A 139,036-nucleotide genomic window follows, 5' to 3' on the forward strand; every position below is an offset into this window, starting at 1 on the left:
GCAAAATAAATAAAAAGATTTGTGCCGTAATGTGTAATTTATTTTTGTTTTATGAAATTGGTATCGTTTAGGAACCGGTATCAAAGTCACAGTATTGGTAGCGGTACTGCTATCGAAATGTTTTGAATGATAGCCAGCCCTACACATAGGACAGTGGTATCAAGAGAAGATTGTTTCCCAAAATGTTGAAATATTTCTTTAAATGGCATCAGCAAGGACTCTGCTAGAACTTCTCCTACAGCAGCTCACCCAGGGCCCTTAAACAGTAAATGTTTTTAATCCCGTGGCTTGTTCCATTGCCCCGTACCAGCTGAATAATTTAGACTTCTTCAATACATGTAATTGTGGTTTAATCAACTCAGTGTTTGCTCAGTGTGTCAGCTACTTCAATCTCACACAAAAGGCTTGGACAAGAAATACTGTATATTTACAATACAGTGCACAAATCGAATCCAGCCCATGTGTAATATTATTTATTTCTTTAAATAACTGTACTCTATAACCTATATTAAAAATGACTTGACCCTTTAAACATTAACCTAATGTTTTATAGTCTGTCTGCATTTAGGTGCTTGTAATAGGTCCAATAATCTAACTCATTTCACTATTTTTGCTATTAACAGTTTCCCCCTCTTTCTCCTGTGTTTTAGTTGTATTATGAACAGATTCAGCATTAACACAGTAGAATATCTCCATGTTCACAGTTACCCTCTTCAAAGTGTTCAAAAATAACCCTAGGCTTTAAAAACAGCTTGCTTCACTGAGCATGTTATTATCTTTTAGATGTCCAAATAAAATTACACAATCACCAAAGGAAGTGCAAAGTCATTCAAATAATATATTGCTCTCTTTATTCCCCCACACCCGGTTTTTCTTCAGCTCTCACTAGAAGGAGTTTAGGGAGAGAGATGCAGCACTTTTAAATTTGAAGGCTATAAAGTCCTTTTAACCGTAATAATGTGGAGAAAAAAAAGGTAATACAAATAGAAGATAAAGTGCTGGTACACTGAATGATTGACTGATGATGATTAAGTGCAGACTTAAAAGGTAACAGTGATTTTCTAAACTGAGCTCCACAGTTTGACTACACTATAGTTTCAGTTTTATTTCAGCTGTGTTTTACAAAGCACTTGAGATTTAAATTTTTATTTGTAGGAAAATAGTTATGCCTCTGGGAGAATGAAGCAGGTCTCTCCATTGTGAATTTTTAATTAGTCAAAGGAGGGTGTGACCTACATAATGTCACTCAGGCAACAAAGGAATGTGACTGGTCACCTAATCCCCCCGCCAGCCCCAACCCCCTCCTCCCGTTCCCCTCCGAAATCAGAGGAACTCACTTTATCTAGACAGTGAATGGCTGAGGGCTGCTGTAAAGACTTGGGCACTTGGGCGCGGGTCAATGGATTGCTGAGGTAACTCGGTGATGTGATGTGGGCCTTGGCTGCTAAGGGCATGTTTGAGTATCCTGGCTGGCACCCTCTCTTCTCTTATTACAGGACAGGCAGTGTATGACCCATGTACCTCGTTGACACTTAAGACTCTGGTATGGTTTCAGTCGGTGATGCGATATGGACGTGCTTGCCTGGCTTGCCAACTGATATTCAGGCTGTTGTGATATGTGCCAGCCAGACGACAGGAAGGAGTTGAGGACATGGTGAAAGGCTTTAAGTCTGATTTACGGTTTGCTAAATATGAGTTCTTGGAAGTACCGGAATGTCCAGTATCAGCCTGCACGGCTCATGAGAAAACCTTTACAGAATAGTTTGACATTTTGGGAAATACACTTAGTAGCTATATTGGCGAGAGTTGCAGTAGATGATCGATACCACTCTCGTATTTGCCCATTAAATATGAATCTAAAGCCAGCAGGCGTTTAGCTTAGCTAAGTACAAACTCTGGAAGCTGGCTCTATCCACACTTTGGACGGAGACAAACAAGGTTTTTTTTTCAGCTTTTGGTCTTTCACACAGATTTGACTGCTGTACCGTTTGTGATTACTTGTGAAACAGTCAATATACCAACTGCACAGATGTTAGCTAAAAGCTAGCTAGCAATGGCGTTTTTCGCCTTTTTCTCTCATCACATTTTTGGCTCCAAGTATTTGCGTCAGTTCGCACCACCCCAGGCAAATCTTCTCTTTAAAATGTGTTTTGCATTTTTTCTGAACACACAGTAACTAAAATGCATCCACACTAGCAACTCTGTGAGGCTGTACTTTGGCATATTGTGGTTTGAGATGAATGATAACATTGGCATGCTAACATGCCCCCAATGACAGCGTTAACATGTTTCACAGGTAGAAGGTTTACCATGTCCACTGTTTTATAGTATAAGCTGCTTGTAGGCAGATTTAGTTAACTTTTGACAGAGATGCTCACAAGTCTCTGAGCTTGAGTCTAAATCAAATCTCAAGTCTTTAAGCTGAGGTCAAGTCTCTAGTGGTTTTGAGTGTTGTATCACCTGCTGTGTTTCATCTAGGCTGCTCAGAACACTGCATCGTTTTATATATATATAAGGAATTTAAAGCATGTAATATTTTATTCTGACTCATTTATCTATTATCATACAGTATCAGCTTTGATTAGTTGTTTGGTATAATCCGTGTAAACAGGCTATTGCAATATGACAAAATGCAAGGAATGCTTTACTTTCAAGTTAATAACTGTATTTTGCTTTGTAACATAAACATACAGACCAAATATTGAGGTACTCAGGTTATAAATAAATATTGCTAACTAATGACAGCCTAAACTACTGTAAGTCAACACATCCCCCAGACTCTCAAACCCAGTGTAACGTTAACTAAATACAACTGTAACATTACATGATACAATAAACCTGTAAACGGTTTGCAGCCAACGTTAATAATGAAGTGGTGGCAGCCAGTAGGACGTTAATGATTACATAAAGTTAAATCCCCCGAAAAGTTTGGCAAACAAACGCTAATTCATCTTTTCATAACATCTAGCAAATGACAGTCAGAGTTTACCTCTGTAGGTCGTAGCTGAAGCAGGAAGCAAGCGTTAGATGGCCAATGCTGAGCTAAACATGTAAACATTCAAACATTAACATTAAAAAAATTAACATGAAGAATCAACACAGTCCATTACAATACATTTTCAGAATCCTTTATCTTAATAGCCTACCACGTATTTAGCGATTCTTTTGTTTGGGCCTTGTTGTCTGAAGTTTTGAAAGCCAAAGCTTCTGATGAATGGCACAGCAGCTGCCGGTTCGGTCAACATGTTTGTTGTCCTCTTTCATGTGTGGCCGGTGGCCGTGCGCAGCAGATACATTACCTGTTATGTAGGTGGGTTATAGGTTACTCAGGGAGGGGAAGAACATTCAGTTCATCAGATGTTTCCAAAAAAAATAAAGATCGTTCATGAGTCCCACATCTCGAGTCCAAGTCGAGTCTGAAGTCTTTTGAGGACAAGTCTCAAGTCAAGTCTGAAGTCACTGTGTGCGCCACTTAAGTGTGACTCGAGTCCGAGTCTCAAACTCAAGTCCCCATCTCTGCCCTTTGACAGAGCCAGACTACATCTAGCTGTTTCCTCCCTGCTTCCAGCCTTTATGCTAGGCTAAGCTAATTAGCTTCTGGCGGCAGGTCTGTTTTTAATTAATATTTTATATTTTAAATTTTTGTTCCTCTCACTCTCATTCTTACTCAACGCCAATATTTGTTGTTTAAAATGCAGCTGCTGGTGAAGATTCTCTAGATATTACTAAACACCGTTTAAATCAAATGTCCTTATTTAACATTTAACTTCATATGAACTAACTTACAGTAGAACAACTTATCTGAGAAGAACAAAGACAAATGCCATGTTTTAAGTCACTTCTCAAAACCAATTTGTAGATTTGTTTTGCCTGTAACTTTTTGTTTTATGAATTCCTCATCTATCCACTACTATGTTGTTGTTTTTTCTTGTGTAATTGGTTTATTAAATTATATGTTACTTTACATTTACAAATTGTAGGGGAATTGTTTGTAGACTCTTTTCAGAAAACCCCTGCATAAATAGCCCAAAATGTTTTACTGTTTTATTATTTCAGTATGACTGAGCAGATGTTGCTGTCATGATAGAAACCTTTCACCAAGTTGCTCTTTAGTTCCCCTTGAATGGCCTGTGGAGGGAAAAGCTGAGGTGTGTCATGGGACTTAAGAGGGATTTAAGTGGCACTAGGTGGGAACCTGGTGAGACTGCTCTGATTAATAATGTAACAGTGTCTGAAGGGGCAACACAATCTTCTCATACAGCTGGACCTTTCTGGAATGAATCTAAATCTATCAAGTGTATCTAGGGCTGGGCAATATATATATATATATATATTATATCGATATCATGATATGAGACTAGATATCGTCTTAGATTTTGGATATCGTAATATCGTGAAATGACATAGGTGTTGTTTTCCTGGTTTTAAAGTCTGCATTACAGTAAAGTGATGTCATTTTCTGAACACGCCAGACTGTTCTAGCTGTTCTATTATTTGCCTTTACCCACTTAGACATTATGTCCACATTACTGATGATTATTTATCTAAAATCTAAGTGTGAAGATATTTTGTTACAGCACCAATTATCAACCCTAGAATATCGCCGCAATATCGATATTGAGGTATTTGGTCAAGAATATTGTGATATCTGATTTTCTCCACATCGCCCAGCCCTAAATTCCGATACCAGTATCGGTATTGGCTCCGATACTGCCTAAAACGCTGGTATCGGTATCGGGAAGTACTGGAGTTTATGCACCGATCCGATATCATGTAATAAAGCCCTAAAGAAAATCTACGTTAAAGTAGTTTATTTATGTTGTTTTTCCGTTATAACTGACTGTCAAATTGGATAATAAAAGAAAGTTCCGTGGCATTCATTGTTTGTGTTTGTTCATGTTTCACAAAGAGTTTAACCTGAGCCAGACCGACAACAAAGATAGAAATAATATCACATCCATACAGGGATAGTAGCATACAGTTGTTAAAACATAATAAAATATATGACACAGGGTTCAGGGTATCGGAATCGGTATCGGGAAGCAAAAAATGGTATCGGACCATCTCTAGTTTAGCGTGGCTCTACAGATGCCAGTGTTTGTGTGTCGGTCGGTCCATCACTTTGGTCCTGACTGCCATGTAATTGTGTACAGACATTTTATATTTGAATGACTTTGGTGATTCTCTGACATTTCCTTAAGCACCACCAGCAGTTCAAAGTTTTCACTTATTCATTGAAATGTCTTAAAATCTACTACATGGTTGGACACAACAGTTTCCAGACACTGTATTTAAATGACTTTGATGATCCCCTGACTTTTTCCTTTGGTGCCACAAGCAGCTTGACATTTTAGATTGTATTAACATTTTTCAACAACCATTCGATGGAGTGCTGTGAAATTTGGTACAGACATTCATGTTTCCCCACAGGATGAATTTTAAAAACTTGTCTGACATTTCACCTATTGGCATCAAGTCAAAATTTCAATATGTCCAACACTTTGGTTTATGACTAGCCTAAATACCAAAAACTATGACATTCCCATCAGCCTCAGCTGTAATTTGTGTTCACTGATAATCAGCAAATTTAGCATGCTAACATCTTCAACAACGGACCACAGCTGAGTACAGCAGCAAGTCTAAGAGAAACATTTATATAATCTATCTATCTTCACCTGATAGTGTATATCAAAGGCTATTATAAGCACTTAAATGACAGCATTGCTATTGTCAGGTGAGGCCATTAATTACATTTTTGTCGTGAAATAATTTAGTAATGCATGTATCGTATGTGTCACCTACCTACAGCACAGTCAGTCAAAACTCTTTTGTGGTGACTCATCACTGTGTAACATGAGACTCTACAGCTGTCACTCTTTTCCAGTATTTTTTTAAATAAATTTGAATGCATCGCCATTTTACATTGCAACATTTACAGTACATTGTATTTATATTTGTCTTTTCCCGCTCAATACTATTACTTCTGCTACAATCTAATTTCTCCATGTGTCATCAGACAAATCTCATCTAAAGAGTGATGTTCTTCTGCCACACCACTTTGGCTCTTCTAACACAAAGGCAGTTGCATTAAAAATGCCGGCTGCCAATCAGATTTCAGATTGCTTAGTCTATTAAAATTAACTTTATATAAAAAGAAATCTAATTTTATTCAGATTTCTATTGTGGATGCAGCATACATCTGTTAAAGATCTTGTGTCTTTAGTTTATTCTGTCATAATTTACAGCATTATGGACAAGCTAAAAAATGGAGCCAATGTGCCACTGCCAAAACTGCAGTCCCCAAATGACCACTTAAGGCTGGCTCCAAAAAGGAGTCAATCCCCCATAGACCCCCATATTAAAATGCCCAACTTTACAGCAGAATTAAACATGTTTAGAGCATGGTACGAATAATGGGTTTGTCTCTATAGCTAAGTTCACCCTTCATGAGAACTGGGGAGGGGGGGGGGAGGCTTTGAGTGACAGGTGGCGTCACAAAATGTGAACATTGACTGGGCTTCATTCGGCTGCCTCAGCTCCATCCAATCACCACCTCTTTGTCCATTTTTGATTAGGCAGTGTCAGGCACTGCAAAATGGGGACGGCCGGAGCCACCAGAAGCCGCCCACTTTGAGCTTCATCTTCATCTTGGCTGTCAAAAAAACTGATGTCACGGAGACGGCGTCCATATTTTAACAGTCTATGATTATGTCACAGTGTTATATTCTCCCAAATTATGTATCTGTGCGATTAACTATTTCTAATTAATTAAGCATGCTTAATATCATTTCCATCAGATTCTTATTTCACATTAGAAGCTACTCTTCCATTTACCCAAGCCATAGTCGTAGGGAGTATCCTCAAAAAACACAACCTTGTCACAAAAGTGAGGCCAGTCAATCAGGAACATAGTCTCACCATTTTCTCATTTTCTCACTTTCTCTGTCACAAAATGCCCCGAGGCTCAGTGTATCCTCTATTTTATCTACGTTATGATATGTCATCTGCTAAATGTGTATGAAGCTGGAGTCAAACAGCTATAGTGAGGGATTACAAATGTTGCATAGCAGTGTCCTTCCATCCTTCGGTTTAGAGACAGGCTATCGTCAATGGCTGTGGCTTTACCTCCTGTCGCTGGCAATGGGCATCAGCTCAACTTCATACAGCCAAAGCTGGCCGGCTGATCCCAGAGGTTGGAAGCCAATACTAAACAACAGTGCTTAATTTTCAAATTACGCAACAGCATCTGGGCAAGGGACCTTGTGAGACCTGCCCATCTTTTTTTTTTATAAAGCAGTGGTGTTACATCAATACCAGCTAGCCCCTCCCTCTCTCCCCCCTATGGGATCAAAACACGAAGGGCATTCCTATTTGCTTTGTTGATTCAGAGCCAGAAACAGGAATTTCTCTCACCCACCTCCCTCCTCTCTCTCTCGATTTTTATTTGCTAATGATGTTGAAATCGGGAATCATTTTGTATTCTCAGTAATCATAAACATCTGGTCTACGCCATCTGGCCATGTTGTTGTCAGATGTGCTTGACCATGATTATTAGTCAAAAAAGAGACATATAAATGGACAAGCTGGTTTAGGTTAGTTATTTTTGCAAGATTAGTGATGTACAAATATTTTCAAGCACAGGAGGTGGCATGTTATATGTATGAATACTTTTTGTACTTTTGTCTGGTGGTTTGGACATAAAAAAAAAAAAAGGTTTGGCAGCAGAAATAAGTGAGGCAATGCTTTGATGTGTCTCTGAATATTATCTGGTGTTGGCTTCAAGACCCTCAGAGATATGTTTTCTGGGACAACACAAAGCCTGTACATTTCCCCCATAAAATAATACAACCTTATAATCACATACTGTAGGGTCGGGACAGAGAGATGATGACGCACGAGAAAGATAAGGGTGGGATGTGTCGGTGAGGGACCTAGTTTAGCTCCCTGTAAGCCTAAAATACCAAAGTAGGGCTGTATCATACAGTAAACCTGACACCTGGGATAATGCACATACATCACAGACCCACAAATGGTATACTATACACACATGCATACATCCACACACATACGATCAGATGTCAAGTAACCTACAACAGTGTATCAACCTTTTGCATTGTTTATATTCCTTTACAATCTACACCATTCACTTCTCTGTCAGGTTGATTACCTGAAAGACACCTTTGCTCTTCTGTCTCTGTGAGCACACTACTTGATCCATGATTTTTACATCCTCATAAACATAAATTAGCAAACATCACTTTATCATGTGTGCAGAGCTCGTTCAAGATGCAAGTGAAACGTGAAAAGTATGATGGGAAAAGAGGGACGATCAAAAGGACCGAAAAGTCAAAAGAAAATGGCAATTAAGAGAGTTACCATAGAACATCACTGGACCAAAAAAGTATTGCGGATTAAGCGATGAACGCCTTGAATAAGTGAATATAAAAGGCTCTGATGGGGAGAAGGCAGTAGAATGCTGCAATGCAGTCTGTGCATGTGCAAACATACAGTACCCGTACAGTATGTGTGACTAACACACAGAGAACAGTATACTGCATGAATACATGCATCACAAATACCAATTTAAAAAACTAGCTTTGAAACAGCATTTTAATGTAACCAGAATACTGTTAATTTAATATCTAGTTAATATATAGAGATATATATATATATATATATATATATATATATATATATATGTATATATATATATATATATGTAGTCGTGGAACAATGGATCAGATCTTCACTCTCGCAAGGATCCTGGAGGGAGCCTGGGAGTATGCCCAACCGGTCTACATGTGCTTTGTGGATCTGGAGAAGGGTTGAGGTTTCAAGGTTCTCAGTTGAGATGGTTCGGGCATCTGGTAAGGATGCCCCCTGGGTGCCTCCCTAGGGAGATGTTCCAGGCACGTCCAGCTGGGAGGAGGCCTCAGGGAAGACCCAGGACTAGGTGGAGGGATTATATCTCCAACCTGTCCTGGGAACGCCTCGGGATCCCCCAGTCGAAGCTGGTTAATGTGGCCCGGGAAAGGGAAGTTTGGGGTCCCCTGCTGGAGCTGCTTTATATATATATATATATATATATATGTGTATGTATGTGTATATGTGTGTGTGTGTAATTAGGACTACAGTTGAATATTAGCCGGCTGTCTAACATTGCGCATTTACAGAAATGTTGATTAATGTGCATTGTCCTAATCAAATAAACTTACAAACTTAACTTAGTCTTCTTTCAACCAGTTGCTCAGGCAGACAAGCTTGTTCAGATTTTCAGATGATGGAGCTGACCTCTACTTCTGCAGAATGTCTCCTGCCAAAGAGAACAGTCTTTCACATGGCACTGTTAGGGCAGGTGTAGCCAAGTACCTTTTTGCATTATGGGCCAGCTTACCATATGCACCTGCTTGTGACGACCATTTCCAGTGGTCTCCAGTAAGTGCAATAAAAGTACCTTCTGCCAACTGCCGCTTTTTCAGCATCGTACAGTTCATGTATTCTCGTAACAATAGTTCCCCTTGAAGGTAGCTTGTATGATGGGTCGCCTGTGGTGATCTGAATGATGTCTTGAAGACCCCAGTCTTGAACTTTGTTGATGGGCCTGCAGTCTGTAGCGAGTAGCGACCCATTTAGCGATTGCACTAGTTAGCTTTGCTGTTGTCGTTTTGTTGGCAAACTTGCGATAACAGTAAGAGGTTGGGGTAAACCTGATAAAATGCTTACTTTGCGTTAAAAAAATAACACCTCAATCTTTTTAGATTAATCGCATGCGTTAACATTGACAGCCCTAATATATATATACATACTATAATATATAGTCTGTTGGCCTGGCTATACATCATTTGTAAAATATTTGGCTAATGGTTTAATGAAAAGGCTGAAATGTACATGTCTCATGCACACACAGCCATTTCAGGCAGTTGAAGGTGCTCCAGTGAGTATTAGTGCAGAATGTACAAGTGGCTGTTGCAGAGGGGTATTCGCCTGAAGAGCAGGAAAGAGCAGTGATGGTCAAGAAGGCTTGAGAAGGGCTGAATATTCACACTAACAGTGTGCTGTTAATACACCAATCAAACATTACCAGCACCACTGCATGTGTGTGTGCTTGAAAACGTATTAGGACATTGGTGGCACGCACTGTAGATACAATTAATGTGATGGCAGCTCTGCATACTTAAGTTTTTTTTTTTTTTTATAGACTGAAGATTTTTTCATATTTAAAATCCTGCACCAGTGTTTTTCTCTGGTTTTGGAGAAAATAGACCAAATGCAGACTGATATATTCCAGCCCCCTGAACTACCTACAGTGCAAAGATATGTTGGATTAGGTTATTTTGTGAGAATATCCAGTTAAATAATTCCCCAATATTACTCCTGATCTGATCTTTATTGTATGTTAGATCTTGTATGTTAGGTATCCATGAGAATATAATTAATTAACCTGACCTACATAAAAGTCCTTGTATACAGCTGTGCTGACATCAAAGCCTTGAAGATTATATTTAAAGCAGCGCCTGTGATTTATCTGCAGCTTCTTGGTTAACTGCAATATTAATCATACACAAAACTGTGCCTCTTGTATAATCTAAAATGTGGAAATGTAGCCAACTCTGCCCATGCCTGTGACGCTCTTGTTTAACTTCAGCAAGATAAAGAAATAATGCAGTGAAAAATTCTCACATTGCATGGTAAATAATTGTATTTGTTTTTACAGAGGATGTTACAGTAATTGTTCAAGGTACAGTTTTTACAGTTTTTACTGAGCAAATATGCAGATTTGTACCACAGTGAACACTTCTGGGGTATATACAGTAGACAAATACTAGATTAGAGTAAATATTGATTACGGATTAAATACAACATGCATAAAGCATTTGTTTGTTTTGTTATAATAGTCCCAGAGATTTAGTCTCGGCTCAGATGGTATTGTCCTTTCTTTGCAGTTGAGGTGTCTGTGATCAAATGTTATCCTGCAGTGCTGGTGTGAGTGATGTGGGTACTGTTCTAGTGTTACACACAAAGTGTCAGGTGCCCTGGTTGTACTTGTAAACACATCCCAGTTCGCAGACAGAGAGAAGTGGCACTGTGAAACTAGAGAGCCTCTGCCCAACTTTCCAGAAAAAAAACGTGACAAATTCTAGTAGAGAACAAGAGCAGACATACACACACACACACACACACACACACACACACACACACACATATTCACAAAAAGGTCCAGCTGTGTCCGTGGAGACAGGAAGTGCTAACAAGGAAAAACTTGTGCTCATTAGCAATGGCAAAGGCTCCTTTTAATCATTACGAAGTGAATTTACTGTGCTTTAACTATCATGTCTTGGTAATAAGGTGCAGTATACCATTGGTAATTCGCTAAACAAATGGTCAACATGTGCATACATGGAACATATTCCTCCCACCATATGGAAATTCAGAATAACTCATTTACTATAGACTACATTTTGTGATTTATATATGTGCCTATTAGGCCTGTCACGATAAAAAAATTTTGCTGGACGATAAATTGTCCCATATTGCGATAAACTAAATTATATTGTCGTTCTGAGACCATTTTCATCTAATATAATGATAATGGCATAATAATGCAGGTACACCTTTTCAAAGATCAATAAACTTTTATTTCTATAGAATATTTAACACTGGAACTGGAAGACATTTTAAATATCCACAATATGTATTTGATCTCCTTTAGTATGTTGTCTTTCACGCCGTTTGTGACACATGTTCTCCCAGGTAATTCGTACTGGCTGTCAAATGTTTGCAGCATTCGTCGAGTGTTTGTGCAATAGACTACAGACTCTGTCCTACATTTAAAAATTATTTATTAAACACTAAATATTAAATTTAAATAATATATAATTAATCAATTATATCTATCTATATCTATGTGGCTATCTGCCACATGGCCAGTAAATGTTTGTACCAAAATAGTTCTGTTTTTCAGTCTTCATTCTGGCGAAGGTACAGCTACTTTCTTCTGCTCCTCTGCTGTCTGCAGGTCAGTGCTTCGCGGGGGCGGGCCGACACACGCGCACACACACACACACACACACACACACACAAACACTGGCACACACACACACAAACTGGTGCCACTTTCCTGAATCCGCTTGCGAGACATAGTCCACAGCGGCGTGTATGTCCGAGCCTGTCTTCACCACCTCCACCTGCAGGTTGTCAACTGTGTGCTTTGTAATGAAAGGGAGAAAATAGGACGCAGAGTAACACGGCGGATATCGCTTATATACTTTTATTTTTTTTGACAGTGCCTTAACTGCAAGTGCTGCGGGAAACCCTGCTCCAACTTTCAACTAGCGTTTTCTCTCTCTCCACCAGGAGTCCCGCCTCCCCACACAAAGACCATGCGACTGACAAGAGGGTTCACTCCTCGTTACGCTAAGGAACCGAGAGTGGTCATCCAGTCTCTTTGGTAGAGAGAGAGAGAGAGAGAGAGAGAGAGAGAGAGAGAGATAAGGAAAACAAACAAGCATGCAAATGAAAATTATCGCGGCCGAAAAAATTATCGAGCTCATTTTTTTTAATCGTGCGATTAATTGATTTATTGACTATCACGACAGGCCTAGTGCCTATGTTCAGAGACATCCTTGTCCTGCCTAATGGCATGTAGCCTATTTTATGATTTAGTATTGTATGATAATTCAGGATTTCAAGCCAGTATTTTACATATCGTGGGTTTATGCAGGTACCTTAAAGTGGCTATAATCCATATTTTTAGAATAACACATGCATCAAATGACAATAAATTTAAAATAATGTGACAATAATAATTATTAATTAATATTAATTCTTAAAAAACAATCATCGGTGTCTGGGTTAACTCAGTTGGTAGAGCGTGCGCACATATATAGAGGTTTACTCCTCAACGCAGCGGCCGCGGGTTCGACTCCGACCTACAGCCCTTTGCTGCAGGTCATTCCCCCTCTCTCTTCCCTTTCATGTCTTCATCTGTCCTGTGGAAATAAAAGCCCAAAAATTAAATACATTTAAAAACATTCATTATACATCTGTAATCTGATCAGGAACTATAGCCTGTGTTGTATAAATGCATTAGCCTTAAGTTGACCTCCCAGAATAAAGTAATGGTGCGTGTGCTCTTAAATGACAGAATATACAATATATGACCTTATCGCCTTATTATTATGAGATGGGCTTGCCACTGATATGGAGTCAGATGATTCAATTTCTATATCTGCTTTATATGAGACTATATTGTGTTTAGATTAAAGCAGTCCCTATATAATATAAAGAATACACTATAGCATATAAAATACATATAACAACTGATTCACCCCTTTTAACATGTAGGAATGTTCAAAATTAGATTAGCATGAATTATCTTATTTCTTTTGTAAAAACCTGGAATCACCATGAAGCATTTTTATAGCAAGATTTACATAATGAGATGAAACCAGGGGAACGGTACACAGCTGACCTTCCAGCTCCCTGGGTAAGGTTGCTGGCAGAGGGAAGGGGGGTGGGAACTGGCTGCATTTGGACTGGTAGCTGTACCAACTGTCCACCACATGTTACACTGGCTACATTATTTGTATGATGATGACGTCCGATAATATATCGAGCCAGGCTTTTTGTTGCATAAGGGATTTCTGTGCGGCACAAAAAAAGGAAACCTGTAGAAATGGCAGACAAAAGGAAAGCCGTAAGCAAGCAGGCAGACAGCAAGTGAATAACAGCAAATGAATGGGAGTGCGTGTGAGAAAAAAGTGTCTGTGTTGTGTATGACGTTTATTCATGCTTAAAGTATGTACGAATGTGTGTATGTTTGTTTCAAGCTGATACTGTATGTCTGGCTGGCACACTGTGTTCAATTAAGGCAATGTTTGGGCTTATCAATCATGATATAGCTTGTTCCCTGCGTGGCAGGCGCTCAGTCACATGTCCCAGACAGCTGCTGTTTACTTTTTGCTGCTGCTCTGCAGAACATTATGTTGGGTTTATGGGGAGTTTACGTCATCACTTTGGAACACAGCGTTTTGCCTTGCGATCCAAATGTATGACTGTAAATGCGCAAATCCGTAGACACTTGGGCACAGGCATACCACACAGCAAGAGACACGTGCCACTCTTGATTAGTGAGACTTCAGTCTGACCTTCCATTAAACCACCTGATGCATTGAGTAACAAGGACAAGAAAGAGGATGGAGCTCTCTGCCCTGATGTCCATAAAGGTGGAAAGTTGTGAGCAATCCATCAGTGCCTGTATGTTCTGGCTCAGAAACCTAATTTTCTTGAAAGCCGCCTCATGGTTACAACATCAGTCAATGGCAGGATGCTGCCAGCTTCCCGCAACCGCTGACTCAGCTGGAGCCTCTCTGTATTACTTAATAGCTTTCTGTCAATGGGGTTACAGCTGCAGAGCATCCATAGTCTGTTACGCCAAAGCAGATTTATTGCAAGCTTAGGAAGAGAAAGCAATCGATAATAAAAAAAAGAAACAGAGTCGTTGAGAATGTTCAGGTCCATGGGGGTTATATTCAATGACTTGACGGGAGAGAATAGATACTACCGTCTATCTTCTGCAGGTTAAAAAAAGAAGCATCGTTGCTAAACAGAAGAGCTGAAAGTAAAGGTAAAAGAACAATTAACAAGGTATTGACTGATTTAAGTAAGGCAGCAGAAAGACCCCCAAAATAATCTACAGCACAGAATGAGCATTGCATTGGAATCCTCTTTATCGATATCTGTCTAATGTAAACTAAACATTCACTGACAATTTAGCTCTGGTTTGTCTGCCAACTCCTAAGAGTCTTTTGCCTAGCTTGATATTCTACTATCTTCACCAGCCACTTGTTTACTTTGGCTCTCTGCCATTTCGTGCTGTCCAGGTAGTGTATAATCAGCTTGAATGAGCTTGAGGCCTGAGAGTTATTGTCTGCAGTTTTATGAACAATGTTTTAGTTTGCCAAGACCTAATATGTATACTGTGACCTCTCAGTTAGGGGATGGCAACAACATATCTAGAAGCAGCTGGGACTGCTGCATTAATTCTATCAAATACAATTACCGTAATTTGGATTATTTGCTTTCAAATAGGTTTGCTGCATGCTGCAGTGATGAATCTCACATTATGTGTAGATGAGGGGAATATACATCAGCAACACAGGAAGAGGTTATTACCAGCAATACAGTCATGTATGATACATATTACTCACACTTTGGCAGCACTTTCGGAACCATCACGCAACCTCAGTAGGCCTTACAATGGAAGTAATGTAGCTTGTCAGATCATTTTAACCTAACTTGCTAATTTTTAACCTGGCATACACAACCACAATTTCAACTCATGTCCAATTAAGTAGTTACTCCCTGCTTCATATTTTTTGTGCTAAGCTATAGGCTAAACATACTGTATCCTGACTCTATCTTTCTCAGCTCATCTGCCACATTGTAGCCTGCTGCCTGCTTCTCCAGCTCCATCTTGTTGGTTTATTAATCTGCTTAGAACCAGCTAATGGTATTATTGGCTATCAGAGCGCATGGGTATTGTCTTAACAATGACTACAGTCTCTAAGGGGGTTAGCCTTTTTCAGCCATGCTAGCTGCATTGCTCTGGATGGTTATGTCCAAGGTGCGATTTGCTGGGGGGATGCGTTGGATTTCCCCCTTTCTGGTCTAAATATCCCTGGCTCTGCTGAATTATTTTAATGGGGACTAAATGTGCCCCCCCACTGAGTGAGCAATGCTACTACACCAATAGACCATATAATATATACCTAAAATAGAAGTATTTTTAACTAAGTAAAGCGCTGTAACATGAACAGTCTATAGTGCCATAATACAATAAAATCCAAGTGGCAGTTGCTGGTTGTATTTAGCCGCTACAGAGCTACAGGCACCACCAGATGACCAGATGTCCTTTCAGGGGCCATGGTAGTTGAGTTTAGCCAGAAAAGGTGATTGTCATGCGGTGATGATTAAGTTTAGGCACCAAAACGACTCGTTAAGTTTAGGAAAAAGATCGTGGTTAAAACACTCCTGAAGGTTTTTTGGCATAGCTAGGGGAATTTAATTCTTGCATGTTTTGTTTCGCATGATCAAAAAAACGTTTTTTTTTCACAAATCGCACCCTGCTTATGTTGCTCTGTTGGTCGGTCCACCACTTTGGTCCAGACTGAAAAATCTCAACTATTAGATGGATCACTGTGATATTTGGTACAGACATTCATGTTTCCCTCAGGATGATAATAAATGATGATAGCAAATAACTTTTCTTCAATTCAAAATTTCCAAACTTTGGTTTAAAACAAAATACATGCAAAAATAATAACATGTCCCATCAGTCTCAGCTGGGCTTTTTGTTTAGTTGTAATTAGCAAATGTTAGCATGCTAACAAGCTAAACTAAGACAATGAACGTTGTAAAACATAGCTGCTAAACATCACGAGAATGTTGCAATGCTAGCATTAGCATTTAGCTAAAAGCACTTGAGAACATATAAGCTATCTGCAAATTTTAAAACATGAGTGCCAACAACACTTTTGATATTTGAAACTGAAGGAAATTAAATTCAGTTATTTGATTTTTTTTTTTTTTGTCTCCTAGTGAAGTTGCATCTTTTACTAGAGCTTTGTGCAGTGTAACAATAACGTAGGACATTTTCCGCTCTAGTAATGCTTGTATCATTTTGAGATACTAATGTGGCATAGGAACTTTAATTTATTACACAATTACATTTTTAATTTTATATAAAGAGGTTCTTCTGTGACTTTTGTTGAAAGAGTCCCAGCTTCACGACAGACCGAGATCCAACAAAAAACAGGGCCAGCATTAGGGCATCAACAAATTACGCTCAACGAGAACAGGGATTAAAATGCAGTAAAAACTAAATAAGGTCAGTCAATCTAACCTTCAGTCTCTTAAAGTCGCAATGTTTTGTTAAGAATGAGACAAGCAGGATAATAAAAGAGACTAACAACTGTTCTTTCTCTGGAGAAATAAGAGTTAAGATGACACAGAAGAGGAGCTTTGACACCTCCAGCTAACACTTCCAGCTAACAGTCATGCTGAAGTGTTGTTGGTTAAATGTTGGGTCTACTGATGTCGAGCCTGATGAGCTAAGTGACTCAGTGATAGATTAATTAGCTTGGAATCGAACTGGGACACCTTGCCATTGTGGGCTTCTTAATTATTTATAAGGATGAGCACATAGGACTTAAACCTGGATTTAAAGCTTTGTCTTGAGCCTGTTTTGGTTCTAATGAATGTTGAAAAGATCAAGAAACAATGTAAATTACTTTATGACTCACTTATGCCTCTATAGAAATTAATATATTGCAAATATTGGACAGGAGTTGTTTTCTCAATTTCACCTCTCTAACCTCCTCTGGGCCCCATTTAGAAAAAACTTCTTATCATCACAATCAAGTTATTAACAAATCCGATAAATCACTTACAAAGAAATGATATGTTTAATCTGGAGTGGCTGTTTAAAATGGACACCACGGACTTTAAAAAACCTGATTCCTAATGGTCAATTAAATATTAAGGAATCCTGACAGTATAAACAGGAGGTTCTTATCACACTTTCTGATCCTGGCAAATAGAGAGCCCTTTAAATATTGCATTGGTTTAGACTACTTGCTACGGCAATCTAAACCAATGCAATGCGTCAGTAACAGATTTGTATTGTTGTCATGAATCCCGCTGTCTGAGTCTGTTTTCTGGATGCCGACTTGGTGGAACAGTTGGGGCTTTCCAAGGAGCAATTACCGGAAGCCATTGAAGCTACCACTCTTAACGGCAGACTTCTGGCACGTATCACTATGAGGACTGAACCTGTTAAAATGCTACTGTCAGGTAAACACAAAGGGAACACAATCCCACGTTCGATTGGGTGACTGGCAAGGTAACTAGTTGGAGTATTGAATGTCATGCTAACTGCCTTAAAACTGCCTGTTCTCATTCTGTTCCCAGTCAGGTCATTGATTCTGCTTCCCCAGACTTGTCCCTAGTTCCTGAAACTTATCACGAATTGGGTGAAGTGTTCAGAAAGCAGAGGGCTCTGTCACTTCCTCCCCACCGACCATATGACTGTGCTATAAATCTGATCCCTGGAGCTGCCTATCCCAAGGGACGTTTATACAGTATCTCTCGACCTGAACACGAAGCCATGGAGACCTACATAACGGAGTCTCTAGCTGCCAGTCTCATTTGTCCCTCGTCATCACCCCTGGGAGCTGGATTCTTTTTCGTGAGTAAAAAGGATGGCTCTCTTCGACCTTGTATTGATTATCGAGGTTTGAATGATATCACTGTCAAGAACAAGTATCCCCTGCCCTCGATGAACTCTGCTTTCGACTCCTTGCAGGGTGCTACTGTGTTTACTAAGCTTGATTTACGCAATGCGTATCATCTGGTCCGTATCAGAGAGGGGGACGAGTGGTTGACTTGGTTCAATACACCTATGGGACATTTCGAATACCAAGTGATGCCGTTTGGACTGACCAATGCTTCAGTAGTGTTCCAGAGTATGGTGAATGACGTTCTGAGAGATATGATTGTTTTTTTTTTGTGTTTGTTTACCTGGATGACATTCTCATTTTCTCCAAGGAGCTTTCCAGCCACATCCAGCATGTCAAGCAGGTCCTGCAGCGATTATTGGAGAACCGCCTGTTTGTGAAAGCACAGAAGTGTGACTTTCATGCCCACACCACATCCTTCCTTGGATACATCATCTCCAAGGGAGAGGTTCCTGGGGTTTGCGAATTTCTATCGTAGATTCATCCGCTCCATTAACTGCCCTGACTTCTAGCACCAGAACCTTCTGTTGGAATCCTTTGGCGAACCGAGCATTCCTGGAATTGAAGAGCCGATTCACCAACGCCCCTATTCTCTCTCAACCTGACACTTCCCATCAGTTTGTCGTGGAAGTGGACGCATCTGATGTGGGGGTTGGCGCCATCTTGTCCCAGCGAAGCTCCACTGACAGTAAACTCCATCCCTGTACCTTCTACTCTCGTCGTCTCTCGCCTGCGGAGAGAAATTATGATGTGGGAAACCGGGAGCTTCTCGCTGTTAAACTCGCCTTGGAGGAGTGGCGCCACTGGTTGGAGGGAGCGGAGCAACCGTTTATTGTCTGGACTGACCACAAGAATCTTGCTTACGTGTAATCTGCTAGACGTCTCAACTCCCGTCAGGCCAGGTGGGCTTTGTTTTTTGGACGTTTTAATTTTTCTCTGACTTTCCGACCTGGTTCAAAGAACGGCAAGGCGGACGCCTTGTCCCGGATGTTCTCCAAGATGGAGGAGAGTGGGGCCAAGACTGAGACGATTCTTCCTCGGGACTTCGTCGTTGGCGCAGTTACTTGGAGGATTGAGGAGGAGGTTATGGCGGCCCTTCGGACGCAGCCCGGTCCCGGTAACGGTCCACCCGGTCGGTTGTTTGTGCCAGAGTCTGTCCGTTCTGCTGTTCTCCAGTGGTCCCACGCCAACAAGATGGCTTGTCATCCTGGCATGGCTTGGACTATGGCGTTACTACACAGACGATTTTGGTGGCCTGCCATGGGAGAAGATACCCAGAGGTTTGTTGCTGCCTGTCCAGTTTGTGCGCAGAATAAGAGTACCAATCGGTCCAGCTCTGTACTTCTTCACCCCCTACCTGTTCCCCGGCAACCATGGTCGCATCTGGCCTTGGACTTTGTCACTGGGTTGCCCTCTTCTGATGGGAACACTGTCATTCTGACTATTGTGGACAGATTCAGCAAGTTCGCCCACTTTGTGCCCATCTCCAAACTTCCCTCTGCCACTGAGATGTCCGAAATCCTTGTTAGGGAAGTTTTCAGGGTCCACAGTCTGCCCAGTGACATTGTTTCCGACCGTGGTCCTCAGTTTACCTCAGCTATCTGGAAATCCTTCTGTTTGGCCATTGGAGCTACAGTCAGTCTCACGTCTGGATTTCACCCCCAATCTAATGGTCAGGCTGAGAGAGCCAACCAGAAGATGGAGTCCGCGCTTCGCTGCCTTGTCTCCTCCAACCCCACCTCTTGGGCCTCTCAGTTGCCATGGGTCGAGTATGCCCATAATACTCTCCCCACATCTGCCACTGGGATGTCTCCCTTCCAGTGCCTTTACGGCTACCAACCTCCCTTGTTCCCTTCTCAGGAAAAGGATCTCTCGGTTCCCTCTGTCCAAGCCCACATTCGCCGTTGCCACCGGACCTGGCATCGGGCCAGAATGGCCCTCCTTAGAGTTTCTGACCAGTATCAGCTCCAGGCTAATCGTCGCCGTATCCCAGCTCCCGCTTATGCCGTCGGAGATAAGGTCTGGTTGGCTACACGGGATCTTTCTCTGCGGACAGAGTCAAGAAAACTGGCACCTAAGTTCATTGGTCCGTTTGTGGTGGAGAAGATCCTTAATCCTGCTGTGGTTTGACTCAAATTGCCCAAGACGCTCAGAGTCCATCCAGTCTTTCATGTCTCCTGCCTCAAGCCTGTTCTCCTCAGTCCTCTGTTGCCTCCTCGTCCTCCTCCTCCTCGGATGATCGGAGGTGGTCCTGTCTACATGGTGCGCCGCATCATGGATTCCAGACGGCGGGGTCGGGGTTTCCAGTATCTCGTGGACTGGGAGGGTTATGGTCCTAAGGAGTTGGATTCCTCGGCGTCAAATCCTTGATGATGACCTCCTTCGTGACTTCTACCGCCTCCATCCTGGCGCTCCGGGTAGTCCGCCCGGTGGCATTCGTCGGAGGTGGGGTACTGTCATGAATCCCGCTGTCTGAGTCTGTTTTCTGCCTGAGTTGCCTGTATTCTGTCCTGGAGTCTGTTTTCCTGAACGCACCCTGTTTGGTTGCCTGGCGACAAAGCAAGGCGGGAGATCTCTCAACTACCCACACCTGCATCTCATCAGCTACCTGCACACCTGGTCCTGATCATCACCTCTCCACTTCTTAAGCTCTGACCTGACATCCATTCCCTGCTGGATCATTAGCTATGAACAGTATGTTGTGCCTGAGTATCAGCCTCAGTTTACTAATAGTTAGTTTTGCTGTTCTGTTATTTTTGCTCATTGTGAACTTACCTTCGTTTCCTCTGTCTGCAGTTACTCTCCCGGGATATTCACTCCACCTCTGCCTGGTCATCTGTTGCTTCAGAAACAACATTGGATCTGCTCATTCCCTCCCACCTACTCACCTCCACTGCCTGCTCCGTCACCTGGATTCTCCTGCTTCCACATTTAAGTATCTTAATAAATACTCACCTTTATTCAACTCACCTTGTCCTGGTCTGCTTCTGGGTTCCGCTCTAGTGAAACGTAACAATCGTGTTTAAAAGTAAAATAAATGGAATGATTTGTAAAGGATGTTCTCTGGAAGCTTTACAGCTAGAGAAATGCGGCCCTGAATGCACACTGCATTTCTCTTTTCACCACCTGGAACATGAGGGAAATGAAACAAAATGAATTCAAATCATATTTCAATAAAGTAGCGGCATGTGTGCCAGGTACATCTCGTTTAGTTTGCTACTGATGCAGCTCATCATCGATACAAGGCAAGCTAAAACACATTTCACATCCAGGTCTGTGATTCAGTTTCCAACTAAATGTAAAACTTTTACTGCAAAACATTATTTTTAGGGCTGTCAATCGATTAAAAAATGTAATCTAATTAATTACATACTCTGTGATTAATTAATCGAAATGAATCGCATACATAATTAACGGTGCCTGAACCGATACTTTTTAAGAAAGTAAAAGAGAAAAACAAAGGGTACTAAACAACAGTTGGTGGCATTAAAGAACAGCTTGTTTATTGCTAAGGCCATATGGTCAAAATGAAATGATTTAATAATGTATAACAATAACTAATTTCAGTAGTAAAAAAAGGACATTTACAATAACTTCAAATGCGCCACGAGGCTGTAGTTTACCAGTTTCATTGAACAAACCGTCTGTGTTGTTTTTCCGACGGCAGCTGCAGATTGTTACATACCGGTGTTGAATCCTCTACAGTAAAACACAGTCAAACTTTACACCGTTTAGCGTTAGTTGTCAGCATTTTAACCGTGTTTAATCCAGCTACTAGTTAGCGGTAGGCTAACGTTAGCTACTGTCGAGTATAGTGTTAACTAGCGTCATGTGCAGCGGTGTTTGTGTTTCAGAGGATCAGAGAGAAGCGCAGACATATCAGTGGCACCAGATTTCGGTAGCCAGGGTTGGCAGGAAGAAGATTTTTACAAGTAAATGTTCCAATTAATAATCCAGGCAGAACATTCTCGTCTCCCTCCTTCATTTTACAGTCCAATGGTGGACGTCAATATGGAATGGATTAATCTGCGTTATTTTTTTAACGCGTTATTTGTTCTCAGATTAATTAATTGATATTAACGTGTTATTTTGACAGCCCTAATTATTTTATTTTTTATTATCTTTGATGGACATGATAAAGGCCTGTATTTGTAAAGATTCAAACACATCTTAGCATCGCTACATGGAGGCTGACAAATCAATATTTAAAAGGAACAGTGGGGGTCACTCATATTTATCAAGCACTGAGCTGTTATATGTTGATCCCTTGCTAATACAACACCAATGAGCCTGGTCCAACACAGTAAAGCAATTAAGCTCAAGACAATCAGGAGACAGAGAGACAGACACATGAGACTCTTATCAAAAGCTCCTCAAAATTACAACCCCATAATTCTGAAGCGATTCTTCACTGAGAGAATTCCTCCACTCTGTTTCTGTCAGGAGTTGACATTGTTACACATGGTTAATAGACCTTTGTCATAGTGGATCATATCACGACATGCCATAACAGAACAAGCACAGGTGTGACTGATAACCTAATGAATTGAAGGGTTCACCCAAGCTTTGCCAATCAGCCAGCATGCACAGCAGCAGGACCCGGGAAACTTTGCCATTGTTATGCTGCGTTCCAGACACAATTTTTAGCTTGTAAGTTACGACTTCAAGTCACGACTCACGACTTGGTAGCGTTCCAGGCAAAGTCACCACAAACACTTCTAGCTAGCGTTAGCTAGCGGCTACCTAACGTTGACGTTACCTAGCGCTAGCTGATACTAGCGATTTCTAGTCTGCGACATATTTTGGGCTTCATTTAATAAACATAACCTGTAGTAGTACACAATTGTATGCATATTGTTTTGATTACAATGTGCGGAATTACTTGTTGCCTATTTATGTATATTTATTTCTATTTCTTACTGTTAATCACCGGCGTCTGTATCGCATCAACAGGGGTCGCCATTGTTGTTTGCAGCAGTCTCCCGTCAAGTGTGCTAGCCTCCAGCGGCTCTTCCAGTGGCTCCGTAGGCAACCCCAGCTGTTTCACTAACGTGGTGTCCAAAAAACTCTCGTCGGCTGCCGAATCAATGAGCGCTAGGAGCTCCAGAGTCTGGTCCCTCCAGCAGATGGTGGCATGTAACTGGGTACGAGGTCGGGAAGACAGGGGTAAAGTTGCTTGGCTCGCTTGGATGCTCACCCTGGCTAGCAAGCCCTCCGGTTTAACGGTCGGCTAGGGCAGGTGGTGAGGTAGTGACCAGGTTTTCCACAGTAGAGGCACATGTTGTTAGCTCTATGTCGTTCCCATTCCTCCGCGCTGAGCTGGTTCCGTCCCAGCTGCATAGGTTCGCCCTCGGGGTAATCCTCTCGCAGCACCGGTTCCCGTGGCTGTACAAAGCTGGGAACAGGTTGGGATCTAACTGGGGCCCCGGGAATGCTCCTTCCGACGAGGCGTAACATCACAGCCAACATTATGCCGGTGGTTGATGAATGGTTGATGAAGAACAGTAGTGCTGAGTAGTATGATGAGCCACAGGTGTGTAGGCAGGAGCTCAGTGACCACACCCTCCCGCGGCTTCCAGAGAATGTGGGAGAGAGCAAAAACACAGACGGACACCAAAACAGAACACACCAAGCACACAAAAAGGAGAAAAAGAACACAAAAACTACATTCACACACATACCATGAAGGAGGCCAGGATCAGGAACAGTTTATGTGTGTGTGTGACATCAAAAACTAACTGGGAGTACAATGATCTGGTACGAGTTCACGAGTAGTAAGTTACGGGTTTGACTGCCATTCCAGGGCTCTTTCACAGGTAGAAGGTTGTGAAAACACGAGTTACAGGTTGCCTGGAACGCAGCATAACTACTGTTATTAGTGTGTGATAGTGAGGTGATCTCGATACGCTTTCAGTCAAACTCTGGAGCGCTTTGTTCGTGGTGAGAACGGGATCCGACCTCGAACCGCACCAACTACCAACTATCAACTATCAAGCTCGCCGTCACTCGCATGTCCATGGTCAAACCAGACGCCGCTACCGTCTCGGTGACCAGAGCAGACGTAGTAATGTCGCACGCGAAACATTGTCTCATTATTTAAATGAAATGAGCTAGTTTGACCATGGAGATGCAAGAAATATTTACTAGTTCACACAGGACCTTCTTCTTGCTCCTGCCCCAGACACATCTGACCAATATATTGAGGAGTGAACGTTCTTGCATGATTTGTAATGACGCATTTTGGTACACACACATTTTTTTTCCAGGCGTGTAACCAAACCAAACCAAAGGGGAAATCGCTCCTAGATTACAAACTCATCAACTGATTTGGACCAAAGCAAACAAACTAAAGGTGTGAAAACGCCCTTAGTACAACGTTGTTATTACTGATAGAAGCAATGGCTAAAACTATGAAAGTAAGACCCACAACTTGTAATAAACCCGAGTTATCCTTTTAATAATTATGCAACATGTAATCATGTATTATGCTAAAGGATGCATTTGATTCCATATCTCTTAGGCCTTTATCATTATAAACAAACCCCATAAAAGATCAAAACCATCAATGAATTTATCCTGCTCCAAAACCTTCAACAGGGACTTTCTTGTTTAGCATCTGAGACAACACTTTGCCTGCTCACAAATCTTGGCTTCTTTGTGAGGATTTGCAGACCTTAAACGTAATCATTTGATTGGTGGAGCTTGTTGGGGCAGTTTGGGATTAAAAACTGCGTGAGGGACTAAATTCAAGGCAATAAAGTTCAGAGATTAAGAGACTTTGTCACCCTCAAATGACCTTAGCTCCTCCTTAACCTCTGAGCTGGATATCGCAATGCGTTGATCTGCTGCAGTGCATGTAACTGGGGTTTGTGCGCTCCTGAGACATCTTTTACTTTAATCTAAACAAACGGCATTGAATACATTTTGAGGACGTTTGTCACAGTGCATGTTTATTTCAAATTTTCAGTGCTTCCTCTTTATTTACCCATTTTGTATGTGAAATGTATAATCAAGCCTGAACGCTGTCAATCGTCCAAGGTGAGGGCGCCCTATGTGGTATTGGATAGAGCTGCAAGGAACCTCCTTTTGTTTTGCGAGGTCTGACTTTGCTGTGCTGCTGAGGCAGCAGACCAAAACACCAGGAAGCCTTACCGTCATGACAGAATGGGAAGAATATACAGTAGATAGTTAAATGATGGGTTGGGGTTTAAGGAGGACAGATGGATAGGTGACAGGAGAATAAAAGGGGTGGAAATAGGGGAAGGCTAGAGTGTCAGGAATAATAATATGGGTTGAGATGAATAGTCGACAGGGAGGCTCAATGTTTGGACAGGAAGGGGATAAGGGAGAGGATGGATGAGGGAAGAGGTGATGTCACAGATTACGTATTTGCCTCTGTAGAGTAGGGCTTTGCAATTAATCAAATCTTTAATCGTGATTACAATTTCAGCTCCTAACAATCACAAAAACGGAGTAATCGAGAAAAAATTTGCACATATGTTTTGCAAGTAAACTCTTATTTTGTTTTGTGTTCTGAATGACAAAAAAAAGTTAAAACAGGAAAAGTATTAAGGGAAATGTCACAGTTCAAGTTGTTTTCACTGTTGATTTGTTTAACGGTTTCATTGTTTTTTGAATTCAATAAATGCAACATATTTCCAAGAGTCTATGTGTAATGGTGTTAAATCATTTTAATATTGACCAAAATAATCGTGATTATGATTTTTTTTCCATAATCAAGCAGCCCTACTGTAGAGTACTTTTCACTTCATTTCCCCAGCCTCGGTTCAGGAACACATCGTATCCTCTTACCCTAAAACGTTCTGCTGAATTCATCTAAAGTAATTCCCTCCTCTCATTCCCTTCCCCAAATGCACACACACACACACACACACACACACACACACGGACGGACGGATGGACACTTGTCTGTCTGCAGCTGGATGTGGTCTGTGCTGTCTGGGAGCTAGAGTACTTTAGATCACCATGGATTACTATGGGATTTTCCCAACGGCCTCTAAAACCTCTGGCTTTCAACGTTCAGGCGATTTGACTTTTTGGAGCCATAATTAACATTTAGATTCCTCTCATCCTCAGCCAGCCATGACGTAGCCATCGATTTACTCCGGGGTTTCAACTTGCTCATAGCATGGCAGACATGCATACGCAACATTTCAGACATGATAAGGTTTTAAAGCTGAACCACAGGTCTTTAATGTATCCTTAAAAACTGAAAACTCACAGTATTAAAACAGTCATCACATATTGATGTGATAAAAGACACTGCTTACATATTTAAATGTCATTTATATCAAGAAACCATAATGACACAGAGAAAGACAATGACATAACTGTGAATATAAGAGAGAAACATGGGATAGAAACTTTTTTGTCCAGCTTGGTGTCCACAAAGAAGGGACTGCAGCCCCATCCACTGTGAGGTGAAATCACTGCATGCGACAGGTGCCTCAGAGAGAAAAGACAGACTAAAACAGCAGCTATTAAAAGTAATAATGCAGAGACAGAATGTTCCAAGAAGCTTGTTCTTATATTAATATTGTTTCAAATCAAACAACAGACTCTTTAATGGTCATATAATGAGAACAGAAAAGCTTTTAATCTTATTTTGCCTCGGTAATTGCTCGAAAAACTTGTTTCCAAAGATTCAGAGATTTCCTTTTTATTCTTGGGACAGAAATGCAAAAGTATGATGGAATGAGCCCAAGCACTTACTGATGCATCAGCAGAGGCCCTTTTGAAGAAAGCTCTGTCTTGAAATAGGTACATGTAGTTAGGGCTGGGCGATGTGGAGAAAATCAGATATCACGATATTCTTGACCAAATACCTCGATATCGATATTGCGGCGATATTCTAGGGTTGATAATTGGCGCTGTAACAAAATGTCTTCACACTTAGATTTTAGATAAACAATCATCAGTAATGTGGACATAATGTCTAAGTGGGTAAAGGCAAATAATAGAACAGCTAGAACAGTCTGGTGTGTTCAGAAAATGACATCACTTTACTGTAATGCAGACTTTAAAACCAGGAAAACACAACACTTATGTCATTTCACGATATTACGATATCCAAAATCTAAGATGATATCTAGTCTCATATCACGATATCGATATAATATCTATATATTGCCCAGCCCTACATGTAGTTCAGTGGAGGCAATATTCTTGTAATATATTTAATGTGTAAATCAAATGAGAGTTTCTACCCTTTTCAAATGGAGATTTCTTCAACTTCTCTTATGTCAGTTCAGTAGGTGCAGGGCATTAAACTACCAAATGACAAACCCCGTTCTAAAATCAGTTTAGTTTCCTACGGTATTGTGAACATTTGGTGATTGTGGAGCAAATATGATGGCGGGAAACCCAGCAGGAAAGCAAACTCAGGAGGAAAGGTCAGTCCAACAAACCAACATTGCTGAGCACACAAAGGAATAACTAGGGTCAGTGTGAGGAGATCCTCATTGGATTCTTGTTTGGTTTTCATTACGATGGGTTTCAGATAAGACAGCAGACAGAAACATGGCACCTTCCTTAAGTTAGAATGGAAGAAAACCTGATTGCACTTCTCTATCAGATTAACTTCATTATTTAAGAACTGGTTGGGCCTACAAGTAGATAGCTAAGAAGCCTACACACATACATACTGATAAACAAAACTATACTCAACGAGGTCCATGACTGCTCTGAAAGACGCCACCCATCAAGGGATCAACGGACGTCAGTAAATCCATTACTAAAAATACTTGCCAATCCTTTGGGATTACTACGCGTAGCAAGTGGACACTGTGTATGCCACAAATCTGGAATTAGGCATTGAAAGGCTGTCAATGAATGGTGCATCAACACCTGAACCATTGTCTGGGCATATGTGTCCTCAGAGCAAAGGTGCCTGGAACTGTGTCACTTCAACAGACCTGCAACACATGTTACACTGCACTTTGTCAACTTTCTTGAAAAAGGTTAAAATACACTTAAATTAAACCAATAGGCAATAATAACCCAATAGGCAATAATGTTGCAGTTTGGAGTATTATTAATAAAACTATTTTGTTTTTTTTATGATGGTTTTTGGAACATGCAACAGTGTTTCTTATTGTGCTACATGTTCCTCCATCATGTTGGATGGGGACCAGATACTTGGGTGAGGTACTGTTTACAATACACAGTGAGCTCTAACATTATTTACCTGTAATAAACCACAATTATTTGTCTTCCCAAGCTAATCAGGATCAGGTGTTGGGTCGATCTATTGTCTGAGAAAGCTGGGTTGCATCCAGGTTAGGCAGGCAGCTCACTAGGGTTTTAGGAACTCACTCCTGCTACGGCTCAATTACATACAACACGATAATCTGGTGTCCACCTCAGCATGATGGAGGACATGTAGCCCAATGACAAACACTGTTGCAAGTTCCAAAACATAGTAATATATATATATGTATATATATATATATATATACATATTACTAATACTCCAACAAACTTTGCACCTCCACTGAGTCTGTGTCCAAAGGGATTTTACTTTTCTGCATATCTATTTTGATCAATTGCAACCACATTTCTACAGAATGTATAAAGCATTTAAGCACCTATTTTCTCCATAAAGTTTAACTTCTTTTAAGTGGCTTTTTTTTCTCAAGAAAGTTGACAAAGTGCAGTGTAACATGTATTGCAGGTCTGTTTAAGTGACACAATTCCAGGCACATTTGCCCTGAGGACAGCAGTGGCAGGACAGTGGATCAGGCCTTTCAATGCCTAGTTCCAGATTTGGGGCATACACAGTGTCCACTTGCTATGCGTAGTAATCCGGCAAGTATTTTTAGTAATGGATTTAATGACATCCATTGATCCCTGATTTATTTCACTATACTTAATTCTGGCACTTTGGTGACTAAACGTCATATTCCAAATCGGTTTAGAATTTGAATGTAGTGTGTTGAATGGGTGGGGCACAGCGCTACTTTGCAGACCACGCCATAAATCCATGACAACCAGTGAGAACTAACCAGTGCTTATACTGCATTCATGTCATACCAGAATCACGGAAACTCTGTAGCTACCCTTTTCATATTTGAAATTCACGGTAATCAAACTCAAATGTAATGGATGTAGTGGTGTTATGTCAATACACACTATTTTTAATGGCAAACCTCTACAACTGTCTTGAGATGATGGAGTGATAAAGTTGTAAACATGGGACTTAATTCACCTCTACCATCAAATAACATGAACGTGGCCTCAACAGTGTTTAATTTCAAGTCGTTGTGGGATCCATCTAGTGAACAGGTTCATGTGCGGTTCAGGCACTGGTCAACTTTTTTCAGATATTTCCTTCATACTGTGCAACTTTAGCCACTGACAATCCTACAAGACCTCATTAACTTTGAAGCACACACACTCTCGTTCTCATGTAGTGTGTTGATAAGCAGTAGATGACCATTAATTCATAGAAATGAGCGAGAGTGTTCTGGTCGCTGCATAATCTGTAAAGGTTAAAGAAGTGCTCAACTGTGTGGCTCTAATTATGATATGGTAATGCCAACTCTCACATTAACCCCACTGACATGTAACTTGTTTACTTGTTTGATTGATGCATTAAGTCCCAACCCACTATCCTGTTGCAACTGACAATCAAGTTAGGGAAATGGTTTTGTTCTGCAAATGTTTCATTCTAATTTCAAATTTTTGCTGAAATATTTTAGTTTTTTACTTTGTAAGTGGATGAGTGGACGAGTTCACTGGTGAGGAATGCAACAATGGGACGGTGTGTTTTTGTACACTAATTGGGTTACCCGTTTTGACAAACATATACCCCTTCATTTTATCATAATCATCTTCTTGATTGAGCGTTGTAATGCTCTCATTTGTTTCTACCAGTCAGTTTGCTGATTGAGTCAACCGTGACCTTCGGCTTGTGCCTGTCCATGAGGTCCATGATACCCTGATAGTCTCAGCTGGAGACTGACCAAAGCTTGCAATCATGTTACAACACCATCTTCCCAGCCCCAATCATGGCTTAATTAAAGCAGTCAATCATGGCACAAGAGTCCAAAGTGGACAAGTGGTAGTCACGTTTGGCCCAGGAGGTGGAAGATTTGTATTTTTAAGTTGTGTCAGTTATTGAGCTTGGTTCCTCAGACATTTCAGTGAAACTAGCAGGGATTTGCAACTTTTACTTCCTAAAATGTACTCTGCACTTGATATGGAAAGACTTCTAAAACAAAGGACACTACAGTACAGTACAGATGATGTATTCCAGTAAATTTATTACAGTGTAAGAAATAAACAAAAACCTTTTTTTCTCCCATTTTGTTGCAAGCATCAGCTAAATGAAGCCTCAAAATATTGTGAGTAAAAGAAACAAAGCCTCTCAAAAGGATAAGCTTGCTATACATTAAATGACTTTGAGAAAATGAGAAGGAGCCGATGGGGGCATTGTAACATAATGCTGCCATCCTGTAGCTGGCTGATGCTATTTGTGGCATAAGCAATGGCTGGCAGAGCGTGGGTATGTATTGTTTCATGTCCAGATGAGGTATTGACTGTAAGCAGAGATGACTGGATGTAATCTTAGATACACAATGCAATTTCAGCATGGGGCCATCATAAGAAATCAGGAACCCATTTTGTCATGCAGAAAGCAGGATGTTTGGCTCACCATTTTATCAATATAATAATAACATATAATATAAGGCAGGATTAAATCCCACTGGGATCAGTTTTAACAAGAAACAACATACAGTGTATTCAACTTTGTAATGTAAATTTCCAAACTGCATAAGGTTAGAAATCTCATTGAGAAATCTCAAAGCTCACTGATATCTCAATTTCCACTTTAAGTTTAATGAAAATTATAAAAGGAAATACAATAGTTTACCATTCAGTTTTGACATTTGTAACTAGAGCACCACATCCCGCACTCAAAACTACAATACCTCTATGTTTTATTGGAGGAATTATCCTGCTAATTCAGATGCATGACAACACTGTCTTTTAGGAGATTCAGCTTCGCTCTCTCTCTCTCTCTCTCTCTCTCTCTCTCTCTCTCTCTCTCTCTCGCTCTCTCTCTCTCCGTCATTTGGTCCCTGACCCCATTAACTATGAAACTGAAGTTACAAAAGCGTTGTGTAGGGGAAACATTTGCCAACACACATGCACATGCCAACTAATCCAACCCAACACAAACCCAGCTGAGAGAATAAAGGCACACAAAAAAATCAAGGGATGTCTGTTTCAATTACGTTAACATTTGGATCATTACATAATAATCCACTTCCAAACATGCAACATTTCTGAGCTAATGTTGTCTCTAGTGATGTACACAGCAGCTGCGGTTTTGTGTTGCCATGAAAAGACTGAGCGTGTGGGTTCAGTGTGGGTATGTAATGCCACAATGTTGAGAGAGTCTCTGTTTTACTGAATGGTGCTCTCTCATGGTACTAGGAAGTGTTCCTATTATTATTCTTTTTATAAAGATTAATTAAAGCCAGCTCTAAATGGTTCACTATGCACATCTTTATTCAAAAATCAAGCAAGAATTTGAATAGGGGTGCACGATTCAGAAAATGTCACGATTCGATTCAATATCGATTTTTAGGATCAAGATTCGATTCAAAAACAATTCTCTATTAAAAAAAAACGATCCACAGTATGCAAATGTAGTTACGTTTCCCATGTGATTGCAGTAGACATACAATTAAAAAGAAAAGAAACGCAACAAATGAAATGTAGTTTGATATTACTTTATATGTCTTCATACAAAAATAAAAACTTTTGCAACTAAAAACTGCAAAGTGCCGGCCAGCTTTCAAATACATTTAGTTCAAGTATAAAATAAAACTGTTAAATAAAAAGAGCTTTTTTTTCGTTCAGAGTTCGGTGGGAGTTTAGAGCATTGAGAGTGCATTGGTTGACTGGCATGTAGGTACTTTAGGTTGTTGTTCGTCCACGTCTTTAATGTTAATCTCTGGGTGATGGCGTACCATGTGAGTTCTCAAGTTTGTGGTGTTTCCAAAATACTTAACTTTTGCTGTATAAAGCCTGCATATAGCATGATTCCTATCAAGTTCTGTCTGCTCCTCAAGGTTATAAAAGCCGAAATGTGCCCAAACTCTCGCCTTCAATGAGGATGGAGCAGGTTGAATAATTCTTTCTGTGAGGTTTGCCATTGTTTGCGCCCATTAATACGGTGGCCGACAGGGGTAAACGCCCTGCAACTTAAGAAAACACACGCAAATAGACAAAACACACGCAAATAGACAAAACACAAGCAAATTAAGAAAACAACTTCATTAATTTGACAACACATGCGCAGCATTCAGCAAACGCGCTGCAAATGCACACAACACAACCAAATACATAAAAGAAAAGCACGCAAACCCCGAAAAAAGAAGCGATGCAAAAAGAAAAACAACTTCATTAATTTGACAACACATGCACAGCATTCAGCAAACGCACTGCAAATACACACAACACAACTAAATATATAAACACACTGCAAATATGAAACGATGCAAAAAGAAAAGCACACAAACCCAGAAAACAAATGCAACAAAAAGACGCAGCATCCAGATTACACAACGGAAGTTCTCCAGACCTCTAGAGGGAGCAGCTAGTGGAACAGCTGGATTTTCGACCCCACGGGGAGAGAGTGCTCTGCCTTTTTATTAGAGTATGGCTGCAGCCTGGAGAACTCCATAGACTGTATATTAAATTCATATTATTATTAATAACATAATATCCGCTATGGTCCGCTATGTGTTTGTACTTTGGTGTGTTGGATGTTTGTGAACTCAACAGTACAGCAATCATGCTAATGAATACAATAACTTTTTCAGCAGATGTCTTACTTACAACACGTTGGAGTTAGCAAAGCAGTTTTGTGTTTATATGTGCGAGCGGGATTTATTCAGATTGATAAATCCCACGGTAAATTGGCTGGTTTACTAAACAGGGAGGGACTATAAATCCTGTCTGTTTTTTGTATTTCAAGAGCGATTAGCTCCACAATATGAATACAGATTGATCACTTATTTTGTTGGTAACCGTTGTTGTATAATCACAGTATTACACTCGAGGATGCCTATACTTCAGTAATGCGCCTTTCGGACCTCGAAATTAAACCCTCTCATGTAATATTTAAACAAACGTCAACGTTAAACGCTGATGCAGTTTTAAATGTTTTATCACCACGAGTTTACAGACGTCTCTGCTGATTGAGTATCACCTGTGACCTGAGCCGAGACACACCCACCAAACAAGAGAAAACATATTAAACATAGACTTAATATTTACAGTCTATGCAGTTACTCTCTCTCTCTCTCTCTCTCTCTCTCTCTCTCTCTCTCTCTCTCTCTCTTTCTCTCTCTCTCTCTCTCTCTCCCTCCCAGCTGTTCCACTAGCTGCTCCCTCTAGAGGTCTGGAGAACTTCCGTTGTGTAATCTGGATGCTGCGTTTTTTTGTTGCATTTGTTTTCTGGGTTTGTGTGCTTTTCTTTTTGCATCGTTTCATATTTGCAGCGCGTTTATGTATTTGGTTGTGTTGTGTGTATTTGCAGTGCGTTTGCTGAATGCTGCGCATGTGTTGTAAAATTAATGAAGTTGTTTTCTTAATTTGTTTGTGTTTTGTCTATTTGCGTGTGTTTTCTTAAGTTGCAGGGTGTTTGCCCCTGTCGGCCACCGTACATGAAACTACTTCTGCTGCACTCGTTCTTCTTTTGATTAACAAGAGTGCCCAGGCGTCAGTGTGAATTTGACGCAGCACCATCTATGGGAATGGCGAGCTAAACTCATTTCAGGACAACAGTATACACGCCATTACAAAACGGAAAAAAGAAGAAAAAGAAATGAATTGATTTTTGGAATTCTATGAATCGATTTTGAATCGGTAGAGCTTGAATTGTGATACGAATGTGAATCGATTTTTTTGCCTAAATGTTAATGAACATTTTAACTCACAATAAAAAGCAGAATAAAATATACAGATAAAAGTATCTGTCTGTACCTACAGCAGTGGGTTGAACAATTCAGATTCTTTAGGTATGTAAAACATGGCAATACCTCAGTGAAAAAATACTATTTTACAAGTTAAAGAGTAAAAGAGTGTTTCAACCTTTAATTACCGGATTATTATTGCTAATGCATTAATGTGTAAGCAGCATTTAGTTATTTTAGTTTGTCAAGATGGAGCTAATTTTACTAATTTATACACTGTTAGTAGTTAGTTAGTAGTTTAATCTATAACAATGCATGGTATTCTTTAAAAGGATTATATGTTTTGTATAAAAATATCTTAATCTGAAAAGTAACTAAAACTATTAAATGAATGTATAGTGCAGTCAAAAGTAGTCCTGCTCTCTTCGCTCTCTGAAATAATTTTTTTTCAATACTAGAATAAGTAAGTACATTTACTCAAGTACTTTATTTAATTTTAATTTTATTTTATTTTATTTAACATTTGAGGTACTTGTACTTTGCTTAAGTATTTTCTTTTCAAACTTTTAGTCGGATAATCAACTAGACGATTGACAGAAATGAATTGGTAACTATTTTGATAATTGTTGAAGTGATTTTGCATGCAAAATGCCAAACATTTCTTGGTTCGGGCTTCAGGAATTGTAGGATTTGCTGCAATTATTATTTTTTTTATAATATTGAGGTTCGGACTGTTGGTTGGACAAAACAGGCATTGTGAAGGTGTCACTAAGCTCTGGATTTGTGATGGAATTTCTCACTGTTATCTGAAGTTTTACAAACCAAACGATCAATAGATGATATGTTGATTTAACAAAGTTTGTATGCTTTAAGAGATGCATTAGAGGAGTCCCTACATGTTTACAGTATGTCATAATACATTCTGCAGACATTACCTAATTAACTGTGGTTTAAAATACACCATGCAGATGATTATTATTATAATAATATTTGGACCATATTATCTACTTGCAATGCATAATGAAGCTTGGGTTGCTTATATGCAAACACGTGCTTCTATCTATGCAGTCAGTGCATCCACACTCTAAATGTTGGATCATATCTGCAACACTTTAAAATGTGTGATTTCCGCAAGATGTTCAACTAGTTTTCTCATATGACCAGTGGCACAAACTATGATCACACCGGCATCACAGTCTGTTTCACCGTGTTGTCTTCTATTATCACTCCTCAGTAGGAAACAAACCTGCCGCCAGTCGAGCCACAGGAGGCACACATGCTTTGTCAATTGATAAAAAAACAGGTCTTCATTAACTTCATATACCATGCGCTCTGCTCCTATAATATCGGCTTCCTCCCGCCATGTGTGATGCTGGTGACAGAGGAGCGGAGAGGTGACGGAGCCACATTATGTAAATAAGGTGCAGGGACATGTGCCAGTTAAACCGCAGTGCCGTGCGAAGTGAGACAGAGGCTTTGGACGGTAGAAGCCGGGGCCGTCGGTAGATGGCGGTAACCCAAGAAATCTGATCCACAGGGTTCTCGGGCACTCTGTCTCAGTTTGCAGCACTCGCACTGAACGCGGAGGAGCTGAACAGTTTGAAGGACATAATAAAATTAGAAAGAACAGGAGAGCTCACGGCGGGTCCTCTCGAGTTTTGCGCGCAGCCCTCCCGAGCAGGAGACGCAACGCTTTGCCACAAAGAAATACGGGAAAACTAAAAACACAATGGAAGACAAATCGAATTCGTTCTCCAGCAACAAGGAGGAGAAGGCGGATGGGAATAATGTTTTTCAGAGGCAAGACTCGATACAGAAAAATAACACGGGAAGCCAGAAGGACCACGGCAACTCAGTGGGCTTCAAGGGGGAGCGGGAAGAGGCCATGGTCGGTTTTGACGATCTGGACGGGGCGGCAAGGCAACATGGTTTTATGCAGAGGCAATTTGGGGCCATGATGCAGCCCGGAGTCAATAAGTTCTCCTTGCGTATGTTCGGCAGTCAGAAAGCCGTGGAGAAAGAGCAAGAGAGGGTTCAAACGGCCGGATACTGGATCATTCATCCATATAGCGATTTTAGGTAAGCGCTGGAAAAGACACCTGCTCACCCCCCCTCCCTTTTTATCCACCCCTCCCGTCACCCGAGGGTCTGCAAGCTATACACTTTCACACATAACGCTCTGTCATCGGCACACACACACACACACACACACACACACACACACACACACACACACACACACACACACACACACACACACACACACACACACACACACACACACACACACACACACACACACACACACACAGCCTGCCCCGAAGCGCACGCTAATCTACCTCTGTATTTAAGCAATCAGGCTTCCGCTGGCTGAAGGCTTCACTGACAAAATGTGCTCAGTGAGCGTATGTTTCATTGCGGCATTTTTATTATAATAGAGAGGGACGCGTTAAGGCTACAAAGGTGTATCGGTGAGATGTCCTTGGAAAAAAGGATGGTGAATGTCATACACACACACACACACACACACACACACACACACACACACACACACACACACACACACACGCACGCGCAAGCACACCTTTTCTGATTGTTTCACAATAACAGCACAGTGTAAGGTCCTCATTGCGACATAGGGGCGGCAGTACCTGGACACAACGTGCCAATGCCATTGCACCATCACCGTTGTAAACATTTCATTGTAGGCGGCGGTATGAGACGACGGGCCTGTGTGCAAAAATGCACAGAATGCGGTAAAATCGCGCAGGGAAACGATTATTAAGGAGAAAATGGCCGTGTTTTGAATTAATCAGTCAAAATTGATCTGGTAAACATTTGACAGCACTGATGAATGAGTGACGTTTATTGAGGGAGGAAATGTGATGGAATGTGCTTGTTTCAAAAGGAGCAGATCACGCCACACTTCCTTCCTTGGCATTCACTAAATGCCACAGTGACATGATTCTTATGTATTTGTTCTTTGTCACTCTCATCTGAACAACCACATATACTGCATTGTCCTAAAGAGCGAGGCACCAACTGCCTGATAAAAGAGCAGCCCCATATATTCACACGTTCATGATAAGTAGTGTTGCAAATGAGCCCAGCCACTGTGGGTTTAGACAAGCTGCTTCTAATTTGCTTTAGTTTGTTTAACAATTAAACAAGTGCGTTCAAATGGTAAACAAATGAGATCAGGTACAGCCAGGACTGGTTCTCCACAAGCGGCATGTTTACAGTTCACCACTCAACCAATTAAGCATCTCATCTGGTCCAGTCTCTGTACCTGTGTCCCCTGACACAGCTTGATGGTGACAATCATCCCTGTTTTCCACTGAAGTAACATGTAACGTGCCAGGACACGTTGATCCCTTGCCTGTAACACGGAGCTGTCCATGGTCCTGAACTCAGCAGACCTAGGTATGCAGCACTCTTTTTCCTCTTAGCTTTTATGCTGCTGCTTCAGACTCTGCAAGCTGAATTCTAACATTAAGAATTGATAGTTACAATTGCACTTTTATGACTGTGTAGCATTGCCTTACTTTTATTGGTATGGAATGATTTTAATGCAACCATGAGATAAAATACATCGCGATGCTAACTAGGATATCCTGCACTCACCCACACAAAGACGCAGGCATATGTACATGCCCTTGTGCTCACACAGATGTACAATGATGGTGGGCAAGGATTAGTAGCACAACACAACACAGTCAATGAGCTTAGCAGTCTCTGAAAACAAATATGTAAGGAGATTGACCCCACTCTACAAGATGGCCAACGTTTTAGAACTGAACAATTCAGTGATATGCATACCTTTTTCACAGCTGGCAGTTAATTAGTTGTCTTAAGTGTATTGGCTGTATTTGTGATCCACTGTATGCGGAACTTTTTTCAAAGAGATTTAGGGGTAAAGTGCAGAGAAAAATCTCCATAATGGGAATGAATGGATCAAGTTACTGTAGTACACCTACAGTATTTATCTCTTAGAGCATATTCTAAATATGAGACATATTGGGCTATCAACTGGGATTATTTTTTTTTTCATTTAATCTCTGCTCAAGGAGATTGGCCTGGTAATGACCCCCTAAGGTTCCTTACTTGGACATTTTCCCAAGGGCATTTTTTTCAGGAAGTCCTTGTCCTCTAGCCAGTATAAAGACACAACCCCTTGCAGTGAGATTGCATCGTGACTTGTACTGTGAGGTTATAGCCCAGTGCTTCAAGCTACCTATCATGCTGGTGCACAAATAATGGAGGTGCAAGAGTACACTTTGTTTGGCAGGTCAACTTGTACTGTAGTTTAAAAGGTAATCTAGTTCTCTACCGTGGGGCTTAATTTAACCACCAGTTATTTTAGTTAGTTTTCTATATAATTATATGAAACCTTTACTGTCCCCTATTACTTTCTATACTGTCACAGAAATTTGTGTGACCAAAAAGAGAAAACACCTTATGGTCTTTTAATGAAAACTCTTACGTAAGTTCAACCCATGAATGACACCACTATTCACACGGGCTTTATATCGCTTTGTGGGAGTGTTTGAAACTCAATATCTAACATATTCTTTGTACACAGTGGCTGCTTAAAGATTAATGGCAGGTTATAGTAATATTCATTATTCATAGATTTTTAGAGAGGCCTCATGCATGGCCTCATACACCTCGGGTTATGCTAAGGAGAGGCCTTTGTCGTAATCTGAAAGACTCTCAATGTTGTTTTCTTTCAGAGTTAAAGAGGGCGTCTGTTTGGCCAAGACAGATGGGTTTGTTTTATCCATTACATAGTAACATCTGATCATTGTTAAAATGCCACATTGCTGTTCTTGCTCGCCATATTTTTTCTTGCCATTTAATGTTGTCATGCTACCTAGAATGTATCTATAGAAAAGTAGTAAAAGTTTTTTCTTTCTTGCAATCTTTCAGGGTCATTTAAAATTACATGTTTTTCCTTAAATTTAGGATCCAGTAACAGGAACGTTGTTGCCGATTCCAACAAACCTTTTGCCCTCCAAGAGACAGATCCACAGAGAATGATGTTAGGTTGATGATCTGTACTCATATGCTGTATTTTAATAACCATCAGTCATAGGTGACCTTGACCTCCATTAATTTGATCGGAAGTCCGAATCCCTTTATTTCCCACTGTATACATCCAAACGGATATGTCAACTCTTGTAGCACGGTATAATCGTCACATTGCAGATTGGATAGGGTCGGGCTGTGCTGAGTAAGACTGTATGGGGTTCCCTCTGTTGCTTGGCAGCAGAGGTCTGGCATTGATTAGGATGGAGCACTTGTTGTAGAGAGGAAACCTACAAGAACAAATGAGCTGGCTTGATATAGAGCAGGATTGTTCGGCTGAATCTAGTTTATTGATCTACAACAGGGTTGGGCTTTTTGGGTTCTACAGCTCTGAGCTCCTGTTTTAGTTAGGTACATGGGGCTATAAAAGTTGAGTGTCAACTTTCAACATTTGGCAAATAACCTGTATGGCTTTCTGGTTGGTTTTGTTGTCTGAAAGTGTTTTTTGTATGATACTGTATAGTAAGTTGTTGTAAGAAAGGCTTATTTTTTATTAGTTCACACAGGGTGCATACATCTGACAGAGGAACCCATGTAGTGTCTACAGTGTTACTGCAGAGCCTATTGTGTTAGGGAACAGTGATCCAGTGATTGCCACTCGCACATTAATCAATCAGAACAGCAGTTCAGCAGCGGGTTGACAAGTTGAAGAAGAACTCGGCATAATAAATGACTAGCGGCGGACTGCGCAGGGTGCAAAGCTCAACTGGATGTGAATGTGTAGCTGGTGCAAAACTTCTGGGCACATATGGGCTGGAGCTGGAGGTGAGTGTACTGCTAGAGCTCCGGGTGAATGTGGAAGTCAAGCAGGTGCACTGATGGAGCTGCCGAACCTGAAGCAGGAGTTTGACTGGTTACTGAGTGCATTGCTGGAGTAGGAGCTTCATTTACAGCTGGGTGCACACGCTCTTAGCTACTGGTTTAACTGGGGCTGGGTGCATTCTCAGAGTTGGAGCATTGAAGCAAGACATTAATACGATGATGTAGCAAGAGCTGGGTGCAGTATTCGTCATTTGAGCTGGCTGCATTGGCACACTTGACTGGCTCTTTAAAAATCAAGTGGACGACTCACTTAGCACTCAAACATCTGAAATGCTCTTAGTTTTTCAGGGATTTTGTTATTTCTTTAACTTTGAAAACAACTTCTCTCTAATGCAGCATGTTTGCTGTTTCCTGTTCTGTAGTTTCTGATTCAAGAAGTAAAACGATGTGTATAAGTGGGTGTCTCAGAGGTCATGCACAGTATAAATGCCTCCTACACAAGTCATGAGAGAAACCGAAAGATGTGGGCACTCTGTGGGCTTTTGATGATATTAATAAGAATGGAAAAAATCACACATAGCCATACTTAAAAGATGGAACCAAAACAAATTATTGTTTAACAATTGTTTTTAAAATTAAAAAGAAAACAAATGTTGTTTTGATTTTCGTACTTTTCACATACAATTCTATAAATTACTTCATTTTAGATCATGAACTTTGACTTTTTGAGATCCTATTTTTAAACTGTTTGAAAACCTTTTTTTCATTTTTTTCATTGTTCTAATTAAGCTCTCTTTTTTAACCATGGACTAATTAAGCTATCTAAAGTATTTTATGTTTTCTACAAAGATCCCTAAAAATATTGTTATTGGTTAGTGTAATCATGGTTCTTGTTCCTCTCAAATATGAATAGTTTTTGCACTGTATTGTTATGAAGCAATTACAATGATGAATCATAGCAGATCACTGCAGCCTCTTATTAAACATTCAAAAAAATCAAATGAATAAGTCATGCCACACATACATACTGTGCTCTATGCATATTATCCTGGCATGTCGGCTAAATGGGGTACAGTGTGTGTCCCAATAGTGTGTGTGTATTCAAAATGGTATGATTCAGAGTGTGTGTGGTATTAGTTAAGGTGAACCAAATATCATGCTCATTGTTGTATCATTTTTTTTCTTCCATTGAAACTGGAGAGGAATGATTAGCATCAAATAATCCAAAGTGCATCATGTTATGTGCTTTTTTAACCCTTTCAAGGTGTTAAGTCAAGGCTCTTCATATAAAGAGTCCACTCTATATGGACCAGTTCAATGCCTGCTGGTGTAAAAATACCTCTGGTGGATATTTTCAACCATGACCGCTGTTTAGTTGAAGTGAAGACAATTATTGGACACATGATCTGTGGATATTTATAAAGCCAAGGCCCCCGTCTTAATTCATTCAAAGATATCCATTACTGGGTGGCCAGCCAGACAGGCAACCTGCCAACCAGCCAGCCCATCCATTTCCATCTTCAACAGCAGCAATGGTAAGGCAGAGCAGAGGCAGGCAGGGATGGCGTCAGTGGAGAGTTTTTAGCACGAGCTAGGATTCCTGAAAGCATCTATTTTCATTCACGGTTGCTCGGCCTTTATCGAGGCCCAGGACACTTCGTGAAAAGAGCAGGGTGCTGATGAATCACTTCTGGCTCTGTTCATCACAAGACAGAGGGCAATGATATTAACACAACCTGGAAGGATGAGAGGGTCTCATTCTAACAGGGCCCTCCCTGCATACATACAGCAGGTGCACATTTATTGATGTCCTTGAATCATAGTTAATTTTGAGCCCTAACAAACAACTAAGAAGAAATTTAGGTAACAATACAAGCATATGTAGCTGTCAAAGCTGGACGTTATCCTTCTAACTTCCGTCTGTAGGATAGCATATGAGGCCCCTCTGCACATCCACAGACCTCCGTCTTGAAAAAAATCCTACTGATTATTGTTAGTAGTTTCGACAGATTGGCAACATGTTACATTATATGCTTATAGAACTTCCATAGCAGGTAATAAGTCAGACTATAATAACAACCATAACATTGTTGTTTAGCCATATTAGCTGCATTGCTCTAGGAATGGTGGTTGGCCCAACACTTTGGTCCAGACGGAAGTATCGCAGAACATATTGGATAGATTGCTGTGAAATGTTTTACAGATATTCACGGTCCCCAGAGGATGAATCCCGCTGACTCCCTTTTCCCTCTTTAACTTTTCCACTGTTATTTGTGGTTGTGAGGGAAATTTTTCATCACCTATTGAATGGATTCTCATGGAATTCTAGTCTCATTCTTACGGCCTTGATGGAGGACTTTGATGCAAAAATTTGGCACAGCTTCATTCATTCAACCTTTATTTATCATCGAGAGATCATTGAGGTGCGACCCTCATTTTCAGTGTCATTGAGTCAGATTACAAAGACAAATACAGAACAACAACACAGAAAGTACAATCATAAGAAATATAGAAAGACAATAAAACATTCAGAATTGGAAAATGATTTGATAAATACACAGGATAATATGGATGCAAAAGAAAATACAATTATATAAAGTAGGGCTGTCAATCGATTAAAAAATGTAATCTAATTTATTACATACTTTGTGATTAATTAATCGAAATGAATCGCATACATAATTAACGGTGCCTGAACCAATACTTTTTAAGAACGTAAAAAAAGAAAAGAAAAGAAAAAAGGGTACTAAACAACAGTTGGTGACATTAAAGAACGGCTTGTTTATTGCTAAGGCCATATGGTCAAAATTAAATTATTTAATAATAATGTATAACAATAACAATAACTTATTTCACTAGTAAATTGCTGTTGAGCGACAAAAACAACAACCAGATAGGAAAAGGACATTTACAATAACTTCAAATGCACTACAAGGCTGTAGTTTACCAGTTTCATTGAACGCACCGGCACCGTCTGTGTTGTTTCTCCAACAGCAGCTGCAGATTGTTACATACAATTGAGTTGAATCCTCTACAGTAAAACACAGTCAAACTTTACACTGTTTAGCGTTAGCTGTCAGCATTTTAACCGTGTTTAATCCAGCTACTAGCTAGCGGTAGGCTAACGTTAGCTGCTGTTGAGTATAGTGTTAACTAGCGTCACATGCAGCGGGGTTTGTGTTTCCTGTATTGTCTGTTTCAGAGCATCAGAGAGAAGCGCAGACATGTCAGTGGCACCAGATGTTCGTCTGTATGCAAACGTCAATATGGAATGGATTAATCTGCGTTAATTTTTTTTATTTTGACAGCCCTAATATAAAGCAGTTACAAGTAGGAGTTTGCAGGTTTAAAACCAGATTTCTCAATTGTCCAAAAGGCACAATTGAGTTGCTGTAATTTGTTCCAGGAGTACTCTCAGACAAAGTCCTTTAAGTGTGTTCACATTCTTTGGAAATGTGAATACACTCTGTCTGCATTAACTGTCTACAACATGTTTTGCTTTCTATTTTTACCTTACATTTCTGATTCATGTGTGTTTCTTTGCAGGTTCTACTGGGACTTGATAATGCTCATCATGATGATGGGGAATCTAATCATCATTCCTGTGGGAATAACATTCTTCTCAGAGCAGACTACCACCACCTGGCTGGTCTTCAATGTGGCCTCGGACACCATCTTCCTGGTGGACCTGGTCATGAACTTCAGGACGGGTATCGTCAACGAGGAGAGCTCTGAGATCATCCTCGACCCCAAAGTCATCAAGATGAATTACCTGAAAAGCTGGTTCGTTGTGGACTTCCTCTCCTCCATTCCAGTGGATTATATCTTTTTAATAGTGGAGAAAGGCTTTGACTCTGAGGTATATAAAACAGCACGTGCCCTTCGAATCGTCCGCTTCACGAAGATCCTCAGTCTTCTGCGTCTGTTGAGACTGTCCCGACTCATCAGATACATACATCAGTGGGAGGAGGTGTGTATATGTATATGTATGTTTGTCTGTGTACATCAGTAAACGGAAAAGAAATACAAAAAGGGGATTGGTTTAAAAGCAAAGAGCAGAGGATGCAGAGTAAGAGAGTTATAGTTGTTTATATTTCTGTGCTGCATTGTGGTTCTCTGGCTGGGTGCTTTTTCCCAGCAGCACGGACTCAACCTTGAAAGGTTGATGCTCAGATATAATTGTGCACGATCAATACTAATTAATAGGTGCTGTCAATCACCACTGGTCAGAAGGCGTATCTGTGGATAACAAGTGTTTATGTCAATTTCAGCTCATTGATGTGTGAAATTAATTCAAAAGTGCCTCCATTTCTTTCCGGAAAAAATGCTTTACAGTTGATAAAGTTGGAATCAGGGCATAATACAATAATATAAATGTATATTAGAGGCTAAATGAATATTTTGTTGGTGTGGTTTTACTGGATGACTCTTTTTGTGTGAACATCCACAAGGTTAAAACCCCCCAGAGAGTGATACATTATTACCCTCCAATCGAGTCATTGCACTCCCTGACTCAGACTGTTTAACCAAGCTCTCGCCTTCTGAGTCTCCTGGTAACGATTTCATTACACACTGAAAGATTGTGCTTCTCCATATCACGACTGAACCATTCCAGCAGATGGATACGTTTTAGACATCATGATCATTTGATTTAAAATGTAGCTCCGATAAAATGTAAGTGGTTGACCATAGCACCGTAACATCGTTTTTTAATAAGCTAGTCACTTTTTCTCACCTTGTCCTGAACGTCACCTTGTCCCACCTTGTCCCCCACAGTTCCCTGTCCGTCCATTATTGTCTGACTCCCCTGTTATCGCTGCTGCTATCCCTGCTGTTTGTTACACTGGTTGAAGCAAATTGTGCTGTTGTCAGGGCTCAACCTGCACACACTGTAAGGTTCAGTGATATATCAGTAACAATGGAAGTGCAAAAATAGGTTATTTACTGTATAACAATGCATTTGGCAAACCTACTGTTATGAAACTGTAATAATAATAAGCTTTTACAAGCACACTGATGGCTATAGTCGTGAATAGTATCTGGCCAGAACTTGATGTAAATAGTACACTTGTGCAGCATGTCCAATTCACAGCTCCCTTGCATTTATGGAGCAGGAAAAGATCGTCTTTGTGCTCGAGTACCAATGAGGCGGCAGACTTTTAAAGTGTTTATGTCAGGTTATATTTTTCTTAGTATATGTTTTAAACTGTGTAAAATTACCCTTATTGCATAATGTGGCATTTGACAAACAAAAGCATTATTTATGCTTCAGCAAAGCATTATTCAAGCTCCAAATGTGGATTTACTGTAAGATACACACACATCACAAACCATATTCTGAAAGGGAGCAGCATATCGATTGCAGTTGCTTGGTGTTATTGTCTTGGCATGCACACTGTGTGGGAAGTTGATTATGAATTTCAGATAGGGTCAGTGCTGTATATGATATAGCCGTATAGTTTGCAGAGCTATATACAATGGGAGGATGAGATGGTATGGACCAGGTTAGAAACACAAATAGACGGTGCCGCAAGGTTAATGAAAATCTGCAGTGAGCATGCAGGGAGGCAGGCAGTGCAGTATATAGGGATGTGTCATAATGCTTGGATACAACAGCAGAGCTCACAGCCCTGCTCTCTCACTTCCTCTCTCTCATGCTCAGTCATTCCTCTTTATCTCCAGTCGTTTTTCTGCTTATCAAACTCTGCCTCAAACACCCCCCCCCCCCCCACCTCTAGCATGCCTTTTTTGCCTCTTTTACTCACGGTACGTTATCCTCCTTTAGCACCCTGTCTTTCTCTACACATTGTTGTGTCTAACATTTGTATGCTTAAAAATACAGTATAGAAATGAAATACAGTTATTTTGGTGCAACCACATTTGACAGACTGAATAATATAACAACAGCGAATCAGACACATCCACAGGAGACGTGAGAGGAAAGAAAAGGCACTCAGTGGAAATATTCCAAGCTGTCGTAACATGTTAGGTGTAGGCTGCAGGATTAGTGCTTTAATGGAGGGACAAATGCAGTCTCCTGACGTCGTAATGGGTTTCAAGCAGTGAACCATCATTACATCAGCCTTGTGATGGACTCAGTTAGTTATTCTGGCATTGAGTTTCGGCAATATATCATCTTCCAGCCTGTATGTCCGTCATTCCTTCATCTGTTGTGTGCTCCCTGCCCCCCTCTTTTCACTTTATCACTGTCTCTTCCCTCCATCTGGGAAGTAAAGAGGGCCGTTATTTCATCAGCCCATCAGAACTGGGCTATGTCAGATTTGTTGTTTGTCGCCAACAATCTCTTTTGGGTCTTATTCTGTGGTGTCTTCTTCTTCTCCGAGGCCTCACACTCCTACAAGCTTCATTTTTACCTCACAGAAGCAGTATTTTCCTGCTTGGAGTGTTAGACACTGGGAGTATACATGTTAAAAAAGATTCTAAAAGGTTGTTTTAATGTGTTTTTTCATGTCACAATTTTTTTCAGTAAATACTTTCCCTTGTTAAAAGTGCTTGTGTCAAAACAGGAACCGCTTACGGACAGTGCTGTTCGAAAGTGACTGCTAGGTATTATTATGGTTTATGTTAAGCAGCCGAGTAGAAACAGTATTGGTGCCCACAAAGGAACTGATGCATCTTATTTAAGCAACTCACTCTGATTGTCACTCATTAGAGAGGAGTAGTAGATGACTCCATCTGGCTGTGCCACTTAGCCAGAAAAAGTAATGATGGCAACAAAAACAATCTATATCTGCTGCAAAAGTTTGAATAAGCATGTAACTGGATTTTAAGATCACTAGTTTGTAATTTTTTGGTTATGCAGTCTCTGGCCCTAGCTTACTTGGTGTCCGTGCTACTAGATGCTACTATTTCTATCTGTATTCATTGTTCTCTGTGTGTTTGTTCAATCATTCATTCATTTGTTTGCTCACACATAATTATTGCAATGCACAGTGCTTAGGGAAATTGCAGCATGCAGTGTGAAGGTCACGCACAGCAGTAAATACGCTTTGTACTCAAACACCACACTTTAAACAAGCAACCAAATGGAGGCCAGTGCTTTGTTTACACATCTGGAAATAACTCAGAGATTTTTCTTATATTCTTGTGTTCATGTAAGCACTTAAATTAAATATTTTAAGTGATTCTAAATCAACATGTTTTCAGTATTCAGTATATGTAGCCTGACTCAAAGACATGTATAACCTTTGCTCTACACAGAAAGTGTTTTAGGCACTTTGTACTGTATGTGCACCAGAAAGGGCAATAAGAAATGTAGACTAAGTCACATCTTCTGTCTAGGGAAATGTTTTTTTCAAGGGCATGTTGTTTTGCCTCTTTGCTGTGATCTTCGTTTCTTTTCTTTTGCTCATTTTAACTACTATTTAAAACATACATTTTTTAATAGTGATTTTGTGTAAAATCATCTTTGAAGCTGCACAAAATCTATATTTTCACATTAATAATGGGTCAAATGTAATGTGAAAAGTGTTGCTTGTAGTGATGAACCCACAGAGAATTATCACTTGACTCTGCAGTTCCCCTCAACTCTACGTAGCGCTTTAGCATCTTTCAGCTCATTCTTTGGGTTTTACAGCCATGACTTTAATTCTTTGATTCTCACCGTGATCATCAACCCCTTTTTATGGCGAAAAATAATCTGGTAAACCCACTGTCCACTACCCACCTAGCACCAAACAGAAGAGACACACAAAGTTAGCGACTAGCAGGGGAACATAGTGTAGCTGAAGAAGCCATATGTTTTCTGCAGGATATGGTAGAGACCAAAAACAGAGCTAAAAAGGACGGTGAATAATGAACCAGTGAATGAATCAGATGGCTAGAAACATTATATATATATATAAAATTTAACAGGCATATATATATAATTTAACAGGCATTTTTAGATCTGTCAAGGGCATTTTACCCGCTGCTTCTGTTTTTCTAAACTGGCTTCCCTTATGTTTTTCTTATTATTTCATGTCCTCTCAGATACAGAGCTATTTATCCCAATGACCTTGCAGTCACAGTGTTTTTTTTTCCTCCAACTTCTGCTGTTACCTTTGGATGTGCTAATGGAAAGATCTTCTAGGAATAGATTTAGATACCACCCTGTCCAGTGCTGCTTTTGGTTCATTGTATTTAATAAAAACATGCCTTTTTAAACTGCTGTAGAGAATCCCCACAGCTCCCAGTGCCACATCTGGCTCATCACAGCCACCAGGCCGCCCGCCAGATCCCAGCTCAAGCACAAGGGCTCAGGTTAAGCTTGTGGCAGCATACCAGCCCCCCAGGGATGACTGCACCCTTTTCTGAGGCCCCAGGCAGAATTGGTTACTCTACAATGGTATAAATACATAAATACAAAATCAGTAAACCTGGTCTTTACAGAACTACCTTTGCTTATGTTTCACTGTAAATATTGGCACACTTTATAATGTAAAGGTAGTGAAAGGTATATTGACCACAGTTGAGAATTAAGAATCATCAACAAACCTGTAGGCAATAATTATTATATTATATATATGAATATATTATATATTATATTAATATAATTATTTATAATATTATTTTACATGCTAATTTAGCAAACAGCACAACTAGAGAGCTAACATTAGTCTAAGCTTGTATTAATCCTCTCTAGTATGTTGGGACAAACAATTGATACTTGGCAATCTTATGATTGAGGGATATTTGTCCTATTGACATTTAGCTGTGAATAGGTTCTGCTTTGTGGCAGCTGAGGCTTTGTGTTTTAAATAATGGTACACCATTTGTTTGTTACAATGGCACAGAGTCCGCTGTGTTACAATCTGCAACCTTAGTTAACCATTATTATTAAAATAACTACTTCATAATAGTGAAGTGAATATGTATGGGACATGTGTTTTGACACATTTTCCCTCCAATTTAGGGGTTGTTGTCCTCTTTAGTTATACTGATATTGTGGTGTATCACAATACATGTTGTCTGGTCATGTTGCACAGTCAATTGTATTTTGATACTGTTGTAACACACTGACACACATGATCACCACCCCCTACAGTCAGTGTAAACATGCTAGAGTAGCAGCAGGACATGAGGTAATGTTACCTTATCACTTATCACCATACTTTATTCTTATTATTTATTCTTATTCCTACTCAAAAGTGCCCAAGTCACTACATTAATATAAAACATACTGTAGTTAGTTAGTTATAGTTCCTGAGTGGTGCACTTCTTTTTCTTTTCATGTCCCTTTTCCAATTTCCTTTTTATGCTTCTGAATGGGTGCTCCTGGTGATGAAACTGTCATCATGTAATGCCATCGTGTCATCACCAGAGTTTAATTGCATAAATATGCCCTGAAGCATCATTTTTCTAGCGCCTCTGTCAGTCAGATGCACAGTATGCAGTCTTTATGTGGGGTGGAGCCTTCCCTGAATCACTGATGTTGATCTATTTCGTGATCTCTGGCATGCAATAAAAACTATTAATTTTTTATAGGAAAATGAACTGAATGTGCGTGAGGCACATTGACACTGCCTGTAGCAAGTGGTGGCTATGCTAGCCCCCTACTGTATGTGCAGCTCCACTTTGTCAGCATCTGAATCATAGAGCTGTCATGCAAAAGCAACATCAATCTGAGAGACTGAGTCACTTCTTGAGATCAGATTGTTCTCTTAATTCACTGCTAATGCCTGGAAAATATACTGGTTTATGATTTGTCTTTGAAGCCGCATGGTTGTTGTTTTTTAGTTGTTTTGCACGAGATAGGTAGTATTGGCTACAGCAGACTGCAAAATATGATGCAACTGATCTGTCTTTTTTTTATATTATAACGTCTGCAGGGATATCTCGTCCAAAACAAAGGTGCACAGTTGATTCACAACTCAGTCGGTAAATTGATCTTAAAGGAGGGAAAATGTGAGCCAACTGACCTGGGTATCTAATGCACTGCGTAGGAGCAGAAGAGGAGACTTTAACTACATTACTCTGGCTAAATTTGGTCTCCACTGAAATAACCCACACTATTGTGTGATAGTCTGACAGCACGCCTTTTTTTTTTACCTCTTCCATCTTTAGACGCGGTATGTCAACAGACAGTGGAGGTGTTCATGTTTGTCTGCAGCTTTTCACAGTGTCTTGTGTTTTTTTTTTTCTCTGTTTAATCGCCATGCTGAATTACAGCCAAGAATGAACTTCAAAGGTGTTTCTAGATATACATTGTTTTAAAATAGCTTTTCTTTACCTGCTGCATATAGCACTTCTTATAATCTACAGTACAGTTACAAAATTAGATAAATCCATTTAAAGAAAACAGACATTTCATGTCAAGGTATAAGACAAAAAAAGGTTGATAATAGGGCAAGTAATGATTATTTTTTGTATGTATATTATTTCTTTAACAAACACCTGATGTCTCTAAGTTGCTTTTTTCTTCAACCAAAAGTAAAATATTAACAGTTAGAAAATATGATAAACTGACAGAAATCACAGGCATTGTAAGATGAAAAGGAGATCACGATGAAGCCACCGTGTACTGTAATTTGCCACCTCAGCAACAGATAGTGTGGTGTCAAAGGAGATTAGTCGGCTTTGGTTTATAGACTCCTGTGGACTTGATTCACCTGTCTCTGAATAGCAGGGACACAGGTGCATAAGAACATACACACACACACACACACACACACACACACACACACACACACACACACACACACACACACACACACACACACACACAGAGAAGGTGTGCTAAATCCTGAAGTGCTGAGTTATGCGTCAGGTGGAAAGAGAGCAAGAAAGACAGATGGAAATGGAAAGAAAAAGATGACACAAACGGAGGGTGTGTGTGTGTGTGTGTGTGTGTGTGTGTGTGTGACACAGCAGCAACAGTGATTCCTGTACTATGTTCCCCTGATTGATTTTCTATTGTGTTGAGGCTCTTTCTCTCTGTAATTACAGCTTGTAATTGAAGTAAGGACAAAGGTTTTTAAAATGTAACCCGGTAGTATTATTTGTCTGTTTGCATACTATCGACCGCTGCTCTGTTTGAGCTGCACTACATGTAGTAATTTATCACAGTGACTGCAGCTATACCTTACACAAAGACCATATCTATAGGTCTACAATGCATTCATCACAGAGAAAAGCGAATGGCATTTATTGGAGGATAACTAAAAGGAGCCTGGCCTCATTACCATGTTCTTTCAAATGGCATTTAGTTGTAGGACACACATACAGCAGTGAGTAGCAGGGATGTGAACCGGCTGCAGGACTCTCCTCTGTGAAAGAGCGTGTTGGAGCAGAGCCGTTGGCTGATGACTGTATACAACTGTTTCCTGTGATATGATTTAATGTGATATGATTTGATCTGATGTGTTGTGATGTGCAAGGCTGAGGATTGTTGTGGGACTGTGTCATGTCTATGTGTTAGCGTGTGTGTACTTCCGGATATTTCATACCCTGTAGCCTAGAGGTGGCATATGGCAGCTTGTTAGCACAACCAATCTTTTTTCTTCCTGAAATATACTGTAAATAGCAGTCGGCCAGTACAATGTGGAAATAATGACCCCAAATGAGTGTTTGCAAACATTAAATCAAAATGATAAGTAAGTGTAAGGCAAAACACTCGTCTCACACACAAATTATTTAGATAATCTTTAGAGTTCAATTTAACATTCCCTTAAAAGACTCACACATTGCTGCTGGATATTTACGCTAACTCTGCTAGAAAAGTTGTACAACCCAAGATATGTTTTAAACTTTGGAGCAGGTGTTAGCCCAGATTCTGTGTTGCTGCCGCACGATGCACACGTAGCCATGGCTGCACAGCTGGTTGTTTATATTTAATGTCCCCAACAAGACAAACGTGGGACATTGGACATTGTTTTGCAAAGCACACAAAGGTCTGATTTCTCTGGAGGGTATGGTGAGGACACTGAGGGACAACTTTTCTGTGCCTGGAGATGTACATGTCATTTATCAAACAGAGGCAGCAGCCTGTGCGTCATGAGTGAAGTTTACATTTCATTTTGTATGCCTTTACGGAGAAAGGATGGAACTTTACAGATTGCGTGACGGTAAATGAATACAGACTAATGTGCAGGTTTGAGTGGAATTTCTACACCTTTTAAAGAGAAGGGGCAAATGTTGCAGCTGTAATAAACTTGATATCCATGCACCAGACATTTCTAGTGTGTATTTGGACGCAGTTACACAGGAGTCTAGGGAGACAGTAATCCTATCAGTGCTACCTACATCATGTATGCGATCTGAGCAGGCATGGATTGGCCATCGGGAGTACCGGGAGATTTCTTGGCGGGCCGGTCTATTCATAGAAAGAAGAGAGATCACATGATTGGCCCACTTGTGTGTTTTTCATGTAAACACTGGCCATTCACATCCTTTATCTTTGACTGACCGGCCCCCAGAGAGGAGAGATATCACATGATTGAGTCACTAGTTTTTCTCTCATCTGAACATTGGCCAATCACATCTTACTATGGCCCACTTCCATCCTACGATAGCGAGAGAGCGCATTTAAGTCCCGCTCCCACTGTCGGCAAAAATAACTTCACAAAGTGCAGGTAGCTAGCTAAAAACACAAGATTTAAGCATGTCAAATGATTATTTTAGCACCCTTGTCCACTACAGAGAACAAGTAGGCTATTGATTAGTAAGCTAAGGTTAGTTATATATAAGCATGCTAAGGCATTTACAAACATGGTACTGTAGCTTTCTGATTTATCAACATTCCACAATAAGACAAGTTGCATACTGTGTACAAAATGCAGCTTTAGCTTAATTTACAGACTTGTCACTTGTTTACTATACAAGACACTCAGGCTGTACCCTCAACCTTTAGCCATCTTGCCATCAGGAACCGCGTCAGTGAGTACATTATCATACTATCTTACCACTCAGCTAATTGACATTAGGGACTGGTATGCAGGGTTCAAAACGTTTTATCCACCAGCCAAATACTAGTGAATGTTAAAATTGTACTTTTTTTTGGCTGGTGAGTCAAGCAAATCTACCAGCCACTTACATATTTTACCAGCATTTGGCTGGTAAATAGTGCTAATGTTGAACCCTGCTGGTGTTGAAGGGGAGTGCAAGGACTGTTGGTGTCAGGCCGATTATGGTGGGCTGGTCTAGGTTTCAAAAGTCCAGGGCTGATTTTTTACCCCAGTCCAGCCCTGGCTCTAATCTAATAATAATAATAATAATAATAATAATAATAATAATAATTCATTAATAATAATGTTCTATTTTTTTCTGAGCCTGATAGACAAATTCCACCACTGCACTGCTGATTTTTAGTAAATTTAATTCTTATTAAATAAAAGGTGCAGTGCATATTTGACCTGGGCTTTCGTGTACATAAAGCTTACCTGAAATTAAACACCTACACAATAAACAAAAGGAACATAATACAAAGAAATTAATCTACAGTTTGATCTGTTATCATAAAATAAATGTGCTGTGCGGAGACTATCCAACAACATCCATAATTGGAAAAAGGCATAGAAGCAAATTTGCTGTCCATTGCTACAAAGCACTTGGCTACGGAACACCCTCTTCTTCATCCTTGGACTCAAGGATGAACTGGTTAGAATTTGGTGGTCAAAGGTGGAGGTCGCTGTGACCTCACATAACACATTTGTGGCCACAATTCAACATTTTCTACTTAAAAGGTCAACTTCAGTGTAGTCTTGCTTTGCCAGACCATCCACGCACTGCGGAGCGGAGGAGAGTCTGGCTACGCCTACTCCACACAGCATTCCGGGATGGGAGAAAAACGTATTCTGGTTTATTGGCATTTCTTTAAACCGATCACAATTGTCATGGGTCGACGCTAAGCTCCGAAGGGAGCCTCTGTAAAATAGTTGTGTGAGAGAAAAGTTAGATTTGACAGATAGTCTGAGGAGCAGTCAACCATAGTCCTTATAAATCCACCGGAGTTTAAAATTCCAACACAAAGAAAGCGGAAGGAACCGGACATCTGTGAAAATACATGCATTTGAATTTCTGACAAATGCAATCAAACTATTGACCAACTTGACACTAATGTTGGGTGCCCACCTAGAAACGGTGGTGATTGTAAAGATCTTCTGTGCTGCTGGAATGAAGATGTGTGTGTTTCATTCACGTTTTGCCAAAAAATACAATTAATACCTTTTTATTAAATTCCTTCAAAGTCTTCACTATATATATTCTGAGTCTGAACAGACATGAATGTAAACTGCAACTTGACTAGTTGGCGGAGGCGGTAATTCTAGTTCAGATTTGACTTTCCGACAGGATAACTTGTGAATGCTTTTATTTTATATCCAAATCAGATTGTATTCCACTGTAAATAATGTGTGTTTTGCTGTTGGAGGACGCACCAGGGTATTGTAGCATTTTGGTGGTCACTGTCATAAACAGATTTGGGAACCCCCACCCCTGTATGTAGTACTGCAGAGCATGACCGGACAGGCTGTTGGAGGCGAAGCAGACCTTCGTTGTCTCGAGTGTGGGAGCTGCAGCCTGCAGGGGGCTAAAGCGCTCTGTCACGTGTCTTTGTGTGACAATCTGCCTGTCACACATTCAAATGTTGTGAAAAGGGGGACCTTCCCCTGTGAAGGAGACAGCCACAGGGTCATAGCACCGACATCAATATTAAATACACTGGACAAGAATGTGTTATTTTGTCTATATATTTAGGAAATGTGCCTTTTAAAACAATATATTGTGATTTGTGTGTAATTGTTTTAAAAAAAAATACTTTCAAATAATTTTAAATGTAGAATTATCTTTCTCGCACAAGATATTAATGTAGTGCTAAATTTAGTTTAACAAAACAGCATCTCACATTTTTTTGGGGTGCAGTTCTTTAATTTGGTGCAGCACTTAACAATCTTCTCCAAAACAAACATTTCATTTCATTTCATTTTATTATTTATATCGAACAATCAACAATGTTGCAAAGAAAAATAAAATAAAATTAAAACCACAAAATAAAACACAAACAATCCGAATTTACCAAAAACCAAAAAAATAAAAAATGATTAGTTCGAGAAGGAGCAGGCGGAAGCAAATAGCTTATTTGGTCCTGCCCCTACTTCACAATATCATATTAATACAAAACAAATAGATTCACCCTGTCACACACACACACACACACACACACACACACACACACACACACACACACACACACACACACACACACACACACACACACATGCAAGTAAAGTCACACACACAACAGCCTAATGGACTCCTACAGTCCTATTTTGTCTCACAGACAAAAATGAAGGACATTGCTTTTTCCCCTCTTGTGCTGTCTGTTTTGTTGTCCTCTGTGTTTTAAGACACGGCTCTCTGACGATGAACATAATGTGCCTTGATTCATGTACTTGCTCAGCTCACTGAGGGAAGCTCACTCTTTTTCCCCGGGGTGGAAAATCCCAGACTTCACTGCCTGCAAGAAAGAGTTTTTCCTCCTTATCCCCTGTAGAATTAGAACCATTTCCCTTGCCAAGTCACTCAGTGCTCCTTCTGTTGCTAGTTGGTCTTGTTAACTGCAGTAGAGAGTGTTAATTGACCATATGGTTCAGAGTATAGAGTTAATTGTCAGACCCATGGTTTAAAGTAGAGGGGGAAGTATAGCTTTAAACACATGATTATAGTGGCACAGCTACCCTTTATTTCTATTTTGTTAAGTTAGTATGTGAACAATAATGCCTGCACAGCAGCTCTGATACACAATTTTACTGACACGTATTGGTTATATGAGAGAAAAAAAAAGTGTGTATTGGAGGTGGTGTGCAGGTGTTGGTTTTGATATATCAAATATTAGATGTGCCACACATACACTCAGATACCTTCATGAATATATCAAACAGAGGAGGCTGGAAAGCATTCAAGTACGAGGAGATATAGGTTAAAAATGGGCTGGATTGTCTGCACTCATTTGTTTCAAGCTTTAAATAAACATATCACTGTATTCAGTGAAAACATGTATTTCCATATTGGGTAATTTTGCTGAAAGATCAATTTAAGCTCTTTATGGTTTAAGAATATTCTCTTACAACTAAGGCTGTGTTCCGTTCCACAGTGTACTGCACATACACAGTACTCCCTACTCCATGCTCCCTGTTCAGGGAATGTCGGTTCTCAACAAAATTCCTCCATTCAACGTCACCAACACAGCTATATCACTTTCTTTATGTGTTACCCTGGTAACTTAAACACCTTGGATACGTTGCTGCTACTGTGGAAGTTTTACACTAAAGTAAAATATTGAAACAAAAACTGGTACCATTATAAAACTTATTCTGTTGAAATGTATGTATCTTGCATATAAATGTGATTTTATTAATTTACAAGAAGGACTGTGTCATTCCATGGAGGCACAATGACTGACTTCCAGCAAAGTGATGAGCCGTTGTTCTGTTCTTCCCCACACAGTTCACAGTTCCCTTTGACTGAGCATGTTTGCTCCCTTCGGTTTGGAATCTTACTTAACATGGCTGAATACCCTGTGCAGTCCAATTCATAGGGAACTTCTAGACGATCGGAACACACCCTTAGGCTAAAAAAAACCTCTACAAACCCACTGAATCTAAAAAAATAAATAAATACTGTTTATAGATCATATTCTTTAAACTTAAATTCCCTATAGGCCTATATGAGCAACTGCTGGCTTTATAGGTCACTTTGTATCATACTGTCACTGTAAGATGATGTGTGACATTTAAAATGTATACTCCACTCCACCTCTCTTTCTCTCTCTCTCTCTCTCTCTCTCTCTCTCTCTCTCTCTCTCTCTCTCTCTCTCAGAGTTTGGCCTGTTATTTAATGTAAGATATAAACAGACATGTCCTCACAGTAAAGACAGAGAGACAGACAGGCAGTGACACCGAGAGGCAGACTGAGAAAAAGAGAAGGAATAATTTGTCTTGACAGGAGGCTGAATGCAAAAATAAGTCTTTTAATCATGAATATTTTCTAAAAGATAAATGGAACCAGGTTTTATGTGATACAAATGACTGAATCAGAGTAGTAGGCAATACATGCACTGCCATCTTGTGTTATTGAGCTTGGGGTATAACTGTTTCAGCAGCCCCACAGCAGTCAAACTAAATTAACATCTGCTATTTCCTCCAACATCCGGTGCCTATTTTTAGCATTATTTTATTTTTAAACTTCATATTTTGATATTCAACCACAATATAGCCTAAATGTTTTTCATGATTTGTATTAACAGTCAGCGAAAGCGGCTTTGCTCGTATGTCCATCCCCATGGGATATCCCCCTGTGAACACAAGTTTCCTTCTGCATGGTGTGCACAGTACAGTAAGCAGACAGATGACAGATATAGTCTTGGGAGGAGGCTAAAATGATAAGTGTGGAGATTAGGCTAATCTCGGTTTATTTTTGTTCGCTGGGCTGTTGGTGGTGGTTGCTGTGGGTATGTTAGGAGGCTCACACTGAAGAAAACAGACACGTTGGTGATCCCTGAGAAAAGCTCTTAGACTCTCCATACTTGACTGACTGATCTCCATGAGGCACATAATGATCCCTTGGTTATTTAGAGGGGGGTAACACCACTTATGGTAGACATATCCTGTAATGATGCCTTGTGCAAAATAATTAATTTGTAACCAGTGAAGCATTTAGGGTTCTTCTACTCTCACTTCCCAAGAGTTAATGTTGTAGCGGATGGATTTAACGAAGCACCCTTCATCCATTTGTCATAACGACAGCTGTGCTCATCTATTGAAGTCTAGCTGTTAATATGAATCTAAACACAATCATTTATATTGTCTTGTATAGGGGCATCATTATAGCAATGAGCTGCTATTATTATTATTATTATTATTATTATTATTTTATTATTATTATTATCATCATAGAGAGGTGTTATTATGGATGTCCATTTGTGACTACAGCACAGATTAGATTATGTAGCATATCAAGTGTAGTAACTCCTGATGCTACAGCTAACACAGTCAGAGGTATGCGAGACTAGATAATATGTTGTTGCTCCACTCTGGGTCATATGACCGATTATACTGTAATCATACGGCTCTATATTTACAGTTTATTTGCATTGGTTATAAAGCACTTCATGTTTTGCTGATTATACTACAGTATGTATCTTTATGCCTAATCATGCTAACATCATCATGCTATTAGAGCCATCATAAGTTGTGTTTGCACTGCAGAGGGCACAGTAAATAGAATGGATCAATTGCAGTATCAATTAGTCTAGAATCATACTATGAGGCCATCTCAGTATTTCGGGAAGTGTGTCCTTGCTATAAAATGTGGTAGAAAGGGTCCATGGTGCTGATGTTTGCACAGCAGGTCACCCTGTGCATTCCAGTCAAATCCCTCCTGCTCTCACAAGGGCGCTAATCTTCCCTGACGGCCTTCTTAACACTACAACACTCGCCCTTCCTCTCTTTCACTCCTCCATGACACAAACTGCGTCTTGCTGTCTTCTTTCTTTTCTCTTGCTTGCCTTCCTGCAGTATATTCCCTGTTTATACATTTAGTGTGGTCAAATAATAAATGCACACAAGATGTACAAACATTTCAATTTTGATACTTTACTCCTCAAAGTCCAAAATTAAATGTAAAGTTGTCGGACAATTCAGTATTTCAGGAAACACTGTGTGGCTTGAAATCTTTTGCAGAGATGAAAAGATCCAAGACACCACTTTTATGTCCTTGCGATACGTATAAAGCCAGAGCTGGGAGTCAATTAGCTTAGCAGTATGTGAATGGGGTTGCTCGTAGTGATGAACCTACAGAAAATCATCACCAATATTTGCTGCTCCTCTCGGCTTTACAGAGCTTTATACTGAGTTTCAGCTCATTGTTTAGCTGTGCCACTTGCAACTTTACTGTTTTGGTTCACTCTCATCACTCTCAGCAGGTTGCTGTTTTCAGCTAAAGAGCTCTAAAAACCTACTGTACACTACCTTTTTCAGTACCAAACGTCAGACAGACACAGTTAGCAACTAGCCGGGGAACACAGTGGAGCATTTAGCTGCTAAAAAAACCCAGATCTTTCCTTCAGGAGTTGGTAGGGATCCAAAACTGAGCTAAAAGAGTAATATTGGACTTTCCTTAGGTGGCCAGAAACACGACTCCAAAGGAAAGATGATCTTTCACCGTAACTGCAGGATGTGTAAATAAGCAGGTTTGCTAACAATTTCACCCCTCCCCAAAATGGCAAAAAATCTGTTATTGCAGGTTGAATTAAACTAAGAGGTAATATTAACTTACAATACAAATGAAAATTAATCTGTAAGATGTTAAGTCCCTAGAGGCAAGATGCGTTATAAGGAATTGTGTCAAAATATATGTACATAAACCCAAATGATGCTAACTGCAATCAAAAATATTGTTATTGTACATCTTTCTAAATATTTCACAGAATGAATCTGTTTCTGTTTAACGACAGCGTGCAGCAGCGCCTTGGATAGATTTAGCATGCTTCTCCTGTTATCGCTCAGCTCTTTGTCTCCTTCCTTCTCTCCTCCATCATGGACTGACTGACAACTTCATACCAGGAATTAAATCAATGTCCTCAGTCAAACTGTCCTGTTGAAACGGACTTGCATAACTGTGGAGGGAAAAATGGGTCATGTTTGAAAACAGTTGTTCTCAAAGCCTACTGGCAAGTTTCTGAACAATATGTCCAAACATATTCATTTGTTTTCTCAGAAATGTTCTCATTGGACTGAGTTATCAATGGACAGGTGCTGCTGTCTGAGCTAAAAGCACTGCTCGTGTTTGGAGATGTCAGTCATGTTGTGAACATGTTTTCTTAAAGCTGAGCTGATGTTATTTTGTTACCACTCCTCAGGTTATAGGTACAAATCAATACAACATTCAACCTCCTCCTCATCCATAAATATATTTACTTAAGGAAATTTCTAATATATATTAACTGCATAAATTAACTGCATACAGTAATCCAACATGGGAACATTATTACGGTCAAATAGAAGGCTTAGCACACTATGTGGGTCACAATATTTAAATAATGATACAGAAGATACAGAGACAGAATTTTCCTATAACATTTTAAGTTAATATTTATAATCCACCAATGAACCCCATGCAGAAAACATCATAAATGTGACTCCTGTGGCTGTGTGAGCTTCTGCCTCAGAGCACGCTGCCTCTGCCAATGATGCTCTGAATGGTTGAGCACAGATTAAGGCGGAACAGTAATGTTGAGGTTATCACGCTCACACGACCAAAATAGACGCTGAGCGGGTGAGACAGCAGCCAAGGCAGCTATGCTGCTATGATGTGCTTAGTGGAAGAACCGGAGAATAGCTGCTGACGGACACAGAAATGATGGAAAACAGAGCGGATGAACTCCCATAGGAAAAGAGCCACTTGGAAAGAAAGAGTCTTTATTTTAACTTGTGATTGACACATTATGTGATAGATGGTTGGCATGGGGCTAATCCAGTAAAGAACAGTCTCACCATATTCTCCACACCTACCATCTACCTTTATCCTACGCTTTAACATTAAGTTGTGATTTGAGTCCTTAATGTTAGCAGTATTTGATGATCAAGATTCTGCTGAGGTCACAAGGCTACATTCATACATTTGTTGATTAAATGCGTTGCAAAATTTATATCAATGTAACTGCATAAAATAAAAAAGGAGCAGCATACAGAATACAAATACATCCCCAGTCCATCATTTGTTTTACAAGCTGGATAATAAATGGCAGATTTTAAAAGAAAGCCAACTGTGGGTAACACTTCTATCTGTGTTAAATTTCAATAAGTTTTAGCAGCAAATGTCTGTAATGTCCGTGTATCACTATAAGTGCAGTGATGCAAATATTGTATTGTCTTTGCAAGAAATACTCTACTGAATTTGAGTGCTTGTCAAAAGCTTAAGTTATGTTGGCTGCTGAAATGATGAATAATCAGGTTTAACAACTCAAAATGGACACCACATAAAAAAGTTGAGTTGGATGTTTAAGAAATGTTTGATATTGTACAAAATCAATATCAGGATAAATAACTGACTGACATGGACTTTTTTTTATAATATTTTGTCTTCTCACTGATAGTTTAGAGATCAATGATATGCAATGGTGGAAAGTAACTAAGTACATTTACTCAAGTACTGTACTTAAGTATAATTTTGAGCAATTTATACTTTACTTAAGCGTGTCCATTTCATGCCAGTTTATACTTAAAACCCACTACATTTTAGAGAGAAATATTCTTTTTACAGCTCATTTATTTGAGTCTGTTGATCACGATCATGATCAGCTTATAAAATATGAAACATTGTTATAGATTTAACTACCCAGCAGTAAATGTAGCCCCAGCTCGGAGCAGCTAAATCATCAGAATGATGCTTACACATTAATGCATCAATAATTATAATCCAATAATATACATAATAATGTTACACTCTGAAAGGGGCCATTCCACATTATGAGCACTTTTACTTTTGATACTTTTTTAGTATCAAAATTTTAGTTGTAATAATTCTGTACTTTTACTTTTCTTTTGTACTAGTGCCCCTTCGTGCTTTACTGTGCTTGGAAGGCAGGAGAAATAATGACCTCCTCTTTAAAGACTTCCCTGTTACATTAATAGATCACTACTTGTTTTCTATGCAAAGAACCAATTGATCACCACCTGCCTTTTAATGAAATCTCCGGCTCCAAATAACTGCTGGGCCTCGTTAAAAAATGTACTGCTCGGTAATGCTGCAGATCCAGAGCTATTTATGAGAGACACATTTTGCACAGCTGTAACATGGCTTGAAGAGAAGCGAGTTACATGTACAGTATAACACTGTTGAACAGATTTTCTATCTTCTCTCCTCTTCTTGTGTAGTCTATTCTAGTCTGCATTGTAGACTGATTTGCAGACTGATGAGCTTCTCATAGTATACAGTAAGCTGCCTGACGCACTGCAATAATGCCAACTTTATTTATGTTCATTTATTGCAGAAATATATACATCATCGTGATTGTGCATAGGGAATTACAGGCATGTGAATTGTAATTCCTTCCAGCAAGCTGATTTTCTTTGGGCGGAGAGAATGGCATTGGAATTCTATTTCCAGTGTATATAAAATATTCCATATCCAGTTTAACTGCTAAGATTGTCTTCTAGAGTTTTTTGTTGTTGTTGTTGTTGTTTTTCTTTTCTAAACTTTGACAAAAAGTTTAATGGCCAACAACTTTTCTGGTATTTATACGAAGGACGAAAACATGAGACTTGATAAATCCCAGTGAATTCCCATTACATGATAATATGATTTTTCAAATCCAAGTTCAACTGTGATTTTGTGATTAAGCAACACCAGGAGAGATCCAAAAGGAGATTTACAAGACGATTTTAAGCAGTAGAATTCCAGATTTTCCTGGAAGCAGTTTTGTCATCCTTCAATGTAATAGCCAGTGGTGGATTTAATCCCCCTCAAATTAGTCCCTCGCTAATCCTCACTAACCTCCAAGGTCCAATTTGAAGATGCATAAAGAACGTTTTGTAATTGCATGTTTAAGGCCCACAGCTTGATGGCGAGTAATTCTCCAGCATGCTCTTTTATCTGGACATCAGAGTCCAAAAGTCAGCCTACAGTACATACATCAACCTGACAGATTGCAGTGGAGTAAACACCTTAAAAGTTTAGGTGAAACACATGTTGGATCACCTCTGTGATTTTCATACACAGACTGTAACCTTCCATGCCGGGTGTAAATTCTCAGTAAGGTACAGCATGGATGGCATTGATTTCAGTTGTGGTGCCCACAGTATTATAAATCCTGTTTATAGAATTGTATTTAGCTATGCAAACACACAATAGCTCCCAGGTCCGCATCTACTCTACCGGACTGTACTGATGAATGGACGGGGACATGCCAAATGTGAATGAATGCCGTGCTGGCTGGACACAACCAGCGTGTGACCTTGTGCCACTATCACTTCACATCTTAGCTGTTTGGCTCTCCTGTGTTAAAGTGCTCATATTGTGCTTTTTGGCTTTTTCCCTTTCCTTTATTGTGTTATATATCTTTTAGTGCACATTATAGGTTTACAAAGTGAAAAAGCCCAAAGTCCACCCCAAAGGGACTTACCATCTTCTAATGTGTTTTTGTTGCCGTTTGTGGACCCTAGGCTGTCTACAGAGACCGCGTTTTTTTTACAGTGTGTTCTGGGGACAGGCAGCTCGCGGATAGTGAGGAAAATGTTGTAGCCTAAAAATCGCATGACATCGCTTAGAGCACCTTTAATTTACTGTCACTGCCTTCCTCTTCTGTGTATCTGTAATGTGAGCAGGTGGTTAAAGGTTTTTTTTTTACAGGAACACTCTCAAGCTATGAAACATGGGCACAGTCGTGCAAATTCACACACACTGCACCGGAGAAGTAAAGGTGTTGGATTAAACAAGCCAGGCTAGATTTTGAACTACATGGCTCAGCACAGAGTGTGACAGTCCAATCAATAAATTGATGAAGGAATATCCCAACGACACACAGACCACAGAACTGTAAAAAGAAGCAGGGTCTTGCATGACAGAACACAATGTGAGCTTGTACCAATGGTGCTTTTGTTGAACAGCTTTGCGCAAATGTTCTAAAAAACAAATGCAGAGAGGCGACCAAACTCGGACAGAATGACAGGCTGGTACTGCAACCAATCAGAAGCCCTGAATTCCCTTGGAAAAAAACACTTGCTGAAGTATTTCCATTGCAGTAATCTGCAACTATTTTAATAATAGTTTTAGTCATGTTTAAAGAAAAAACTATTACATCAAACATTAGCTTGTGAGGATTAACTGCCTGCTCTCTGTTTTATATCATTGTATGAATATGTTTGGAGTTTGGACTGTTGGTCAGACCAAACAAGCCATGTGAAGATGTCACCTTGGAATGAATTAATCAAGAAAATAATTAACAGATTAATTGATAATAAAATAACAGACATTTTAAATTGTTTTGTAATAAGGCCATTATGCTTCTTGGCGTAGTGCGAAATGCAACGTCACATGGGAATTATTCTTCAGTCCATTTTCTATGTAGCTAGTAGTTCAATTAACTTCCTCAAATGTAATGACATTTCTTTTACTTAAAAGATTTCTTAAAAAGCCTTAAGCATTGTCAGTGCTTTCCTTTACTGTAACATGTTGAATAAAACAGGGGCATGCCTGTATTTTAATCCTCTCCATCAACATATCAACATAACTGACACACAATGGTCTCCCTCTTTGATGCTTCAGAGCAACTCTTAGGCCGGCTACACACTGGCTGCGTCGTGTGAGCGTGTCAGCTGCCTGGCGTGTCCGTTTATATTTCGGCTGCCATGTTAACGGGTTAGAGCTTACACACTGCCTCCGTGACACGCATGTCTCAGAAAACGCGTGCATGCTAGAAATAGAACCAACGCCTATTTCTCACGCGACACGCAAGCGTGTTGGAAGCGTTTCCAGGCAAAATAGAATAGGAAAAGATATGTCATTTAGACACAAATACATATTAATAAATGACATGTTGATGTTTGAAAGTCTCTAGATTTTGATATAAATGCAGATATAAATGTAATAAAAAAAAAACTATTTTCTAATATTGCACCTGTCAATACAGAAAGAAATATTCTGTAGCCTATTTTGCTGTCAATACTGCCAACATTGTCTTTGCTGTAATCAAATCAGTATATATTTATGTTTAACATGGTATTTCATTTTATCAATGGGAAGCATACGCAGCTGACACGCAACAAAAAAACGCCACGCTCACGCCACGCAGCCAGTGTGTAGCCGGCCTTAAACTGCTGCTCACTTGCTGAGTGATGGTCCAATATGTGCATGATTGAAAGTTAAGGAAACTGAGCACTGTTAGTTCTGAAGACACCTATCCTGAGCATGACATCGGACCCACTCTCCACAACACTTCGATGTGCGAGTAACTGATTTATTAGCATAAGAAAGATGTTGGATGCAAATAAAGGTTGCACATATTCATTATATTATTTGAATTATTACAATTAAATTGCTATATGGAGACAAAGTAGAGTGTATTTCATTAATTTTCATCACAATGAAGGTTATCCGGTATATTCCTGTGACCAGACCAGTGATCTACACCTGGAGCCTCTATTCTTAGGAACTCTATTATTAGACTAAAACCTCATGGCTACCTGCTGCCACTAGCAGACTTTCCAAACCGGTGCCCTTGAAATACAAACCAAAACAAATCCCACATTGCGTTAATGAGTTTTTACATATTTCCCCTCTGCCCTCTGTGACTCAGTGTGACCAAGAGGTAGCAGAGGCTTCCCAGCAAAGTGAAATGCTCCCTGGGTATGTGTAAAACCTCTCTGCAACCTTCACACACGTAACCTCATCACTTGCTTTCCCCTAAAGCCTGCACCCCCCATTTTTCAGAGTCTCTTTTGTTGTGTTTCTTGATTATGCATTAGTTGAAAGAGGAAAGTGCAGACAGGCAGTCAGCCCTTTTCTATTTCTGCCTGGTGTAGTCATTTGCAATTCAAAGAGGTACCAAAGTGCTACTTCCTGTTTTCCAGTCTTGTTACCATCCTTCAAGAATGTATACCTTTATTAGTCACCATTCTGTTTTTGTATTTGTGTCTGTCTGTCTCTCCTATTATGTCACCAAACTATAATGGATGTGAAAACACACACACACCCAACAGAGGGAGAAAGCGTTTTGCCAAATTAAGAATAAAGATGTAGGCAGCGGAGGAGCTACTGAGTGAATTGAGACAGCTATACTGTAAGTTAGTGGCTAATTTTAGCCTGTGAGGGCAGTGCACTGTATCTCCCTGTGGATGAGTTCAACCACAGAGGGATCTGAGCATCACCTCAGCCTCTTGTTCTCTCATCTGTTCTGTGTGTGGACACTGTCCTTTGTGCAGAAAGGTTACAGGACAGTCACAATAGACCGGGGTGGAGAAATGTGGATTCAAAGAGCTTTAAAAACACCTGGGGTTTAATTTACCATAGGTGTCATGGCAAACCTGGTTTAGAATTATGCCAGACTACATGTGTCAGCACAACATGAAGTCCGTGCTCAGACTTTCTTTTCTGGAGTGATTGCACTCTATGAGAAGAGGAAGTAAGTAGCCCTTGCAATTTGGTCAAAAGTGGTCAGTATTTTTTTTGAAGATTCTGAAGTATATAGGCCAAAAAAAAGGCAGATAATAGCAAAACTGCTATTAGAAAATAGAAATGTTCAATATAACAAAATACTCCTCATTTCTGCTCTTATTAGTACTTATTAGTACAATATTTCAATAGATCATAATTGAATGTACTGTACATATTCACATATTGTTTGACTTCAACCTTCTATACTTTTGTTTACAGTCTGGCATCAGTTTATTCTATTTATTACTTCAAGAACTACAACTTTGAAGCTATTCAAACTTGTATCACTAGTGTAGAAAAACATACCTGACACCAAAAGTTGTGTGATTTCTTTTAACCTCATGGCAGTGTGGTGTGCATTAACCTGAGGCCCAATTAAATGATTATGACACTTATGGTGAGTAGAATGGGCAATTTACAGATAATGGAAAGCCATGCACTTAAAATAGATACTAATTACATGAAATCTTTCTTTCAACAAATTGGCAAATGGCACAGGTTTATTATGCAAAACTCACCAATTTCTTCATATTTCACTGTTTTTAGAAGGAGAAATTGAGCGTCAGTGTCAGGGTGATTATGGAATAACTAACCTGGAAATAAGTAATGGGTTTCTCATGCTAATGAGAAATTAGTGCCACAGCTAACCGGCCGTGAGTCGATTCTCTTCGCCCATATCCGATGTGAATGAAAGCGCTTCACATTGCACATATGCTTACTCACCCTGCTGATGACTTTCTATTCTGAAAAGTCCTGCTCTTATGAAATAACCACACCAGAAGTAACACTTGCCCTGGCTCATGGCATTTAAAAACACATACCTGCTGATTATTCCAGATGTATGCCCTCCCTTTAGCATTCTGTTTCTCATTCACTGGTCAGTTTGTTTTGGAAAGCAGCCATGTTGAATTATGCAGCTCAACATCTGTGAGATACACACACACACACACACACACACACACACACACACACACACACACACACACACACACACACACACACACACACACAGGTGGCAACCAAATTCTCTGGTGGCCACCATGTCCTCCACTTCAAAGGTGACTTTGTACATTTGTGAACTTTTTAGGTATCTTTTTAATATTTCAAAAATATGTTTGTATCTCTATAAAACCAATGCATGTGATGTTTCAGAGACACTAACAGATCTAAATCTGAACCACTGTCTGTCTGTTTTGCCTGATGTTTCAACACTGTACTTGAACATGATGTATGATCAGAATTTGAATGCACATTTTCAAACAACAAAGGACATACTAGAGCAATCTAACTGAGGTCTCTCTGTCTCTTTTTTCTCTTTCGCAGATTTTCCATATGACCTATGACCTGGCTAGTGCAGTGGTAAGAATATTTAATTTGATAGGGATGATGCTGCTTCTGTGTCACTGGGACGGCTGCCTCCAGTATCTGGTGCCTCTCCTCCAAGACTTCCCCCCTGACTGCTGGGTGTCCCTAAACGGTATGGTTGTAAGTATTACACACTCTTCTCTTTTGTTTGTTATTTTGGCATTTGGTATATATAAAAGAATCTTTGCATTTCATTGCTACAGTACATGACATTGTGCTAAAAGACTGAGGCTAAGCGACTTTGAGTCCTTGAAAAGCGCTATACAAATTCAATTTATTATTATTATTATTATTATTATTATTATTATTAAAGCTGCATGTATCAGGCAACAAATGACAAACTGATGACCGATGTAGAAGACAAAGAAACAGCATTGTTTTGTATTGCAGTGTAGGACTAGTAAGCCCTAGTATTTTAGTACACTATGATAAGAAAAATGTAAGAGCAGGCAGTTATTTCATTCAAGATAATCCTGTTTGGCTGCTTAGCTCATATGCGCTTGCATGTCTAAAAGAGAAAAGATTGTTAAGATGAGAACCAATCGATGTGTTTTCCGAATAAAATGCTATATGAAAAATTCTATTGATTTTAAAATAATGTTGCAGTTATAACAAATATTTTTAAAAACATAAAGGCTCGGTCTTGTTATCTTGTTGTATTGTATTAATATACAGTAGTGTCTGACTAAATAAGAATACAAGCACATTTCATTAGGGACATTGTTGCAGGTACATTATTGATCTGCCACCTGACAAAGAAACATATCTTAAAGAGGCAGTGAGACAGTTTAAACCAAATATTACTACAGTGCATGACTACCAGTGGTACTGTAACAATAGTGTACTGCATGTTTCTGTTTTCTTTGGCCTTCTTGTTTCATAGTATTAATAGATATGACACTTTTTACGTATTTTCTTCACTCATTTCTGGCCTCTCCATATTCTATGTGGATGTCGAAACAGAAAACTACTTAGTTTAAGATCTTTGGGGACCGTCTCCCATCTGTATGTGCTTTTTCTTTCACTGTGTTTTACATTTTTTTCACCTCCCTCTCTCTCTCTGAGTTGGGGTCAAATGGACTGTGGTTGCTCTCAGAGCAATGTGATAGTGTAGAAGTGTGTGTACGGGCCTCCTGGGTAATGCTGATTGTAAATGCTCGCCCGGGGAACTCTTCTGCCCTCTCATCTCCCTCTCTCTGACAAACATGTCTGTACTCCACATGCACACTGACTGCTCAGAGGCATCTGACTTCAGGAGCAAATGTCAGCTTTCCTCAACATCACAGCCCTGTATCCAACTCTTATTTGTACTTCAAGGCGATGAATTGCCCAAGTGAGCCCAATACCAACTAGCATGTGTTATTCATCCCAAATAGACATTATCCGTCTCTGTTTGCACCAAAATGAATTTTCAGTGATAAAATGTCCCACATAACTGTCACAATTCATCCTTGCTAATGCTTACGGACACAAAACCGGGCTCCTTCATTTTCCTGCAGCACCACAGATTCTTTTTAACTTTCCTTTGTTCAACATTGCTTCATATTTACCGCTACTTGTAATAACTAAGCTTAATTATAAAAGTCTCCTTGCACTTGTGCTGCGTGTTGCTCTGCTTGCTCAGAATTAATCAGATATATTCCCCTTCTTGTATGCAAATCGATACGTAATGGGAATCATGTAGAAGGCTAAGTCGCTGCCTCCTGTGTGGCAGGATCATTTGCGCCATGGAAATCAATACCCATAGCTGGGGATTGCAAAAGGGCCTCTGAAACAAAGATACTGTAGGATACCTGTGTGTGCTGGATGCTTATAGGTGAGCTACACAGCTGTGAAAACTAGTAAAATGAAACTAGAATCATTTGCATGCAGTACGTTAAAACAACATCACAAAGTTGCCTCCCAGCTCCTCACAGACAGGCTTCCTAGTGACATTGTTCTGACTGCAGCTGCAGACTGGCACACCTATATATAGAACCTCACAGAGTTCGTCTAAAGTCTGAAGGGACAGCAATGCTTTCAAATCTCAGCAGTTTCACAACTTCTTGGATTAGTATTACCATATATTTCATGAATCTAGTCCATTTTTGCATCTTGTGTTCAGGTATGAAAATACAGATTGTGACAAGGTTGAGGCTGCTGAAAGGATTGGTTAATTAGTTAATTAGTCAGACAGAAAATGAATCTTCAACAAGCAAAGCATTCTCTGGTTCCAGCTTCTTAAGTAAAAGGTGTGTCTCTTTTCTTTCATTGTAAATAGAATAGAGGATTTTGGATAGTGGGTCAGACAAAACAAGCATTTTGAATAGTTACCTCGGACTACAGGCAATTATTATAAATGATGAATCAATACTTTTGAGAGTAATGCTACGCCGCAAGAATAATGAGAGAAATTGGTCTTAATACTGGTGATCCACAAATGAATGGCGTCACAATGGTTTTTAGGCAACAACATTTTTGTCACATACAGCAAACATCTCCTCACTATCCGTGAGCTGCCTGTCCCCTGAACACACTGTAAAAAAACGCGGTCTCTGTAGACAGCCCAGGCTCCACAAACGGCAACAAAAACAAACTGGCCAACCTGCACCCACGAAACATACACAAGCAGTGTTCCAGCGTTCCAGCCAATAACCGACAAGAGGGATTTTGGGGGTGGGGGTTGGGGGGTTAGTGCAAGGAAGCACGGAAGGGAGAGGGAGGGGACGGGATGAGGAGGAGGGAGGGGCGAGCTAACCTCCATTTTGTTTGAAAATACTTCGAACGTCAACAAGAAGTAACATCACCCAACATCGCTTAGAGCACCTTTTAAAATAAGAGTGTCAAATGTTTATGATGATTTGTTACTAATCTGTGATGTTCACAAATGCATTTTCCAATCCACCAACAAAGACGAACCAATTTGAACAAATGTAAAACATTTTTGCAAATAACTCAACGTCAGTAAATGTCAGTATTCTACAATCAGGTATTTCATTTTGATATCTTTCAATTTTCAGATTGCTTTCTACATTGATTTCTCCTCCGTTTTTGTGATGACCGAACACTTGCAATGGAACTTAGTGTGCAGAACAAAATTAATCAAAAAAATAATTGATGAAAATAATTGTAAGTTGCCACCCTAAATGAGACATATTTGAGGCAAAATCTCTGGTCATTGGCACTATAGGATGTCAGCAGCTAACATGGTGTTACACCCTGTGATGTGGTAGAATGAGCAATTTGTAGAAATCTCTTCCCTGTGGATCCTGACTGCAGTTTGGCAAATCCAAAGTGAAAAGCCTGGCCCACATGTGGGATTCCTCTTCTCACACCATCGCAATGCATTAGCGTTCATAAGTTCAAAATCTTGATAAGATATGTCCCCTTCCATTTAAATATATAATGTGATTCTCCGGCGAGGGACTTTCAGAGGTCAGAGGTTTGCCTTCAAAGGTCGTGTCTTTCAGCTGCTCAAGAATGACTGCTTTAAATTCAGATTGCGTCATATTTTGTTTCTGTCGTTGGCTTGGTACTTTCTGTTTCCAGCTGTGAGAAGAAGAGTGGGGACAACCAGGACTGCAGATACTGCTGAGTGGTGCAGTACAAGGTGTAGGACTGTTATCTTCATGACTAATGGCCTGAGAGTAGCTTCTTACTCTTTAGCGGCTACATTTACTTAATCACCAGACAAGATAATGATGCTGTCGCTGTGTTGGCTCGTGTGAGAGGGTGATGGGATGTTACTTCTGTCTGCATGCACAGTGTAAAGATATGTGTTTAGGAGCATGGAGGGACATGTGTGTTTTGTGTGTGCTGTTCCTGTCCAGGTCTCGTATAGAGACGGACAGCTGAGCAGTATCCTGCCGAGGATTCATGTCTCAGGGGCAGACAGATAGACAGAGACTGTAAGTAGACAGACAAAAACAGAAAGGCATTGCCTAACCATGCATAACCACCCTTCAGTCTCTTTTATCCCTGGACCACCCACTACTTTCCCGTTTCTCTTTCTTCCCCAACCTCAATGAGTCATTTCCAACAGCCGGGCTCAGTCCAATGTTTATGAATTAATCAAACAAATTTTTTTTATAATTATGTCTCTCCTCCCTCATGGCACTTCCTTCAACATGAGGGCATATTGGTTGCATCTGAGTAAAATGCAAGACTGCTTTTGCCCTGATGTGAACAGGGTGTAGCTCTCTTGCTTAATTATTTGGTGTACAGTACCTTTGATTGGTTGACATTGTAAGGTGTGTTATTCACCCCTCTTGGAGAGTCTTTGTTGATAATAGGAGATTTCAATCAGTCGTCTCTAGAGCATCTTTGTTCATTCAGAAATGCGGGAGTATGACCACCTGAATTGTCAAGATGTCAAGCATCGCTGCTCAATAACAGTAGCACCGAGTTTCGAGGGGTTGTCGCAGGACAATTGACAACATCTCTTTTGTTATACACCTGGAGACATAAATCAGGCTGCTTTCCTGCTTAGTTTAACCTTTCTGATTGAGGGTGTGCTCATCAGTGAAAGTGGCCGACGCATTCTTGATTGCACATGATTGGATACCAAAAGCAAAAGAAGTAGTCACCTCACTCCTCAGAATGTCAGTATTGTGTGGTAGACATGTATTACTCTTCAGAGAAAGTAGAAAGACCGGGCTTTTACAAAGGTGGCTAAATTTAGATCCATGTTATGAGATAAAGAAAATATAGATTCAACACATCACAAAGCACAGAATAACATGTCAGAGAGGACTAACAGCCCTATTAATTAGTCAATTGAATTTAATTGGCAGTTATTTTATGCAAAAAATTCAAAAGTTCAAGCCACTCAGATTTTCTTTGTTTTATGTGATGGTAAAGGGAATATCTTTGGGTTTTAGGCTGTTGGTCGGATAAAACAAGAAATTGTTAAAAACAATTATAATGGTCATTTTTCACAATTTACACATCATAGAAAATATTTGGCAAATAAATTGTTGATGAAAATTAGGAATTGCAACACCACTAACAACCCAAACGTACAACCCTGAGGAAAGCAACTGAGACCTCTGCAAAAAAACAAACCCAATAAAAGGAGAAAACTGTAGAAAGCTTGGCAGGATCCCAGAAGGATCCTTCATCAGGACTGCTGAGCAGGAGATAAGCATGAAACAAACGACACAAAGAGAACATCAACCTTTACACTGAGAAGGTTACCACTGTGAGTGCTTTTCTTGCCAACTTACAGTTTGGTGTTCACGCAGGCCAGCAGACCCCTGCACTTCCACGCTTATGTGTTCAAAGACTGTTGCGCCTTCTGTGCACTCCCAGAGAGAACAGCTTGTAGTTAGATTATGTAATTAAAAAAAATTATATTGTGCATCACATTTTTTCCCATGCATGGGACAGCTTGCCGGGTTTTGGACAGTTATATGATTGAGTAATTAAGACCAGCTAATGCGGATGTTTGTGCTCAATTTTTAAAATGGATAAAAAGACACGTGAGGGGAGCATTTACCTGGAATAAAACATAAAAAATACACACAAAGTGCTAGTAAAATCAAAATATGATGACATTTTACACCAAAACTTATTTAAAATGGAAAAGCTATGCATGCACATTCTAGAAAGTGTATTTTCACAAGAATGTAATAGGACATGTTTTTTTACTAAAGCCAAGTGTTACGCTGCAGTGAAACGAGGACAGCTATTGAATTAGTGTGCATCTGTGGTAATGAGTATCAGATGAGTAACCACTCTATTTTTTGTTATTTTCCCTATGAGCAGTGGTGCTGTTAAGGGTCAAATCCTGTCCTTTGCAGCTGTGCACCTTCTCATAGTTAGTCTCATAGTTTCTCATTGGTATGAACAACAACCAAAGCCTCTGGGTCACACTCGACACTGGGACGATGGTGAAGCATCCAGGTCACATAACCAGTGTCATCCTGTGTGATGGGACTGTATGGAGGCATCATGTTGTGACTAATGAATTCAAATGCTGCTTGATGTTAAACAAACAAGCAGTCAAACACTTGGCTAAGTCTAATTATAGACAGCTTTGAGTGTTTTTGCATGGGATAATGAAGTCTGTGAATTCATGTCACTGTTGAATATAAAGTATCTGATGTCACTTGTTTGGCTTCATCCAGAGCTTAATTATATTTTGAACTCCAGAGGAACTGAGCACATCTGCAGTGTTAGCCACATTCATTAAAGTCAAGGGGAATGGAGAGAATAGGAAAAAAGTAGAAGCTGCTTTTTTGCAGAAACGGAGAGTATACGGCAGATAATTCTGTCAATCTGTGAGTTTCCTCACTACTGCAGGGAAATACATGTTTATGTCTGTCATTTGATGACTACTGTAAACAGACAAAAGAAATCCAGGACGGTATGTACTTAGTGTAAGATTGGCTGCTACAATCATAATGCACTGCACCAAATCTACTGTAAGTCACTTACTGTAATTGAAGACAAAAATACAAACTCAAGGAATCAAACCAGTAATAATGCAGACATTATTCCTGCAATGTTCTTCAATAAGAAGGGTCTTTCTCTCTTTTTTTTTATCAAGACTTGAATCTAGCGATTGAGCCCATCAACTTATGCAAAATGTTTACTGAGGTAGTAAATCAAGTGAGAAGTAGGATCATTTTCCCATAGACTTCTATAGAAACAGACTTCTTTTTGCAACCAGTGGAGTCACCCCCTGCTAGAAATGAGCAATTTAGGTATAAGGCACACTGGCTTCAATTGTTAGACTTAGAAGCTTCGTCCAACATTTTTACAGTCTATGATAAGGACTTGAACTAATATTGACGGAACATCAATGATGTCTAACCCATTGAATTAGGAACCAGACCTGTGACAGTTTAGTCGAATAGAGACTGATTGGTTAGTTCACCAATGAGCTGATCATCACTGGGCTAAGAGCCGAATAAAAAGAAATTCTCCCTTTTTCCCTGTTTTATATGCTCCATATTTAAATAAACATCAGAAATATGACGTACAGTGCAACTATATGTGAAATCAATTCCAAAGCCCTATATAATCTGTACTACAAAAGGATTATATGACACGCTCATGCAGTGCAGATATTCCCTGTTGCACCAAACACATCCAAGGACAAATAGCAAAATGTGCGGTGAGTCACCACAGCTTATCTGTTTTCATCTGGAATAACTACATTTCTCTGCTTTGCCATCCATACGAATAGGTCAACACAACCATTCTGCAGCGTTACCCGCCATCTTAACCACACATGCTAAACGTACACGTGAAAGGACACCTAAGGCTCATGACATCACAAGTGGCATTTGTGTGGATTGTGTGTGTGTGTGGATTATTCAGTGTAGGTGCAACAGTAAAATGCTACAAAAACACTACATATATATTTCTGCTACAAATATTTCCTTTACACTGTATATTGTGGGGGGAAAAGGTGGTTATTTGTATAAAGACAGTATTTTTGGGCTGAACCCTTTTGGAGAAAACAAATCGACGCTGCCAAGGCAAACAAACTGGACTCTATTTGTCATTCAAGCTGGAAAGTGTCACAAATGTTCTAATCAGTCTCTGGAAGAATAAACTAATTGGTGAGTCATCCAGGGCAGATGATTAGCTGTAAATTTACTCATTAACTAAATCCCAGTTGATGATCAGCGTGGAGTCGAGCAGAACGGAGAATGCCGTGACAAAAGGAGGCACCAGCGTGTGAACATGATGGGATGTGCTACATTACAGTGTGGCTTATGGAACTATGTCAGCCAGTGAAAAAAAAGACAGAGATTAACTATATTTTCTAGAGGTTTCATATTTCTTTCATTAGCCATTCTGTTTTGGGTGAAATAGATATTCTATATGGAGCGCTTCCTCAGCCCTTCTTGTTCACAGGAGGTGAAGCTATTAGAGCAGTCAGCAACTTGGCTGTGACTATGAGGCATGTACCGAGGAGCTGTCGTATTTGTCTTCACATAGGAACTCTTCACATATGTAGCCTTGATGGGCCTGTTTATGTTGCTCACTAGAGATTTTGCATATCTCTGGGCAAAAAAGGCACACATGTGACATGTACTGTATTAATGAGGAGTCTAAATCCTGATGACAAGACATGACTTATCCTGACGCTCAGAACAACAAAAAGTGTGTGTGGGGGGAAAGAAATCTGTGAAATCTGGAATGCAACTATAAAGGTAGTACATTTTCAAGCCTTCTATATTGTGATACTACCTGCTAACATAGATGGATTATAAAATGGGTGTAGGGCCAGGTGTCCAAGGGGTCCTACATAAGAGCATCTGTTTGAAGTGGCTGTTAATAATATGCATAGTAAAAAAGCAAAAAGTCCTTTTTAAAAATCCAAGAGTTGTCCAAAGGCCTTAGTATGCTCAAAACAAACTAGCTTGTACAACGAGCTAGTCATCCGCCCACGTCTGAAGGCAAGTAGAAAGTAAGAATATGGGTTGCTCACCCGGTTGCGGGTGTACAAAGGCTCAGTCCCCTTCCTGTCTTAAGCTGTCCTGTTTAATGCCCCAAAAAATAATCTTAAAATCTTAATAATCTTAAAAAAATATATATAACAAATATAAAAGAGAGCTTCCTTTCTACTTTCTTACCTCCCCACGCCTGGCCGATCACTGCGAAAAGTGGGCGTGATTATCGCATTGTTGGTTTCGGCAAGTTAAAGAAATTGTTGAACGCTGTCCCCAAATTTCAACATTAGAAAGGTGTGGAAGGAGGGGGTTTCAGACACTGTTCCATGATCCAACAAGCACTTCGCTTGAAGCATACTGAACATTACAAACATTCAATTCGAGGTTGTTACGAGAAAGCAACTTCATGACAACTTCGTAGGGAATGAATCTTTGAATCTTTGTCACCAAGAATTGTGTGGGAGGCCTTTAAGGCATCTGCAGCCAGGGGTCCATCTTGTCATGATCCATCCATGCTTCATAATACCTCAGTCTCAGAGTGCATATTATCAAACACTAATGATAGTCAAGAGGAGTCATAGAAGCTGATCTTGAGCGGCAGAATTACACTTCTGTCTGGTCCGTCTCTGCTTGCTTCCCAGTCAGCAGCGACCGATCAGGTTCTTTTCATCAACTATGATGGGGTGACGATGAAATGACTTCTCATAAACCCAGCTAGACACATAATTGGATAATAGGGGCCTCATGAACCTGAGTGGAGATATTATTGTGTAGCTAAAGGCACACAAGAAGCAGTCACTTTGTGACGAGAACACATGCCGTGAACGATATAAGGAATGACTCTCACCCAGCGCAGATCACTTCCCTTTGAGCTGCTCAAGAGAGTCGATCATGACTGACTACATTTTCAACATGAAGACTGTTACATATGCTCAAGCTGATATGTTACAGTACATGTGTGCATGGAGACTACAGTGAGTTCCCAACCTCCCAGCTCTCCTACAGCACACTGAATCCCATTACACTTACGAAAATCAAACCTGAGAGAAAGGGCACAACAATCCAGGCCAGTCCCTTTTTTTTCTTCTTCTTCTTTTTTAGCTCTTGCAAACATAAGCTGTTTTGCTCCCTTTGGCAAATGGGAAAATAAATAAAGCCAGGTAGGTCTAGGCAGAGAGGGTGTTGACAGGCTGAAAGAAGAGAGAGAAACAGAGACAGGTAGAAAGTTCAGCCACTCAGTGAGGGCATTAGGCTGTGAGGCATGAAGAGTGTGTTGGCAGAGTGTTTGGTGGAGATTCAGTGATCCATCAAAGGAAAGCCTGTCTTTCTATTCTGCCTTCCCTACCTGCATTGCCTTGCAGTAACTCCCCCCACCCCTCTCTGTATCTCCATTCCTCTTTCTTTCTCCCCCTCTCTCTCTCTCTCTCTCTCTTTCTTCGCCCTTGCAGAACGTTTCCTGGGGTAAGCAGTACTCTTATGCCCTCTTCAAAGCCATGAGCCACATGCTGTGCATCGGGTATGGCGCCCGGGCACCTGTCAGCATGTCTGACCTGTGGATCACCATGCTGAGTATGATTGTTGGAGCCACGTGCTACGCCATGTTTGTGGGCCACGCTACAGCTTTAATTCAGTCGCTGGACTCCTCACGCAGGCAATACCAAGAGAAGGTAAGCACCAGACAGTGACATGATTACATTAAATACCTGAGATTATGAAGAAGATTGGGTTTATATGATTTACATGATATTGGATGTTATTTTAAATGAAGTAACTGCACGGTATGAAGTTCAAATCTTTCGTGTTTTGTTGTTTCAAGGTAAGTAATGCTAATAACCAGTGGGATGATCTTAAAGCTTTAGCGCGTAACTTTTTGATATTAATGAACGTCCGTTACATTCAAGCCATTGCCAAATGAGTTGCTACAAAGCTAATCGAGACTATTAGCTCCACCAAACTCTCTCAGTATTTCTCAGTATGGCTGTGTTCAGAAGATTGTGTCGTCTGGTGACTTTTGCATGCAGTGAAGATAATTATGCTTTTTAATCCTTCGTGCCCTCCTTGGCTACTAGCAACTGCGTGGGGCAGGGGTTGGGGCGCGGGCACAATCACGTAACCCTACAGTCACATTAGCTACAAGAGACAGAGAAAAAGCGACATGCTGCCATTCATTTTCAATGAGAGTGGCCGTTTGCCAGCGACGAGCTTGCCGCTGCCACGAGCAAGGCGGGGTCAAAATAGACAAGAAGTCTATTTTATGCAAATGCTGAGCGATGCGACAAAGCGACTGCCAATCGGGCTGAAGGCAGGGTGAGGGCAGCGTGACGTATGTACGTTGGTTGCTCGAGTTGAAGAAAATTATTCAAGATGGCAGAAACGCTTCAGGACATCGTATGTATCTGATATGTTTGGCATTTGATCTCATATATTTTGTTACCCCTATCGGGAAATAAATACTTTTAAATCCAAAAACATAATTCTTGTGACTTGACAATACCTCTGAAGTGACTTGTAAGACGTGCTTGAAGGTAGCACCAGAGAATTTAACTTTACTGTTGCCAAGCAACCAGGAGTAGGCTAGGCACGCCCAGGAGCACCCATCAAGAGTGCGTGTCGCTCTCTTCTGTAGCTAATGTGACTGTAGGGTAAGGCTTGTATCGTGTGGACGCGTCGACAGTGTTCTTGTCATTACTTAGAATTCCTCATGGAGGAGACAGAAACTACGCACTATAGCTTCAAAGTATTAATCTGAGGGTTTTGCTCTTTCCGACTGCATAAAATCCTGCTCATTGGAGCTAGACTTAAATAAATTAGGTTCTCTCAGTGGCCCCATGGACCAATGGGTTGAGCTCTCACAGATCACAATATCCTGGGCGATGACTAAGAAAGAGGATTTTCTTCCCCCAAGCAGATCACATAAGGCCAACGGGGTGAGGAGTTCTATCACATGACCAGCCACCTTATTGTCAGTATGCTGCCAGTGAACACATTGTATTTTTCCCTTTCATTTCAGTCCCCGTTACATCAGTTTTTAGGATGGGGGGGGGTTGATTATCCAGCATTTCAGCCGAGCCACCATCTGTGATCTTGCTGAGAGGTCTGAGCAATTCCCAGAACACACGGCCATGACTGATGCGCTCTGTGTGCTCGCACGCAATAACCTGACTTTAACTGTCAAACTTTTTTCTTTGCAGAATTCCATGTACATACATCACTATAGTTCAGGGGATTATAGTCCTCTATTGTACAGTTTGTCTTGATCCATTTAAGGACATAGTCATGATTAGAAATGAAGAGCTGACCTTTAATTTATGTGGTAACATAGATGATGTAAACACAAAAAGACATTTTTTAATATACATGATGTGTCAACGGACACAGTTCATGTTTCTTTCAAGTGAAAGAGTGATGAACATAATTTGGTAATGATCTGGTGTTGTTCCTGCAGTCATGTGATTTTTAATATACACATTGTGTATTAGAGCTGAAATCATTTTTAGAAAAATAAACTGCTTGTTTATTAATGTTTTAATAACTGATTCAAGCTATGATGCCACACATCGTCTTCGTCACTTTTAAAGGATTTGCTGTGTTTCTATCTTATGTGATTATGAAGGAAATATCTTCTTTTTTTTTTTTTTTTTTGATTGTTGGTTAAACCAAATAAGAACTTTAATGACAAAAACTTGGACAATTGTGATGGAAACCTTTTTTTTATTTTCTGACATGTAATAGTCTGACAATTAATCGAGAAAATAATCAGCAAATTGCATAATAAACTGCAACTAATGTTGTCATTATCGATAATAAACTGATTATTTTCTCAGTTAATAATTTTGTCTGTAAAATGTTTCTTTGGCCAACAGTCTAAAAACCCCAAAATATTCAGTTAACTATCATCCATGACAACGAAAAGCAGCAAATCCTCACTTGAGTGAGCGAGTGATGAGTGAACGTTGCGCATTGTTGCTTAAAAAATGAAACAATTAGTTTTTCGGTCAATCAGCTAATTGATAAATTAACTAATTGTTTCAACTCTACAGCAAAATAATTGATAAAATGATGAATAAAAGAACTGTTAGTTGCATGCCGACTGTATTTATGTGAGCATATACACAGACGCGTACTAAAGCAGGACTGGACTGATGCACAAAGTACACATCAACTATCCTGCAGGAGGTTGTACGTGTCGGCAGAGTCACCTTGGCTGTGACTTTACCAGGACATGCTAAAATACCAGTTCATTAATTCACACCTTTAAAGCATTTCGACGTTATCAATTAATTCTAAAACGCAGGCCCGACCTTGCCACCCGCTTCTGTAGTCAATGACAATCTAGAGAATAAAAAACTCTGTGGCTTTTGGTGCAGTGTTATTATACGTAACATGGCACTTAAAATTCATCATTTGGAGCAGAAGCTTTTATGCCTCTATGCAAAATACAATACTAATTGTTGCTGCAGTATCATTATGGTACAAAGCTACCCACAACTCAACTTTTAAAAAAAGTGGTGGAAATGGTGATTCAGTTTCATCATCCTCTAACAGATGGAGAGAAATAAAATGTCATCATCACACTAATAATCAGCAGGTCTGGTCATTCATTCAGGTTGGGATTGACAACAGAACTGTTAGCAGATCAAAAAAAGTCACACAGAAAGAAAACACTTTGCTGCATAACACCATTATCATTGGAATGGGTATTTAATTCACAGCATGGAACTGATTTCTTTATAAGATAGAATGTATCATAATTGAAAACATAATTATATGATTGATCATTGCCAGATGCACAGATGTCACAGCACATTCGGCCAAAAATGAATGACAGAGGGTCGCCCACAGCAAACAAGTCAGCTGTTCGAAGTCACTGTTTGAATTAGTGACATGTGTCTTGCTCAGTATGTGATGTACATCTGCTCCGCAGCAAATCTGCTTAATCAACATCCCACTTTAGCCATTCGACATCCCTACGGGCATCAAACTGACAACTCTGAGTCTGTGAATGCCTTGTCCGTGGTAACAGAGCCCCAGTGTGTAGCCAGATTCAGCTCGGGCTGATTTGCTGCATGGCTGTGCATATCAGTGGAGCAGGCTGAGGAGCAGCAGGGATGGGTTCAGGGTGCTCAGCCTGTAGTCATTACATCTATCACTGCCATAGCCAGGGGGTTGGAAACATGGAGAGAGGGATGTTGGTGTGGGGTTAGACGGTAGCTAAGGTCAGAGGATGTTTACGAGAAGATGAGGAGAGAAGAGAATGTCGATATGTTTTACTTAAATTGTACTTATTACAGAAACGAAATTTATCGTGATCTCTTATGTTAATAAAATAAAAATGATTAAAGAAAGGAAGGCCATCATTAAACAAACTAAGAGAACGATATAAAGGAATCAGATGAAGCATAGGAGGGGGTGGAAGGATAGGATGGTGTAAAACATGCATGGTCTCAAAACATGCCTGCTGGAATGCCCTGATGCTGAATCACTGTAAGCCAACTGTGTGTCACACAGCAGCTGAAGAGCTCGGCTTTAAGACATATATAATATGTGCTTTATTTCATATACAGGGTTTAGAGTGTTATGTACACCTAACTTAACTTAACTTTCTAAGCCCTGAAATACTGTACTGGTTAAAGAAGGTTTCAAACACTAGTAAGTATGAAAAAAGTATGATACTATATGCATATTTTTGGCAACTGTATTATAGAAGCAGTAATGCTTAAAAAAAATTGCTCAACATTTTAGGATACTACTCTCATGTCCATACATTAAATGCTGTATGAAGCTACAGCTACAAGCGGCGTTAGCTTAGCACAAAGACTGGAAACAGAAAGAAAGAGCTAGCCTGGCTCTGTCTGGACGATGGGAAAGAGATAGTCCAGCACACAATCCCCCATAGAACCTTGTTGTTTCTACATTAGCTTTGGAAAGAGCAAGCTAGCCGTTTCCCCATACCAGTCTTTATGCTCAGCTAAGATAATCGTGAGTGGCATCAATCTTATCATCAAACTCTTCACTCAAATTTCCCAAAATGTCTAACTATTTATATTTACTTTAGTTTTTTCAACAGCTTTGTTAAATATAAATCTGTATTTCCTAAGCCGGAGAGACAAAGGCATTCGATTGTTTCCTCCTCTACTGTATATGACACCATTTGACTTCATTTGAGCACATGCACACAACAGAAACCTTTCTACCTTGTCTAACTAAAGTGTCATTCTCATTTTGGAACACATTCACCAACAGCAAATTACTTTCTTGCAAACAGAATACAAGTCATATTTCACTGGGATTAACCAAATTTTACAGGACATGAAGACATATGTTTCTGTCGTATGTTATTTTTCACAGATAACAAAGTGCCCCCGGGATAGTGCCACTAGCAAGGAGTGGCTTAATTTTGTACCAAATTGTTCATTCCAATGTGAGTGTAGAACTCACTTTCTCTATAGAGAGAGAGAGAGACATGGATAAGGAGGAGGAATGTAGACAGCATTTCTATAAATTGCTCCATTAGAGAGTATTACTGGATAATTAACCAATAAAATAAAAAGAATAAGTCGTCATTATGAAAACTTGACCTAAAGCTGGAGGTCACGTATCAAACCTGAAGCATCGGGGACGTCGTATCATGCTCAGTGCCTGACTCTGTGCATCACTCTCCAGCTTCTACTGTAAACTAAATCACAGTATCACCTTTCTGCAGCCGCAAGAGGAATTAATGAAGGAGGCATTGTGACTCAAGTGTCTTCTCTCTCACGGACACATCTCATCACACTGGTCATAGAGCCTGCCAGTGGACTGGACTACCAACCTCACAGCTACTGTTGGCTCTTACCCACTGCTCTACTGTGATCACCAGAGGCAGTGAGAGAGTTTATTTTCAGGTGTCAGGACTTGGACTGGCTGCTAAGATTGTTTTCGCGACCCTGGGCCTGTCTGTGGAAAACCTGTGTGATGAAACAGAGACTGATCAAAATAGATGCGCTGAAGTATTTTCTCGTTTTCCCTCTCCTTTGAGTCAATACTTGCCTTCAGGTTAATGTGGACAGAATTTGAACTTCTTCTAGGACAAAAGTATTTATCAAATACGGGATGGTTCTTGCATCTTTGTTACTGGCAGTATTGCACAAATGAAAACAGTCCTGCGTCCAGCAATGCATGTGCAGTAAGAAAAAGAAGTAGAGTCACAGGCCATCTGGATTTCTGATAGTGAGGTTACAAAATATTTCATCTATTTTCTTCATCCTTCCCTCTTCCTCTGGCCTGTGTACTGCACTGTGAGAAACAATAACTGCAATGGGTTTAATATCATTATGTATTTATTTAAAATTCTGCTCTTTGGGAAATCCAGAGAACTTAAATATATTGCTCTTGGTGAAAATTGTTTGTCAAGCACAACTAGTAACTAATTAACCAGTTATTTACCCAGTCATTTAAATTACTGTAAATATTCTCTGAATTAGATTTTAGTTGCATATCTATGTATTCAATATAAGTATATGTATCTGAAAATCACAACAAAATAACTGCTAAATTTGCCATGATCATTAAATTATGGATGTAATAGAAGTAGTTCTAATTGTAAATACCGCTTTAATTAATTTAGAAAAATGGCAAGTTAACTATGTTTATTTGCAGTATGAATTGGACTTAAAAATGTTGGTTTTATAACTTTTAGCCAGTAATTACTGCTAAATAATTTTGAAATGTACTCATTTTCTTTATTTTGCTAGTAAATGTGCCATGAACATGGAGTTAGGTGAAAAATGTTCCAATCATAACCTGTAATAATGATACATTAACGGTTTGTTTGCAAGGCAAGTTTCAAAGAGCTTTACATACATTTCACCTTAAACAGAAAACAAATACAAAATAATTACAGACCAAAAAGAGAGAATCCCTTTGGCATCACCTCGGCAGGTGCTAAGATAAGTCATGCAATCTCTACCATCTGGTTCGTTGACTATGCAGCTCCTAAATCTCTGCAGGATACCAGGTATACCTTGCTAGTTTACATTAGATCATAGCTTGGTTGCCTATTAGGACTGGGCTTCCTGCTTGGGTGAGATAATCGGAACTGCTACCTTGGTCTGACATAGCCCCGGGCCTGTACTTGTTCCTGCTTCACCACCTGCCTGCCCCCCCCCCACACACACACACACACACACACACACACACACACACACACACACACACACACAACCAAGGACATGGCACTGTGACTATGTGAGAGCACGGTTTGTCCTCAATACAGAGACACAAATACACACTCAGAGTTTTGTTGTTTAAGGTGTACTCTGCCTGTTTGTATGTACTGTTTGGTGTACATATACATGCAACAAGCAACTGAACTCCCTCTGCTTTCTTTGCCTTCTCAGTACAAGCAAGTGGAGCAATACATGTCCTTCCACAAGCTTCCAGCAGACATGCGGCAGAAAATCCACGACTACTATGAACATCGCTACCAAGGCAAAATCTTTGATGAGGACAACATCCTGAGTGAACTCAACGACCCTCTCAAAGAGGTGAGACTGCTTCTCTCTTGAGAACCTAAACTGAATTGAGAAATTGGTTGTTTTACTAAGCAACATTTATTAAGTCTTTTTGAGAGTATCCATTTGAAGATTTTTATTTTTGGAACAGGTAAAAAATACATCTTAAAAAAAAAAGAAAGAAGTTCTTGACAGGTAAGCTGTCACACAGTGGTTTTAGTTTGGGAACATGAATGAGTTTATTCCCTTAAGATGAAGAGTGAATCTTCATTTGGCACCTTTAAGTTCGCAGGAACTGAAACTGAAAACAAAACACCTGTCATCTCATTTTACAAGGTCAAAGGAGAAAAACTGTAAAACGGATTCTCCTCAGCATCCTGGGTGAACCCAGACTGAGCATCCGTCAAGATGTGAAAATATTCTGCACAGAAACGTTACCTGAGCCTCACTGTCACTTGTGGTAAACAACCTGAGCTCCAGAGCTGTTGAACAATCACTCTTTTATTTACAATATTTACAAGTCATCAGTGTAGCACAGGTACACAGCTTGAGTGTACTGTATAATATTCACAAAAAGAGGTAATGAGAAGGAATATTGGAAGTTTATCATGGAGTCAGTGACCAGTTGTTAAATTCCTGGCTGACCTCATATCAGCAGATTACATGGGTAATAAAGCAGAGGACTATAAACCAAAGCAAGTGTAGGAATCGTGACCATCTCTCATGTAGCCCCATTAAGTCACCATGCAGTGGGGTGGGGAGTTGCTGGAAGATTTTAGACACTCACGGGGAGGTGCAGGGATTTAAAGGTATGGCTTACTACAAATAATCATCTTACAGGCTTATTGGTCCACTGTGCACAGCAAGCAAAATAAAAATTTGCATAGAGACAGTGTTGCACAATGAAAGCTATGCCCATGGAACAGACGGGTAAAAACAGGGCACATAATCTAACTTACGTCTCCATTTACCTGAATATTTGTTCTTAAGATATGTCAGTTATGATGGGTATTGTGGCTTGTTTATTCCCAGTCTCTAAAAATGAAGGTTTTTGTCTGAACATCCATTAGATGATTAGGTCACTTGAGGGTTGATTGTTATTTCCATAATTACTATCATAGAAGCATGTGTGATTATCTAATTTTGTTACAGTTTTCAAGAAACCCAACGAAAAACATACAAAATCAGAAGCAGCTTACAAAAGTGTGGCTTAGAACGTGTCAGAATTGTACAGTGAGTGAAACAAAGCAAGGAAAATACTTTGAAAGATTACTGAATACTGCATCCATCAACAATTATGCCAGGTTTTAGCTAGATCATTTTCGGTACCTACACCTCACCACTCAGCTCTTCTGCTCTTTGACTTTCCTTTGAAAAAGCTAGATGATTAATGCCAACCTTCATGCGAGTGCCAGTGCCACCTCCCTCAATGAGCTTGCTTTTGCTAACTCCTATAATCATATCAGACTAAGTGTCCAGCACTTTTTGGGGGTGCTGACTTATAAGTCGATTTGGGATCAGAATCAGCTCCACTTAGCAGCACTCAGACTTGCTTTGGGCCAAAGTAGGGCCATGAAATCAGCCCAAGTATACTTTAACTGATTCTGGCATGTCATTCATCACAAGTCTTGGCATGAGTTTGTCAAACAGGTGTGCCAGAATGAGCCTGCTCAAGCAATTATGACTGCCTGGGATTCACATGACAACTCCGTTTCAGTGGATTAAACCGCTTTGGGTTTGGTGTGTAGGTCAAAGGTAATCATGCTTACAGCAAAGTTATCAGTTAAACATCCTGGTGTGCAGCTATTGACAATGGTATAATTAATTTAAAATGAATCTGCTAAGACGTAAGACTTAACATCAGTGTTTTTTTTATATATATATTTTGCTCCATTACTGTGTCTATAAATTCTCTCCAGGAACCCTTTACTGGTTTCTATTCATTTTGGTAGGCTATGGAAATCAACTTGCAGTGAATTCACATGTGTTTGACCAAACTAATCCATCACATTGAACAGTTTGCGGCTGTGCTGCAGCTGTGGGCAGAAACCACTTGGAAAACCTCTCCATGGTGTTGCTTTCAAGGACGCTCCAACATCTAATAATTGATTGTTGCTGCCAAAAAGCATTCAATTGATAAGCTCTGGTATCGGAAAATCTGGTCAACAAAGACGCACAAGCAAATATGAACGAAAACGAAAATTGCATTTTCAGCAGCTGTGGTTGAGATTTCAGATGTCCATTAATGCCCCAACAGGAAGAATTTTCCAAACAGCCCCCGCTGTACTGTATTACCACAGACAGTGTTACATTTCTGCAGGGTGATTTTCAGAGCAGCAAAACCAGTAATAAACAATAAACAAAACATGTAATATATATATATATATATATATATATAAACACGTAAAAAATCCATGCAGTTTGTAATGGGCTGAAATAACATAACAGCCAGACTGTTTTGCTGTTCTCTCTATCCCCCCCTTTCCTTTCTTCTGTCTCGCTGCCTCTTATTCTCCTCCATATGACAAATCTTTAAATAGGCATAGCCAAAGATTGTTTCCCCAAGAGGACTCCTGGCTGGGCATGAAAATTGCTTACTATCTAATTCATTACTTCTGGTGCATGATTGAGGTCAGAGCCCCATAGCATTAGCTGACACCGGCATCTGAGGCTAAGCTAACATCTCTTTGCGAGCGTCCCAGAGATTGGTTATCTCTCTGATGATGTCCTGTTGTCACTGGAGGAGAGTTATCCCTCATGGGGGGTCAGCAACACACCACCGCAAATGCCAAGTGCCCCAGCTTTCCATCTGCACAGCAACAGAGATGTGTGGGTAAACAGACAACAAGCTCCTAATCTCCTGCTGGGTCTGAGGGGACAGGATGAGACCGGAAAGATGGCCTGCAGCCGGCACCAGAGGTCAAACTCATCAGGATCTGACTCGTGTGCCAAAAAGTTTCTTCTCAAGAGTGATGGGAAGTGCTTTAGAAGTATTAGGGATAAAGCAGCAATATGCATCCAATTCATTTATGCCCGCAGATAAAAGCAGCAGAGATGAAGGATTTGTGGTGGTGTTTTGTGTCAGACTACCAAAACTGATGCTCAATTTTCAAGCTGTAGGTGGAAAGTACAGAATTATTTATGACATGATGATCTCATCCGTTTGACCAACACTTTCTTCTTTTTCTCCACCAGGAAATTGTCAACTTTAATTGCCGTAAGCTCGTGGCCACCATGCCTTTGTTTGCCAACGCGGACCCCAACTTTGTGACGGGGATGCTGAGCAAGTTAAAGTTTGAGGTCTTTCAACCCAATGACTACATTATCCGAGAAGGCACGGTCGGGAAGAAGATGTACTTCATTCAACATGGTGTTGCAAGTGTCATCACCAAGTTCAGCAAGGAGATGAAGCTGACAGATGGATCCTACTTTGGAGGTTAGAACAATTTGAAATAATAATTTTTCTACATGAAAATGCAAACACAAATTATACATGTGGGTACTGCCATGCAAGAACACCATACGGACAGGCACGTGTGCTACAGTATGTTCATACGGTTATATATTGAGACGTGAGTCTAGCCTCAGGTCTTGCGTTTGATGCTGTTTGAAGTTAAGTTATTGTAGATCTAGATTCTCATTAACCAGTGTTGGACGTTAGACAGCTTCTACAGTTACGTAACCACTCATCTGGTAGTTGGAGTAGGCCAAGGCATGGAACTGGCATCCCTTAGGACACACAGAGGATCCTCCCCCACCCTTACCCTCTCACACACACACACACACACACACACACACACACACACACACACACACACATACACACACACACACAGGCGCACACACACATGAACTCTTCTCCCCTCTATTCGTTCCTGCTGCATAAACTTGGCACTAACAAGAGCAGCTAGTCGTTCCTTCTGTGTAAAATCAGGAGCTATTCCCTCAGCCTGTTCTTTGTCTTCCTCTCTCTTTCTCTCGGGACAAGTCCCATTCCCTCTCCAAAACATTACAGATGTCATACATTTTTTAAATGTCAAATGTAATTTCATTGCACGTTGTTTATTCAGACACGACAATGTCTGCCTGCGGATTTTGTCAATGTGAAAGCAAAGCAAAGTTTCCTATTTTAGAGGTTCTTGCATATTTCATCCCCACTATGAAAGAATGCTGAGGAGTCTAAGAATACCTTCGCTTTGGTGTGTCTTGCTGCATGCAGTTCATGTCTCACAGGCGAGTAGGGAAGGCAGTGCTTCCTGCTTGTTCAAACCACAGGACTGCTGTCATGTCATTATAAGTGTATAACTTGCTTTAAATATGGGATTGGGTGTGTTTTAAATTCTGCATAGAGTGGACATGTCATATAGTAAAATATGTGGCAGTTGCAGTGCTGTTCAAACAATTAATCCTCTGGAGCTGAAGCTCAAGAGATATTCTGCTAAAGATTCATTGTGGCACAGAACAAGTAGATCTTGTTTAAAAAAACTAAGCCAAAATGTCAGGATAAAAACCTTTGGCCAATAAGGCTCTGACAAATGGATCGTAGTGGCAGTGAGTGTGAGTGCATCTATCAAACAATTTCAGACAAAACGAAAATAAATTGCAACAGTTTAACTGGCTATTTTTTCCAGTAGAGGATAAAAAGAAATATTGGTGGCTTAGAGTAGACTGAACAGTGGTGGGCAATGCTATATTTTGATAGTTAGATGCTCACATATCATCAATTAAATTCTAATTAAGGCTTTTGACAGAGCATAAACAGTACAGTACAAAAAGTCTTTCAGGAAGCTAAAACATTTAGTATTGTGTATCCCCTGGTGGCCCTCTGGTGACTCACATTAATAATTATCTTAAAGCGACTGTAGTCCATATTTTCATACTAAATATGTTTCAAATGACAATATCATGTGAAAGGGGGTCACCCTTAGTAATGAATCCTAAACTTTATGTTTGGTTCACTCTCACCGCTCTGATAGCATCGCTTTTGGCTGCAGCAGGCTGCTGTTTCCAGCTGGTGAACATAGTGGAGCATTTAGCAGCTAAACAGACAGATATTTCCTTCAGGAGTTGGTAGAGACCAAAAATAGAGCTAAAAGTGAGTGAATATTGGACTTACGCTCGTCAGGTGGCCGGGTAGCATTCATGACTACAAATAAATGATAGTGTTGCTCCATATGTGTTTGATGTGTAATTAAACAGCTGTTTGTCTTGAAAGTCATGATATGTCAATCTTGTGTTCACAACTTGTTTCTGCTTTCCCCAACTGGCCAAAACATCTGGTTTAAAGGGATACTTTGCCAATTTTAAACCAGCTCTGTGTCATGGCAGTGTGCACATGAGCAGTGTTTGGCGTCCCTCAATGGCAGAAAACCCTGCGGAGCCCCATGGAGGTCCGCCGAGATCGGGATGATGTGAAGCGTGAGCTCGGTGCGCTGAGGGAAACACCGGTCATCTGCACACACTGCCCACACTGCCATGACACAAAGCTGGATTTAAATCAGCAAAATATCTCTGGAATAGGACTAGAATAGAGCTGCAACTAAAAATGATTTGTATTATCAATTCATCTCTTATTTTCTCAGTTAATTGATTAACCTTTTTAGTCCGTGAAATGTCAGAACCCAGTGAAGAACGCCCAAGCCAACACTTCAAATTGTTTTGTCTGAGCAACAGCACAACCCCCTCCCCCCCCTTAAATTTAGTTTACATCATATACGTAACCTCACATTTTAGAAGCTGGAAATAACGAATATTTGACAATTCAACTTAGAAATCAACAAATTATCAGTCACCAACAGTTTGTTACCAGATTACTAGGCTTCCTGCTGGCTATAAAGTGCTAGGCTGTTAACTACCACAAGTCTCAACAAACCACTCCCCTGAAAATTGACCTCTGGAGACCAAATTTATAAATCCAGGAAATGTGTTGAGGCAGCTAGACGCTTTGTGCTTTATAGGGATTTTTGGATTATCTTTTTCAAGCTTTGTCTAAAACATTTTGAAGGTTATTCTGTACCACAACATAATAACTCTAATTTTGATGCGTTTGCTGTCTGGTGTGCTCTCACTCAGTGCAGAGATTCACAAATAACAGCTGGGTCCAGATTGATTTAGAAGAATACAAAGGAGTTTATACTGTAAGTGCAATAAGTAGTGCAGGAAGCTGAAGGAGAGTTTATAGTGAAACATCAGCATCTAAAATCAGTCCAATGAAAAGGAGAAAAAAAAACATACAGAGAACATACAGTAGAGTACCATTTAATCTTTTAATTAAAATCCAGTGTTTTATCTGTCCAAATAATAAAGGGCACACTGTTCCTTTTGCTGTGTTCTGTCTGTGCCCGGCCACCTGTTGTTGCCTTCTGCCCAGCTGGTATTCTTACCCGTTTGTATGGCATTAGTAGATGAGCCCTGTGTTGGGAGCGGCTGGCTGTACATACCAGGCACCTCACTTCCCCCCTTTTCTCAGATGATTCACACTCCCCTTACAACCAGGAAAACAGACTCAGAGGGAGACAGAGCAAGCAACAAAACCGAGCCACAAGAAACTATTAGCATAGTCATGAGCAGGACATCTATGAGGACAGTAGGTCACGAAGCACCTCCTGGGCCTGGGCCTCCGTGAATAAGATTACATATTGGTACCACACAGCTCTGTAGTGAAGTCACTCTGAGGCTAAGGGACTGATAGAGTATACTGCTAGGGCAGTGAAAGACATGAAAATCCCTATTGGGCTTGAATGTCTTAGTCATATGGGACTCTCGCTCTCCTCGCTCACAACCATGTAAAGATAAGGGGAAGGGGAGCTGGTTACCATAAGAGTATTTCTGTGGCACACAAAGGGATGGCACATTACCACACATGCTCCTGGGGTCAACTGTGATGCTTTGTAGCTAGGCAACAGACACATGTTAAACTGCATAATGTGAAGTGATAAGAGCGCCTTGCCTCTCACACACACACAGCAAAATATGTCCATTCCACACATGATTTAATGCTGTTAATTTATTAGTACTTTTAACATGAATAAAAAAAAGTTGAGTAAGAGTAACTACTTGACTACTTGAGTTGAGAAGCACCTAAATCATAAGTAAGCCACACATTCATATTTTGAGAGAAAGTAGGAGAATACAGTAGCTGAACATTTTGATGTACAGTATGATGAATGTATATAGTGTTAAAACAGTGGACCTAATCACAGTCTAAAAATACAATCTTTCCTGTCATCTCATTGTCAACTTTCATCTTTTCACACAGCAATCACTCACAACTGGAGTTCAGTTCAGCCTGACAGAATGAATTAGTGCAGTTTGAAAGTGCTATTCCAACAGAAGAATAGGAGAAAAAACTAAGTTTTGTCTCCCACTGTTGCTCCAATATTCTACTGCTGGTAACATTTAGTTATGTAGTGATATGGCTACCTGAATCCAACAGAGCTTGGTGGAGCAAGGTGTCCGCCTCACTGATGTTTTTGAGTATAAATGGAACATAAATGAAGGGCAAAATCTTCGGCTACCACCACATATGCCTGTAATCCGATTGCTGCTAGTGTAATCTGGGTTGCGGGCAAGAGTTCTCATACTTGTTGCTTTATTAAAGACTCATACTGGTAGGTTGGGTCGCCTTGGCAAAAAAAATCCTGCATGCCTTGCTAAAAGTTCTCCAAATTATACTTTTCAAAGAACTGACATTTTGGGAAATATGCTTATCCACTTTGTTGTTAAGAGGTTGATGAGAAGATTGATGCCACTCTCTTGTCTGTGTGTGAAATGAAGCTAGAACTACAAGACGGTTAGCTTAGCTTAGCATAAAGACTAAAAGCAGTGGGAAACATCTAGCTGCGCTCTGCTTACCAGCACATGCAAAGCCCACAAATTATCACCTTATATTCCACTGTCATGTAACACATTTACCTCTGGATGTACCCACACAGCATCATGCAAACTTGTGGATCGACCACTCACAATCTGTCTTTGTGTCTGCCTCTGTTTCTCCACCCTTTGTGAAACTACATGTAACAAGCAGGTTTTTCTTTCAGAATCAGACAGGGTTTTATTGCCAAGTACGTTTTTTAACACATACAAGGAATTTGTTTTGGTGTTGTTGGTGCACATCACACATTCTTTACATTGAATATTAAACAATATAAGTATAGGTACAAACAATATAAGTATATTTACACAGTATGTATTAAGTTAAAAATAAAGAATAAATAAAGATATAAATAAAAAATAAAGAGCAAAGAGCATAGAGAGAACAGTGGCATGAAGGTGGAGTGTCAGGGTGGTTTCCGGGCCTTGTTGATAAGGCTAGTGGCAGAGGGGGAAAAACTGTTCATGTGACGTGAGGTTTTGGTCCTGATGGACCTCAGCATCCTGCCAGAGGGGAGTGTCTCAAAGAGTTTGTGTCCGGGGTGGGAGGGATCGGCCACAATCTTTCCAGCACGCTTCAGAGTCCTGGTGACGTATAGGTCCTGGTGGCGTATAGGTCCTGCAGCGGCGGCAGATTGCAGCCAATCACCTTCTCCGCTGACCGAATGACACGCTGCAGTCTGCCCTTGTCCTTGGCAGTGCTAGCAGCGTACCAGATGATGATGGAGGATGTGAGGATGGACTCAATGATGGCTGTGTAGAAGTGCACCATCATTGTCTTTGGCAGGTTGCATTTCTTCAGCTGCCGCAGGAAGTACATCCTCTGTTGTGCTTTCTTCACGAGGGAGCTGATGTTCAGCTCCCATTTGAGGTCCTGGGAGATGGTAGTTCCCAGGAAGCGGAAAGACTCCACAGTGTCAATTGTGGAGCCACAGAGGGTGATGGGGGCAGGTGGGGCTGGGTTCTTTCTGAAGTCCATAACCATCTCCACTGTCTTTAGAGCGTTGAGCTCTAGATTGTTTTGCTTGCACCAGGTCACCAGGTGGTCAGCCTTCCACCTGTAGGCGGACTCGTCACCATCAGAGATGAGTCCGATGAGGGAGGTGTCGTCCGCAAACTTCAGAAGCTTGACAGACTGGTGACTGGAGGTGCAGCTGTTGGTGTACAGGGAGAAGAGCAGGGGGGAAAGAACACAGCCCTGAGGGGATCCGGTGCTGATGGTCTGTGAGTCGGAGATGTGTTTCCCCAGCTTCACATGCTGCTTCCTGTCAGACAGGAAGTCAGTGATCCACCTGCAGGTGTAGTCAGGCACGCCTAGCTGGGAGAGTTTCTCCTGGAGCAGAGCCGGGATGATGGCGTTAAAGGCAGAGCTGAAGTCCACAGGATCCTGGTTTAGGTTCCTGCGGAGTCCAGGTGCCGGAGGATGGGGGAGGTGGAGGTGAAGCACAGTGGCTGTAGCTTAGGGAGGTGTCGTGGGGGATGGTGTTAGGACTGTCCTTTTGTCTTTCAAATCGACAGTAGAACTCATTCAGGTCGTTGGCTAGGTGTCGATCATTGAAAGAGTGGGGGGTTTAGGCTTATAGGTGGTGATCTGCCTAAGTCCTTTCCAGACAGTCGCAGAGTCGTTCGCTGAAAACTGGCGTTGGAGCTTCTCAGAGTACCGTCGTTTAGCCTCCTTCACTGCCTTGCTACACTTGTACTTCGACTCTTTAAATCTGTCTTTGTCCCCACTCCTGAACGCCTCTTCCTTAGTCAGCCTTAACCTTCTGAGTTTGGCTGTGAACCAGGGTTTGTCATTGTTGTAACTCACCCTGGTGCTTGATGGAACACAGCAGTCCTCACAGAAGCTGATGTATGACGTTACAGCCTCTGTGTCCAGACTATTGGTAGCAGTCCTGAACACATCCCAGTTAGTAGAATCCAAACACGACTGGAGATCCTCCACAGCCTCACTGGTCCACTTCCTTGATGTCCTCACTACAGGTTTGCAGAGCTTTAGTTTCTGCCTGTAGGCGGGGATCAGGTGAACCATGACATGGTCAGAGAAACCCAGTGCAGCACGGGGGACTGCGTGATAAGCATCCCTGACTGTGGTGTAACAGTGATCCAGAATGTTCTCCTCTCTGGTCGGGCATTTAATATGCTGTCTATATTTAGGGAGTTCATGAGTGAGGTTCCCTTTATTAAAGTCTCCAAGGACAATAACTAGGGAGTCCGGGTTGGTCCGCTCCACACACAGTATCTGGTCGGCGAGCATGCGCTGTGTAAACACCGACTAGAATGAATGAGTGGAACTCACGGGGTGAATAAAACATTTCTTTCTCTGTGTAGTTTTTTCTCTGTTTCTTCCTGTGTTAACAGAGGTACCACTTAAAGGGAGCTTTTTCATTATGACAGCACTAACACCTTATTCACACCCACAGCTTGAGTGTTGCTCTCACATCTTGTGCACTCTGTGCTCTATTTTCGTGACAGCTCATGGTGTTGCAAAGTCATCACGACAAGTTAACATTTAATGATTTAATGAAGATGGGATTTGTGCTGTAGATTGGACAGAAGTGCAAATGTGGGTGGAGGTTGAGTGCTGTTGGTGGTTGAACAGCACTGAATAGAAGCTAAGGGAAGATACTTAAAAGACGGGTACTGTTTTAGAAGCTTATAAAGAGAAGAAAAAATGTACGCTGAAGGAATGGGGGGCGGATAGATAGATTGTGAACTTAGTTGTGCCTTGTGTCACTGATTCACTAAAACCCTAAATTAGACGCTGTGAATGTCAGGTGTTACCATCACATATCTACAGTGGCACACATATTCATTTATTTACTGCTAGCTACATAAGATGCTCAGGTGAGGAAAATCATATTGGTTTGCACATCTTTTACAGGCAGTAAATGGTCCAGCAGCAATTCGTCCATCGGTGTTTTAAGCCCCCAACGTCTCCTTCCAGGCAGTGCTGCCTGGAGGGCATTAGGATAAGGCAATGGTTATGGTTAGGTTTGGGGTTAGGGTTAAGGTTAGGGTTAGGTGCCTTGAAGTCAACGGTCGCAGCGCTGCCTTGAAGTCAATTAGGCAATGGTTAGGGTTAGGGTTAAGGTTAGGGTTAGGTGCCTTGAAGTCAACGGTCGCAGCGCTGCCTGGAAGGAGATGTTGGGGGCTTAAAACACCATTGAGCCAGCAATTCTGAATTAGGTTTCCTAAACACATGTTGTATGAAATCATCTTGTCTAATCATTATATCGTAGAAACTGGATTCTATTTTCTATATTGGTCACTAACATTTTTGGTCCAATTACTTTAGGCTGAATCAACAGCATGACCTTTTTCTCTCAACATAAGTTCTGTTTGCAATCATCTAATTGCTCCTCAAAAGATTTTAGCACTAGAATAAGTATTAGCAATGATAAGCATCCTGCTAAGAAAAAATGACCAATTTCTGTATTGCAATTTCAATGCCAGGATTTCATCCAAAGTAACATTTTCAGTCAGAGATATGATTGTTTATGATCTGCTGTAGCAGAGTTATAACAAGGACCACTGCCCAGCCCATCATGATAATAAGAATGAAAATGAAATGGTGGTTCCAACCTTTTTGAATTTCGACTCCTTACAGTATCTAATTGGAGCCCCTTAGCGGTTCAGCCGAGAGAGATTCTTACTCTAAACTTCTCAGGTGGTTTCATTTATGAGGTCAAATTCTAAGATCTAATATTTCACATAATTTCACAAATGAGCAAAAGATTTTTTTTTTTTTATGTATACAAATTTATGTAGCAGAACTTGTTTTTTTTCTTCTACTTTCCTGCCCCATTAATCATCTCACAACCCTTCGGAAGGGCCCGACCCCTAGGTTGGGAACCACTGGGCTTAACTACCTAACTGAATATAAAGTACTTAAAACTTGCTTCAGCTCAACTAGCTACAACAGCAAAATGCTGCTTACACATTGATGCATGACATTTTCCTGAAGTACTTATATTCTTTTATTTAAGTGGGATTTTAAATGCAGGAGTTACTTGTAATGGTAATGTATTTGTTACATTGCTGGATTGCTACATTTACTTTGTTTATTGAGATTTCTAATCATATCGATTATTGTCCCATTCATATGTGTGTGTATTACAGGCATATATTGTCTTTTAGGACAATCTGTCTTTTGTAATCTCAGTAATTGAGTGTGTATAGTGCTTTTACATTTAATTTTAGAGGTAAATGTAGCTACGTATACACACACACAGGAAACAAGATGTTTATACTATGTTATTATCTGATGTGAGGGGAGCTGCACGGTCAAGTGTTTTAATTGGATTTTTCTAACGATAACAAAGCAAATGTGTTATCTTCACATCTCTTCTTGTAAGAAACTACAGTGGCTGAACAGGAATGCTACGTAACCATACCCCTGTTTAGTTATCCATTACATTGGAGAACTGATGCAGTACATTGATGCAGTGATGCCTGACAGTTTTTTTTTTAAAGCGGACTACTGTATCATATTATGGGACCATTAGCTCTGTGCAGGATGATGAATTGTCTTAGTATAATGCAAGTGACAGCACCGCTGATGGGCTTCTCATTTTATTTACATTCACATTAGCTTCTGCTTCTTTTGTACTCGAGGTTCATCTGTATGGTAATCTGTATTGCAATTACTGGGATGATTTCGTTAACGTCCCTCTGCACTGTACACTTCTGTTACTGTTTTTTACTGTCACATTTTTCCGTGCTCTCACTCTTTGTCCTCCTCTTTTGTCTCTCTGTGTTCCTGCCATACAGAGATCTGTCTGCTCACCAAGGGCAGACGAACTGCGAGCGTGCGTGCAGACACCTACTGTCGACTCTTCTCCCTCTCTGTTGATCATTTCAATGAGGTGCTAGAAGAGTACCCCATGATGCGACGCGCTTTCGAAACGGTCGCCATTGACCGATTGGACCGCATTGGTAAGACCTGTCTACATCTAATTCCTGACCTGTCTGATTGGTCGAATCTCTTGCCTGTCATCGTGCCTTGTTGTCTTGTCTTTATCAGTATTTGTTTGCCGTCTTTCTTCATAAAAGCATTGTGTCTGCCATCTTGTGCTGCATGACCTGTATGCTATCTTGTTCTTTTTCTCTTTTTTTTTTTTCTTCTTTTTTTTTTTTACACTTCCGTCTCTTTCTTGTCTTAAATAACACTAAAGAAAATTTGTTATAACCAGAATTAATCCTTCTAAAGAACCAAAGTAGCGTTTTGTGGTTGGATTAACTGGAAGGCAGTGCATGTCGCTGTCCGGGAGGGAGTCAGGTCGCCCCCTGGTTGGTTTGGAGTTGACCCCCCCACTGGATGTCAGCGAGTGGATGGAAGCTAACCTCACATGCATGTGTCTGGCCCTGTTTCCACTCATCTGCACTCCTGGGTATGAGCAGCCCCCCACCCCATATTAGAATTCTCAAAATCAACCAGACCCTGTGAAACGAAACAAAGAGCAGGGCCAGGTGACATCAGGGAGTTGTTTCAGACACTAACTACCCGGTCCAGCCAACAGGCGGGACCCTGTATAGTTTCATTCAGCTCCTCATCAACAATGCTTCCTTATGTTCAATGTCTGATTTATAGAAGAACTTGGCCAGATAGATTATAGTAGAGTAAGTGATAATGGTTCAGACACATTTGTTACAGTGAAATAAAGGGGCACATGTATGGGATACAAACAGGGCAATAATTGGTTGCATTGACCCTTATGTTGCACATTCTCCCACTCCTTATTCAAAGGGGTTCAGTCTGCTCTAATACATAGATTGGAACTGAGATATTGATAAATTAAATGCATAGAAGTTATGATAATATGAAAGAGTTGTCTAAAGGGATCATTTTTTAACTGACGGAAGTAGTAGTTTGTCTTTGTCTTCGCTAATGCTTTGCTTCATTAGAAATATGTATCTTTATGAAATGTTCTCCTTTTATTACTTTTAATATATTAATAACTTGACAATAATAATTCAGTACATTTCAGTGTCTCATTCAAGCAATAAGAAGAATTTAGCGAGTGTTCTTTTTTCATCATGTGTTGATCACAGATACTACCGTACGTATCTTAAGATCTGGTATCATCGTCTTACTCAACCCGTTTATTAAAAAATGTAATTTGTCAAACCTACAAGTACCTTACTTACAAAAGTAAGTAAGGTACAGATTACAACACACTGTATCGATGGACAGATGTGAATAGCACACGTTGAATGTTCTAGCACATTATTGTTTTCTTTGTAGCTCAGCGACTATATATGAGGACGTTATGAAGTTTGACTAGTGTATTTTCACCTGTGACTACATGTAGCAAACACATAACTTAATTTTTAAAGTGCAGGTGGAGGCTCTCCAAGTAAATTAATATTTGCTATTAAGGCGACAGGTTACTGAAGGTGAATAAAATAAAATTGTTCATGTTTTATAGAACGCCTCCTTTGCAACACCGAAATTGAAAAATCTAAAATGAATTTTACAGCTTATGATTATTTCTTACACAGGAAGGAATGGAATTTGTTAAATAAACCACTGTTAAAATGATTTATGGGTTATATTACTATTTTTTTATGGCTGCTACGCGTAGCAGCTCATTATCATTAATGATCAAACAAACTTTTAAGCCTGCCGACAACGCTAGAGGCCAATCAAGTTTGGTGATGTGTTTCCCTATTATATTAACCAGAAAACAGTATCACCTAAACACAAAGCTAAACTTGAATTTGCTTAGTGACAGTGTGCCAATGTTGTCTCATATCAGTGGTTAAAGCTTGCAGTCTGTATCTACTTTTCTATCTGTTGTTTTTTTTTCTTTGTCATGGCTTTGCGTTTGTGTATTATTTTGCCTGACACAGGCACGTCAGTATTGAATTGCTTTGCAACCTGAGTGTTGACTCAACATTGAAATACTGTAGTGTCAGGCAAGTCAGCAACAAGCAACGAACAATAACCAATCACAATTCAACAACAGATCTGTGTCACTGTTGAGACAACCTTTTCTCCTCAGAATTACGTTCATATATGAATGGGGGACATAATGATGACTGGATTATAACAAGATATTTGATAAAACATCTGCAAAATGTTTACACCAAAATTTATACTAACCATTTCTGCAAAAGTTCATATTAGACAAATATGCTAAATGTTCACCATCAGTGTTTATCTTACAACACCATTAATGTATGGTTAAGACAAATCAAACTACTTAGTTTCGGGTAAAAATTCGGTCTAAATTTTACAAATGACAATACTGATTTCTAGTTTAATACGGGACACAAACCTCCATCTCTCTAGCTTTGTGCTTTCGTCACCCCCACTTTCCCCTGTGCTATACGAATGTCCTCCTACTTCTTTGCAATATAACTGAACACTAAGGCCCCGATCAGACAAAGAGCTTTTTGCAGATTGCAAAATCAACGCAAAAGCAGCGAGCAAAACGCTTCACCCTCATTGAAAACAATCACAAAAAGCCGCCCCAGGCTGCTCAAAAGCGCTCTGTCTGAACTGTGTCTACTAACCAATTGTGAAGTAGCTGCATATGAACGTAAATTGCAGGAGACGAGGTTGCATTTTTTTTGGACGAGCATAAAATAAAAATCTTTATTTGCCCTATAGTGAAGTCCCTTCACAACATGCTGTATGCCGTTTGGCCTCAACAGTCCAAATCTACATTTGCCCTTTTTATGAGAGCTTCAAGATGAGTTAGCTTTTCACCAGATGTTTTAAAACGAAAGCTGCCCACTCTGACTGACACTCCTCAGAGTGATATAGATTTGATCCATCCTTTCACACTAACCATGAAGGGGGTTTTGTCTCATACGAGGGAAGATACTTTGTCATGATCCGTGCTGGTTGTATCGTTTCTATATATGAACTGCATTTGGTTACATGCTTGTCTTGCTCTAAAAAGGAAAGAAGAAAAGTAACCATGCTTTGAAACCAATAACGTGTTGCACATTTGACATTATCTTTTATCTATCTAAAAATTATTTGACCAGGAGTCCGTCTTGAGACGAGCACATCTCGTTTTCAAGAGTGTCCTGGCCGACGAGTAGGCATCAGGTAAACACTTTATTCCAATTCCAATATTCGAACAGGGACAAATTGACCTATAAAGGCTTGCTAAATGGATCCGGTCTCAAATTCATCCTCCAAGAGTTTGCCCTTTTGCTGGAGTTTACATCAACTGTTTAATTCCTGCATCAGTAACACATAACTCAAAGTCACCCACACCAGTCCTGCAGATGTTTTGATGGACACATTCAAAATGTCAACAACTAAGACAATCAAAGAAACAAAATATATCTCATTCAGTGTCACATGCCATGTTTATTTTGTAAGAGATTTTCACAGAATAATTAAGTGGGCTTTGAGCACATGCTCAGCTGTATTGGTGTGACATTTGTATTTAATCTTTGAACTCTTTGTTCAAAGTGTATTCACAAACAAAACCTGTCTGCTTATTAGTAAAACCTTTACTAATGCAATGCCACATACACTTTTTGTTACATGCAGAAATCCCATTTCATTATTTATTCATGCTTTCACCAATAGAAGAAAAAAGTTTGTTTCTGATTGTCTGGCTTGAAATATGAATTAAGTCTTTTGGGGGAAAAATTTGGGGAAAGATTTAAGCTTTTCTGACACTAATCAAAGTTGTCAAGTTGACTACATGTGGAGGGCAAAAGTTTATTTAATCCATTACGAATCATTTTCTCACACATTTTACACCAGTTATCCTCTCTCAAATAAGTTCTTACATTAACCCTCAACAAGAAGAAACTGAAAAAAACACATTTCCTGCAGTGACTCATAAAAGAAAAGAAACACTTTATTGCAAATTATTGGTGAAATTATACATCAAATTGTATTGTGAGTCAGAATGAAAAATGTGTCTCTGTAAAGCATCTCAAAATGTGTGTATTTTATTTTTTAACAAATCCATATTTATATGATGTTTGTGAACATTATGATGTTTGTGTTTTGCTTGTTTTTGTTGGGTGTGTTGGTTGGCTTTTAGACTGTTTTACAACAATTATGTTTTTGATGTCAGATATGGGTTAATTACTTATTAATCTTTTTTTAATCATATTGATTGGTAAAGTTTGTATATTTAACTAATTTCACTGGTTCTATTGCCAGGAAAGACACATTACTTACAATACTGTAATTATATTATTTTCAACTGGTGATTTGACCCATAGCTGATCATGTTTTGATTTCAATTCAAAATTTTGTATGTAAAAAAAAAAAACAAACATTTCTTTACCCATAAGTTGTGTTTACATTTTGTTAATGTTTGTTTGTCTGTCTGTTTAATTTTAATTTTAATAGATACTATTTTTTATGTTCCAAAGTCAGTTTATGAAACAGGTAAACTGCATTTTGCAGACATGACTACTGGCATTCATTGGAAAAGCAGTCCAGGATATTTTAAGCAGAAAATATACAAGTCTGAGTTTGAAGTGTCTGTTTATTATGAGTTCATTCTGTGGAGATGTGCACTGTAAAAAACTATTTAACGGTCCATGCAGAACAAGGTGTGTATTGGGGTACAAATCAAACTCGGGTGTTAAAGTAAGTTTGTGTTTATATATTTCATAGAATATTTCATTAAATGTAAGTGTACATATAGCTCTAAAAGTCTGTTATATTGTTTGACAAGTGTCTATCTTTTGCACACCTTTAACTGAAAGAGAAGAGAAAGAGGAGGATAAAATGTCAGACAGATTAAAGGATGAGAGAAATAAAAAGAGGCCAGAAGGGCAACACTGATGCCTGTTGCCCTGAAATCCTAACAATACCCCTGCTTCTAACTACCAGCAAATAATGGAGAAATAATACATATGTGTTGTCCTTCCAACCTACAGAGTTTAACCCTGTCATCTTTAAAAATGCAATCAAAGCAGCCTTGTAAGTTAACAGTAGTCTCATAGTCAGTACGTGGTGCTAGTTTTAGCTGTCAACCCCGACTCTGTAGTGTCTGTTGCAGTCAAAATGGCTGTCAAACATAACATCAATCCTGCCTTAAAGCTGAATGCATGGCTTGTTGGCAGCCTTGAGAGGAGAAAGCCGTCCAGAAAACGCTACTCAACTGTAAACTCTGTGCAGAAATCTTCTGCCCTCGAGGACGTGGCTTAATGATTGATTGACTGTGGCTAAAGCCTTCAGCACACTAAAAGTCAACTCTGTCTTCTTTACCGACAAATAGCGCTTCACAGCCTGTCGATACACAAGGTCAACAGTAATTACAGGAAACACATCCTCTAAATAGATTTGGACACAGTTCATTCAAAGTAAAGAAGTTAATAGATTCAAATTTTCATTATTATTGTCAAATGTGGCAATTCTTTCTACAAAAGACCAGTTTCAAGACATATTTCATGCTTTTAGTACCACTTAGCATTTTACCACAGTTTTGCTCCCAAAGCCACAACAGTGGTCGGTGTTTTAAGAAGCCATCTGTCAAGCTTTTATTGTCATGGTTCATGACTAGTAACAAGCTGGGAAAGATTTCCAGGCCTCTGGGCTCAAAATGCCCTTTATAGGGCAGCAATAAAGCACTTTTAAAAACCAATTTGTTTACCGTATTAAGGAAAAAATGTATTATAATAATTACATTTTGCAGACAAAATTCACACTAAAGTATAACAAAACATTTTATTCATGAAAATAAATATAAATCTTTAGACAATTCCATGCAAATTTTAATGATAAAGATAAAAGCATTCTGTGGTAAGATGAGTAAAGTTTAGTTTTCCCAATTAATGTATTTAATGTATTATATTCACAAACTGTACCCACTGTGGTAGTGTGTTAGGAATAGATCTTTGTCGCTTTCTTTGCCTGTTTTTATTGTCACCTTGTTTATAATTCTTTTTTTGAAAAAGCTTATTCTAATTGTGCTTGTGATGAACAGAGTTGTTAAATAGAACATGGCTTTAAATATTCTTAGAGTTTAGACTTTTTGTCTTTCCTTCGACAAAAACTGTCCAGTAACGTGATGTGTGGGTACAACTCATCAGTAGTTTTCTGTGTTTCTTCGTCCACATCAGCACCTTCACTGTCTGCGCTATCACGTCAGTAATCTTTGTCTCCTTATATGTCCTTCACTCCTCTCAAACTGTATATTTCCCATAGTCATTACCATTCAATGTCCTTCACTCTTTATATTCAATATGGCGAACCTTAGTGGACATGAAAAGATGCAGCTTGTAAGATTGAAAGAGTTGAAATTAGTGGAGTGAATATATAAATGTAGTGGAATTAAGAGGATGAAGCTCCTCTATTGAAGATGTGGTGACAAAAAATGCAAATGCACTTAGGTTTTTTCCTACTAAAACATACAAGCTGCATCTTTATTATTACTGTCATGAATCCTGCCCTTTTCCTGTGGTTAAGGGCAACCAAAGTTTGCCATTGCTGTATATGCTCACCTCTCCTGACTGCACCCCAACAGGGAAGAAGAACTCCTTGCTGCTGCAGAAGTTCCAGAAGGATCTGAACGCCGGCGTTTTCAACACGCAGGAGAACGAGATATTGAAGCAGATTATCCGTCAGGACAGGGAGATGGTGATGATGGTGGACCGCAAGCAGTCAGTTACCGGGATGAACTCAACACCAATGTCAGGAAACTCCATCATTAACTCACCAGGCCAACCTCCCTTCGCCACTGCCTTCGGCACCAATCAGCTCCAGCAGTCCTCTGTTCCCCTGACCTACAGTGCTTCAGCTATTGCCAATGCCTCTGCTGCCCGCATGCTGCCATCCGCTGCTGCTGCGGCGCACGGGGTTTACCCTGCTCCCAGTCTTTCCCATGGCAGCCTGAATTCATCCTCAATCAACCCACAGACCCCACTCCAGCAGCAAGGAGCGATCATGTCGCCCTTCTCCTTCACGGCTGCAATGTGTAGTCCACCCGTGCAGACCCCTCTGGCTAGCCGGAGCTTTCAGTACAGCTCGCGCACAGCTTCCCAGCTGTCACTTATCCAGCAGCCATCTACGGCTCAACCACCTCTATCCACACAGCAGCAGCTCGCCCAGCAGCCCGCTGCATCAACTGCAGCCGCAGCCTCTGCAGCACTGCAGCAGCAGCAGCAACCGTCACCTCAGCAACAGCAGGTCCCTTCACCTCAGCGGGGAGACATCCACAAGAGCACACAGGCTCTGCAGTCGGGCAGCTTGGGTCGAGATGTCAGACATTTATCGGCCTCCCAACCATCACTGCCACATGACACACCTCTGGGGCCCAGAGTGCACCCAGCTTCAGGAGACTCTCTGGCCTCCATCGTGCCACCGACGGCGGCAGCGATCCAGGGAATGAATCTGCAGAGTGGCATCCGCACCACAGTGCCACAGCGTGTCAATTTATTCCGGCAGATGTCGTCAGGAGCCTTGCCCCCGGTGCGCTCGGCAGCGGCGGCGGCGGCGGCGGCGGCAGCAGCAGCAGCAGCATCATCATCCTCCTCCTCAACCCAGCACAGGGAATCCCCCGGATCTAGGAGAGATTCTGTCCTGAGCAGTACAGAGACCGAGCAAGACAAAATGCGGTTTGCATCAAATTTATGATCCCATTTTTTCCCTTTTCATTTTTTAAACTTCAATATGTTTCGATTCATTTTTAAAAGTGGAGATGCAACAAAAGAGATAAAGATGAGGAACTTCAGCGTTTTTGTTTCTCTACAATTTTCTTCTAAAATAACCTCATAGAAATCCTGTACATACAAGCCCTTGTATTATATTTTAGACACATTGTTTCCCTAAACTTAAGAATGTATATTATACAGATACATCTCTTTTCTTTTACGCCATATATATATATATACACTGCTGTATGTATGTGTGTGTGTGTGTGTGTGTGTGTGTGTGTGTGTGTGTGTGTGTGTGTGTGTGTGTGTGTGTGTGTGTGTGTGTGTGTGTGTGTGTGTGTGTGTGTGTGTGTGTGTGTGTGTAAAATCCAACTAGAATATTTGGCAATGGCAATTTAAAAGCTGTAGTATAAACATGAGTCTTCCTTTCTGAGAAATATAAAGAATTCTATACAATGTATGAAGTTTTTATTTTATTTTATTTTTGCTTTCTGTTTTTTTAAAACTGGAATGCATTGTAGATTCTGACGACTATTTCTTTTCATTTTATTTATTTTTTTTACCATTGAGGAAGAGAAAAATTATCTTCTCCTATTAAGCAGCTTTAGGCACCACTGTGGAATAATACATGCAAACAACTCTGACAAATAATCTCCAAAAGCACACACTCACGAAATGAATCTACCAGAATACCAGTTTCCTGAACCCTCATCTCAGAAACCAACGCAGATACTGTAACTAAGTGTTATGTTGCTCTCAGCAACAAAAATACAGTATGCCGAGGCACTATATCCCCACAGTGGCTCACATACAAACCGTGACAGTGTTATGGGTCCAAAGGGAATAGATAATAGAAATGCTGCTTTCTTTGTTTATTTTTGAGGGGAATGGAGTGTGGAGAAAGATATGGATGGATGCTATTGTTTTCTATTTCTAATTTCAGGAGGCTGAGATGTTACATTATGTTGCTTAAAAATTCTGTGTATATTTATAATATTTATAAACTAAAGATTATCACCATTATGCAATAGACTGTGACATTAAGATTACCTATATGTGTGCTGTAAATAGTTTTGTAGATCTAGTATTTACAGATACTGTGTGGTGCATTCTCTATCATAACAATGTCTTACTTCTATCAGGAACCTGGATATCATCTATATGCGAAAAAGGTTTAGTGACAAAATACATATGTTTCATAAGAGATAAACAAACCTTAATGCAATAGCGAGCACTACTTGATGCTGAGAAATGCCTGATTGGGGGATCCCTCTCTCTCTCTCTCTCTCTCTCTCTCTCTCTCTCTCTCTCTCTCTCTCTGTATTCTATTCCTAGCCCTAATATAGTTTTTGATTTCAAGTAAACATATACAATATTTACCTACAATACACAACTTGATTTCAAAGTCATCCTTTTAAAAGTAAATGTGTCTTTTTTTATTCGCCTCATTTCCCAAATCATTGTAAGAATGATTCTGTGGTTGTAACACTTTATAATAACATGCATCATACATCATTAATAAATGGTAAATTGATAGTTAATTAAACTTTAATTCATAGTTATTTAACTTTTAACAAACAATGAACGATGATTTATAATGTACTAAATTAAATTCATACTGATTATCAGTAATTTTATAATTTGTTATGCTATCATTAGTTGAGTGTAATATAAAATTAGTTTATAAATGTAAAATAATACTTTGTCAATGATTGATAATGAATTTGTAAACCCTCCATAAACATTATATGGATGGCTATTATAAAGTTGCGACTAATCTTATATCATTAGTTATTGATTAATAAGTGTTTTTTAAAGCATCAGGCAACATTAATTTGGCCCCTTTTAAATATCTTTCTGTGATCTGTAAAAGAGATTATTATTTGATTATTTGTGCACTGATAAAAGTTATCTAAATAATGTTTATAGGTACCTTACATATGTATTTATTAACCATTCACGAGGTATTATAATCATCAGATGCAACTTTATAATAGCCATCCAAAAAATGTTTGACGGTTTATAAACGATTTCTTAAAAGTTTTAAAATTATTTGGTAATCATTATCAAATATGTGCAGTAGGTAAGACTTATAAAACTAACTTTTCTGTCATATTTGCTGAACCTGACCCTATGTTCGAGTAGAACTACATGAAGCAGGTAATTTAAAAAAAAATCCGGCTCCTCTGGCACCACCTACAGCCTGTAGTACGATTTGCAAAAATCCACAGCTCTCTGTTCAGATGCACCAATCAGGGCCAGGGCCAGGGGGGTGTCTAACTGCATGTCAATCACTGCTCATGCACACGCATTCATTCTCCCTTGTGTGGGGAGGGGCTTAGGAGACCGCTTTGGGCTTTAGCGGAAAGGGGGGGAGGGACTGAGAAGTTGTTGATGTTCAAATGTTTTGGCTAATTCCTGGATCTTCGCAACCCTACCTACGGCACCTTTAATATAATGTATAAAATGTAATGATAAACTGTTAAAATAACAAAGTAGAGCATCATTAATAATTAGTAAACAGTATTAATTTTTAACAGTAAAATAACTACTAACTAAAGTTTAATTAACTATCAATTTACCATTTATTAGCGCTGGTTATAATAGAGTTTTACCTTTTTTGTTATTCATCAAACCTTTTTTGAATCTGCTTCTTGAGTAAAACTGAACTGTACGCTGTCATATCACAATTTCTGTAGTCGAAGAGCCTGGCACAACATTTCCAACTCACGTGTTTTAAGTTAAAGACGTCAGGTATGCAGTCACTCAAGTGTGCAGGGGGGACGTTTTCACCAAGAGGTGTTTTTGTGCTGCTGCAAGTCAGAAAAAGAAATGCTGGTTTGCATTAAGGTTTCTGTCTCATGTAAATCCATTATGTGGGCTTAGGTACTCTAAACTGACCTGGACTGATGAGGCAGGGAAGCAAGGTCAAGCCAGAATATTATGACTCTATCAAAAAGGATAAGAGCTATTTCGAATATTTTAATCTTACAATAATAAAAGTATTTGATGACTCGTCTAAAATAAGCCAGTCGTTACGGCTTACAGGCCATTTCCCCTGCACATACAGTAGATTGTCGTGTGTGCGCACGAGGCCTTTCTGCGGTCTATATACAGTGAGTCAAATGTGACAAAAGTAATCTGCTGTCATGCAGAATTTCTATTTAGAGTCACAGTTTTCATGGCACCAAACATCCCATCAGTTCAAAGTGACTAAGCCCTCTGAGATACCGTTTTAAAAAGATTACGTCTTCGCTACAGATTGTGTCGATAGTGTATACAGTCAACCCACCAATGTCATGAAAGCATGCACTGTCACAAATACTTAAAAAAAAAAGAAAGATACTATCTCAAAAATGTTGACGTTACATGTAATGTTAGATTATGTTTTGTTCATTGTCTGTCTGCCTTGACGTTATCTGTGTGTGAACAGAAGCATTGACTTTTCACATGGACATTCTTAAGTATTTGTGCCTAAACTATATCCATGTTCCATCCTTTTGTTATGAGTGTGAGCTCGCTGCCTACGGGGGGCAATTCTGCACATAACTGCGCATTCATTCATTTTGACTATACTCTGTGTTTTATGTCTCAGTGTTTTTAGACAGGAAAGGAGTAAGCAACGATGGCCAAATGTCTCAGTTTATCCGATTGGTATCTTTACTTGCAAAGTGAACTTCTAGAGGCAGGTTTTTTCTAACATTCTCAGTCAAGCTATATAGAATATTTAATGAGGTCATGTACAGTTTAAAAAAAAAGAAGAGAGAAGTGCAATCCTTAGCAGTAATATCACGCTCAATGAGACATTGTACACATTTGGAGCACCTTTATATCTTCCTTTGTATAGCTAGCCACTGATGTTTGGGTTGAATATTGATGTGTGGAAGAAAACTGGCCAAAGCGAACATTCATTGTCTTTGTTTTAAATTGCACTTTCTGATTTACTAATAAAAAAAAGTTACAGATTATTTTGGCTAGGTTAGTTGAATGAGTTAGTAAGGGAGCAATATCCCCGAGAATTTGTGCTGCCCTGATCCTGTATGAGGTTCTAAATGAGGGGGAGATGTTCTACTTACAATGAAGAGCGCTTAATCGTGAATATGCCATAGTGTATAGGAACTAGTACACAGTCAAGATGGATAGCAGCACTGTTGCTTTGTGCTGTTTTTGATACTTGCCTTTGGAGGGAGAGCTTCCCAACTATGTGCTTTTTTCACAATCACAACTAACATACTGGAATGGGCATTAATGGTGATGTAAAACACAAACTAATGAGCTTACATATTAGCAGTATAGAGACTCTCAACAAACCAGCACATATACTTGTATGTTTCTTTTTGTTTGTTGTTTTATTGGTTTGAGAAAATAAAAAGAAGAGATGCAAAAAGGAACTGAGATTAATAATAATGCACAGAGAGGACAAACCAAATGCTTATTTGGTTTTGATGACCACAGGTTTCCTATGTTTACTGATGATATGCGCAGTGGAGAGAGGGGCAAAAGCTACGGTGAGCTGCCTGGTCCTCTTAAATGCCACTCACATGGACATTGTTCAGCTCATTTATGTAATCCAAGGTTTAGAGAAAAAGAAAATCAGTTGGTTACTTGATACAGATGAAAGAAAGATAAATGTAAACTTTCTTACAACAATATGCAGACAAACAGTGTTTGTCAAAAAATCCTTTTGATTTTTGTTTGTTTATTTTGTTTGTAAATAATAAACCTTTAGAATATAGAAAATAAAAGACATATTGTCATTTAAAAAAACCGAGTGTGTGTCATTCTATTGTCGAACAGTGTGTGTCGTGATGGAGACGGGCGCTTTTTACTCATTTACAATTTGATCAAGGGAGAAAATAGAGAAATGATTTCGAAGACGAAGCAGTGATGGAGAAGGTTGTGGAGTATTCAGGTATAGTGTTTGTCAGCAGTTACAGGCCAGGTGAAAAATCAGTCTGTGTAGCCATCAGGGATTTCCATTCATTACCTACGAATCCAGTTATTGGTCATAAAGCCATCATACAAAAGACAGACTTCTCTGCATGACTATGTACTCATAGATGGACATAGATAGATAGACAAGTTAATAAATGTGTCGTTTTTTATAACTAACAAAACCTTGCTCATATTAAAGACACATTGATTTAGGTTTGCATGTTCAGTCGCTACAATTAGTCGGTTAATCAATTATTTGATCGGCAGAAAATTAATCAACAAATAATCTGGATGTTATGATTTTCTTTGTCATGTATATTAGTAAACTGATGACATTTGAGTTTTCCAGGTTGGGTGAACAAAAGAAAACATTTGAAGACATCACCTTGGACTCTATGAAATTATGAATGGCCATGTTTCATAATTTTCTGATATTCAATAGACAAAACGATCAGTTGATTCATCAAGAAAATAATCCTCAGATTAATCGATAGTGAAAATACCACAATAACATTTATAATTACATTTGTCAGCAAATGTATTTATAAACACCTTTCATAAAATCTCATGAATGAATTATATTTCTTCCTCTCTCCCAATTTCAAATTGAGCACAGCTCAAATTCCAAAGGTGGTTTGCCGTTACCTTTTGAAAGCCGGGCTCACCAAGGTTGGAGGGGTGATGCATGCTTCAGTTGATCTGGAGCTCTGTGATCAGAGAGACACTGCCCTCAATTAGGCATTTATGCTTCATTTAATGTGAGTAATTGTATTCAGGGGTATTAAATGTTCAGCATGTTTGTAGGATGACAACAAAAGTTTTGTTTACATCATCACAGGAGCATCATTGCCTGTCACATAATGACCAGAGCCATTACATTCATGCAGGGAATGTAATGTACTGTAATATTAGTAGATATTGTAATAATAATGTCTACATATGTGCATATGTGATCTGACTATAGTCTCAGTACTTTATATATCGCTGAGAATAGGCAAATTACATATGGTTTGACACAATCTCAACTCAAGGTCCATGTACTAGCTTTTTCCATAACTTTCAACCACATTTCACAGTCTTCTTCAGCAAGTGGAGTTTGATCACTGACTGAAGTATGACACTTGGGTACTTGTTATATATTGTATTTAAGTCTATTAAAAGATGACCTGATGGTCACATGGGATGTGGTTGAAAGCTCTGTGAAAAAGCTGTGTGGACCTTTCTAAAATCTGTGTTGCTGTTCTGTGAGTTACAGTGTGCTACAGTAACAAAGCACATCCATTCATCTTCCATTCAGCTGGTAAAACTGTTAAACTTCTGTTTAATTATAGATATAGCCAGGCTTAATGGGATGAATGAATGGCCTGAGCATGCACCCTCTATTAAAAAAAAAAAACGAGAGTCATAGTTTAAAGCATTATCTTTTATATATCTATCAGAATTTGTTATTCCTTGCATGGATATGATTCACATAGAATCCTTTAAACAAAACTTTGCATCAGTATGCATCCTTTAATATCCACCATGAGGATGATGATTAGGATGTTATTTGGCCAATGTCCAGTACACTCAGTGCAGTGCATATATTGGCATTCTCATATCTGTTCCTCCTAAGGCTACTGTCACGTAAAATTCTTCCCTCTGTTATTCCTGAATTTATTGTTCTTATTTGTAAGAACAGCAGTTAACAAACAGTGCTTTGTGGATAAGCATCCATAAATCCACTTGGACACAGATTTTGCCTCATAATCATCGTGTTAGCTTTTTCTTCAGTATCAAAAGTAATCATGGTTACAGTACAACCCGGAGCTGCTAGAATTTAATGCAGCATCACTTTTTTCAGAGGTGAAAAAATGTGTCAAAAATGTGAAGAAATATAAGCAGTCAGGCAACAGCTAACTCGTCTCCATGGCAACATATCTCCTGTTAACACCTCAAAGCACAATATATACATTTATATAAAATATATGTATCCTATAATGTATATATAAAAACAAGAAAAAAAATAAGTGACAGATTTTCATTAAAATCTTCACATTTCTTTCTTTTTACACTATCAATAAATTATTATTACATTCAGATATAGATACTGTATTTGTGATGTGTTGAAAACCTGTGAAATACAACCTACAAATCTGAAATTTTTTTCAATTCTTTTACCACTGACATGTCAATTGATGGATTTCTGAGTGCGGGGGGTTGGGAGGGTGCTCTGAATGAAAACGTCCAGGACCGCCCCTGCCTGGAACAGTGCGTGCTGCCCAAGTCCACCCGAGAGGAAGAGAGAAGAGCCAACCGGGGTGAGTGACATCCACAACACTGACCAACACTTCCTCAGTGCTCTTTCTTTTATTTTCAGTTAAAAGCAGAACAAGCTATTATTTAGTTGTTGGTTGGATAAGGAGACAATTGACCAATCATTTGTTTTTCTTTCTTGTTTGATATTTATTTTAGGTAAGAGAAAAAAAGCTGCCTGTTGTCAGTGCAACAGAAGCTACAACTTTAACGTGTACTATTTTTGTTTTTTTTTGTTTTTTTTTCACGGAGCTGTGATGTCAAACCAGGTTGTTATGAATACATGAGTTGGTCGAACTCCCAGGTTGCACCTGTCAACACCTGTCAACATCTTTAAAACAAAAAGTCTCTCATCCCAGCATCCCTTCATCAATCACTCCCTTTCATACACCGTTGACAGTTAGGATTAATGGGAGTTATCTCCGTTAAAATAAGACTCACTGATCCAGTAGAAACTCAAGGTTGACAAATGTTTTTGAGAAGGCATTACATTTGTAGACAATATTGTTGTCATTTGAAATATGTAAAGTCCCTAAAGGCGCTGACACACCAAACTGATTATCGGCCGTTGGACAGTCTGGCGAGGTCAGTGACTCGAGTCTGTTCGGTGTGTTCCGTGCTGCCGTCAGCCGTCGGAGCCGTCGGCCTTCATTTGGGCCGATTTGACTTGTTGAATCGGCCGGTGGACAGTCGGACTCAATGACCAATCTGATTGGTGGAGTGCTAGCCCTTGACTAGCCAATCAGTGCACGAGAAAACCCAGTATCTTCTTAATAATAGCCATTGTATTTTCTTTCGTTCAGCGAGTAATGACAACAACGATCCTTCTTGACTACTATCAACACTTTCTGATGAAAACAATGACTGACGACAGTGTGCTCTGTGTTAGCTAGGTCTAGAGAGATGTCATTTCCGGTTTTCATTTTTTGGGCGACAATACAGATTAGCGCTGCCTGCTGTTATGGAGATGTATTACGTCTTGCGTAATGTCAATGTCATGTGTCTTGCGAACATGCAGAACGTACGCTCAAGTCAGCGTCACTTCGGTGTGTTCCGAGGCACTTTTTGGGCCGACGGGAGCCGAATGATCAGTCCGACTGCCTTTTCTGCTAACGGTCGGCCGTCGGGTTGGTGTGTCAGAACCTTTAGAAAGTAACCTCACGTTTTTACTGTATCCAGAAATGTGTTATCAATGTCATTTTTAATATATATACAAAAGAGGTAATAATGCTGTATTATATTTACTGATTAGTTTACTTGAATTGACTATTAAAAAGTATTCGGTCAGGGATAGTTTGAGGTCCCTGCGTGATACCATCTGTGTAGCAACTCTGTGATGTTTTCATTTCAGCATCACTGACAGAACATGCGCTTTAACCTCGGTATGACCATGAAATGACTTGCAGCCTACAACTAAAATTGCTTCTTCTTCAGAACGATGTAATCCTATGGATTCAATTATTTAGGATTGCATATCAAAGCATTTTATTTAACCTGTAGCACATGGGGTCAACAATCATGTAAGTAAAATTATACCACCAAGGGCAGTATGATAATATAGGGTAAAGACAATAAAAGTGTGTGCTGAAGCATTTCATCAGCCACCAGCTGTAGCTGTAGAGTCAGTTTTGGAATTAAATGTACGATGTAGAGAGTTCTCCTGAGAAATGTAATTACTTTCAGATTTAGATATAATTCTAATGAATCTTTACAACGATTGGTCATAACCTATGATGCCAACAGTTTGCCATTTATTTAAGGGTTTAATGAGCTACTCTGCTTACTACATTGAGTACTTAAATGGGTTTGGTTGCATCTCTGCAACTGTACTGTTCTCTGATACCATATTTTTTTTAAAACACATCATGCTGTAAAAAGCCTGGATATATCACAGATACACAGGTATAACACACATAAAGCAGTGGCAGCTGTTGTAGCCATTGCTTAACAGTTGTATACAGTACTATGTATATTCTGTAACAGCTTGGTCAAGCTCTTCATTAAAGCTAAATTACATTTAGACTGAGAAATGTTCAAAGCCAGGACTCTTTTTTTTTTACCATGTCATGAAATGAAAATATTATAAATGTCTTGTGCATCAATTTAGACACATTCCCCAAAGTTCAGCCTGACATATTTGGTATCTTTAGAAACGTTGTGATCTCAGCCAGAAAGTAAAATAAAGTTCTGTGGGTTTGAACCATTTTTGGCTTGACAGCGCGAGTATTTACAGACTGGCCCACCAGTAGGTGAGTGAGGTTTAAAGAGGATTTTAATATAATGTGGGTTAGGTTTAGAAACAAAATGCTCTTCTTCTATCCTTGTCTGAAACAGTGTTCAAGCAATTAATTACTGCATACACGGCAACACTTAGTTTACAGTTTATAAAAAGGCAACCCCTTCAGTTTGTGTCCTGTATGTCCCAGTGATCGAATTTCATCAGGCCAGTCGAATCAATGTCAGCTTGACTTCCTTCCCTCCATCGCATTTCGTTTTAAACAATCACCTCAAGACATTTGTAACATTAAAGAACTGAGCGACCTCAGGTGCCCATGTAAAGGTCATTACCACCAGGAGAGACGACCGTGGTTATCCACAAGGTGGTTTCTGTTGGGGTCTGATTTGAAATTAGTCATATTTATGCAGCTTTTCATTTCGACAGCACTCCAGAGATTGATTGTGGACTGTGTTTACAGGGGTCACCTACATTTTCTCGTTTGTCCCATGGTCACCTGCCGCCTTTCATATTCTAAATTGGCCCACTGTCCTGACTCAGACTCCATCCGCTCGGTTTGTGTGTGCATGTGTTTACTCGGTATCTGTGCAAGCACTGATGAGATGCACAATGTCCAGGCCTGTTGGGCAGGGAACTCTGATTAGAATGCAATGCAGCCTTTCTCTGCTGTTTTGTCTCTGTCTGTGTCTGCCCACACCCTATTTGTCTACAGATCACACACACGCATGCACACACACACACACACACACACACACACACACACACACACACACACACACACACACACACACACACACACAAACACCAGCTGGTTGATGTTTATGAATGTTTGAACTCCTTGACCTAGGTGGGAATAAAAAAATTTTTTTAATTAAAAATAATTTTTCACTTTGATATAGAGAGCCGGCCTTTTCACATGCTTTCTTTAGAAGGTGCTCCATGTCTGTAGCTTAATAAATACACATTTCCATAAACTGTGATATCAATAAATATTATGCTAAGGTATGATCAGTGGTGTAGTCTATGTGATACGCAGGTATACACAGTATACCCACTAAGAAAGCTCCAGGATTTCCATATACCCACTTAAAAATGTGCAATGGCATGTAACAACATACTTTCTATTATAATTTTGATATATTTTGAATTTTCATCTGTTTTTATTCTTTGCATAGGCTAAATAAAGGTATTTTGTAAATTGGTGCATAAAAGTGTGTCAGAATGCATACCTACTACAATACATTAGACTACACTGGGTGTGATGTACACTACAGGTCTAGTACACATTACATACTTTCTTTGAACATCACAGCCCAATCACAGAATCTTCTCTAAAGGCGTACTGCACTTGATTTAGATAGGGCTCCGTTCATTTACATACACTAATATGGATGGCAAAAGGTCAGAAGTTATTTTGCAGTGAAAATGGAGTCATTTCATTACACATCTTCAAAGAGGACACAGCAGGAGCGCTGCCTCTGTGATCTGAGCTCAATATTGAAGTCTATAGCAACAGAAAAGTCGATCGAGATGAGCTCTGTGAGGTCTGTCTGCTTTTCACAGGAGGCCATTTTCACTGTGGGACAGCAACTCGGTGCAGCCACACAGAAATGACATTTTTGGAGAGTGTTACTCTGTATCTCAGTTTGCTTTTGGAAAAACTTTAACCTAACTTATGCATGACATTTAAATGCATTTTACTAAATGTAACAATACACATACAAGTCAAAATTTGATTTATATAGCCAAATATAACATTTTATTTATTTACAATCTGTACAGGATACAACACACTCTAGCCTTAGACCATGTTACCAATAAGTACATATCCACCTGCTTTAATACACATTTTCAATTTGCATATACAAGTGGAGTGGAAATACAGAAAATTGAAAACACTGGCTGAGGTGGAAACGTCGGTGTATTGAGACAAGCAAAATTCAAGTGCCATGGAAACATACTTGATTTAAACGTCCACTGAAGCAGCCGACAAAAATATCAGATCTGCATGGACAGATAAAACAAACGTTCTTCAAATGAATGCATCATCTGTTTGAGTGGTGTTCATTTAATTACATCATCTCGTTGCGCCCTCTTGTTCTGCAATGGTTTAATAGCATACAACGGGGAGTAGCGCCACTGCATATCTCAATGAACCAACTTCTAATTTACTGTAACGGTAGTAGATGGAAACATTTCCTTTAGTTTCTTTAGCCTATTATCTGGAAATTTGGTAACAATTTACACTACAGTTACATGGAAACTTAACTAATGTGAAGTAGTAATATGAAACAGGGAAAAGATGCACATTTAAGAAAACATACAGTAACCAGCAAATGATTGGTAATTATTAAACCTGTCAACCTTTCAGTTGATTGAACAATTGATCCTTGCAGCATCCTCACATGAACTGTTAGCAGACTGCATGCAGCAGCCTGTTTTTGCTCCCACAGGGTTCACGCTGAAGACTAGAGACATTTTTCTCTGTCTAGCAGGATGTTTCTCTTTTTTTCTGTTTTGTTACTTGCATGTGGTACCCAGATGTGCTATGAGTCACTTAACCTTTCCCAAGCACCTTGCCTTAACATAGCAGTTAACCTCAGATATAACTGCTGGACTTCTCCGACCTCATGAGGTTAGAGGCTTCTTGTTATCTTTTTTCTCTCTCTCTCTCTCTCTCTCTCTCTCTCTCTCTCTCTCTCTCTCTCTCTCTCTCTCTCTCGCTCTCTCTCTCTCACACACACACACACACACACACACACACACACACACACACACACATACACACACACACACAGACACTGTTTTCCCTAAGCAAAAGCCTTTCTATTTCCCATAGCAGAGGCTGAATCCTGAGTATCAGCAAAAGCATTTTGAGAGGACAACGTGAGCGGGAAAGAGGGGGGCAAACATGTGAATATTATCTACCAGCCTTTCCCCACTCATCTATTGATGAACTGTCAGCAAATGGTGTTTGTCATCTCACACATCTCCATCAGTTACACCTAGAGGATTTCCCCCTTCCTGCATTTTTATTCTCCTTTTTTCCCCCTCTTTTGTCTGTGGAGTCAAGAAGCTTCTATACGTGGGACTGAGTTTATTGATGACAGTCCATAACAAACAACATCAACTGTGCATATTCAGAAACGATTAAATTCCTTCAGAGAATTCATAGAGCTGTTTAATAATTACAGACAAAACAGTACAGTACATTATCATCACAGTACAATGATGATAATGATGTTATTGTTTATCACTAGAATATTTTCCTTTGCATTTCTATACACAACAACATAAACAACAAGATCAAAATTCCCCCAACAGCTGCACAATGTAAAGTATCAGTACGCACACATTAGGGGACTAGAATGATTAGAAAGGCACAGAGGGGGCGACCTCTAGTTCACCCAGTTAGAGCGTGCGCCTCATGAGTCCTTTGCAGCAGCCCGGGTTCGAATCCGACCTGTGGCCCTTTGCTGCATGTCATCCCCCATCTCTTTCCCACCTTTCCTGTCTATCCACTGTCACTATCAAAAAATAAAGTGAAAAGCCCCAAAAAATAATCTTAAAAGAAAAAAGAAAGGCACAGAGCACCACAGGTTTGCCTCAGTCCAATTAAGCTTCCCAATCTAGAGATAAATCAAACCAATTTAAACAAAAGTCAAGGACAACACAAGTAAACACAAAATGCAATTTGTAAATGAAGGTGTTTATTATTAAAGGAGAAAAAAAATCCAAACCATCATGGCCCTGTGTGAAAAAGTGATTGCCCCCTTGTTAAAACATACTATAACTGTGGTTGTCCACACCTGAGTTCAATTTCTCTAGCCACACCCAGGCCTGATTATTGCCACACCTGTTCACAATCAAGGCATCACTTAAATAGGAGCTGCTTGACACAGTAAGGTCCACCAGAAGATCCTTAAAAGCTACACATCATGCCGAGACCCAAAGAAATTCAGGAACAATTGAGAAAGAAAGTAATTGAGATCTATCAGTCTGGAAAGGGTTATAAAGCCATTTCCAAAGCTTTGGGAATCCAGCGAACTACAGTGAGAGCCATTATCCACAAATGGCGAAGACATGGAACAGTGGTGAACCTTTCCCAGGAGTGGCCGGCCGCCCAAAATTACCCCAAGAGCGCAGCGACGACTCATCCAAGAGGTCACAAAAGACCCCACAACAACGTCCCAAAGAACTGCAGGCCTCACTTGCCTCAGTTAAGGTCAGCGCTCATGCCTCCACCATCAGGAAAAGACTGGGCAAAAATGGCCTGCATGGCAGAGTTCCAAGGAGAAAACCACTGCTGAGCAAAAAGAACATCAAAGCTTGTCTCAATTTCTCCAGAACACATCTTGATGATCCCCAAGACTTTTGGGACAACATTCTGTGGACCGATGAGACAAAAGTGGAACTCTTTGGAAGGTGTGTGTCCAAGTATATCTGGCGAGAAGGAACACTGCATTTCATAAAAAGAACATTATACCAACTGTAAAATATGGTGGTGGTAGTGTGATGGTCTGGGGCTGTTTTGCTGCTTCAGGACCTGGAAGACTTGCCGTGATAAAAGGAACTATGAATTCTGCTGTCTACCAAGAGATCCTGAAGGAGAATGTCCGACCATCTGTTCGTGTACTCAAGCTGAAACGAACTTGGGTTCTGCAGCAGGACAATGATCCTAAACACACCAGCAAGTCCACCACCGAATGGCTGAAGAAAAACTAAAATGAAGACTTTGGAGTGGCCTAGCCAAAGTCCTGACCTGAATCCTATTGAGATGTTGTGGTATGACCTTAAAAAGGCCGCTCATGCTCGAAAACCCTCTAATGTAACTGAATTAGGACAATTCTGCAAAGATGAGTGGGCCAAAATTCCTCCAGGACGCTGTAAAAGCCTCATTGCACGTTATCGCAAACGCTTGGTTGCAGTTGTTGCTGCTAAGGGTGGCCCAACTAGCTGTATACACTGCTGATTAACTGCAGGGAGAAAGATATTAGATCAGATCAGGTAAGTGAGTTATTGAAAAAGTTAATTTTGTGGCCTTTCTTATAAATCATTTATCTTCATTTGCAGGCACACATGCGATTTAGACATCTTTTCCTGCAGGTCTTTGGCAAAGATTCATTTGTCACTGTGGATGAACACCATAAAGTTATACATTTCATCCAAAGATTCAATCAAACACACAACACACTCATGTGGATGAATAGATCGCCCCACGAGAGGCTCCATATCTCAGCTGTATCCCTCCCTCTGACTGACTCGCGGCTTTGATCCCACACACATGCAGCAGGGGTCATCTTAAAGGGTCTCGATCAGCAGATTATTTTATCAAGAACGACATACAATATCCTTTTACCAGACCCATTCTTCCACTCTCCAGCGTTAATCTGTCTGAACAAGCCAGGATTAATACCTTCCCAGAAATGCCAGCCTACAGTATGAACAAGTGAAGGGGAAAAGGGAAACCTGACATTCTCCTGCTGATCCACTTAGGGTCAAGGCCTCATACAGATATTGTTGACTAATGTGCACCGAGACTGAATCTGTACACTGAACTGATCTACAGGATTTTATGTCAAACAAAACAGGGAATTCCAAAGAGGTTGGGATATTACAATCAGAGTTAAAGCTCCTGAGGGTTTGGCTTCATATCTTCTCTATTATAAGCAACATTCAAAGTGGATGTTATATATTTATTTATTTATTAAGAATTTAACAGTCAAATACTGTTGTGTTTGTCTTATGTAATCATGAAATGAATATATTTGGATTTTGGAAAAGCAAACTATTTTCTGTTGTTTTATTGGCCAAAAGATGAATTGACAAAATAATCAGCAGATGAATGAAAATAATTGTTAGCTGCTGCTGATACTAAAAGTGGCATAAAATACATTGACGTTTGGTTTGATAATTTGCAGGTATGGATATAGTACTTTCTAAACATTAAAAGTAACATGTAACACATCTGTCTTTGAATTGCTGATATGTCAGTGCAGTGATCACAACTTTTTTCCGCTGCCCCCAAGTGGCCACAAAAATCAGCTATTGCAGTTTTTGCAAGTCTTGGAAAACACACAAGAGCTACTTCATTTTGTTCTCGACTATACTGTAGTTATCATCATGATCGACTCCTGAATCCAACTCATCTCAACACACCACTTGCCCGTTAATTATGTTTTTCTTGTTTTGGTGGAAGATTGCACTATACAGTAGGCTGAAGCTGTGCTGCTCTTAAAAGTCTGAAGAAATAAAATGTATTTCAGTCAGCTGGCTAACAGAATGGATTTATTATGTCAGTAGAGTTGATATCTGCCAGCCAGGCTCTTACCATGTTACTCCTAGCAATAATACACCACGCTCAGTATGCTCCCTCCCTCAAAGAATCAGCTATTATATGAAATCTTCTATTAGTGGACCAGTGGTACCAACTGATGTGTGGTGGGACCTCAGAACACTAGGGAAATATAAGAAATATAAAATACTACATGATTAAAATCTGTTGCAAAAAAGTACTTCCAACCAATGCAGGATAATATTTAGTGGCTTCAGATGCTAAACCTGAACCCACCTCATATGCAGGAGCAGTCAAAGACAGACAATTAACTTACAAGAAATTCAAGTTTGTCCCCCTAGCTGGTGTAATGTAGACGGGCTTTGGTTTAGCGTTAGCTGTCAGCATTTTAACCGTGTTTAATCCAGCTACTAGCTAGCGGTAGGCTAACGTTAGCTGCTGTTGAGTATTGTGTTAACTAGCGTCACATGCAGCGGGGTTTGTGTTTCCTGTAACGTCTGTTCAGAGCATCAGAGAGAAGCGCAGACATATCAGTGGCACCAGATTTTCATCTGTATGCAAACGTCAATATGGAATGGATTAATCTGCGTTAATTTTTTTAACGCGTTATTTTTTCTCAGATTAATTAATCGGAAATGAGCGCGTTATTTTGACAGCCCTAATTTGAACCATTCAACATCAGCGTCTCCTAAATATAATGACACAGTTACTCACAATAATCTACAGACCTTATTTTGGACATTTTGTTCCACAGGAGTATGCTGAACAGCCTGTGTTATTTCTATGCAGATAGCAGTGTCATTATGTTCGCAAAGTTATATTACATTAGAAAATGTGAGCATTTTGTACCTACTTGTATATGCATAGTCTGGCCATGGGTGCTGTGGGTTTGCAAGAGCACCTTGTGGTAATGAATTTTGTTTCACGCTGTGGCTAGATGGACTCAAATCGTGATCATTCAGTATGAGTTAGTCATCACTAAAGTAAAGTGTAATCTGGTCAGTTGGAGGGCAAAAGGATGTAAGAGTTTCCCCTCTGATGTAGAGCCCTATCCCAGACTCCATGGACATGTGACACCTAATGCCTCCTGCATAACAGTGAATAATCCTGCCATCGTTAAACCCAGCCAGATTAAAACAAATCCCTTATGAATTGATTTTTGTTGTTGTAGTTTTCATAACAATATTAATAATAATATTATGATTCTCCCTTTCGTTTTCTTTTCTGTGTATCATCCGGACAAGGATGTGAACAGATTGCAGAACTGTTGTGGTCGGCAAATACAGAGTCAGGCATACGCCCCATCGCATCATAGGGAACTACAGTGTATGGAACTCAGGTTAACGTAGCACGTTCAGATGTACAAAACATGTATTTGTAATTTAATGGATTGAAAGTGAATGACCTCTGCGGCCCGTTAAGTCTAATCTGTGGAATCCTGTACCGTCTGTTAGAAGACATAAGCTTCTTCTTTTTTTTTCAAATAAAATATGAAAGGGATCTCATGTAATTCTATTATGGTATTGCTACTGCTGCTAGTTTCTCTACCAGTGCTATTTTTATTACTTATTACTTATTACTACTTCTAATGTCATGAAACGTACTAAAGATACCACTTGTACCATGACTTTATTGGGATGTTCTGGTACATGTGTAATACTAAATTCTTCTTTCTTTTCCCCCTGTCCTCAGGGAGGTCAGACTCCAGGCTGAGCTACAGGACGGCACTGCTGCAGAGGGGAAGACTCCACTGGGAGTGCAGGTGCTCCATCATTTCCACTTACACTGTGTCCTTAATACATGGTCTGCAGAGTTCAATGTCACACATGGGAGGGACTTTGGGCTATTGTTCATCGTTCATTGTACAGTTTCCTTTTCCGAACTTAATATTCACAAGATACTACGTTTACCATCAACAGGCATATACAAATCCTTAATTGTAACATCATTTCAATTAGAAATGTTCTAAAAAGTTGGAATCTACTTACTATATTTCCAAGTTCCCACCTACAATAACTCCCAGTCTTTTTTTTATTTCTGTTGCAGCATGCCAACATATCTTAAACTCTCTCCACTTCCAGGTCAACAGATTAATTTTCCCATCTGTGACATTCACAAGTCATATTGTGCAATTTACTCAGCTCCTTGTATGACAGATGTCTTATGCAATCCTGATATAATCTGGCATTAAGGTTGAACCAATAGAGACTCTGTAAATACTTTCTCTTTCTGCCATCATAGTTGTCTTAAGTAATAGATAGCTATGGCCTGTTTTGCACGCAAGCCCTAGATTCTGAGAAGTGTTGTCGTAGTGAAGATTTGTGCCCTAACTCCTTAGATGGCCTATGAAGTGCGCTGAACTATTCTTCAAGACAACTAACTGTATTTATTTGTTTATTTTAAGCTCCATGGTTTTGTGAAATTATTTTACACGCATTTATATTATTTATACATATTTCATTGGTTTTATATTTGACATTTTTATAGAGACAGTATGAATAATAATATATTCTTTCCTTCAAATGAAAATGCTACAGTCTTGTATATCAGCCACTAAGCAGCATTTACTGTATTCATAAGATTTCTGACTGTATGGTTGCCCAAATCAAATAGACTACAATTTTCAAACAAGAACAAATATAAAGAAAATTGTGATGTCAAGAATATTTCATTTTTGCAAAACATCATGAATACAGCATAAAATAAGATTGGAGCCTTTTAATGTAAAAACAAAACAAAAAGCCATCTGTGTGACCTGACCCCCCCCACCCCCCCCCACATGTTCTGACGTAAGCTATGTAATAATCAAATGGTTTCCCGTGTCATTAATGGCATTACATCACAGAATGAATGGACATGTACAGATGTGGTGTCAGTAACCAATCAGACACTGATGATCAGCCTGAAGTAATAATTGGCAAACTGAGTGGCCATGTGGCTGTTACGCAGTCAGTCAAGCCACATCTGCACGGTTGCACAATTTTGAACCCAAAGGTGCATTAACTAATACTGTACATAAAGCAACAGTACAATATGATCACTATTTCTAACCAAAACAGGGCCTATTGAATGATTGCCAATGCATTTGTTACAGACATTCATGATCCCCCTCAGGATGAATTAAATCACTTCAGTGATTCCCTGACATTTTATCTAGCCTATCATCAGCTATACATCAGCATGTTAACACTTCAGCATGCTAACATTAGCATTTAGCTCAAAGCACTATGAGTATAGCCTCACAGAGCTGCTAGCATGCCTGTTGCCTCTTGTTGTGAAGTGCTTGGTTCAGCCACACTGAATATACATAATACAAAATATCTATTTTAAAGGTTATAAATTGATAAAAAATCTGGTTTATTTGTAATGAATCAACCATTTCGTCACATATACTGTAAATGTAAGCGTTTTGAAGTAAAAAGGCAGATTAATCTGAGCTTCAGAGCTTCTTTAGATTCTGAAGTGGAAACCCCAAGCTCTCGTTTCTGTGTGTTGCCATCTAATCCACACCCTGTCCATTCATATGCAGCCAAGCATGCCATGACAATTTACATAGCTGACACGTGGCAGGCATTAATCAGGTATTCGCTCGCGGCTGGGAGAGGTGATAAGACCGATGGTTGAGGATGAATGCTGGTGGGGGATCACAAAGCGGTGCATTTTTCCCCTTTACAGTACATTTGTCATATTGATTCAATTGATTTACATAACAAAGAGGCCAGGTGAGCGCTCTTACTCTCTCTCTCTCTCTCTCTCTCTCTCTCTCGTCATGTGTGTACATGTGTTTGTGTGTATGCATGTGTTATGTGCTTAGATGTTGCTCTGGAAAGTTTCTGTTTGTCATCCTCCTGACATTGGAAGAAAGCTATTTCTGGATCAGTGTTTGCTTTTGACTCCGGTGTAGCATCCCAGAGGTTTTATTGACAAGAGGGAAACTGTTGAACACAATGACCTCAGAGGTAAAATCAATGATTATTATTAGACAAGTAAAAGTCTTTCATGGATGCCAAATTTTTATTTTTTAATAAGATAAATAAAACAAATTCTATTATTCATCATATGTCTCGTTCTTTTTATAAACCATCTCTAATCAATGTTTGCCTTACCTAAAGCCAGCATACGGCACTAAGTTAGTGGCTTGTTTTGTGCAGATAAAATACAGATAAAGTTCTGTCTAGTAACACCACTGAAGACTGACCTCTGTGTAGATAATGCACATTTCAAACCACACCACTTCAATCACAGAAAATCACTTTCTTCCTCTCTTTGTTGATTCTCTCTTTTCGAAATAGGTGCCTATAACATGTGGAGCTCTTCTGCTCAGTTCAGATCTTCATTGACCCACAAGAGAAAATTGTTTTTGCAGCAAGGCAGTATAAAACACAAACCCAATAAAAAACGCAAAGACAGGAAAATAAATTAGTGCTGGTGCTATGCACGCAAATCAGAATACAACAAAGGTGTAGGTAATAAAAGCAAAGAAAAACTGTGAAAATAGGGATAAGACAAATTGCTAAGCTGTACAGGGAACCAAGAGGCAGGTTACGGTGTATCAGAGTGTGTTTACTGCACATGGGATAAATTATCTGCAACGGTTATTTCTAACCAGAGGGGAAAGAATGTCAAATTCCTTACAGAGGGGATTGTCTGGATTTGCTATGATGGTATTTAGCATTTTGTGTAAAACCCTCTAAGGAAGAAGGCTGCTGCTCACCAATTATTTAACTCGACAATGTTGTCCAGTTGATTCCTTTGAATTCCCATAACTGTACCAAGAAATCTGTTAGAAGTTCGGGACTGATTCTATGATGGTCTTCGTTGCCCTTGCCTCAGTGGTCACACCAAAGCTCAATCACTTCAATCAATAGTCAGTACTGTATACTGTAACAGTTGTCTGAGAAGCTGGAAGTGATGGCTGTGTTATGAAAGTTAATAACAGTCAATAACAATTTAAAAGATCACTGACCACAGGCCCATGGTTTGACTCTTTTCCATGAAGCAGACTGACACCAACTCATCTGCGAATTTAAGAAATTGCCTGCCCTTGTACTAACTTGTGCACAGAATAAACAGTTGTGGGAACAGGACACAACTCTTTGCGGAGCCTATGGCAGACAGAATATACTTTACCTGTGTAGACTTCAAAGTGTCAGGCCCTCTCAGGTCTACAAGTGAGGGAATCTGAAATCCATCTGACAATCTTGAAATTGAAATGTGAAAGATGTAGCAGTCAATATGTAGGCCCAAAGCAGAGAAGGTCAATAAATAAAAGTGTTTTTGTGCCATCAAGGTGCTTATAGAGAGAGAGAGATAGAGAATTGGTGGTTGCATCATCCACCCCTCTTGTTTTTGCAAGGAGACCCTCGGCCCTGCCGACCAGCTGAGTTCTGACCAGTCTCTCAAATCCCACCCGCCTGAAGGCACTGAGCTCCTAAAAATACTATTTGTTAAAAGCTTTTTGAGTCAACCGTTTGTGACAGTAAACTGGGATTTGCCCGATCATAATGGAGAAAATGTGATTTATAATCAGCATTTTGACCGGGATTGAGTTGCTTCATCATAAAACATTGGATTACAGGTAAAACTGTCTTGTAAAGCGGAGTCCAGCTGGTCACCTGTGCCACATTTTCCGCTGCAACACAGCATTATTCAGATCCTGTTGGATCTCACGCTATTGGCTTGCTTAGCAAAGTATCCTCTCTCATCCCACAGAACATACATCCATTTTCTTCTTAACATTAGAGAGACTAGTTATAGAACAGGAAAGTAAGGAATTTTGTATTTTAATTGGTCCCGATAGAACTGACAGTGTTTCAGCCATGTTACTGTGTATAGCTCGGTGTTTTATAATGCCTCTTATCCATGTAATTTCAACACTAAATCCATTTTGATCTAACAGGTTTGAGTAACTTGATGATCTGGTAATTCTCTCTTGTGAAGATGAAAGGCACACAACCACAACTAGTGTAATTTGTTCCTTATCTATCATTTCCCACCGTAATCATCCTTATAATAAGCCGTTATATACAGTAACCCACCTCAGTTATTTCACATAGTAATCCTTTAGGGTCACTTGACTTGATAGACCTTATTGACTCCTGGATAAAGTCACTAATATCCTAATAAAATGCAAGTACATCATTAGGTTTTACTTTTTTAAGATGTTTTTGAGTTTGCAAGTTTAAAATCCCAATTTAAAATTACAAATAAGTAGGTTTAATGTTTTTGAGTCTTATTTAGAATACATGTAAATACAGATTTACAGATCTCCCTGCCAAAAAAGCACGCAGAAAATCAGCACTAACTGATTGGGGATTCATCCACAGGTGCATGGCAGCAAGCTGTTGCGGTGTGAGTGCGCAGGAAGTGACAGCAGCAGAGATTGAGCAAAACTCTATTTGACAGCTTAAATAGACTTTCCAGTTGGTAATGGCGCTGTATAAATTCAGCCAAGACATGGGCAGGTCAGAACACAGCACCACTTAAGTTGTCAGGTTGAAGTTGCTCTATGGGCTTGTTTCATTTCAGCACTTATAGGCTCTATTTGGATGATTCTGATCACTGTTGAGTCATACTGACCCAACCCAGGTTCTTTTGGCCTTTATATAAATCAAAATTGCAATTCAGACAGATGTCATGCCAGGCCAATGATACGCCTACTGTACTGTATGTAAATTGCAATAGTCTGCCAATGTATTTACCAAAAAAAGAAAAAAGGGGGCAACCAGGTGCTGAATCATCAAATCCATCTTTTTGAAATAACTAAAACAAAAATAATAATTTAGCAGATTATGCAAATGAGATAAACAAAATGGCTATTGATGCATTTAAATACATTGTGTAACATGGAAGCAGTTTCCCATCTTTTTATTATATTAGAAAAATATAATTAATAAAGAGTTAAAAAATAAGAAATATAATTATACGTTTCATGTCCACTTTCAGCAACTTGTTCACTTTGTATTTTCATGATTCATAGTGGCCTAATATTTAATGTCATCCAGTTTGGTCAGATTTTTTGTAGCTCCCTCTGAAACCACAAAATGCTTTATACACGTTTTTCACATATGCAGTCATAATTCCCTATGGCGTGCCGTTTTATGTTGATCGATTTGATCTGCTAATGATAGCATGCTATCTTGGAGCCCACCGATGTCTTCCTTTATGTCCGCCCTCTCACTTCGCCAGCCTTTTTTTGCCCACGGCTCTGTTCTGAATGTGAGAGATAGCCATCAAATCAGGGGGGATTTGTATATAAGAACTGGAAATAAATAGAGAGGGAAATCAACAAATGTGGCATTAGGAAATAAAAGTCCATGGAAATAAATAAATAAATGCGGATTTATGAAATAAAAGTCTCTTGAAATAAATAAACGTGGACTTATGAAATAAAAGTACCATAAAATAAGTAAAATTAAAACCTTTTAATATATGTATTTAATTAATTGATTCATTTGTATATTTATATTTACATTTATTGAATTATTTATGTATTTATTGCCTAATTTATTTATTTCAATCAGGAGAGATTTATTGTACATAAGCATAATATAAAATGTACAGAGTCTTTGGAGATTAGACTCCATCATTAAAAATATTTTAAAGGGGTAGAGAAGCCAGACATATTCCCCCCCGATGGAGCCTAGACACTGGTGATGGCGGCGAGGGAACCCGGAGACCGAACGAAGGACCTGTCTGCCGGAAAGGGACTCAGGTTGCCATGGTTGACGATTCCCGAGGTGGAAGGGGAGGAGGAGGGTTGCACGCTTGCCTGAAAAGACAGCTGATAGCAAGGAGAGAAGACATTTAAAGCAGGATGTCATGCTGTGATTGGATCATGAATTTCTTGGCCAATTCTGGTTGGTTTACTGAAAGGTGAACGCCTCTTAACAGCTGAATATTTTTAAGGAGAGATAGTGGTGATTGAAGTACTTTAGAAGTCTTCCTGAAAGAATTTGCGCTGAGCTTCATTTCATGATGTATTTCAAAGGCATATTTGTTATTTATTTATCTATTCATGTATGTATTAATTTATTTATGTATTTATTCATTTATTTAATATTGAATAAAACGGCATTCCATACTTCCCAAGACAGGGTAAGATGTAGGTGCAACACCTTACTCGAGGATGCCAAGTTAGAAAAATCTGTATCACCTTTAAATAAGTCAATCTCGTATGAGAATTTATAACCTTTTTTTTGGTTGACATTTTATAATCCATTTTACAATAAATTATATATTTCTTTCTTTTGGTGTATTATGAATCAAGAGAACAGTTTCTACCTTTCTGAAGATTTATCTCTATAATAATGTAGAAAATACCACACTAAGAGAAACTCCCCTCAGGCTGAGTGCTCTGGACCATAAACTCCTGTACTTCATACATCAGTCATCTGTAAGACCATGAAGAGAGCATGTGCCCTAGTCCATCCACACCATAAGTCAACTTATGATGCCAAATAGAATTTTTTTTTGCTGACCTGGTGAAAGTCATTCATGCATTCATCTCTTAACGGCTGACTTATTGCAATACTCTCTGTACCATTGCCTCAATCAAAATTAAGCCGTACGCATGCAGTTTGTGCAAAATGCTGTGGCAAGGCTTTATTTCTGCATTGTTATTTCTGTATTGTATTATTTATCTAACCTTTTAACAATTTGTATTAAATTGGAATGCTCCCCTCCCCTCTCTGTCTCCTTCTGTCATGTTGTGAATTTCAAGTTTGTCACCACCATCCTCTGTCCTTGAACCTGGCTCCCTGGTAATAAACTTAGCATGATAATTGCACAGATACTAAAACCAATTCATATATTTACAAAGTAAGCCCTCCAGTTTGCTTATTAACTTTGTACAGGGCCCAGAACATGTGTCTACGTGGCGATGGTACTGTAGTTGCAGGTCCTCAGTGCGAGTAAACATCACATTACAGATAAGACGGTAGAGTCAGATAATCATTCATTTATAAGCTGTTTCATAATATCCGCATACAGTGTGTACTTCAGTTGCATATATATTCGATATGTTTTTGTGTGACTGTTCTCTTATATTGGTTCAATAGCTTGTGTCACTTTATACTGATGCCTTTTGATGCATAGTGAATAAAAGAAAACGCCCTACCTGCACATACATTCAGTTAGGTCCATTTCCTGGTCAGTCTCACATTTTTCAGCATATCACCTGAATTATTACTGTTTTATACAGCGCACCTCAAATTATGCCACTGAAAGAAACATTAATAAATGATAAACCAGCAGCTGTGCGCGTCAGTGTTATGCAATCATGCCCTACCAGTAGTGTGTGTGAGATAGAGAGAGAGTGAGATGACCATGTGGCTGAGGTAAGAGAGAGGCAGCCAAGTGGCCAAGACTCCATTGACGAGGCTGCATGAGACCATCCATATTGATGCTTTATTTACGGTACCACCATCGCCTCCCTGCAAAGACCTTAACGTTACTGTTTAATGCATTATTGAAGAGGCATATAGAGTATGAGAAGAGTTTAATATGTAATGCTTCAATGGCATACAGTAAATGCATATATTCACACAGATATTCACTGCCTAGTTAGTCTTGCCTTGCCAGACCTTCCTCCACAGTGCTGCGGAGGAGGATCTGGCTAGTCCACACAGCATTCTGGGATGGGAGAAAAACGTGCTCTGGTTTATTGGCCTTGTCTTTAAACCAATCACAATCGTCAAGGGCGGCTCTAAGCACCGGACAGAGCCAAGGTGCTGCTGCAAAATAACCTCGGGAAGGAACTTGTTTTGGTGGAACATGGGTATGTTCTTAACTAGCGGTCTAGATTTACCCTGTAGTGATCTGAGGAGCAGTTAACCATAGTCCTCATAAATCCACTGGAGTTTAAAATTACAACACTAAGAAAGCAGAAGGTAACAGACATCTGGCTGAAAAGAGTGAAATCTGGCTGAATTTCCGTTGGCAACGGAACAATCCCTGAAGTGGAATGTCGTGGATATAGACTACTGCCTAGTTAACACTGGTACCTTTTTTAAAGGGGCTCGCTCTTAGGTCGCCTGGGACAGGTCTGCTTTCTGTCCCCAGAGTTAGAACTAAACATGGAAAAGCAGCGTTTAGTTTTTATGCACCACATACCTGGAAAAAAATCCCAGAAAACAGTTCTTTGAATCAAGGCTGAAGACTTTTCTGTTTGATGCTGCCTTTTATTAAATCAAATAATTGTTAATTTCTTAAACTGCGCTGTAACTTTTATTCTTGTATTTTATCTGTCTTATTCTATTTTAGCAGTTTTTATATTTTCTTTAATGAATGTTTTGAATTGTTTTGAATTGGTCGTTAATGTTTTATGTAAAGTACTTTAACTTACCTTGTTGCTGAAATGTGCTATATAAATAAAGCTGTCTTGCCTCATTCAGTAGAGGCAGAATTCCGGTAGTGCCAACAATTATGAAACAGCATGTATTGCACAATTCAAGTATCCATGGAGAACCATGTGTGAAGTGTGAAAATGGTTTCAGAATGTTGTTTATATGCGCATTAAGTAAACAGCCAGTTAGTTAACCATGTGTCATGCTGTGTGTCTTTTGCTAATGGTGTTGTTCATGTTTCCTCAGGAGCACAATGCATCACTACACATCAGAGTTACAAGGTAATTATTACTGTTGTGGCCTGTACAGTACAATCATTTGTACATGAACAGTTGAAGTGTAAAGTGCTGCATGGCAATGTTTGTCCATGGCGGAAGAAAACGTATTGACTAATTGTATGCAATTCCAAGGGGTTTAACATTGGAAATATACAGTAAATGTAGATCCAGGTCACTTTGCATCCCGCTGTCTTTGCTCCAAGTGTAATATGACTGCTTTTGGTGCTTATGCTCTATTTGTTGCAACAATCTATTCAACTAAACTCATTTAGATTAACATACATTCTGTGTGTTAGGCCTTGTTTTTATTCCATTGCCATATTCTCTGTATGAGTTTATGCTTCCATGCATGTGAAATTAGTATTACTGGCAGTAATGGCAGGGAGTGGGCGATGAAATTACGTATTACTTTGGTTAAACTGATTACAACTAGCAAATGGTGATGAGAGTCGCAAGTAGAAACTGCTTTATATAAGGGGTCGCAATTAAAAGTGTGGGAACCTCAGCTATCTAAGAGGGTGACATGCAGAATTTTTGGGTTTTCCTGCTTTATCCTGTATCAAAGCAATCCAACCAAGTTTTTTTTCCCAAAGGCAGAGAAGAGCTGATTCCAGAGTTTTCTATAAACTTCACAACACTTTTAGACAAATTGATTCAAACTTATAAATGCAGTAGACTATAAAGCTATGTGGCCAGGGGACCTCATTGACATTGCAACAGGAAATGCGTAACCTTTGATGTTCTGGCACTTTGCTTGCCATTATTTTTATAATGTGCAATGGTGTTGCTTTTCAAAAAGCTTTTCTCCTTAAGGTATTCTTGCTTGTTTCTTGGCTGCCTTGTGGAAGAATCAACAAAATGGTTGCTTATCAGAATTTAAATTTAAGGGGATCTTTTGATACATTTAAAGGGGTACCAAAACAGAATAACTTGGAATTCTCTTTTAACCATTGAATGATAATGTAAGATTCAAGTGATAGGAAAATAATGAATAAATCAAGAGCTAAAATGTGGAAAGAAGTGATTTTAATGAGATAAATCAGTGTGAGTGGAAGCAAATTTGCCTTTTGTTTTCATTCTGTTTCTTATCTGTTGTGACACTGCGATTGTAAAGCTGCACTGGGGCCACATATAATTGATCAAGGGCAGATTGAATTGATACTAAAATATCAGAGCATCTGCGCTGTATGTAGATGCCAGAGCTTATTTACAGCTTAGGTGTCCACAGGAGTGGGAGTGCTGTGACTGCAGCTGTCTTATGGGGAAACCTTATCAGCATGTAGCAGGGAGGTGTGTGTGTTGGGGTAGTATAAAGAAAGCAGGTAAATAATCATCACTTTTGAATTTGGGCTATTTGTTGCCACATAAAAAAAAACAGTTTACAGTTATATTTGATGGAGAAAGGGAGGCAATGCACTTTAGGATGCTCCTCACTTGAATCCAAGCAGCATTTGTACTGATTGTGAGATTACTGTGACACAGCTGGACAGAAACCAACAGTATGAGACCCACAGTAATATTTTTTTTAAGATTATTTTTTGGGGCATTTTCCCCCTTTATTAGATAGTGACAGTGGATAGACAGGAAAGGTGGGAGGGAGATGGGGGATGACAGGCAGCAAAGGGCCGCAGGTCAGACTCAAACCCGGGCCACTGCAAAGGACCCAGCCTACATGGGGCGCACGCTCTTACTGGGTGAGCTAGAGGTCGCCCCAGACCCACAGTAATTCTAAGCTGTGGCCACAACCTACGCAGTCAGTTTGACTTTGTTAAATTCTCTTCCAACTGTTGCCACCATACTGACATTTAAAATGACTAACCGATTAGAGACATTTCTGGAGAGTAAATCAATTCAAATAAGAGAACTGTGAGGGCTTTTGCTGGCTGTGGTCTATGATTGACACCTTGGCTAGCTCACACAAAATACTTTATTATTACTTTATTAGCTGATATGATCAGCTGATCAGTTGGACCGCATAGTAGCAATCTGCATGAGCTGAAGGACTGAAGAGTGTTTTATTAGGCCAAATGAGAAAGCCTATACATAATGTTGAACAGAGGAAAGATCTGATTCAGTAGATGTGCAAACCTGTCATAGGGTTTTGGCAGTAATTATATTATCAATGTTTGGAAGTGTTATTGACGAAAGCTGCCAGTTACTGCTGAGATTTTAAGCTTTCTAAACAAGCAGTCCAGTGATGGCTTCTGCTTTTTGCTTTTAATAACATCTCTCCCAGAAACATTTAATGAGAAAAGGAGAAAACGCAAAGCACCTCAGCAATAAAACCTAAACGCAAAGCTAGAATGGACTTACACTGTATACTAGTGATTGTATACTAGCCATTTTAAAAGCAGATGGAGCTAAGCATTCAGAAATGAGGACTAATGTGAAGATGCTGTGTAGACGTGTAGCAACCACATTAGTTGGCTAGCATCCATACAACCATTCACTTTTGTCCAAAGTATAGTGGGCCTGGGCCAGCAGACAGTAGCTATACTTATGTCATGCTACACCAACATTTAGGAAAGGCAAGATTTACTAACAGCTGTTGATTGATACTGACTAATTTCCTTAACCCAAATGTTCTTTTTGGGGTCTTAAAGACCCCAGCTGTAAAACATGGTTATATCCGTGATTGGAGTTGACAGAACATTGTACAGCACAAACCCTCCCCAAATCCCAAATAAGTATGGAGTTGTAACTGTAATGAGGAGTACACAGAGGTCTAATTGACCCCACATATAAGTAACATCACGATAGCATGCTGTACATTTCTTTAATTGTGGATGAGTTTTGGCAAACAAAATGAATATATATTTCTGTATGCATAGCCCATAAAACATATAAAAGATATTTGGTTTAGTAACAATACTTTCCTGCATTTTGTCAGGTTCATCAAATGTGCAAGCCCAGTTTGTTGTAAAAGGAAGGTTTACCACTTCAACACTGTTCCACATGCTGGGTTTTAATAAGCCCAGAAGAAAATAATATAATATTTATTTTACAATTACACATTGCACACAAGGTATCACGCATACAGAGTGAACACCAGAAGTAATTACATGCATACATACAAAGAAATATAAAAATACAAACAATCCCACTGGCAGTGTGATAAGTGGGAGATACATTGTTTTCCTAGAGTAGGTGTCTAGTTCAGTAAAAGCAGTATGTGTAACATAACGACAGACAGTGAAGTAACCCATCCAAAGGCAATATCTTCACCTTTGTGTTTACAGGTTGCCAAGAATGATCAGTATACCAGTGAAAGGTGCACCTACATGTAGGTCAACTTTAACCAAAACTCTCCTGGACAAATCGAAAAATCACTGTTAGCTCAGTTCAGGCAAAACTCCCTGAATCTTGAAGTAACAGCTGCTAGAGTGGAAAATAGATATTGACTGTCACTGCTGCAAACTTAACTATCTTAACTATATGACATTGAAGTGAAGCGAATGGGTATGATAATAGCTTCCGAGCTAAACAATATGTCTCGGTGTACTGGTGCATGTTATCACAACCGGGCTATAAATTCACTGATACCGGAGGCCAATTCTGCCTAATGCTTCAGAACTAATTTAAATGATGATGAGCCATATTACCTGACCTGTGCTAGTCCTGATCACCACAGCCCAAAGGAGCTATTATCTTAAGATAGCAAGAATTGAGAAAAAGCAGGCAAGGAGAGAAGAGTGGAAGAGGTAGAGAAAAGCGTGGAAAGACATGAAGAGGATATGGGGACAAAAGCTCATTGGTCACCATCTTAAGTAAACGTTGTTGTGACTGGATAAGTGCAACAGAAACATTTGCCTAGAAATACTCTGCTTTCATATATATTATATTTTGGTGAAATCCTAATGCGTTATTTTAGATCTGTGAAATGTCACTTGTACAAAAGGCCTTTTGGAGAGAAATAATTCTCTTTTTATTTCCTTTTCTCCTGCATGGTTTGCTGGCTGTGTATCCAGATCAAGAAATATGCAGCACATTCTCCATGTGACTTTTTTTTTTAAATAAACCAGCCATCAGAAATTGGAACTGCCAACTGTCCTGGCATGCATTTGACTAAAGGTTAAGCCAATCAGCAATGTCCTCTCTTAACGTGTTTTCTAACTTGTTTATTTTATGTATTTTGAACTCCAAATGCTACTGTACTGTACTGTGTGTGTGTGTGTGTGTGTGTGTGTGCGTGCGTGCGTGCGTGCGTGCGTGGGTGGCAGTAAAAAGGAGCCAGGAGATCCAGAGGAGGGGGAGAGACATAATGGCCGGGAGGGGCTATGACATGTGGCCATCCCAAGGACATTGCACTGAGGTTGGATTTATTGATTGAAGCACCATTGAGGGGACACGTGCAGTGACATGTACTGTAGTAGAAGTAACTTCCAATTTCACCATAATTGTTACCATTGTTTTGCATAGTAATCAACGGAAGGGAAGTGCTTTCAATCGGCTTAGTCCAGATTTTGACTGTTTCCACAGTGAATCAGTAAAATTGAATTGTAGGATTATAAGAAATGTTATAAGTACAATGTTTTCACTATGCAAACGTATTTTGGGACGTGTTATTGAAGACGCTCTTTAGGCTAAGGAGAACATTATTCATTATCATTCTTAAATCCATGTAACGCTTCCAGGATAACTTCTGTGTGTAGTTGGGTATGTTTACAGCAGATGAAAAGCTTCCTCATGCATCACATTACACCTTATGTGACTCACCAGTGAACCTTTGAACAGCTGGTGCATGTGAAGAAAGAGAGGGAGAGAGAGCATCATAGTGACATGAGGTGGGGGAAATCGTTCTCACTGAGATGACAGGAAGAAAACTCTGTATTAAGCTGCTGCCACAACAGTGGGGGAGTGAGCTAAAGTGATGATGGTCGTGCTCCATATTCTCTGCTTAGCCTTCCTGATTGGCTGGCTGTATATCATCTACCCATGATATAAATTGGAAAACCCCCAAAAGAAACAAACAAAGGACTATTTGTTATAATAGTTTGTCCTTGTGTCATGGGCTGGGTTACATGCCTTTTACTGTGGATTTGATTTTTAATTAAAGTAGTCCCTCCTTTTGAAATTGCATTGGGAAGGGATCTCTTTATGGTTAGTATGGAGGGGAGGAATACAGTACATACAGCAACCAAACACAGTTTGGAAAAATGTGAACCTATCCTTTACGACCATTTGTACTATTTCCTTTCCAACTGGCCTCCACTGCTTTTGGTTTGATACGATAGAGATGATCGAAAGCATCTTAAAATAACGCAAAAAAAAAAGACATATCTCCCCTGGACTTGTTTTCCCCTTGATTTTCCAGACCTACCAAGACACCCATGTGTACTTTATTTGTTTACCTCGTCACCATTTGAGCTCCTTTGATGTAATTTCTCCTGCTATTCTCCCATTTATTTAGTGTTTTGATGAGTTGCTGTATGAATCACATTTTTGTATCCACTTTGATTGCATCATTTGTCTATTTCTGTTTCAACAAGCAAAATGAATAATGGTCTATTGCCATGGCAAACAAGCATAATAGAGTAAAATATGCAACCACCAAGATTCCTCTAACTGGAAAAAAAAACCTGGTTAATAAGCCACCAGACTGTTTGAAAATTAGACAATTGGCTACATGTATTCTCAGATTGCATTAGTAATGGTTTAATGTAGTTTACTGTGGCATTATTGTAACTGGGGTGGACTAGTTATTTAATAAAATGTACATAAAAAGGAACCATGCTGAGATCAAAACTGGTAAAAAAAAAGGAGAGAATTAGCATACAGAGAATGGAACTATAAAGATAGTTAAATATAGTATTAGGCAAAAGCGTCATAGTAAATGTTAATTACTGTAACAAAAGAAACATACATTATAGACCTAAGAGAGGTAGTGTGAGACTGTAAGCTGCACTGACTATATAACAGTTTGCATAAAAAGCTTGTGGGAGGCAGAGCGACCTTGAGATAGAGAAAGCCCTGTTAAGAGGTAGTCACAGGTTTCATTCTTGTGACAGCAAATGTGTCCCTGTCGATGCATTTTAACCTTTCAAAATGCCATTGAGGAATTAATTTTTAGTTGTGTTAAATAAGACTTTTGTTCATGACAAACGGACAAACACAGCTTGCAGGAGTACATGAATGTGACTGTGATGCTGCCTGTTAATATTTCTAGCGAGCTCAAACATGCTGTGGCTCTCTACCAGTCTGTCTGGGCATGTGCAGAGAGGCACTGCAGTGCTGCACTGTCAAAAGGGAGAAAGACAAGAAAGAGAGGAGTTGTGACAGAGGGGTGCTCGTGCCCTGCAAAATTCTCGTTGGCATCCTATGTGTTAAGAGAGCATTTAGAGGATAAAAGGCTACATTTGTGTATAGTCCACTGCTGCAGCCCCGCATTATGAAGCGTCCATTAAGCATGGAAAGGATAATGTGAATGTCAGCGTCAGCAACCTACAATGCACTGAATTGGTTTTCACAGCACATTCTCTCATTGGACGGCTCATCAGTATAATATAACTTGTTTCTTTTCAGATATTCTTTTGCCAAACAAATTAAAAGCAAGTCCATTTGGTGCAATGCCCTGCAACCCTTAAAACCATCACATCTTAGAATAGCAGTGTATTTCTGCTCCACCTTTCTCCAGTTCAAGTCAGGCTGTTTCCACCTCTTGCAGAGATCTCAAGGACAGCTCCTTAATCAAGAGAAAGTCCCACCACAGACTGTTTTAGTCCTGTTTTTTTCTTTTGTTTGTTCACATACAAACCTCTACAAAGTATGTCCTTTCTTCCTGGATAACTTTTCTTTCATCTGATTTAATTGTATCTTCACGGTGGTACAGTTTCTGTCCCTGCCGAGGCAGTAAAGATAGGATAAGAGTTTCACTTGATGTGGCACTGTTAAGTAGAAAAACAATGGTCCACCTGTTCCCTGACCAATCCTTCTAGGTCAGGAAACACCCAGCTGAGATAAACAACACTGGCTGGGTAAACAGTGAGAAGAGGAAATATATAGTGAGATCTTGGTTTTTGGTCAAAATATCCTTAAATTTGGAATGTGGCAACCAGATGGATACAAACACAGAGGGAGAGAAACATAGTAAAAGTAATTTATTTCAAAGAGACAATAAAGTACATTGACAGAGTAAAGGGTAAAAAGGCTTCCTTTATTCTTTATTGTTTACTTTAAAATTGATAACATGGCAAAAGAGCCACAGATAATTATTTCATGTCTCTGAGGCAGAGGATGTTGCTAGACATTATAGTGAGGTTATTAGCTCTGTAGCTTTGATAGAGTATCAGCCTGCAGCATTAATTGGCTACTTGTGCTGTTGCAGGCATGATCATTCTCTGCCTCTCGGGCTGCTGAGGCATCATAACAGGTGGAACATAAATGGCACAGCATGTGCACCTCAGAGTCGTGACGCACCCTGGTATTTCTAAAAGCTGTCATCCATTTTGTGGGCAATGATGACGATAGTGGCGAAAGAGGGGTGTGGGTGGGATCTCTTGGTTGAAAGGGCCATCAAGTGGCCGGAAATTGAACTGCACCTTCAGACGGTTACTGAGCCATAGAGGCTCTGTTGTAATGAAGCAGCTAGACCAGTGAAATCCTGCTTTGACTTGAACTGAAGTGGTCATGCTTGAGCAGGCCCTTTGAAGCAGGCTCAAGGTGCTATTTTCTGTTTCCTTTTAATGAAAAAGAAAAACATG

At 39.7% G+C, this 139,036-nt stretch overlaps 1 protein-coding gene across 1 annotated transcript; it reads left to right on the top strand.

Annotated features, from left to right (window-relative positions):
- The first annotated feature begins 35,908 nt into the window (after window positions 1-35,908).
- On the top strand, window positions 35,909-109,691 carry hcn1 (hyperpolarization activated cyclic nucleotide-gated potassium channel 1). Its single transcript, XM_078272121.1, has 9 exons — window positions 35,909-36,325; window positions 43,643-44,066; window positions 67,568-67,729; window positions 77,445-77,663; window positions 84,375-84,521; window positions 87,684-87,924; window positions 97,134-97,298; window positions 103,823-103,944; window positions 104,062-109,691. The coding sequence occupies exons 1-9, from the start codon at window positions 35,976-35,978 to the stop codon at window positions 104,929-104,931; spliced, it is 2,700 nt and encodes an 899-aa protein (XP_078128247.1). The 5' UTR covers window positions 35,909-35,975; the 3' UTR covers window positions 104,932-109,691.
- Window positions 109,692-139,036: the final 29,345 nt, after the last annotated feature.

The sequence above is a fragment of the Sander vitreus genome, chromosome 16, assembly GCF_031162955.1.
Source record: "Sander vitreus isolate 19-12246 chromosome 16, sanVit1, whole genome shotgun sequence".
Classification (NCBI taxonomy): Eukaryota; Metazoa; Chordata; class Actinopteri; order Perciformes; family Percidae; genus Sander; species Sander vitreus.

What these genes read in the sequence shown, in the direction of transcription:
- hcn1 (XM_078272121.1), top strand. Translation starts at nt 35,976, where the DNA reads ATGGAAGACAAATCGAATTCGTTCTCCAGCAACAAGGAGGAGAAGGCG. An exon ending in CATCCATATAGCGATTTTAG is followed by an intron (nt 36,326 to 43,642) that starts GTAAGCGCTGGA and finishes GTTTCTTTGCAG; the next exon opens with GTTCTACTGGGACTTGATAA. An exon ending in GCAGGCAATACCAAGAGAAG is followed by an intron (nt 77,664 to 84,374) that starts GTAAGCACCAGA and finishes TTGCCTTCTCAG; the next exon opens with TACAAGCAAGTGGAGCAATA.